The sequence below is a fragment of the Xiphias gladius genome, chromosome 7 (genome assembly GCF_016859285.1).
Source record: "Xiphias gladius isolate SHS-SW01 ecotype Sanya breed wild chromosome 7, ASM1685928v1, whole genome shotgun sequence".
Lineage (NCBI taxonomy): Eukaryota > Metazoa > Chordata > Actinopteri > Istiophoriformes > Xiphiidae > Xiphias > Xiphias gladius.
The window spans coordinates 15,876,588-15,985,407 of NC_053406.1; the positions used below are offsets into that span (position 1 = coordinate 15,876,588).

At 41.2% G+C, this 108,820-nt stretch overlaps 1 protein-coding gene and 1 long non-coding RNA gene across 8 annotated transcripts; one reads left to right on the plus strand and one right to left on the minus strand.

The window, feature by feature from the left end:
• Positions 1-670: 670 nt before the first annotated feature.
• On the minus strand, positions 671-37,251 carry LOC120792517. Its single transcript, XR_005707826.1, has 3 exons — positions 37,008-37,251; positions 13,001-13,136; positions 671-1,139 (listed from the first exon to the last, which is right to left on the minus strand). It is a non-coding gene; the product is annotated as an uncharacterized LOC120792517 (long non-coding RNA).
• Positions 37,252-40,733: 3,482 nt separating this feature from the next.
• On the plus strand, positions 40,734-105,064 carry dock10 (dedicator of cytokinesis 10). 7 transcript variants are annotated; one of them, XM_040131740.1, is made up of 57 exons: positions 59,743-60,128; positions 67,759-67,878; positions 72,555-72,644; positions 73,648-73,730; positions 76,047-76,119; positions 76,426-76,566; positions 76,941-77,075; positions 77,588-77,774; positions 78,705-78,790; positions 79,543-79,626; positions 79,862-80,020; positions 80,349-80,597; positions 80,722-80,844; positions 81,443-81,525; positions 81,643-81,765; positions 81,875-81,954; positions 82,096-82,283; positions 82,468-82,533; positions 82,689-82,781; positions 82,928-83,051; positions 83,178-83,299; positions 83,488-83,571; positions 84,884-84,976; positions 85,191-85,309; positions 85,614-85,683; positions 87,335-87,448; positions 87,705-87,776; positions 87,946-88,092; positions 88,389-88,472; positions 88,580-88,676; positions 88,827-88,859; positions 89,113-89,291; positions 90,093-90,209; positions 91,027-91,144; positions 91,263-91,384; positions 92,165-92,279; positions 92,640-92,706; positions 93,141-93,188; positions 95,761-95,871; positions 96,454-96,566; positions 96,837-96,952; positions 97,612-97,749; positions 97,853-98,035; positions 98,146-98,256; positions 98,380-98,595; positions 98,719-98,776; positions 99,410-99,511; positions 100,014-100,120; positions 100,311-100,433; positions 100,533-100,646; positions 101,485-101,490; positions 102,052-102,198; positions 102,286-102,496; positions 102,619-102,809; positions 102,891-102,991; positions 103,483-103,621; positions 104,071-104,118. In XM_040131740.1, the coding sequence occupies exons 1-57, from the start codon at positions 59,970-59,972 to the stop codon at positions 104,116-104,118; spliced, it is 6,582 nt and encodes a 2,193-aa protein (XP_039987674.1). In that variant the 5' UTR covers positions 59,743-59,969. The 7 variants fall into 7 exon arrangements, with proteins under 7 accessions (XP_039987675.1, XP_039987678.1, XP_039987674.1 ...); XM_040131739.1 differs by lacking the exon at positions 104,071-104,118 and adding an exon at positions 103,806-104,061; XM_040131741.1 differs by lacking the exons at positions 59,743-60,128; positions 101,485-101,490; positions 104,071-104,118 and adding exons at positions 40,734-41,045; positions 103,806-104,061.
• Positions 105,065-108,820: the final 3,756 nt, after the last annotated feature.

Sequence of the window (108,820 nt, forward strand, 5' to 3'; positions counted from 1 at the left end):
GTCAGTTTTTTCTGAGCAATAAAAAAAATAAAAGTATTAATTGCTTACATTAATTGAGTTCTTTATTAACTAATTAAATTTGATTAATCCTTAATTAATTCCTAACTTAAATCATTATATTTGAACACCTAAAATTCAATGACAAACAGGCACAATCCATATGCTGATGAGGATCATATGATATCAGTGAAAGCTCTCGAAGATTTACTAAATGGACCTTGTGGTGGGATTCTTTTCATGTTTCACATACTAATAATAAAGTGAATTATAAAATTGTAGGTATTGAAATGAAACTAAATTTGTTAAATTAAGACTTCATTCTTGATTAGTTACAAAAAACCAATACTTCAAATGCTAAGGAAATTTGAACAGCTAGACTTTCAGGACAAGTGGAAAAATGCCAGTTGCTGATGAAGCTCATGTTTGAAGATATGATTAAAAACTCCAGAACAGCTACTAAAAGGACCTCGTCATGACCTTAATCTGAACTTTGTGACTCTCTTTAGCAGAAATGTCCACTATCATACAGAAAGTAATAACATGACCTCAAAGCGCCTCAAACTGATAAGACCAGTCCAGTTTATTTATATGGTGGTTTTATATACAGCATATACAGTTTACTACTTTGTGACATTACATAGCAAAAAACCATGAAATTGTCTAAGAGGGATTTGCAGTCTCTACAACATACAGTATAACACCATCTATCCTTATTAAGGAGAAACTCTACAAGTAATATGCTCAAAAATACATCTTAGCACCATCACTAACTCATCTATTCTTGTCAAACTTTCTGCACAGTACAAGCTAGAAAAGTAAATGCTATTCTGTACGCCTTCTAGCCAGTGTCACTGAGGCCTGAGAAATGAATCTGGAATCCTGCCGGGAAGTATATCAAGTGTTAGAGCCTCATGTCACTGCCAATAGGAGAGCCACGGTTAGGGCCATAACCTCTCAGATACGGTCAGTCGGATGCCTAACCAGCCGTTGTATGATTGTTTAGTGACGGCAGAACGAGCATGTTAATGGGCTGTCTAAACAGCCTCAGCTGGGGGCCGGAGTAAAGGGAGGGGAGGAGAGACAGTCCTCGGGTTGCTCTGCAGGCTGGAGGCGTGGCAGGCCGTAGCCTGTAAAGGCATCTGGAGACCACAGGAGGAAGAGGCAGAAAGGATGACTCAAGTAGCTGAAATCACCACTGATCAATGTATTGACAAGCAGAAAGAAAGGGAGGAGGAAGCTTGAGATGGAAAACAATTGAAAGAATTATTTGGAGGTTACATTGCTGTCTGTTTCCTAACCGAAGCATCTGTATATCTGTCTCTGCCTGTGGTTCAGCCAATGAGAAACCAAACTAGTATAAAGTATGACTAAATGCCCTGCTAGTCTCCGAGGAGCTCTGAGTGTGGAGCTAGCAGAGATCAGTGCAGTTAATTTACATAGCATTTGCATTATGTCAGGACATGAGCTACAAATAGGTATGAGTGTGTGGCTTAATTAGAAATGAGCCAGGCTTTTCAAAAACACCCTTTTGCATCATAATTGAGTCAGCTCAGCGCTAGAGTAAACGGCTGTGAGTGGGGGAAAAGATGCCTGTTTCTGAACACGCTCAGAGATGATTGGTAATTATGATACACCTACCCGGGCTCAGAGAAAGTTGTATTATTTTTAGACAAAACATTTGTGCAAGAGCGGAGGAAATTAACCTATAATCTCTGCATCAAAACAATTAAATATATGATAAATACTGTGCATGAATGCTTTGTATCCACAGGGGGTTGTGATGTGGAGGTTGCCGGTGTTTCACTATGTGAGCAGTTTTTGATCAAGGACATGGAGAGATGTGTCTAGGACTTTTTAAAAACACGAAGGACCACTGACAACTTTCGAAGGTACAAAGAGAATGTTGTAACACAAGGTTAAAAATGTAGTTATCTGATTGTTTTACCAAATTCTCTATAGCCAGGTTTTTGCAAATACATTTGAATCCGGGAGTACATTATTACATAAGTTTCAGCAAGTTCTTATTCAACTTACTGTTAAAAGATATCTGGAAAGAATTAAATACAGTATCCGCTATATACTACAGCTATTTTTTATTTTTTTTATAAACAAAAGGGTTATATTAGTTTCTAAAAACAGTGTTTTTCCAGGACCTCAAGAAGATTCAACCCCTAAGAGAGATGTGAAACTATCTGGGGATCACAGAAAGATTTATAGGGTATGAATAAACATTTCTATGATACACATAGATTTACATGTTTTTTTTTTTCCCTTTTCAGATCTTTTGCACTGGAAAGTCTTCAATTTCCAATGAAAAGAAATAACATGAAAAGGGAAATGATCGTCATCATCGTCTCAAAGGATAAGCCTGATGTTAGTCTATATTTTGTTATTGTTAATGAATTCCATGACAGATCCAAAACCAACAATGTGTTAGTCCTTCTCTCAGTACCTTTTTTAACTAACTCTACCCTGTCTGTAGCACTCAGTCCCAAGATCACTGGTTGCTACTGAAGATGTAAATCTTAAACTACATCATATTTCTGCCCCATTATTTAATTTAAACGAGTAAGTAATTTCCTAAAACAGCTGGGCACGGTGGTTTTCAGCAAATGTTACTCAAACGGGCGTAAATAGTGCATTTTTGGGGACTATTTTCACCCGTTGAATGATACACATTTGGTGCATTAGCGAGTTTTTACGGCAGCAGATTGGTATATGGGGGATTGACTTAAAATAAACTGCAGTGCCCACGTTAATTCTAATGAAGGAACATGTCACCCTGTGCAATAGTGTGGCTCAATTATGCATTTTCAATAGGTTTCAGACAATGGATCTGTAGAAACAAAGGAATAAACTATATAGAAATGTCTTAATTTTCATACTATCTGCTCATGTTTGGAATATGTGTTGAAATATTTGTGTTTGTGTGTTTTTATATTTGAACTGGTTATGTGATGTTCCCAAAATGGGTATGTGTCGGCGAGCTGGCGTGTTCAGAGTACCTGGGGTTACCAAGGTTACCAAATTGAATCGTCCTCTCAGACATGGCTGATCTACATAATTTGGTGGTATCATTCACAGCGTCTCGTGGCTTGGGTGATGAATGGCACCCGCAGAAGATAATATTTCTGCTTGGAGGTAATAAATCTTATGTAAAGTGCTCCACGGCTTATATAGCAATGGCAGAGAGGTGGTACACCAAAAAAAAAAAAAAAAAAAAAAAGATTTTTTTTTTTTTTTTAACTCTTTCTCCCTTTGTCTTTTCTTGTTTTGCCATTCTCACTGTCTTTCCCACGAACACACACAAACATGAGGCCTTTTCCAACAGGAGGTCCAAGTTGTACCTGCAGAAATTGAGTTATTATCTGCAATATTAGTTGATGATCTTGATGGTTACACTGGAATCCCTAGGTTCATGTATGAGAAATTTCACTGAAGTTGTTGGGTTTTTCTTTGTATACAGTGAATGTACTTGTCTTCCACGGCTTGTAGATCCTGACGATGCTGATATCCCCGCAGACATCATCTCTCTGCTTCTTTCTCTGCTGCTACTGTACCTGTTGTATTGATCGCAGCCCCAGCCATCCCCTCACAAACAGCCTGCAGTGTCCTGCTATTACTAAACCAGCCCCTGGGTCGTGAACTTGTGACCTCCTGCTCCTCTGCCGCTCAGTGAGGGGGCATGACCCTGGACTGAGGGGCCAGGGACACTCTGGATAGCTGTTTGTGTTATTCATAGCTCCCAGATCATGATGTGTTTGCATATGTTTATCATGCATTAACACTCATTAGCACACAATAAACACAAAGAATAGCTTTGTGATATGACTCCAGACTAAGCTAGATTCTTATTGAAAAGCTTGCAGTAAAGAGAAATAGATGTGGAGTAGTTTGTATAGACACTTGAAAAGTTATTTTGTCTGTGTAGAACCAGGTCGCATATGCAAATTAAATGCAAATTTTGTGTTACTTGTAGTTTCATTTGATGATGATAACACTATTCTAAAAGTCAAAGTCAGAAAATGTCTATTTATTCCAAAGGTTACTAATCACAATTGTTTACTAATTAAGTTTTTCGATCTCCTTCCTCCTATTATGCCTCTTTTTAATAAGCTGAGAGTTAGGTATACTTGACAGTAATGAATGACTGATTTTAGCTGATCGTTATTGCTGCCCACCTCTTGTTTGCAATTTGCTGTGTGTGTGTGTGTGTGCGTGTGTGTGTGTGTGTGTGTGTGCGTGCATGCAAACGTGCGTGTGTCTGTGCGTGCTGTGGCTGCCTAATAAAAGGGATAATTGTTCCATCTTTGCTTGCAGACACATAAAGCGGCGTGTATTGACTGCTTGACAGGTTGTGATTCTAGTAAAGCTAATGGCTTTCTCAATTCTCCTGCTCCATCCATCAGGCCCCGAAAGCCCCCCGTCATGTTTTCAATTAATGAAGAGAAAACCATAAAAAGTTAAAAGGCGGTGTGACACAGTGGACGACAGGGAGTACACCCACTCAGACAAGGGCACACATGCAAAATTTGTACTATGAAATGTACACACATGCATGCACAACCACACAAAGTTGTGTCTTGAATTAAAAAAAAAACAACTTGAGACTTGAAAGTTACCACAGCTTTTCTACCATGACACACACAGACAGCAAAACAATCCCGTCTTTTGTTTGCTTTGGGTTTGAAGCCCATCTGCGTCTAAACGTCACACCCTCAGCTTGTAATCCTAATGTATATGTATTCTTTTGCTGGGCCCGCTTGGTTTGGATGCAGCTCGCTGGCTTTATGTAGGAGATAAAGGGAAACTTCCGATCTGCCTGGGTGAGCGATAGTAAAGCCCTCCAGTTCAGGCAGGAAATTATGGAGTAAGTGGCTTGGTGGCTGATAGTCAGATGAAGCCAGGGTGGCTGGATGCCTGCTCTAATTAACTGGCTGGCAGGTTTCAGCGATATCAGGAATCATACTGGCTAACCTGATGACAAGACCAGGGTGCACACAGGAGTACAAACAGGCAGACGCCCAGAAATATGCAGGATAATGCACATACTCACAGACACACAAGCCCACACAAATGATTATCTCAATCTTAACTCTCTCAGCATATACTTATATACATATACTCTGCTAAATCAAACCCACTGAAAACTATATTTCAGGCCTTTGACCTTGCATTGTCTGTGCGATATAACATAAATGGACAGAGACATTCAGGACAGTAAGATGATTTCTTACCGAACGACCAGTGCTCCAGCTATGTTCCTACTTCCCTCATAATCATTTTCCAAATAAGATCAGAAAAGAAATGGAAAACAAGCAGAAAACATAAACTAAGCATTTTGTTCTCCTACGCAGTCAGCAGAAGTCATTTGCGATAAACAACTTGCAATAGACTCTTGCCTAATGACGACTCATGTCTGAAGATTGGCATTCTAAGAATCACATCATCAGACGTTTTACAGAATTAATTTTAAATGACTGACAGTCTTTTATATGCATATCACTAATCTCTAATTCCCCATCAGCTTATTGGATGGAAATAGGGAAAGACAATGGAAAAAAACACAGTTAGCAGAACAATCATTTCACTCACACAATTCATTTGTGACTTTAGTGTATATAGTTACTATATCGGGAAAAATGAGACTATAAAAACCGTTGGAGGAGGTGTAGGCCTATACTGGCCGGAAGGGAAGAGATTTATGCCTCTTCTCGTGTTTAATTTGCTGGTCTAAATCACCAGTGATGTGATGTGAAAGTAAGCTAGAAAATAAATGTCACAGTGACAAGAGTGCCTGCTGGGAAATGTTCAACATGACTGCCATATTCCTGAAGTCTGCTGGCAGTGTTTACTCCACATAGGTATATAAAACATTTATCTCCACCGCTGTTTTCACTAAAATAATCAGGGGAAAATACTTACAGAGGAGACTCAGTACACTGTAAGGATATCATTTACTGAAAGCGAATATTTCTAGATTTTTCTTGCATATGCTGTATGTGTTTGACATTCTCCTACTACCAGAGCCTGCGTGTGTGAGTTTTTCTGGCTTGCCACTAAGGGAGTTCATACCTTACCCTCTAGGCCCTTCTGTTTCCTGACCAGTAATAGGTTTAATAAGATGAAAATTGAAAGCGAGAAAACGAGAAGTTAACTTGGTGAGGAGGACTGGATAGAAACCACGCGAGCGTCTGGTGCTGCGCCTGCACGCCTCTTCCTTTTAACCAAACAGAGCAGAAGGTGAGGGAGCTACTGGAGGATGAAGACAGCGTAATCATGCTAGGGAGTGAGATTTAACCAAAGCTTGTCAATCATCATCAAGCGACCTTCTTGATGCTCGCAGTTTGATTTTCCTCATCATTCAGGATAAGTTCCAACTCGACACACTGGAGGCTTTCTGATTTTGATGTAGATATTCTCCCCTTCGTGCATGTTGAATGTGCATGTTGAATGTGACACATACCTTATTCTATCTCACTTAACACACGTGCATTTCCACTGCAATGTTTTTCAGAGGAGAGAAAAGGAGGAATGGCAGCTGAGAATAAATGCATTTTTCATTATTATAGATTCTCTCTACTTCTCCGCTGGCAGTGAGAGCAACCTCTGCTTAAACATCTCTTCTCTGCCCCTCGGCGCTTCCCAGCTTTTGGACGCCGGCCAAGCAAAAAGTAATTTAAACATTACAGGAAATTAAATCTCACATTTCCAATTTTTACCTTAAAGTTTAAGTACAATGAAAATGTCACCCATGAATTATGGAATCAAGCTGAATTTCTCCTCCAAACTTTAAACTGTAAATGTAAATGTCCTTGACAACAAGGTGAGCACTTGGAGGCTCTGCCGTTCCCTCTCCCTGATGTGGTGCTACAGCCAATCAGAAGCAGATGAAGAAGAAGAGAAAGGATAATACCGTTCCTACTGGGCTGTGCTTCTCTACTAGGAAAATAGATCAGATGACAGTGATATGCAGTGATCACTATCGGCTTCTTTTTTTTCGTCCGATTTTATTTTTTATATACAAACTGTTGAATCCCTTGCAGAGACATCATCTGTTCAGCATCATTTATCAAAGTATCGAATGTTATATCTTATATTAAGACATTATACCAGTCTCCACTATTCAGTTATCCAAAGATCACCTGTTAAAACACGTCGTTGTGATATTTCATTCCCAGAGCACAGCATTACTGCAAAGATAATACATCCACTTGATACGTCCCACACCCAGACCAAATTATATTTACTGCTAAATCACATTTTTGATGGCGCCGTGTTATTAGAAAATTACATGTTGTGCATTTGATTTATGTCCCAGTATATCTAGAGAGAAAAAAAAAAAAAAAAAACACCCACCCTTCCACGCTTGCAGGTGAGATGAGTTCCTGCAGATTGCTGTTAGTGTCATCCTCTGGGCTAAGTGTTGTATATTAAAGAGACATCGCAGTGGATTGTCACCCGGGTGCCCCACCACCTAGCAATGGGCCATCTTTAATTATGGTCCAATATAAGCGAATGCATCAGAAAAGGCCTGACAGAGTGGCCAGTGTGTAGATTATTTTAATTTGCGCCCCGCCCCTAGGTGAGCGATGCGACCGGCCTTGACCCTCCTCTGACTGCATGGATTAATGCCTGGTAATGACTGCTGAGGCTATCATTGCGGCGGGCATCATTAATTATCCTCATTGATTGTTGCTCTCAAAGATAAAGCGTTCTGCTGACTGAAAAATACCCTCCACATGCAAGGTCAAGGTAAAAAAAAAAAAAAAAAAAACAACAAAAAAAAAACAAAGAGGAACTTAGATAATCGCATAAGGGCCACCACACCTACAATAGACAATAGATGAGGCCGCTGCCCACAGCACCCCATACTGCTAATGTGTCACCCTGTCTGTCCTGTCCTTTGCTCCTGTCCCATTTCCTCCTCTCTCCCTGAATCTGTCTGTCTCATAATGTCCTGCCGTCCCGTCATTTTCTCCCAACAGGGACTGCAAGACAGCCTGACAGGAAACCTAAGCGGGTTACGTAAGCTGTACACTGAGAGAAGAAACATACAGTTTGTGCAAAGACTAATGACATGACGGAACACTCGTGAGGATAAGGGAGTGTAAGTGAAGGAGGATGCTGAGAGAGAAAGACAAACAGAGGGGACGGCAGGAAAGAAGCGACGGGGAATAAAGGGAGACAGGAGTGAGGTAGGCTGGCAGGTAGCTGTGGTGCAGATTAAGTTTCCGCGGCTGCCATAATGGAGGGGACAGCAGGAAGTCAGGGTTTTATATTTACACTAGTCTACATCACTCTGCCCTCATATACTGCACACAGAAACAGACACACACATCCTTGTTAACAGTATTCGACTTTACATCTCAGGCCAGTGAAGGCTAAGAAATCACCCAAAACCCAATTAATTCCACTGACATATTCCAGTCCTATCACGACACAAGAACTGCAATATTGGACAATGCAAAATCACAAATTACATTAAATAATAATGGGGGGTGTTTTTGCATTTTTGGAAAAACTCATTCACTTTGTTGCAGAGTTAGATGAAAAAAATCTACGAACATATAAACAAACAATCTATGAACTATAAACGTGTTTTTTTGCTTTTTCGCCAAGAGTTAGATGAGAAGATGGATATCACTCTGATGTATGTACCATAAATATGCCAGCCAGCAGAGGGTTGGCTTAGTTTAGCACAAAGACTGGAAACAGGGGGAAACAACTAAGCTCCTTTGGTTCCCCGGAAGTTACTATGTCCTGACAAGAAACAGTCTAGCACAAGATCCACACCATGTTGTTTTTACACTGGTTTTTTGCACAGATTAAACAAACAAGATATGTGTTGATCTCTGAGCTTTAGAGGTGCTGGTAGATAGATTTTGCAAATACTTCCCCGTTTCCAGTCTTTATGCTAGGCTAAGCTAACCTGCTGCTGGCTGTCGCTTCATGTTTACCATACAGACATGAGAGAGGTATCCATCTTCTCATGTAACTCTTGGCAAAGGAGCGAATTGACATTTTTCCAAAATTTCTTAAATATTCCTTTAAGGTTAGGGAAAGACTGTGGCGTTGGCAAATCAGCTATGTTTAAAATTGGCAACTAAAAAACTGGAAAGTCATGGTTATGGTTAATAAAAAGGAGAATGTTAATTGCAGGATGCAAACTCCGGTCTCCTGCATGTAAGTCAGACATGCTACATGTCCATCCACCTTACCTTCTGCATTCGCACTGAATTTTGGCATTAGATGTAAATTTTGGCATTAGATGAGGTACGAAATCATCCAGTATGGACATAATCATATTCACAGTATGAGAGTATGTATTGTCCTTTGAGTTGGCTTGCTGTAAGCCTACCACCTTCATGAGATGCCTAGTGTGTGTATCCAAGTGTATGTGTCTGTATGTGTCTCCTATCGCAGACTCAAACTGGCTGATCCGACACACGGGAAGTGTGTGTGACAGAAATGTATTCTCTTCTCAAACGTTGGTTGGAGAGGCTTGCCGTAGCACCTCTCTTGTCCTCTCTCTTCTCTGCCTGTGATTGGCATGTCTTCATATGTGGATCCTGTTCTTTCTGCGACTCACTCCTTTGTACAACTAGCCAGTGTCAAACAACAAATAAGTAAAAATAAATCCATCACAAAGCTAGGGGACAAGGAGAGAGGGAGCTGGATTAAGATGTATTAAAGAAGTAGAATATGCAGATACGCAGTCAAAATGTTGAAACAGTTTTACAAAAGTACATTCAGGTTTTCATGTTCTTAAAATTGATATGAGGAATACAATTAGGCACACGCTGTTGATTTTGGTGGTCTTGATCCTGGTTTCATGAGGTGAAAGGGACACAGACAGTGGAAGTAGGGCAAGATGAAGGAGTAGTCTGTCTTTTTTTGTTATTACCTGTTTGAAGTGTATCAGAAGGAGCTTTCCGCGGTCTGGAAATTCATTACTGGACAGGAGTTTTGCTTTGAATGAGGTCTGTTGGATGTGGATGTGGGGATGTGTGTGTGTGTGTGTGTGTGTGTGTGTGTGTGTCAGTGTGGAAGTGTGTGTGGATGCCTGCCTGCAGCCCATTGTATTCAGAGTGGAATTGCTAAGCAGTTGCCTGAGGCCATGAGAAGGCAGCTATGGCCAGGTATGGCTAGCCATTACTGCAGGGCATCAGACTCTATCAGACTCTCTGGAGAAAAGATCATACGGACAACACACACCCATATAGGTAGTGTGTGTCCATTTGGGTTTGTGTGCATGCATTTGTGTGACAAAGACAGACAGAAGAAACACACAATGTATGTCTACATTGTAAGGCTTTTATAGGATCCAGAGCAGTTGAACTTGGATTGTGATCTCATTTAGAGTTAAAATGACTTGTTAGATCTGGATCAGATGACTTTTCCACGTGTGTGTGTATGCAACCATGCGAAACAGAAGCGCAAAGAAAACCAAGATGGGAAGTCAGACTGTGTTGTTATAGAACTGTCGGCAAATCAATACATGACCACAACACTGACAGGAGAACCCGATCAGAGGCCAAAGGCTGGAGGTTTAAGTGCTTCAGCGCTTAAATGCACACACATTTACACTAAGACATACAGTACACTGCTGTGGTGTCATGTTTTACTCTTCTCTTCTAATGTTTGACCAAAGTTATGAGAAGAGATTACAGCTGGAAGTGCCTTTAGTTTTCATCAGGAGAGGAGATCCTTGGGGCAAACAGACGGACTCTACTCCAGGACAAAGATCAGTGAGACGGACTCGACAGCTACTAGAGTCCCGGGATACATCAAGCATCAAGGTTGGCCCGGGAGAAAAAGTCACCGTCCTTAGCTGTGCTTCATGCAATCTTGGTATGTGCAAGTGGTGGGACAAATACTAATCCTGCATTACACAGTATGTGTGCGAACATTGCTTCAGATACTAACCACAATGTAATATATTGTGAACATTCCATATGCAAAAGACAAGACAATCATATTACACATACTTTTCAAATAATATGATATGAACTTACTTTTCTTTTTGTGTAGTAAAACAAATATGACCTACAAAATGATTTGGATTTCACGTGTATGTGGATGTGATGTGTTATGTGTGCACATTCGCGTATGATAAACACACACACATGCAAAACAATTTAGGGGTCTAGGGGGGCTGGGGTGTTGTAGCATGATGCCCATCTATCTTTCTGACATCTCCTAACCCAATCCCACTGGGGCTAACTGAATTCAATCCTCAGCATTAGATAAGCACACACCCCCTCCCCTCTACACGTGTGTGTATGTGTGTCTATGAACATATCACACACATAGCAGCAGGTTTAGATTGTTTTTACAGTCAAGTGTTAGTGTGCAGGTCACATAGCAAGAGGGGGAATGAGGCAAGAACTCGAGAGAAAAAAGCCAACAGGCCCAGCAAACAAAGAGAGACCGCAGCAGAGACACAGAAAGAGAAAGAGGTGTGACGTTGCCGGTCCAGTGGGATTCCATCCTCCGTTTCTCCCCTCACCCTTTCTCTACCACCTCTATCTTGCTCACTCTCTACCTCATGCCTTGCACTCCCGCACCTCAACCCGCGCGGTTCTCCCCTCTCGGCAGCTCTCTGCTGATTGTTTGGGATTCTTGGTGCCTATCAGGCCCATCGCTCTATGTTTCCATCAAACGCAGCATTTATCTTATCATTGCCTTGACAACTGCCTATTAGTCCAAAAGAGTCTGCAGGTTCTGTGTTCCCATGGCGATGACATGGTGACATTGCCAGGAAGCTCTGAACCGCCTGCCGAGATAGCGGACCCTTTTCCTCTCCTCCTCACACCCTGCTCTCCCCTCAGTCTTCCTCTTTGCCCATTCTTTTGCCTCCCTTTTGTTCCTCCTTTGGCAGCAGCCCCCTCCCTCCTCGGAGCTTACAACTCTTTGAGGGTGAGTGCACGAGTGTGTGTGTGTGCAAACACGCACGGTTATGCACGACAGATGGGAAATTCAGCAGTGTATCTCCCTGCCTTTGTGTCTATTTGCCAGTCTGTGTGTGTGCTGTGTGTTGTCTTACTGTCACCAAAGAGGCAGGAATAGAGGCACCAGAAACACCTGGTGAGGGCATCTACATCTTTGTGTTTTTTCTGTTCTGTGTCTGTGTTTGGGGTGGTATATGACCTCATTAGTGCGAGTCTGGGGACTGTGAAACAAACATCTGAATGAGATTTACACTTTCGCTACTGGAAAAGAGATTCTGCAGTCACATTAATATGAGTTAAAAACAAAGAGAAATGCAAGTGAGAAGGCATGCACAGACTTTGCTTGGAGTTTAATGGAAAGAATAGCATTTCAGTTGAATGAACCTGTCCCGGAGCCTCTGGTACTCCTGATGCTTATCATCTCTGTGGCAGCATGTGTAATTACCAGGAATCACAAGTTCAACAAAAACAAGCGCAGCATTCTGAACAGCAGACCAGCAGAGTACAACCTTATAGGGGGCGCAAAGGAGAAAAAAAACAAAACACTTTTGGCACAAAATGTCAAAGACTGAGCAAGGACCTCAAGCCCCTGACCTTGTCTAGGCTCTTAACGCTTTCCAGTATGATCTTAAATGTTGCAAAATGTTGCTAACCCGGCAAGTATTTTCAGGCTGAGCACAATGAGGAGGAGCACTATAAATGACAGTGTTGGAGCACTGTGCTGACTAAATCCTGCTCCCTCACTCTTCTTTACTCTCTTCCTCTTGTCTGGTTACTGAGTTGTCAGGGGTGTTATTATGAGTGGTTCACAGCAGCTTATGAGGTTAACACGCAGACTGGCTCACCTTGTCTGCTGATATATCTGCACACTCAAATGTGGTCATTTATAAGAAGCAGTGATGAAGACATTTTTTAAAGTTACATCTTGTAATCTGGTGTTTTACTCTGTGCTGCTTAAAAGTACAGGAGGGATAATGACACATAGGCACAGCGATCCACACTCACACACACACACACACACACTTATGCAAACACTGTAATTTTACCTTTTATCAGCATGTTATGCTGTGGTTGGTGATTCAGTGCATTAGCTGTGATCTGTGCTCTGTCTTTTTCCTCTGTCTTGCTGGATCTGGATGAGAGCAGAAGGGGTCTCTGAGGGCAGCTCACAGGGGCCCAGCTCTAATAACAGAGTGTAAATCTCAGTCATTACTGCTCTGACAGGACACTGTGTCATCATTGTCTGGCGCACAACTCAACTTGAGTGGAGAGGCTTCAAATTAACTACTGTTTTTATTGTGGGCAGCCCGGAACCCCTCTGTAGTTTGGTAAATGACAAAGTTTGAGGCGAGTTAGGAGCGGAGCACAGTCACTGCAGGATGTTTGATCCAAATAACAACAACAGATATTATGATGTGATGCTGTCCTCTGACTTCCTGCCTATCAATCCAGACAGGTACCGTGAGACCAAAAAAACTTTCGCACTTCTGAAAGATTTTCTTGGATACAAATGTCAAGCACAGTTATCCCAACAAATTTGAAAAACACTTTTGCTATACCAGTGCTTTAAAATAGCGCTCTCAGCTGTTAACACAGCACACCAGTGGGACTGACAATCCACATCCTGTTAAGCAGGAAATCATCATTGGTCTCACTAACGGCGGGCCATAAAAATCACATTTCAGCATCCATCGATTTTTATTTCATAGTAAATGGCAGGTAACAAACCGCGGGGCTGCTGAGCGGTGCAGTGTAAATGCGCCTCTGATAAACAGTTAAAGAAGTTCATCCACTCTGCTGAACTGCGGCTTGGCGGCAGAAAAATCAACACTAATCTGATGAGAGGCAGCAAAGCAAATTCTACTGTTGTGCTCTCAACACAGAACTCAAGCGAGAGGAGAGGAGCGGAGAGGAGAGGAGAGGAAAAATCAAGACAAGGGAGAGGTTCCATGTTAAAAAAGGAACAGGAGCAGTGAAAAATGACATATAATAGGAAACAAGTAGGGGAAATGAAAGAAGGTGACAGGGAGACAAGAGGTTAGGAGATGTTTGGAGATAGGACACAATAGAATGCATGCACAGTAGAAGTCGCAAATAAAGAGAAAATGGGCTTGAACAATAAAATGAATTCATAAGTATTACTCCTCTAATGGCTTGATTTGCCCTTTTCTATCAGTCGTTCCTTCAGTTCTATTTCTTAAAAGGGTGCTATTTGTAAGTGTTCTCTGCTGCTGAAAGTGGTTTCTTGCCAGCATTGGGTGGTTGCGATAGTCACTTGCCAAGAGCATCAGCCATGATTAGGTCATCAAGGCAGACCGGACGCTACAGTGACCCGCTATCATGAGGTGACAAAACGGGCCAGCTGGGCCGGCGCTAGCTGGTTAGCATGCTAAATTCAGTAGAAGAAAAGAAGTCATAGAAATAGAAGTAAAACAAAAGTCAACACTGGTGTCGCTTTCCACCGCTGGAGACAGCTCTTGGCAAGTAAAGGAAAGGAGTTTGATGCAGAACTCGCAACGTTTCTTCTAGACTGGCAAGTAAACAGCTGTTTACGCTAATGTTGTCTATGTAGCAATAGCAAATTTTACATTTAGCTCCTTTAAATGAGTAGTGTGTGGTAGCCCAATAACTCAAATCACGTTTGTGTATATAACATTAACTAATGCCCAACAATGATTTATTACCTTCTCAGCAGCCAGTTTTTCCAATTATTTCAATATGGTATGGAAATCGACTTGTATATTTGAAACCTGATTGATATTGGTCATCCTTCACAATGAACATTAAACTTTTTTTCATCAAACTTATTATATCGTGGTACACACCTCTCTCTTGAAAATTGTTGCACGTGGGATACTCCAATTATAGAGATTTCAGTAATTTTTAACCATCCATCTTCATAATATCCATATCACAATATGCATGTGTAATCACTGTTTCTGTCAGTCTTGCTCATAAAGAGAGTGCTAACAGTCACATCCCTAATCATGAATGTTTGAGCACATGCATTACCATGTGATTATATCATTTTGACAATCAAATGCCAGTGTACTGTAAATTCACTGTGACGGATTGCTTGTTTTAAGGAGATTTTAACTCTTTGAAAGTTGATATTTATACTTCTAGGGCATGAACTCAAACAAGATAGGAAATCATTCCAAAATCTTATGGTTTGCTTTGGAAATCTGATGGCACTAAGTGCTACTGTAATGGTTTGAGTACAGTACATGTAGGTTGTATGTAACAGGTTAAACTCCAAGTTTAAACATGCAAAACATACAAAAAAAAAAGCCTTCTACCAATTTTTTTAAACCTGTTTCTATAGCTCCCCAAACCCCCTTATCTGTCTCTCTTTCTGCTCTCTCTGTTTCCTTTTCTCTTTTAGTCTCTTGTCTCTGTGCTCTTTTTGGAGAAAAATGCCAGATCAACAGAAATGTCACATCCAGGATAACAGGCTTATTTTAGGATCTTCTAATTGAAGTGCCTTCCTACCTTAGTGTCTGACAGCTCCTTTTGACAAGTGATGTGTTTTTTGAAAGTGAATCAGCTTTCTTTGGTTCTGAGTGCTATAGACAGCAGAGACCAGTGAGGGTCAAGCTGAATGCTGGTCTGTATACTGAGTTACTGCTGCCTCCTTCCATCACAAAGCTTGTCATTCATTTTATCGTTAATCCTGCCTTCTTCTTTTAGCGGATACAATCTCTTCATGAGTTTTTTCCACTCCAAAGTACCAAACAAACCGACCAGACATGCAGTTCACCAACACAGGTTGTTTAACAAATGTTCAAAACTGCGCTAATCAATATTTCTATCTTAACAAAGGATCAAATGACTAAGTATCATGTGAACGAAGTTGTTTGCAGTGACAAACCCACAGAAAGTGATCACAAGACTGTGTAGTTCCCCTCAACTCCATGTGGTCTTTGTGCATCTTTCAGCTCATTGTTTTGCTTTGACGACCTGCAACTTAACTATTTTGGTTCATCAGTGTTGTGTTCAGCAGCTAGCTGCTGAACGTAATGTAGCATTAAGGAGCTAAACAGCAGAGTATTTCCCTCAGGAGTTGGTGGAGACCAAAACAGAGATAAAAGGAAAGATAATATTGGGCTATATTTATGAGGTGGACATAAACATGATTCCAAATGAATGCTAATGTTGCTCAGTGTCTGCTAGATGTTTAAATAGGCAACTCTTTGCTAACATGTTTGCCACAACAACTTTATAAAGTGATAATACCTCTTATGGTGCATTTGCAGCTTCTTCAAGTTCCCCCAAGTGGCCTAAAAATTAATTATTAATGTTTAAAACTAACTACCTACCTAGGTTTATGTTTTTCTGAGAAGGGGCCTCTTGTGGTTGTGCAAATAATGCCTGTCCTCTCTCAGAAGCAAAAGCGGAAGTTGTTTGATACGATTATAGTGCCATAAAACCTCTTAATGGGGATTTTTGGATGAATAGATGGGTCAACATTGAATTTGACATTGACATCTAAGGCTAGGATTTGCAACCTGTAAGCATTTTTTTCTTTTAACCATGACCAAAATCTTCCTGTAACTTTAACCAGGAAGTGTTAATTGCCTCGACTAACGGAAACCTTAACCAAAGAGGTGACAGATCAGAAAATGCTTTTATGAATCACTTCTGGAATGGTCATATTAGTTGTTGTGAAAAATGTGGAAGTTAGGGAAGACAAAACACATATTTTGTCATTTAGGTATTAGGACTTCTTGCAATTAAAATGCATTCACTTACACAACGGGAAAAAAAAAAAAAAAAAAAAAAAAAATCAGTATTGCCTATGATCTTTTAGCTGCCGTTGGCAGAATTTTAAGACCCACCTTCATATAAAAATACGACACTACTGTGATGATCATGGATGGTATTTTTTCAGTCTGACCCTGTCAAATATGATCCTGGTAAGTTTTTATTTACGAACATGATGTTTCAGGCTTTCATTCTTTTTTGGTCTATGCCTTGTGGTTCTGGTGGTGTAGAACAAAGCTCATCCATACCCTGCACCTTCTGTATGTATAATACCATCTTTGCCTGTACTGTTTAGTATCGCTCCATCAACAGCCAGAGAGTGAACCTTCAATTACATCTTTAACCAACACCCACAGCCAGTTCTCACCATTGGAAGCGAGCCACATCCACATGGAATGGAAATATGGTAGGAATCAAGTCTTTTTGTCTGGAAAATTTCCTAAATTTTACTCCCTCTGCCTCTCCTTGGCATCTTCCCACTTTCCCACTCCAGCTCTGTGTGTGTGATATTATGAAGAACAGATTTTCCAGAAAGGAAATGAAAGGGCTTGTTAGCAGAGGAGAGAGAGGGAGAGAAAGAAGGAGATCAGAGGGCCAGTGTTGAGGCTGACAACAGCCCAGTCTCCCCGCTCCATCAACCGACCCACCCAGCAGCTAGCCAGCCTTCACAGAGCTGCAAAATTCACATGCAGGTCACATTACTGCTCGCCTTCATCAGTGTTTACTGGCATGTTAAAGATTGTAATAACATTGGTCAGGACAGAGATTTTTAATTTGGATGTTTTTTTTTAAGGGTTTGTAACCCAGCTGTGGCGAGGGGGGAAGTAGTCAGAAAGAGACAGATGCTGGCACAGAGCAAGAGAGGTGTAACCACATTTGGACTGAGATGAGAAAGGGACCTGCAAGGTCATGCTCTACAAACACTCATCAAATCAGTATGCTAGACATTTGTTATACATACTAGGTTCAGTCAACAATTTGTGCATGTCTTCATGTTTTCAGTGGGCATTTGAGGTAAAATAATAAAAGCGGTTTGAGTCATGACGGTAAACATTCGACTGCAGCAAGAAAATAACCCACAAAAACAACTGTACAGGGACAAATCAGAAATTCCCCTATTTACAATCACCAACATCTCTTTCCCTCTCTCATACTTTAACTTCTGTGTAAAGGCTTCAAGCTGAAACACGGTTTGTCAGCGTATTTTCTTTGGGTAGTGGGCCATAGCTCGGCTTAACTTAGATATATTGGATTTGGATCAGTTACTTGAAAAAGTGGCGCAAGGACTCTGTGCTTATTTAAACTGTAATGTTGAGTACACAAATCAGACTGGGCACCGTGATGAGGCGCACACACACACACGCACACCCGTACACACGTACACATTCCCCTCTGCCCTATAGATCGTTGCTGGGTTGAAGCTTGAAGAGCATTGCCTTGTTCAAGGTTATACACCCACTGTTCTGTTCCACTGAGCTGTGTAACCATAACAGTTTAATGACATGCTATTACAGGGCTATCACACTTACAGCATCATGTTAACACCACAACCACTCCCTCAGTCCCACACAGACAGTAGGCTATATCAGATTTAGGCCCTAATCCTCCTCATTTGGCCCACTGTTTTGTACTTTCAGAGGGACTTTCTTCCTTCCTTTTATTCTCTTTGCCTTCCTTTTTTTCCTCCATTGTCTTTCTCTCTTTCTGCTTTTTACTTTCCTCTCCACAATAGTGGAAAATATCCAAATACATTTGCTCAAGTATGGTACTTAGGTACAATTCTGAGGTAGTACTTGAATATTCCCATTTTGTGCTACTTTATACCTCTATTTCACTATATGGCAAAGATGATTTTTTCTTTTCTTTTTTTTTCTTCTATTTATATGACAGCTATAGTTTCTTACTATGTGTATTAATATTTTAAACCTACTGTATTATGACCATACAAAAATAGAATGCATCGTTATGCAGCACATTTAAGTCCCCAGGAGTATTTAAAAAAGGTTAAAATTCATTACACCAGCTACAAAGTTAAAATGCTTCTTTCACTTTGCTAATCCATCAGTCATAATAATCCAATAATATTTATTATTGTATATTATTATACAGTATCTTATAATAGTATAAGATAAAGTAATATGACACTGACATGAGAAGGATCATTTTGCATAATGAGGCCTTTTGAGACTTTAACTACATTTTGGTGAAAGAAAACTTTAAAACATAATTGAGTATTTTTACATTTTGGTGTTGCTACTTTTACGTAGGTAAAGTAACTGAATTCTTCTTCTACCACTGCCTCTGAATCATTCAGATTCGGCACGTTTCCTCCCTCAGCTTTATCATCAAACCAGCAAAAGACAAAATATTTCTTGTGTAGCCTGGTACAACAAACAAAGCTGGTCTGACTTGTTTATTTTGATGCATTAAACCTGACCCTCAGATTTGGCCACAACAAGTTCATGCCAACCCTCGAAACAGAGCTAATCACTTGTGATTTATTTCATATTTCCATTTGATTTGGGGCTGTTTTGGGGTAATCAGGCTCTGACAGTGTGCCCTGTGCTGTGGCTGAGCTGTTTACATAGCTCTGCTGGAGAAATGTTGACACTGAGACGAAGAGCCGAGCTGCTCTCAGGGTCTGGACAGTATTTGGATCTGAGTGTGCCTGATGCAGGGAAGGACAGATCATCCAGGGCAAAGAGAGGTGGAAAAGACAGGTTGGCCAAAGGACAGGAAGAATAAGGGAAATTAGAGTAAAGTGGAATATTGTGTCATGTTAAAGAAAAAATCCACCCTAAAACAACTTATATGCTGTTAAGACCAGCTACTAGTGAGTGTTTTGTATTTCTTGGCCCATTTTGTGGTTTGGTGGTGTTCTGTTATTCTTCTCACCATTAAAGTAGGTAGCGTTTGCTTAATCATGTTAAAACATCAACATTACACATCAGAACACTTGCTTGTACTTTAAAAATTCTGTTACTTTGGCCTTCTCTATCTATAACACCTCATGGCTGAATGCAGCATGCCCATACACGTTTACTGGGTGGTTTCAGAAGGCATTCTGGAAATTGTAGGTGACCACTGACTGAAATAGGAGACAAGGCAGGTTGAATGACAGGAGGTACAACAAAAGCGTTAATGTAAGTGAAGTAAAATGTGGAGCGAGGAGAGCTAGACTGAAATGGGCTGGATGGACTAAACCAAGAAGGAACATCTTACTTTGCTTGAACTTTGTTGCAAGAATTATTTCTGTCAAAGTGTCCTCACCTGCCAGAGAATGAAATGATGCTAAATGTAAAACGGTAACAACTTGCAAAAAGTTAAATGCCTAAGATAGAACATACAGCTGGAGCTGTCACACAAGCATCTCCTTTTTTTCCTCAACAGTAAAAGACCCCGAAAGAAAAAGTCAACAGCCCCCTCTGCACCTGCTCTAGCAGAAGGCCCCGGGTCAGTGATGGGAGAAAAGAGAGACGAAAAGTCATGTTTGTGAACTTTCCAGTGTGAGCGAGTGGAATATTGAACTTTTCACATTGAGTTGCAGTAAAAACCTGAAAAGTTTGGAGAGCCTAATCAATTTACCAAAAGGTTTTTGTTTGACTGCAGAGCAAGAGTCAAATCTTTGAAAAGCAGAGGCTGACATCCTTGAGAAAAAAAAAAAAAGAGGCATGCACTGAACCCACGCCTTTTTATTCTTTTGGTCTTTGTTTGTAAAAGGTTCGTACATGGAGGAGGTAGTTGGCGCTGAGTATCAACCTCAAGTAATATCACACACACATGCACACACATGCACACACACAGACACATTTGTTCACTCTTTAAAAGAAATGTATAATGCTGTTAGATATTATTTTAAGTTGAGGTACTGATTTCAGTGCTAAATGTCAAATCAGATATAGATGACTAGGAGGGTTGTTTATGCTAATAGGGGTAGTTAATATTCTGATGATCTGTCTACATGAAGCCTGAGTGTGTTTTAATATCCCAGAGAAGGTGTGTGTGTGTGTGTGTGTGTGTGTCTCTACCTCCACATACAGACAGGGATGGCGCACCCAGGGGCGAGCCAACACACTAGCTAGCCTGTGTTGGCTCGACTGGAGCGCCTTGCTGTTTTACCGCAGGAAGTAACACAAAAGAGCAGCAGGAATGTTTATGAACACCTCCAATCCCCGAGGACCTGCGGGCTGACCTGATTATTGCCTGTCTGTAATTCCACAGTCGGCAAGGTGCTGCTACTCCTGGAGGGGTTTGAAGGGTGTGAGTGTGTGTGTTACTGTGTGTGTATCCCATCAGTGATAGGTATCATTAAACATCATTAGTGGGGTTGGAGGAGTCTCAAGCTGCTTTGGTTTTGTGTGTAAGACTGTTTCTGTCAGACGCACTCAAGGAAGATCACTAACAGCACAGCCCTGAAGATACACACACACACACACACACACACACACACACACACACTGAAAAGAGGGTATTTATCAGTCAAGCTTGTTTTGTTATTGCATGCATTCTTTTGACATGAGCTCTGACTGTGGCCTTTGTAAAAGAGGAAATCAAATAACAGGGCCGACAGGAGCAGAGATACAACCCCCTCCAGCATATACAAACAGAAATAAACCTCGGCTGTCTATATCTAACAATAGGACAACAACTTTTACTTCAAGGCTATTGCGAAGTTTGAGCAGTCATTTAAAAGGTTTGTGTATATTTGTCTACTTGTGTATTCTGAGATGGCTGGCACCTTCTCATTCATTTCCCCAGATAGCTACTTGTTAAGTTATGTTTAGTATTCACTGCCAGGATGTGTCATGAGTGATTCTGTTGATCAGCTGTTGATTCGTGGGCTGATCCAGGAAGGCCGCAGTTAACTGGCTCAGTGTGTTCAAATGTAGAGAGCAGCAAAGAGGACCAGGCCCCCAATCAGCCCAGTGACCTACACTGTGTAGTGAGCGCAGCCACGAAACATCTCTATCCATCATTGCACACAGCATGTCCATGAGCAGACCGATGGACACAGCAGAGATCAGAGGATGCCAAATCATAGCTGGGTGCTGCCATCTTCTGGCCAGGCGCCACATAAGGCGAGCAAATCCATCCTGAAGAGAGTGTCGTGTAATTTTTTTTCCATTAAACTCCATACCAATTTTGCTAATAAACACCAACTCATCAATACCAGTGAGGTAGAGGCTACGGAACTTTCAGCCATGTAACAGCATTTATCAAATATTTGTTGCCGCTTAAAAACTAATTTTAAGACTTTTTTCCCTTCCTGCTTCAAACAGAAAAACACCTTCAGTATGTGAGCAGACTCTGATTCTTTAATCTTTGCATAACAAGCGATCCATGATGAGCAACTTTTAAAACTTAAAAGTTTCAATAAGCTGTATTTCTCTCCAGCGGAATATGCTGTATCTCCTCAGGTGATTGTACAGTACTACTGAGCAGCTGGAAAAAGCTCCTGGCTACCTCTCTCCACCCCACTTGAATGCATCAAGCTAATAGGCGGTGACGCATGGTGAGTTATTGCACTGAGCACCAGGCCGCTGGTTCTGCTCATAGGCCTGGTTTGATCTTTTATTTACACTCCTTTTTGCTCAGGATTTCAGGACAATTTTCCCAGCTCTTTACAGTCAACAAACTACAAAGCAAGGCCCCGTCTCTGGGAGGCATGTTGAATAGTGAAAAAGACCGCTGGTTTTGCTGCTTGCTTCAGAAACAAAAAATTACATTGGTTCAGCTTGGACTCCATGCTGGCCTGGTAAATAGGTTGATCTGACCGTGACAGCCTGGGAGAGAAAGGTGGGTGGATGGATGGACGGAGCGACAGCTGTGAAAGAAGTAAGCACACAGACAGACAGGCCAAGAGACAGAGAGATAGACACATACTGCAGACAGAAAGACAGGCAGACCATTACATAGTCACGTTGGAGGACAAACAATTTCGACTGCGACTATGGTTGCATATTCACTCAAGTGGCTGTCTCCATCAGAGAAATAGAGCCAGTACCTAAAACTATTATTCTGCCATTATTTTTCTGCAGGTCACGATTGTGGCATAATGCAATAGCATTCATCTATTTCATTCATTTTAGTTCTTAGAGAGCGACACACAATTTAATTACCCATCCTCCTCTTTGGCTGTTGGAGCGGGAGCAAGCGCCCCGCGCCCCTCCCTCTGCTCACTCACTTCTCGTAAAGGATCGAGGGTGCCGAAACAATGATGGATAGAGTCTGAAAAGTGCATTATTTCTGATGCATTTTTGATTATTTCTACCCTTTCCCTTTTTTCAGGTAATGCAATAAGCCTGATACGCCCTGAGTTCTGTCAGAGACATGGATATTGCAACAGCTCAGGCATCACTTTCTATCGGCAGGAAAGTCATTGTTTCTGAAAAAAGGAGTTCTCTGTTTTTTTTTTGTTGTTTTTTTTTTTTTGCAGCTCTTTTACTCTTTTTCTCCCCTTTTTCATTTGTCTGTTTCGCTGTCTTTTTTCACAGCCTTTGTGAATTTGTCTGTCTATCTGTCTCCAGCTTGGAGACATGCTCATTTGGACTGGTGCCTTGGATGCCCCAATAGACTGCCACAATAGTTCCTCATTGAAACAATTTCAAGGACCTCTTCAAAGTGAATGAATCAATAGTGCTCATATGTGGGGTTAAAGCAGAGGTTACGCTGATATTGTTCAACTCCAGACACTCCCTTAGCCCCAACATGCTAGCCAGAGCCGGTGACCTCTTGTTTGGTTAATATAATTCATTCTGTAAATAGAGAATATCAATCTCTCCAAATATAACCCCACTCTGACCTAAGCAAAAAATATATATATTTAAAAATCACAAAGCACAGGGCTAAGCTTAGGGCTAATACTCTTATGTCTAAACTTGGTTTTTCCACATTCAAACAATGCAAATGTTTCTGATGTCTGAAATGTAGGTGCTGCCAGCTAGCATTGATCCCACAGTCCTCAGAGCTATTCTCAACCAAACCAATTGTGAATGCAATTGTCTTTATACAGATTAGTTTAACAATATTTTCCTCACTACACATATTACACTACCCTCACTGTGTGTTTCATTAGGGATGGATGAAGCTATGGTTTTTAAATTCATATAACATTAATGATTCTGAGTATTGTTTATCAGAATATGATTTTTTTTTTTAAATGATAGAATTTCTTTAATTTATTGTTATTATTGGATAGGTCAGTATCACAACATTAAACACGTTCTGCAAGCTGACTGCCGTAACAGCTGTATTAAAAAATAAATCAAATAGTGATATCATCAAATGCAATAAAAAATAAATAAAATAAAATAATGTGGACATAAACACTTTATAAAGAAGCCTGTGAGCTGTATATGATTTATATGTTCTCTTCATTAGCACCAACAACCCTATTTAAGCTCAAAACTTGCCAGAAACTTGTGACTGCATTCAAAAAGACTAGTTTAGTCATTTGTACTTCTCAATTCTCTGCCGATGGCTGGTTCTGAGGTCAGGTCCTACCAGTACTTGGCAGCACTTAGAAGTTGCTTTGACTTCTACTCTGACCCATACTCCTAATATAAGCTCTAGTTACATACCTATTACCCTAGTTAGCTATTATTTTTGTCTACTTTTTGTTGTACGGATTGTAAAGCCTTTTTGAGATGAATTTGTGATTTGGGGCTATATTCATAGAATTTACTTGACCTACTAGTGAGTTAATTATTACAGTTTAATGTATTTACATTGACTATTACATAACACTACACATTACCATTTTCCTATTTCAAAGGTCTGATAAAAGTATTTATGAAATCAATAGCAACAACATAAAATGTGCCTGTTTTCTATGTTGGAGTACAAATTCCTGTAGATATTAAAAACAAAGACTAATTTAGATGTGTGACATTAGTTTGTGGTGATGATTATGCTATATGTCCCTACAAGAAAGAGGTTCAGCACTGCACCAAAAGCTCGCCAAAGAGCCACCATTTGGCACTGTTGAGCCCGTCTCATTCTGTGAGTGTATATCCCGCACCTCTCTAACCTCTCTCTTACATAGCAGTGTTACGCACCACTTTTCTTTGATCCAGGCAAAAGCTGTACACATACAGAACTGAACTGCAAGACTGGGTCACAAGCACAGGTGAAGCAGTCCAGGTGAGCTTGGCAGGAGAACGCAGACGTCTGTGTGTAGGACGTGAGACTCAGATGGGCTCTGAAGCCTTGTCTTGGCATCCCACTTCACACAGAAACACAATGTACCCCAGGTAAAGCAATAATATACAGTACACAGTATTGGCCAGGCTCCATCATGTATTTGATTGGCCGCAGTCCTTTTTTTAAGTATACAGTGAAGAAGGATGATGACTAATTGTTTTATGAGTGCATGGGAAGCATTATCATGCAGGGTAAGACCCAAGTCTGCAGGATGTAAATTGATTCCTGATGACTTCATGAAAGTATATTATAGTTTGTTGTTTATTGTGTTGTGTTGTGTTACTGTTTGTTGACTGTCTCTTAACCAACCTATCAACTGCTGCCCTTTTATTGTAGTGTGACATGATGGCATTATGATCTCAATAGACAAAACTCAACTTTGTTGTTTTGTAATACAAAAGTTGCTGAAATACCAGCTGGTAATAAGGTTACTCCATCATCTGTTGCTAAATGAGTTAAAGGGTCAGAGAGTAAGTGAATCACGGAACTTGACTTTCTTGCTGCAAGTAGACACATAAATACATCTCTATTGAACTGCAACCAGAATCTTTTAAGATCTTCTGCTCTCTGTCTCGCGCACACACACACACACGCGCACACACACACACACACACACACACACACACACACACACACACACACACACACACACACACACACACACACTCAGACGCTCACACACACTCAGACGCTTAACAGGCCCGAGTTCTCCTGACATAGCCTCTTCAGTGACATTTCGTCAGTGGGTGAGCGTGGCATCCCAGCCATGTTGATGTGATTGGCTTTGTGCTTTGCTGTCGTAGTGACCAAGGGAAGATTGATCGTGGGGACGTAGGTTTTGTGTGTGTGTGTGTGTGTGTGTGTGTGTGTGTGTGTCTTTTAGAGAGGGGACAGGCTGGAAAGGTCAGGCTCTGGGGTGAAGCCTCTGATATTGACTCTACAAAGGTTCGCTCTGATGACAGTCTAATACCTGTGATCCCACAGCTACACGGTGTAAACACAGACACGCACACACAGGCACGCACACAATCACAAAGCATGCTGAATAAAATCCTAGTGCTGCTCTGTGGATTACTTTGAATTGATTACAGCAATACTTGAGTACAACAAACAGCCTCAGGGCCTGGAATAAACAACTGATTGTTTATCTCTGGTGTGTTTTCAGTTGCAACAATTCAAACTGCTCAAGGCATTTTATTCTTTAACTTGCCACCAGAAAGACTCCAGAAACTGCTTTACCCACTCTGACACCATGCTGATCTTTGTCTCATTGTGCTGTGTATGTTGACACTTAATCATCTTAGTTTGGTTTGATATTTCTTTCATGTCAGTTTATGCAGCGTGACTGTTGTGCTGTGCCGTTATACCAGATTTAAAATCCTTTAACCTGCTGATCTTTCCGAACAAACTTCAAAGACCAGTGTCCAGTGGTAGAAGTAGTCAAGAAGATCTTTTAATTTAGTAGAAAGTTACAAAATATTATCTACAAAACAAAAAATTTAAAAGTACTCATTAGGCAAAACGGACCCTTTAGAGTATTATTACTTAGTATTATTGTCTGATTACTGATGCCTTAACACGTACGCAGCATTTTAAGGTCGCAGCTGTTCATGGTGGAGCTAATTTCACTTGCTTTACATAGGCCTACTGTTATAGTAGTTTAACAAATACGAAAAGCAAGAAACTAATAGTAAGTAAGCTTGTTAGCTCGGTCGTAAACGGAACTATAACATACGACAGTTCATTCAAAAGAAATATTTGTAGTATCGACTCCTGTCTCATACCTGCCTAAAAACCACTGCTCTTCTGTTAATACTCTGACAGAAAAGGGTTAAATAAAAGTAGAACGTGCAACACAGCTAATAATCATTGACAGCTTACTTCATTTTGGACTCTCTGGCCCTCGATTCCCCCAAAGCTCAGTTCTGTGATGACCTCTTTAGCACATTAGCGTGTCAAAGTACACTAAAGTTGAACTTGACTCGAAAAATCTGCATGCATTTACTTTACTCCTGCAAGCAAATCCACTGATCGTGACAATTCTATTGAAATGAACGGATTCTGCTGTGAAATTTTAATGTTTTGAATGCTTGTGTGACCGTGCTTTTAATCTGTAGAGTAACTTGTAACTATAGTGTTCTGATAAATGTAATGGAGGAAAGAGCACATCTTTCCCCTTGGAAATGTAGTCGAGTGGAAGAATAAAGTAGTAGGTAAAGTACATGTACCTCAAAGTTATGCTCAGGTACCGTACCTTAGCAAATGTACTTAGTTGCTTGCCAACACTGCTAATGTCGAGCATGCACCTCTCTCTTTCATTTCTATTGTTTCTAAATCTATGCATTTTTCTATTTCTCCACATTCTCTCTCTTCATCTTAACACTTTTTCCTCTTTAATTCTTAACTCGACTTTCTTTCGTCTTTCTTCGCTGTCTCTTTCCTTTCCTCACTCATCGTCTTTCTTTCCCTCCTCTCCCTCCTTCTTTCCAGCCTTCTTTCACCACTGGCTGGTGTGTTTTCTCCAGGACATTTCCTATCATTGTTCTTCAGTACGCAGCACTATGCCTCTATGTTTCCTGCCCTGTCTCAGTCTGTGCCCGCGCCCATTCGTCTTACGGCCACCTGGCAGCGCGGGCTGCCTCTCAGCGTTTCCTTGTCTGATGCTGCTCTTTTGGCTCGGGCCCTCTCACTCGCTCAGACCCGTGTCTAAGGAACCTGCCTGGCTAATTAAAGGAAAACAAACTCTGCGCTTTCCACCCGCTCTCTGCAAAACACTGCTTATTAAGGAGTAAAAGTCAAACTTCATGATTCATTAAGAAGAGGAAGTCTGAGCAGACTGGACAGATCAGTGAGACTGGAGAGCAGTGGAGAGATGGAGCGAAGGAGGAAATGGGGGAGGGTGTGGGAGTGGATGTGTCTCTGTGAGTGTGTGTGTGTGTGTGTGTGTGTGTCTGTCTAACTTTATTTAACAGTAATGGGGTAGCAGAACCCACATTCAGTCAGGGAGACTGGATTACCAGATGTAATTTTGATAACAGTTCCCAGCACTTGTGCGTTACATATAATTTTTTTTTTAGTATAATAAGAAAGTCCTGTAATAATCTTTTCTTACTTTTTGATAGCAGACGTTGTTGTAACCCCCCCCCCCCCCATCAGACTTTGAATTACCAAAGAAAAGGTCTATGATGAAAACTACACTTTAGAAATACTACTTTCTAAAGTGTACTTCAGAAAGTACTTTACACACAAATCAGACACAAAATAGCAAAATACCAAAAATTAGAAATAACTGTCTCAGTAGCAAAGTAAATGTTTTATCAGTCAGCCAGTGGTAATTGTAACTATTCCTGACCAGGTGAGGGTATTGCCAACTGTGAAGATATTTACTCAGAAAAAAAACGAGACAGAAAAAAAAACCCCTCAGAGGTCATTATGTTAACTGCCTGACAGGACGAGGACGAAAAGTCATCAATCCAGCTCCAAGCTTGCCTACTTATCCATAGTGATGATGCTACCTGCCGTTAACATTGTCGGTTGTTTCCAACATTTGGCTTGTGTGAAGTTTCATACAACTGGAGATTGAAGCAGAGCAGCAATGTCCTTACAGACATAGTCTGTGTATAAATGTGTGAATCCCTGGGTAACTGTTCCTCGCTATAACTGACGCCCTAACAGACTGAAAGTTTGGATCACTGACATGGCTTTTAGATGAGGTTACAGTATTGTATATCTACATGTATGTATGTATGTATATGTGTATGTACACATGTGTATGTAAGTGTTTATGTGTGTCTGTATGTATATGTGTGCTGGCATGGATGTTTATTTATGTCACCAACGTTTTGGAATAACAAAGTAATGCAGATGTGGCTGCTAGCGTGAGTCTTTCACTGTATGCTGTATGTTACAGCTTATGAATGTCTGTGCGCGCCCCATTCTGCATTTCTCTCCTATCCTCCAGCTTTCCTCAGTGTGATGTTTTCCTTTGGCTCTAATGAGTTCTAAGTGGCCAATACTTTCTTCTGCAGGAAACTCGTGTCAAACTAATTAACTTTTAATGAGAGGAAACCCACTGATTAGAGTGTTTTTCTTGGCAAACGAGCCTATTAATTCTGTTGGTTTGAGCAGCAGGGCCGAGGAGTAGGGCGAGAAGAAGGCCTTTCTTCAGCAGTCTGCGCCGCCACTCCTCCTCTCTCTCTCTCTCTCTCTCTCTCTGTCTGTCTCTCTCTCTCCCACACACACACGCACGCACACAGCTCCCGCTGAACCCCTGCTCAGTCTGTTTGGCCAGCTGCTGAAGCTTGGGTTTTTCAGCTCACACACTCTTTTATATGCCCCCCCCCCCAAACACACACACACACACACACACACACACACACACGCGCACACACACACACACACACACACACACACACACACACACACACACACACACACACAAAATTGGTGTATCCCCTCTCATCGTTGCCCAATACTGCTCTCTAGTGACTGGAAACATTCCTGAAAATGTTCTGTGGTCTAATTATTGAGAGTGCTAGAGTTTGTCCAAAAGCACTTTTGGAGTGTAACCCTCATACCAGGACTCCTCTGCCTGTCTAAAGAAATTAGAAATGAGAAATGAAAGAAAAACAATTAATTTCCAGACAGTTTTTATAATAATACATTTTATCAAAGTTCTTCAAACTAACAAAACAATTCAGTAATATTTTTTATTTATTAGTTAGTTATTTCAACTTATGATTTCCTGGATTGCCTTTATCCTTTTTATATTTATTGTGATATAGTCTGTAGGGGTGAAATAATTAGTCGATTAGTCGACTGACAGAATATTAATCAGAAACTACTTTTATAGTTGTTTAATCATTTCAATTATGTTTCCAGCAAATATGCAATGCATTCTTTAATTTCAGTTTCTTATTTGTGAGAATTTGCTTCTTTCCTTTATCATATATGATAATAAACTAAATTTACTCTGTTTTTGGGCTGATGGTCAGATAAAATAATGTTCTGACATTTTATAAACAAAATGATTAATCGAGAAAATATTTAGCAGATTAATCAATATTAAACATTATCATAAGAGTGTGTTAGCCCTTTTTCTCTGCTCATCATTAGACAAGTAGCAACGCGAAATCCACATTAAAAAATAATTCTGCCTTAACTGTAACTTGTCCGCTACAACTGTGTAAAGTTAGTCTTACCATCATCTGTCATTTTTAAATGCATCTCACTCACAGATGTTCATGGAAAACCACGTGGAAGTGTTGTAATGACAGTTATAATGCTTTATGCAAAGATAAAAGCTACAGTTGATACACGAGGTTCGATATGCTAAGGCAGTATCAAGAAAAAAAAAACAAGAAAAAAAAAAAACGTTTTTGACACAGATGTCAGGTACTCTCTTTGTGAGGTAGCATGTGTCTGAATTAGGCTTCCATTATCAATCTGTGTAATGTTAGAGTGACAATCAAATGAGGGCCACACATTAGGGGGCAATATTTCAATGCCTGACACATTTTCATGATGGTAGTAGCTTTTTTTTTTAATGTTTCTGTGTGTGCGTGTGTGTCCTTCGCTAGGATCAGCAGTGGGCCTATTTGACTTGTATTTTCATATCACAGTGGGTTTAACTGCCAATAGACCACATTAGAAAGTGCTAACATCTTATTACGGCAGCATTTAGTTCCAGTGGGAGTGGAGCGCCGCTCTCTGCCATTCCATGGAATCCCGAGTGGGAGTGTTTGATGTGCCGATCGGAGCGGGCCTCTCAGAACCTGGAAAATGTGTCTGTTTCATCTCTCAATTACTGTCAGGGTTTGAAGTACTGATATTCTACCTTTATCTGTCACAATATGGCTCAAGTTTGTTGAAGTATCTGGAAAAAAAAGGCAAGCCAACGAGTCCAAAAGAGAAAGAAAGAGACAAGCAGGCCCGGCAGCTGGTGCTGTTTCAAAGCCTGCCCAAGCCCTTAAAGATGAAATCCATTTTGTTTCAAGTTCCGCACCGAGCTCGCCTGATGAGGGCTCTAGGGGTGAAGAGGGAGAGAGAGAGAGTTGGAGAGAAAGAGAGGGAGAGATAGAGAGAGAAATCTGTTTGATTTGTCAGAAGTTCTTTAATTTAATCTACAGCTGTCAGGATGCTGAGGATCCAGACCTCATAACTGCCTTTTATCTGCCTGATTTCACCCCAGGCACCAGACACTCTTCTCTAAAACACACACACACACACACACACACACACACACACACACACACACACACACACACACACACACACACACACTAACACACGCAGAAACGCAGAGTGAGTAAATGAGAGAGGGATGAGAGAGGACGAAAACTATTCATTTATTAAAGAACAGAAAGAAAAGCCTGCAAGTATGAATACAAAAGAAATAAAAAAGGGCACGTCATCTAGTATCCGGGAGTCTACGTTCAACTAAGAGTGACGCTGCACATATTTGATTGACTTTGTAAAACTCCAGTCTGTAGAAAGAAAAAAGAAACAAAAAACAGAGGATTATAGCATGCTTAGGTATTGCCCTGTTGCCGATGTGGAGGTGATCATAGTGAGATGTATGTATTTACTAACACATGTACAGTAAGTTAACACATTTACACCATAGGATCAATGTACATGGCAAAATATATGTCGCCCATTTGGTGTCAATTGTCAGGATTGACACCAATGTCTGATTTGATATTTACCGTTACACTAGAGGTGAAACAATTGGTCAACTTATCAACTAGTTGATCGACTAGATAATCAAGTAATTGTTTAAGTCATTTTTAAAGCAAAAATACCAAACATTCACAAATTCCAGCTTTGCTGCTTTGCTCTGTTTTATGTGATAGTAAATAGTTTTGCACTTTTTGTTGGTTAGACGAAATAGGGAAGTTGCTGATAATTCCATTAAGAAATTATAATGGGCATTTTTAACTAGTTTCTTACTAATGATAATAAATTAACTGAGAAAATAACTGACAGATAAACCGATTATAAAAATAATACAATGGCTGAGTTTTGGCACCTTTAATAAAACAATATTTTTTTCAGTGCCTTGCTTTGAGGATTTTTTTCTACAAATTCGAGTTAAATGTTGTCCAAACAAGTAGTTGCACAAGAAATGTACCTAAAAAAAAAAAAAATACAGCAAAATTATGATTTAAATCAGGAACTATCTGATCAAAGAATAAGTTATGAGGAGCGAGAATCTGACCAGGCACTCGGTGAAAACCTTTGGTACTTGGAAGTTTTCAATATTTTGTGTTTGTGTGTTTGGCATTCAGGGGAAATATGCAGTACCAATTCAGCATTTCCTTCATTCCTTGGCCTCACTTTTTTCTTGGTATCTCGAAATACATTTGCGGCCCTCCTCTTCACACTTGCGTGTACGCGTGTGTTCTGTTAGCCCGTATCATTTATGAAACAACTGAGGTTTGGAAGGAATTCTACACTGTACATTTAGAGCTGGGTGGCATTACAACAGGCTTTTGATGAGCTGAGAAATCGACCAATGATGACACATGATGTTTACATCATTTTCATCTGAACGCTACTTTGCAATGCTAGGATATTGGGGGGAAAAAAGGAATAAACTAAAATATTTACTCAGTTTGTGCATAGTTTGTGCATAATTCGGACTCAAACCTCAGGAGCTAAAATTGTCTTCACGATGAAGACACAAATGCTGGAGCTGCTCTAATGTATGAGTTGGAGGTCAAATGTGATACTCAAGAGTGGCTTTACAGATAGAGGAACAACTCTTGTTGCATATGTGAGCAGCACAATGAAATTAAGTTCATTCGGATCGAAGAGGTTAACAAAACATTATATTGAAGCAGCTCCAGACTTCGTGTCTTGAAAGTATTATAGACTAAAGCTTTTGTCCTCTGGTTTTTACCTTTGGAAAGGGATTGTTCAGGTTCATATTGATTGACTTAAGTGCCTGACATGTTTAGAAAGGAAGGGGGGAAAAAAAAAAAAAAAAACCATTCACTTGTCCTCCACAGTTGGAGACCCATATGTTCAAAAACTTAAACTGTCCATATGTTATTTGTAAATGTTCTGTTTTCGTTTTCTTCCATTTTTGCCACTTTTTAATATCACTGCATTTCTCCCTCCGTCTAAGCCTCTCTCTGTGGTTGTATATCCACCATCAGCTTGTCCTCTCTTGGCAAAAGCTCCCAATTCCCATACTCTCCCAATCTTACACAGGTCCAGTCACTTACTCTCCTACACATCATATTCACATCTTTTAATGCATCTCTCTCACACACACACACACACACACACACACACACACACACACACACACACACACACACACACACACACACACACACACACACACACACACACACACACACACACACGCAAGCATCAGACCATGACACCTACACACGCTATTCTTCTTTTTTCCCCCCATTGGGGGATCTTACTGCAGATGGACATACACTCCTTTTGTGTTAGCTTGTGAAAGAGGAAATTAGAATTAGACACTTGGGGAAAGCCTGGCCTGCAGAACTATGATCCCATTGCTCTCCCTAAAGGTTTCGAATAGTCTCGTTCTTTCCTCTGTCCTCAAGGCAGTCTTGAATTGAAGAACCTGTGGACACTGGTGAGTGATATCTTGTTATTGAATATAAGTACTTGACAAGAAATATACGCTGCCTAAAGATGCACTATGTCCAACAACTGCCTGAAGATATCACGCATTTCACCAACCTTCTTCAGTCCCTTTTTCCGTCTTGACTGCTCGGTTTTCTCTTTTCCATATCCTGCATTTCACTTTGACCTCTCAGTTAACCTTTACTGTCGGCCATACAGAGTTAGGATTAGGGTAGAACTCACAGTGCATTCATAACTGTCTGGCTAACACAATGTGAGATCTATTTGTCATTTAGGAGTACACCAGAACTTATTTTTTGACTACATTACTTGTGTTCTTCATTTCTGCTCTTTTGCCTCCATTCCCTCTTTTTTATCCACCCCCTCCACATCTGGCTGCCCCTGTCTGCACCTCTGAGGTGAGCCTAGATGCCTGTCAGGCCGCACAAAATTTTGTCATGTTTCCAAATACAATTTGCTACATTCTGTGACCACTTTATTTGTTGTACATACTATGACTACGGGGGACTGATTTGCCCACTGAGCAGCAATGTTGGGCAAGTTACTTGGAAAATCAATACAATCACTTAGTCATGGTATTTTACGTATGGAGGAAAAAAAAAAAAAAAAAATCACATTACTAATTACAGAACTGCTAATAGAAAAGGAGACCAGTCAGTCTACCTACTTTCGCTGGCTAGCAACATCTATCTTAGTCCCAGAGACTGCACACAGCACTCCAGACATCCTATCCTCACACAGAAAGTTCACAAAACCTGAACAAACCCGGGTGATGTATGGATGTACAGGTGGCTAGCTAGCCAGCTAAGAAGAGATACAAAATGTAAGAAAACTTCACAGTTACCGAAAGGTACCATCCAACATGTACCAAAAGGTACCTCTTTGGTGGGTAGGTTAAGTTATGGTTAGGCATTGCAGAGATGACATGCGAATTTGAAACTGTAATCCCTTACACTACTGAGAAATCCATTTCTGAAAAATATTCCTGAGTAAAGCTTCATTGCCAAAGCAACAGAATAGACTTTATTCTTCGAGGTATGAATTCAGCACAAGGTAAGAAATATTTCCCAGGAACTTGGTCCATGCTCACATGCTAGTTTTGTACCATTCCTCCAGATTTTTTTTGTGGGCCATTTATGATGGTTCAAGACTTTGAGAACGTGCAGGTTATTGAATTAAGCTATAGTCACTATCATGTCACTGGAGTTATCTTGAGTTATGCAGTCTCAGTGCCTGGTTGGGTGCTAGTCTGAGGCTACGAGGGGTCCTAATTGTGATATTCAAACACATCACAAATCGGACCTTATCAAAGAGGTTACTGTGGAGCCCACATAGTTGAAGGCCATGTACTATTACACCAACAGCAGCGAGTTCTACAAGCAGCATTCATTAATCTGCCGATATAACAGACTATCAAGTTATAAATACAGGCCCTGTTAGTTTTGGAATTAGTTATATATGAAGAACCACTTTGCCTAACATGGTGTTTCAAATCTTTTGTAAATCTTAAGTAAATGATGATGATATAACAGACTAATTTTGGCAGTGCTTAGATGGACAACATGAGGATTGGTGCATAACTTGTTTCTGATGTCTCCACCATAGAAATACTTTTTTAATGATCTGGCCCGGCATGTTATGGCCGTAATACTTCTGTCCTTGTGTTGGAGCTGCCTACATGGAGGATAATCACATTTTTTGGTGTTAACTCCCAGCATACTCTCATTATTGCGCTAGTCTCTGCAAACTCAGAGCGCCCTGGCCAACACAGAAAGCAATAAAAATTTGTTGCAGGCATACCACAGCATTAGAATCAAGCAGAAATTCAGAGGTTGGTTTATGAGCTCCTGGAGCTGAGGTGTCCAGCACAATTCATCAGTCGATGTTTGAAAGTCAGTTAAGTTAACTGAACCTCACAACCCTATCTGAGTGCTTTACCTGCTGAACTACACTTACTACACTCAGATTAAAAAAGCAGGAAATCTACCTAAAATGGCCAGTGAATATATGCGCATTTACGCCACTTGTATAGATACACATTGTATTCTTATCTATTCCAGATGTCTTCATTGGTATGGCAAGAAAAAGTCGTGGCTCCCAAAGACTTCATTGTGAACCTGCTGGACGATTTAATAGTTATTCTTTTTATGTTGTACACTGCACACCATCGGTCAGTATTCTTCCATTGGTGCCAGTATCAGATAGATGGTTTGCTCTGCTTAGATGCACGAGCTCATCTAAGGCAATGTCTGATGTGTTACTGCCACCCAGAGATCAAACTTGGTATATCACATTTATATTTCCCAGTGACTTTGACTTCATGTTCAGGCCATCAAATCCGCATTTATCTGCTCAATACCGTTATGTATCTTCATATGAGTAAAATGAGGCCCAAGGGGTGTGTGTGAAGATACTGTTCATCACGGTCATTAATATTTACTGCTGCGGAGTCAAAGGGTTCAGTCAGAATCCCTATGAAAAACAACACTAAGAAGAAAGAAGCCATCATTATGACACTGTCATGACTTGCAAGGGTGGGTGGGAGCTAGGTAGGTAAAAAAAACAAAACAAAGTGTCCAAGGGCCCATCCAGTGGTGGTAAAGTGGCAGTGAAATCCCCAGGGGCCAGACTGGGGCCAGTTGTTCTTTTAGAGGGTTCAGGTAAATCAACTTTTAAACTGAGTGCTCGTTTTAGCAGTGGAGTGGTTCGGAGGCAAAGTCGGACAGGTCATCTAACAAAATGAGGCATAAAGTGGGGGAGTGTGTCATTTTACCAAGCAAGTTAATAATTTCTGAGTACCGTTCCATTGTGGTGTAAAACCAACACAATGCATAACGCCTAACATTTAATTCATAAACTTTGAACACTGAGACAATGGATTTATCATCACGAAAAACAATGTCATTGTCAAAGATACATGACTCCCAGGTTATCTTCTTTGCATACAAAGGCACTGAATACCAAAAGATTGCACACTAAAAACTCTGACAGAACTAAAAGTACCAAATCCACGACTTACACACTACCATCTACATATACCGTGTGTTTACCGCACAAAACGCAGCCTACGAGGCCAACAGTCTCCTCGTTAGTTATTGAGGCAGCGCAGCTCAGCTTAAAACAAGGATGTAAGGAAATGTAAGCAACTCGCAGACATGTGGCAGAAGTCAACAGGTGACTGAGCTTGAGGTGAACTGAAGACGCGCATGATCCAAAAGCCGGCACTTTCCAAGCTGACTGTATCATGCCGTCACACATCAGCTTCGGCGTCCAGGTAAACTGACGATACCGTACTAACTATAACCACCATATTGACAAAGAGCACACAGCAAGTAGTTTGAAAAAAAAAACAAAAAACAAAAACAAAACACAGACAACCGAGTAGGGGCACTTATCCACGGGGAAAGAAAGCAGCGAGCGAAGAGACAGGACAGACAGATGGTGTATCTGACTCACCGCTTTTGACGCTGAGGTAATTTCTCTTTTCATTCATGGATATAAAGCGTCCATGTCGTGTGTTATCCAACTGCACTTGTTGCTGTGTTGGTCATTTTGTGGGGGGTTGTTTATTTACAGCACGTCTTCCCTCTCCATCGCTGCAAGCCAACTTACTAGCCCTTCAGCAATGTAGCTAATATCATTAGCAAGACCGGAAGACTAACATTAGCCTATTAATGAGGAAAAGCCCCACAGCTTTCTTTCTTTTTTTTTTCTGTTAGAGTTGAAAACACAAAATTTTTTGTCGTGGAACCTGTCAAGACGTGGCTACACTCGACAAAATCAAAATTTTTGATTTCACGTATTTACCATGCCTCAATTGGTAGAACGATTTGATTTTCTTTTAAAAAACTCAAAAAAAAAAAAAAAAAAAAATCACAAAAATAAGTTTAACGTTTCTTTTAACTTGCTAATATCAGATTTACACGGGATCTAAGCACATACTATTGAAATTTAAGTTGCTTTTAATTCAATGTTTTTAATCCGATCCAAGCATTTGATATAACTCCTTGAAGTTTTTGAGATAAGGCCATTTCTGTATCATACTATATATAGTTTAGTCACATTGGATTACTGATTTTATCATTTTTTCACAAAAACACTGGTGGAAATACAGGTTCCTATGATCACACGTTCAAAAATAATGTATACACTTAATGACCAGATAAATTCAAGTAAGAATTAATTATAAAAAAAGATTTTTCAATGCACTTTTAGAGAGAAATGATGAGAAATGTAGCTCCGTGACCATGAGTTACTATGCATTTCTATGGGTTTTATGGAAATGGCTGTATTCTGACTAACTAATTACATTAGATGTGAGTACACTCATTGACATAATGCATTCCCTTGCCCTTTACTCTGTCCTTAACCATTGCAAATAAACACCTAATCCCAACTCCAACCGAGTTGGTAGTTAAGAAAAGTTTATTTATTTACAAAAAAGGAATACAAGTCAACCAATATCGCAAAAGATTGATATACCAAAAAAAACCCACAGCTGTCATCTGGTATGCCAGGGAGAGGGAATCTCCCCCATAGGGAGAGCAAGACTGCAAAATGAGGGAGATTTATAGCCAGAGCACACAGGGCACAGTTGTAGCTCATGCAGCTGATGATCCTCCTTTCAGCAGCTGCAAAACACAACTAAGAACAAACAGGGACAGACATTTCGTGCCCAGGTGGAGGGGGTCGTCACAATACTGTACATGTCAAAAAGATTCACTGTATGAACAGGAGACGATTGAATTGGTATCATCAGTTGACACTGAGAGGGCAGATATTTTTATTGAGCCTCCAGATTGTGAGAGTGGTGACAGTGCAGAGGACAGTGGAGATGAGGAGATGGGTGGGAGTCTGGACGACTTGTCAGGCCATCCGCTAGATGTTGTTGCAGATGTGATCCTCTACAAAAATGGGGAGACGAGACAAGATCAATGAAGATACGAGGGCTGAAGATGAAGAGACACCGCAGGTGGCTAGCAACGGCGCCAAAAATTAAAATGCACAGAATGAGGAAGGTCTACCCATGGAAACACCTGTGAGTGCTGACAAGGAGATTGAACAACCTGGAAATACAACTGACAAAGTTCAAAGAAAAAAATGGTACAGGAGAGATCTGCGTGGAATAGAACCTCAGAAACAGTGACCAACACTGAGCGGGAACCTTATTTGAGCTGATTATGTACCTATTTGACAAGAGCAACCTATTTGCATGATGCAGGGGGGAGTGCAACCACAATGTCTCCCCAAATGAAATGAGGGCCTTCTTGGCAGCGCTGCTGATAAGTGGATACAGCGCAGTGCCAATGGCGTCGCACGATGCTGGAAGATAATGATGATATCCATAATGCTGCTGTGTCCAAACCATTGACCAGGAGAAGATTTGAAGACATCCTCAAGTATGGGGTCAAAAAGCAAGTCACCATAACGTAAATGATTAAATTTTAAGGTGAAGTCATGCTTTAAGGTTAGGGTAAGGTTAGGGTTAGGGTTAGGCAAGTAGGAGGTTTTGGTTAAACTCAGGAAGTCTCCAGGAAATGAATGTAAGTCAATGTAATGCCCTCTGAACTAATGGAGACATGACTGTGTGTGGTTGTGTGGGTGTGTGTGAGAGAACTGGGGGGGGGTTAATCTATATTATAAGAATCCAGACTATATGTGTATCAAAAACTATGACAATCTGGATTTCTTAACCTATTGTTCTAGAAGTGTTTTTGTGGAACATCAAAAAACCGGCAACCCCTTGTGACTAATGACTAAAAAAGGGATGTTGAGAAAAACTTGTGCTGTAGCCTCATACTTTGACTGATTTGAAAAACTCAAAGGGATTTCTGTTTACACAGCTAGTTCTTTAAGTGCTGTAAAGTAAATTATAAACTTCCACCGTGGACATTGATGGGTTAGAAAACTCTCCTAGTTGTTTAATTTCGCTCAAATGACATTGTTGCCTTTATTTTTTGCGTGAGACCAGAGTATGACTGGCCTCTGATAATTTGACACATCTCTTAAATTAAATTCATCTTCCGTCCCTCCAGTAGATTTATCAATTTATCATCCCCATCATCTCATATATGACATTTAATCCTGTAACCACAGCATTGTTTCTGGAGACACATTACATTGAATTTTTCAGGTCCTATTCATCTCCATTATACTAATGTGGAAGTCTCAGCATCGGACATCTCAGTACCTCCGCAAATAAAACCAAAACTGTTGTTTTTTTGTTTTTGTTTTTTTTGCAATGCTTCTTATATACACAAGAGGGAAGCAAAATACTACTGTATTGAAAAGGGGCTATTGGAGAAACTGGTGATGAATGCTGTTTGGTTAGAGCAGTCTCCGTGATGGACTAATTTAAAACAGATTATTAGATTATGAATCAGATGATCCGTTCTACATGATTTCTCTCAATGAGGAGCAACACCAGCAATTGTAATCCAGCAGTTTCATTCCATGACCATAACAAGCCTGTGAATTGCAAGCTGTTAAACGAGCTACCAGCTACTCCACCTTGCAGTGTGTTGCTCTCCCTGGTAGAAAGAGCACACCTCTCTTCAGACGCAGCTGCGGTGACGGGAGAGCAGCTCTGTTTCAAACCGTATTAACCATTTCCTGCCGCCAGGTGTCGCTGTGGTCCGCGTCCCTCCCATATCTAGTAACCTCTACTGTAAATGCGGCTCCATCCTCCGCTGGTCGTGACTGGACTGCTGATGAGTAGTTGACATTTCAGAGCTCCCCTTGAGATGCATGATGAATACAGTATAGACTGAAATACCCCCTGTCGGATCAAGTTTAGCAGTGGCTGTTAGGCTGCTGGCGACTGTTGAATAAAAGTCTACAGACTACTGATACATCAACTTTTGATATATTTTGAAACGCAGCTCAAAATGCGTGTGGAATTAAGCTTTCGTGAATGTGAAATTAATTTGCAGCACTGTGAAAACGATCTGCTTCCTGGCACGTCAAGCTGACAAAACACGCGATAGGCTTCACTAGAATTGGGGCTTTTTCCCTTCAAAATAAACGCACCGCTCTTTGCGCAACGATCCATGTCAGGCGGGTTGGTAAAAGGTATTTTAACGTGAAAGCCACAACCGGAAGTTCCGTCTTTAAGTCAGAAATAAGTGACATCAAATCTCGGCGCACAGGCATCCTTCTCTGCACTCGGCGCTCTGCGTGTGTGAACCCACCGTGTGAGTGAAGCGTGTGAGTGAGTGAGTGTGTGTGCGCGTGTCTGTGTGTGAGTGCGCGCGCGCGCAGGCGTGCGCATATGTGTGTGTAAACACAGCTCGGCTCGGTCGGCTCATGTTAGGCGTGAGGGGCCAGGTCTGACTGCAGCAGAAATCGCCAGGCTGAACCGTGCTCGGCGACCGCTCCGATGAGGACATGGCAGCCGAATCGACCCGGAGATTCACCAAGAACCTGCTGAAACCGGGGAGCGCGGCGGAGATACGGCAGACAGCGTGCAACGCAGTCAGGCACTCCGCAGTGACGGTGAGTGGACCCGTATGAATTGTGAAAACATGGTGGTGGTGGTGGAAAAAGCGCATCGCCACCTGTGGGCCCAGAGCTTTCGCGGCTCCGGGCTCTGAACGCCGCGACCCTAAAGCATTCATTCTCAGACCGGAATGGATGTGGTACAATCAGTACCGGCCCGTGTCAGACTCGCCGAACCACTGCACCGTAGCAGACCCGACATTGACATTCGTGTTGCAGCTTTCTTTGCAGTGGACGAGCACTTGCAGAGGGGTGCAGCAGTGCTGTTCAGCCTATTGATCCCGCGGAGGGGGGGGGCATTCAATACGTTTAAATGGATGGAGGAATCGCCACATTTCTTTCCACTAGGTATTGGAAAGAACCCGCTTATTGGCTGGTATTGTGGCTGTAAAGTCGTAGCGCCTTTCGTATCCCCCTGTGGGTTGGAGTTCATTTCGGCGTGGCTGGACAAAGTGAATGAAATGCAGTAAATAGCGGCTCGTTTGTAGGGTAGTAGGATACGGCATCACACAGGCGGCGGTTCACATCTGCCCAGCGGTGCAGAGAAACACCAGGGAAGATGGAGGGAGGGGCAGAGAAAGGGAAAAGAGGGAGATGAATTCTACCACTGGGCTTGATTTACGACTAGATATATTGTCAGGCTATTTTAATAACGTGAAACGTGAAAGGGATGCTTCAGTGGGTGTGTCACGCCTTTATAATGAGAGGCTCTGATTGACACATAAGATAGTGGGAGGAGGGGTAAACCAGGAAAACCCAGCCACACGCGCAAACACACACAAGGAGAAGGATTTGTGTTTTGATGATGTCCTTCAGATTCATCTGGCAGAGGACAAATCCTCTACCTTACGTTTTGCCTGTGTGTGTGTGTGTGTGTGTGTGTGTGTGTGTGTGTGTGTGTGTGTGTGTGTGTTCATTCTGTAGAGATTAGCATAGAGAAAGGTCACTCCACCCGAGTCTCTCTGCTGCTACTCTGCATCCTCTTCAGTCTGGTGTTAGTGTGTCAGTGGGACACGGTCAGAACAGAGCGTAGCGGGAATTGATTGGAATAAAGAGGGAATATGAAGTATTACTCACGGCATTTCTAATGGGGTGCACGGCAGCAGACAGGATTAAAACTGAAAAGAACGGAATAGATCACAGTGAATGAAACCTTGCTTTTTCTTGTACTTCTCATTGGAAAATAGAACATTTCTACGAGCAGCCAGATGTTCCTACTGACACGGCGTCACCAGAATACAACAGATTACAATACTAATAATAGCATGAGCCTTAAATGTAAAATCAGGTTTACTGAGAGTATGTATTTGTCATGTCCCCAAATGGAGAAAAACAGAATAGTGCATATTGATTCCTTTTATTGGATGTATACATCGACTGGTGAGTCACCTTGTGTTGGTATCATGTAGGACACTGATACAAAGTGTTGCACTGCAGTAACAACACTTCACGGCTGTGCTTAAAAGCACTACAGCTGAAGTCACACGCTGAGTCTGTGTGGTTTTCAAGCAAAAAAAAAAAAAAAAAAGTACTGAGAAGTAACTACAGAAAGGAAGTAAGACATATACAGGATATAGATGAAGAGAGATACTAACTGAGTGAGAACATACTGTCTGCCTGAAGGAAGAGATACTTTGCCCGATACTCCCGTCATTAACACCATCATTTACAGTATTAAACATAGTTATACTAATTGAGAAATTAGCTAGTCAAAGTGTCAACATACAGTATTTGTATTAAACCCCCCACCCATTAATCACGTACAGCACTGTTCCACTTTTTTCACACATCACAATTTGAAATGTCACCGTAGGAAAAACACAGGTGTAAATAATAAAATCAATGATGGCTGAATTCCATTTAGCTGTGTCAGTTTCGGGGTCGTGGTATGGTGCATGCTGGCTCACTGTCACTCTGAAACAGCTAAATGTGACACTTTAATAGAACACAGCCATTGGTAATGTTGTTAGTAACACTTGTTCCTCTCCTACTATGACAAGTCAAAATGTCTGTTGTGAAAAAGGTCTGTTTTGAGGGGGAACATGTTGAAATTTAGGTTGAGTTGTGTAATGCCTGCAACTCCAAAAATGATATTTTCTACAAAAAAAAATTCTGATGTTTGAGATATATTTCTACAGAGACGAGTTCTACTGCAGAAATGCTCCATGGTTTTGCTTCAACAGTGCCTTAGGTTATGATCATGAATGCTTCATCTTGGTATATGTAATTTAATATCATGATATCGATATATATCGTGATTTAAAACAGTTTCTGGAAAATCAGTTGAGAAATAGTTAATGGATAAAGTAACCAGATTGAGCGAGTCAAAGTACCTCATCACACTGGTGCAAAAATCATATATATATATTAAAGTTTAAACCATGAATTTTGACAAATTTATATCGTCTAACGTATGTATTGTTATATGTCCCTCCTCTATGCAGAATTTACCAGAAAACACCACCCAAGTGTGAGGTTTCATTTACGAAAAGTCAAAACTGAAATGGAAACCATGACTAATATTCTGATCTACATCAGTATGTGCAAAGACACCAGCTTTTTTTTTTTTTTTTTTTTTTTTGTCTTTGCCACCCTCCAGCGCAAGAGGCTGACTGGTTAGTCTTAGTTTTTTCCTATATCTTGAAAAAGCAATGATGAAAAAAGGCCATAAATAAATACTTGAAGTCATTCTATGTACAGATATATGATGCAGAAATATGGAGAGGGAGTTGCTGGATAGAAGAGTAAAAATGTGTAAATGTGTGGGTATAACGCGTGTGTGCACAGGGTTGGGTAAGTTGGGTGTTTAAATGTCCACAGGCGGCGTGTGCATGTGTGTGGACGTTTTTGTGAATGTGTTAATGCACAGCCTTTGTTGGTGAAAGAAACCAGGTCAGCAGAATCGGGCCCTATGGCATAACATTCAATGAAGCGAGAGCCTTCTCTCTCTCACTGACCCCCGCTCTCTTTTCACAGAAACCACTTTACCTCATTCCCTTAATGTCACCCCCCCCCCGACTTTCCTCCCATCTTCACATGCCTTCACTGTTTCCTCTATATTTGAGTCACTTCTAACAGTGTTTTCCTCTGTGTTTCTCACTGTCCCACCGCTCTGCATGAGTCCCAAGTCAGGTTAGATCAGTTTCTGAAGTGTGTGTGAATGTGTACATGTATTCATGTCTATAGCGTACATGATACCTGGTATATCCCCGTGGTGCATTCTGCATTTTCCTCTGGTGAACTGCTCTGTGAAAGCAATCACTGCTCTCTGACTACTTCACTGTTTCTCATAGTGGTCAGCCCACCCATCTTCAAATATGCAAGGAGCATGGAAGGGTAGATAGTTACAAGAATGAAAGATGTAGTGGTCGTTGAGTTTTGGTTTTTACAAAGTACATGTTTTTCCAGTGATCATGGGATGTTTTCCATTGCATCTTTTCTGGCCTCTGTCTGGCTGTACACAAAATCACAATGAAATAAAATCTAAAAATAAATTAGAATAGCATTAACACATTAACAAAAAAATCCACTGTATTTTAGACCCACTTGTTGGCACCAGAAAGAGTATGTTTATAATGACTCTCAGAAGAAGTGAGCAGCATAGCAGTGTAGACACAAGTGTCATTCTTGTTGTGACTCTGGCTCCATGTTGGGATGAACCACATGTCATACCATGCCTGGAGGATGCCAGCCACACTAACCACACAGCCAGAGATTGGGGCCAACATGCCCACCCTGGCATCCCACTGTAGCTCTGAATCTGTTTGCCCAGTAGCACAGGGTTGCTTGTATGCAGTCACCAGCACTCATTGCTTAAGCCCATATGCATGCTCATGCCTTTCCACATGGCATCCAGTTTTTGGTGTTATATCGCCATGGCCCTGTCTTTCCTTTGGCAGATAATTCCACTCCTTGCCTTTGGCATCCTTGGTGCCCTTATGGTACTACTAGCTTCATGCCTGATCACATATTGACTATTTTTGGTGCCCAATACCAGTCTCCGGGTATTTCCGTTAATTTGCCATTTTGTTAGTAACCAGTGTTTGTTGTTCAGTCATAGAGATGTCCCTGTATTCTTATATTATCTAATGTGTACAATAACTCTATGGGTGTTTTTTTGTTTGTTTGTTTGTTTGTTTGTTTTTTGTTTTCTAATTTACCTCATTAAGTGCAAATCACTGCATAAACTTTACATTGCTGCTGACTGTTTTCCTTGAATAAAGCTGACTAACTGTTTACTGCCATTCACTATTTCAAGACAGCTTTAAGTCTACCATTGATTGTCATATCATACTGGCTATGGCTGCAACTAACAATTATTTTCATTATCGATTAATCATGCTGGTTGATTTTTTTTTCATTTAACTGACAAATTATTAAGTCTACAAAATGTCGAAGTAGTGAAAAATGCCCATTGAAATTTCTAAGAGCCCAAGGTAACATCTTAAAATTTCTTGTTTCATCTACCAACAGTCAAAATTCACAAGGATATAGAATATAATGTACAGTAATACAAAACCTGAAAAGTCATATGTCCCAAAAGAAAACTATTACTCTATTATCAAAATAGTTGTTGATTAATTTTCTGTTGATAAACTAAATGATCACTCACCTAATCATTTTAGCGCTATACTGGCACCACTGGCTGTGTTACAGGTAGCTAAAGGCCCCCAGAAAACAGTCATGTAACTGAGATCAAAAAGGTTTTCGAGTATTTTCTCACGTACAGTCCCTAAACCAGAGAAATCAGTCTGGCAGTGTGCTCGCCACTGCTATAAAAACTGCCTCACTCAGAGAACTTGTGGATTGCTTTGGAAACTAGCTGACAGTGATGTAAAATATATGCGACTTATAGTTAATAGGCTTAAACATGAAAAACCCCTCTGTATGATGGTCAGGCTCCATGCTCATGTGCATGCTCCTGTTCTCTTGCCAGAGAGTAATACTGTATGTGTTCTTTGGCTTTAACATCAAAAAGTGAATGCACACACATAGAAACATATAGAAAGAAGGTCACACTTTGGTTAAAGTTCAAATGCTTTTCCTTCTTGAATATCTTCTTTTTTTAGATGTGACCCAAAGCTTATAGTGGATGTTCTCAAATATTGAAAAATGTGCATATTTCACCTTTTAGTTCATCTTTTTTTCACTCTCAAACTTTATGCCAGCAGTAATGTGACTCATCTCAGTTTATACTCTGTGAAAGAGAGGAAGCAAGATGGGATATTTGCCTACATCTGTTAAGGATCTCCTCTCCTCTTCTCTCCTCTCCTCGGAAATTTGACTTTAGTTGGCTTGTCTCATTACATTAGTTTAATTTTCGCCACTCTCTCGTCTTCCGGGCTTATACTAGTCATGCTCTGCATCTATGTGTCCGCTCTACTAAAATACCACTACTGGGCATGTCTGTCTGTCTGTCTGTCTGTCTGCAGCTAAAATTTGTGTCAGTCAGCGTGGAGCAGTCATTTGTTGGTGGTGGGGGGGCACTCTGGGTATACGTGTCCCAGTGATATGTGGCTGCTGTGTGTGTGGTCGTTGTGGGACATGCTGTCAGTCTGACTATGGTCTCTCTTCATGACGCATCATGTCGACTGCCTGGAGTCCATTGTGCATGACTGCTGACCTGCCTGTTTGTGGAGCATACATGCAGAGTAGCCTAGTATGTCTGCGTGTTTATGCGTGTGTGGTACTTGTGGTTGTTCTGAACAACCAACTATTTGGGTTGCATAAAGAACCTTGGGGCGTGCATATGGATTTGTATCTGCGTTAGATCTGCGTCCGCACGGTTTTGTCTCAGTTTTTACCACAGTGCGCTTCTCTGTTTCAAGGAAGAGAGTTGTCACGTTAATCAGTCACTGGCAGCATGCAACACCAACTAATATGTCTGTCACATGCAAGTTAGTCAGACTGATAATGCTGAAAATCAATTGTCCCGGGGGAGAGAAACCGGTCAGATTACCAGTAATTACTCTCCTACTGCCATGCCTCTGTTACCACGGCAACAGAGAAAGGTCACTTCGGATGGAATTCCAACAGGAAGCACCCCTATCACTCCTTGCATATCTCTACTTTTTCCCCTCTAGTGGATCTTATTTCATCTCATCTGTCGGTTCCCACGCTGTCTCATCTACATTTTACAAGATATCTCATAAATTAATTAGCTGATTTGTGTAGCTGCTTTTATTCGAATTATTCCTTTTAATTGTATCTGTAACCCACCTCCTCCGCCTGCTCTCTGAACACCCACTCCATCTTTTATCACCTCCTTTATTTTCTTCTTTTATTTATCTCTTTTGTTTAGTTCTCGAGAGGTTATTAGAATGGCTGTAGCCAATGAAATGAGATCTGCACTGATCCTGACATTTCTGTTATGTGCCTCTTATTACATCCGGACAGGGCAAGGTAGGACAGGAACAGGAGTGCTGCTGGAGCCAGAATCAAGCTTATTATTGGGTCAGACATCACCAGTCTTATCTTTTTAGGAGGCTAGACCATAAAGAGGGGAAAACCAGGGAGAAAATGAGGGAGGAAGGTTGAGAAGAGGAAGGGAAAGATTCAGTAGATCCGTCTCTCCTCCCAGAGGAGTTTGCACCAAGGCTCTATTGCAGATAACTTGACCTCTTATAAACATTCGGTCCTGTGCACGCATGGGTGTGTGTCTGTACTGTATGTGTGTGCAATCATACGTTTAGCCCTGCAAAGTTTTTACCGGCAGTGTTTGCACATGTTGTTGTGTCTTATTAGCATTAGCAAGCTCAGTTTGGAGTGTGCATACAATTACGAGTACCAGTGTGCTATATTCATAAGTTTGCACGCTAGCAACTTTTCAGGTCCCTGTGGGCATTCAACTGTTCCAGTTCTTGAGGAAAGTCGGATTCACAAAACGTCAGGACAGAAAATAGAACTGCTGTGCTGTTGTCTTAATTTCCATAGATTCTGATATAAAGCTGCTTCACAAATTAACATTTCCTTGCCTGCCAATAAAGTAATTCTCTTACACAAGAAAGGGGCTTTGGAAAACATACCACAGTTGGATTGTATAATCATATAAATATGATTGTGAGAGAAAAGAGACTCTCCCAGCGAGAACACACAAGAAAGGAGCTTCAGGCCTTTAACATTGCAAGGGAACTATTAAAGTTCGACCATACAGGATTATTATCAGGATTTATGAAGGTCGGCCACCTCAACTAGAATAAAGACCACTTGCGCTAAAGTCATAAAACATTAAATGAAATTTAAATAACTTTTATCAAATAAAACTCTCAGGTAAAAAGAGCAGCGATGATATTTCACACAGTAAATGCCATATTTTAATGACTGTAGCTATTGTTTAGGCCATTATTTACTAGAGAATTTGATCACAAAACAAGACGCATTATGATCCCAGTGGACAACCCGCTCTGCTAAAAAATGCCCTTATGAAAACCCTGTTTATACTGTAGCTAATTTAGCAATAGGCACTAGCACCATGTGACATTGGTCATGCTGAGCAGACACACACCATGAAAAGCAAAATCCTGATCTAATAAAAATGCTGGTGGAGTGGTACACACTGTTTCATCTTATTGACATCTTATTGACGTGACACACATGCCAGTGTGTCACGTCTTGGGTCCACCGTTTCGTGACCTGTTGTAGCTGATGTAGCTGACGAGTCACACAATGACCATCAAGAAGGATCTCAGACTGTGTGCACTTTTCCATCTCAGTTTGTGTTTGAGTCATATCTTACCTTCTTTATGTGTTAAACCAGGTTGTGAAAGTGTCACTGCGTGGATTATGTTTGTGCACATGTGGGACATTATGTCATTCATTTTCTCTCTCTCTCTCTCACACCATGCGTTTTGTGTCTCTGAACAACTCAGCCTACAGTATTTCTGAGAGGCCATACTGTGCACTTCTTCATGGCGCCTTCATCATGTGGTGTAACCTAAATGTGTGTTCATATCACTAGAGATTTCATCAGCAGGGGGACACATACTCTTTTCAAACATCCTCTCACCCTCTCTCCCCCTCTATTCCCCCCTCCAATTTACCTCTGCTTACCACTCCCTCTTAGATTTTCAATTCTTACCTTCCGCCTTCCTCTGCTTTACTCCCTCTCTGCCTTTTTTCTTGCTTTGCCTTTTTCTGTATCCACATGAATTCCCTAATTACCTACACTTCCTTTCTACTCCCTCATTCTTTCTTCAAAATCAACTGGATTACATTCACACGGCTCTTCAGTTCTCACTTCTTGTTATTTTGAGTGAATGCTTCTAGCGTCACCGGTGTGTTTATACACGCAGACAAGAGAATTGAGAAAGGGATTAGAGGAGATGAATAGCTCTTTGACATTTGTTATGACTGAGCTGCAGACGACTCTGCCGTGTTTGCCTGATAACAGTAGGACCATGCACTGCCAGGCCTTGGTGTGTCTCTCGCCATCTTCCAAATGACTCATTCAGAAAGGACAGAGAAATAAAACCAAAGGGAAGAGAAGAGAGAAAAAAAATCTGAGCCTGTCACTGCCACTTAGCGACACTGTCTCCTGCTGAATTCCCCCACTGTTTGAACTTTACATGATGATGCACAGTGATCTCAGTAATGTATGTGCTGGGTGTGAGCACAGGAAATTCATTTTTTGACCCTGAAATTCATGTAGCAGTATAGTGTCAGACAGCCAGCTGATGAATTGCATTAGAAAACTAAAAAGTCTGCTTAGTGTAGGTAGGAAAAGCGAATAAAGAGAAAGTATTAGTCTGTCTGTATGTCAGTGTTTGTGAGAGGTCAGATGGGAGGAAGAGGAGAGAGAGAGTGAGAGAGTGAGGTCCCCGGGGCTCCATGCATTGTGCCAATGCGCGTTTACAATAGGCTCTTAGAGAGAGAGGCTTCACAGCCAGTGAACAGCTCCATTCAGACTGAGATGACCAGGCTTTGCCTCACTGGAGCTTAACTTTTATCCCCTCTCTCGCTCTCTAAAACTCTCCAGCCAGCCTCGCTATCCTACCCTGTACCTTAATAGACACCGCTGTCCGCTCGTCCATCCAGACTCTTTTCACGGCCTCGGGGGGGGGGGGGCTCCACTTCACATACTGGACTAAGAATAGTTCAGTGACTGTCTGCGAGTGAATTGCAGTGTTGTGTCTCTCCCTCACTCTGCATTCCAGAGTAGGAGGCCTGAATATGCTACAGGCATTACCGTCCGACCCCCGTGCCCTGCTGCCCTCACCCTGTTCTGTCCACACGGACACACACACACACACACACACACACACACACACACACACACACTCATACACACTGTGTGGCAGTTGTACGTGATGTGGACTTTCCCTGATTGTCTGTCTTCACTGGCTGGACAGGGAGACAGAGAGAGTATGGGAGTGACCTAATTAAGCAAGGAACTGACAGGATGTAAAGAAATTGTGTCAGACGCTACCATTTGTGTAGGCTGTCGTCAAAGTCTATAAATCTAAAAACCGAACAAAGTTTTTGTATTTTTTTACACGGCCAAACCTTTTATGATCTTTTTGTCCCTCTCTCCTCTGCTTGTCTAAATGTTTCCTGTTAGCTTTGATCAACCCGCCTGTCCCACCCATAATCCCCTCTGACCGTGTCTGTGCTCTTGGCCCTGGTGTCAGAAAGTAAAACAGAAAGAGACAGAAGCAAGCACCTATTGTTAATATTTCTACACTAGCAACCACTCCAGTTATGCACATCCATCCATACATATACACAAAGATAAAGGTACAAACGTGCATGCACACACATTATTTTGTCTGCAGTACCTGTGCCATTTTTTGGAAATAGAACAGATTTTTTTTTTCACTAGCAGATAATATGTTGTCTTGAGTAGCAGCGCATAGACATAACTGGTCACAGTGGCTGAAAAAAGCCTTATAGTTTCAAGAGAAGGCTGTTATCAACATGCTTAACAGGTGAAATTCTTGATCAATATATATATATACTTCACTGGTGACTTTTTGTTACGTTATCTTTTTTTTTTACACTATCTAAGGGCTGAACAATAAACTGACTTTATCAAATTACCAACATCAGGAATGTGATACCAACCTATATTCACTCAAATTGCAGGGATTTTTTCTAAGGATTAGTTTGACATTTTGGAAAATACTGGGAGAACATTTGCTTTCTTGAAAATTAGATGAGAAGATTGATACCATGGAATCATGACAACATAAACTACGAAGCTATAGTTGCCAGTTAGCATAGCTTAACATAAGACTGGAAACATGGTGAAACGGCTAGCTTTGCTCTCTCCATAGCTAGCAAAATATGCCTACTAGTGCCTCGAAAGCTGACCAATTAACATGTTTTATCTTTTTATTCTGTAGAAAATACTGCAGTATCAAAACGATCTGCCGTGGTTTACGGGCTGTACTGTTTCTTGGGCAGGAGCAGTGAGTCTCCGCTGTTTGTCTGGCTACCTCAGGGTGACAACAAGGAAAGATATATCGTCTTATTTTGTTTTCTTTAAAGGTGCTGGTAGGTGGATTTTGAGAGATTAGGTAAGCTAAACGGCTGCTGGCTGTATCACCCTGCTAACATTGTATCGATCTTTTCATCTAACTCTCAGCAAGACAGTAAATAAGAATATTTCTCAAAATGTCAAACTATTTTCTGAACTGATCATGCTGTAATTAAATAGGACAAACCGAAATGAGTCAACGTAGGAAAGGAAATACATGCACTGATATACAAAAAACAAACAAACAAAAAAAACCCAACTTATGGTTATCGACATAAATCTGGTAATTTGATTTTAGGTCCACCCCTTACTTATTTCTTTCTAAATTATTAGGACTCTTGAGGGTGTATGGTCAGTAAATGGTCACAGTTTTTGTTTCTGCCAAGTGGCGGGAGTGAACATACATTTGACTCGAAGATGATGCCAGTCTATTCCTGCTGACTGACACAAAGAGGTGTCTCGCTGACATGTGTCCCACAGGAAACATTGCCCAGAGCCAAAATGCTCAATAACTGACGGTAGTAAAGGTGAAGAAATGCTAAATGGATCCATGACTGTCTGCCATGCTTATGGATGCTGATATTAGAGGGGGGGAAAGTCAGTCGAATTTTATTTCATTTTGAATCTAAAGCTAGTCTACGCACCTGCGCTGGCTAACTGGATGCTTGTGTCTGACTCTATATCTTTCAATGTGAATACATCAATTTGGTGTGCCTTAAATGTCAGCCAAAGAGCTGAAATGGGATCTGCAAAAGAAATAAGGGAGGAAAAAAGCACAGGGCAGAGAGGGAGACAGCAAAGGGATTTTGAGTCTGTAAGTGAGGGAGAGAATCTAGGGAGGAAGGGAGAGAAGGGGGAAAAGGTGAGGGAGGATAATACATATGAAAAAGCATGAGGAAAAGTCTTCAGAGCAGCTGCGTCCTCAGTCTAAACTGGGACCTTAGGGAGAAGGAGCAGTGCTGAGTGGGCGTCTGGTAGATAGTTAGCACTGGTATAGAGGTTATACAGAGGTTGCATGTAGGCTTTGTGTAGGTGTCATATGTAGGCGTTATTGCTGAATGATTTATTGCAAACTAGGCATTCAAGTGGGCTTTTTCATTACTGCGAGGGTGCAGATTGGGGGTGGGCATAAAGTCTGATGATTTATTTTTCACTGATCACCCTGAAATGAAGGTAATATGACTTCATAATATCCATAACCGTAGTAGCTTACAACCACCACGTCCATTGTGCTGGTATGCATTTCTGGCATGACTGCTTAAAAGTAAATATTGGCTTGGACCTGGACCTGATGTAGGATGAATATGGCAGGTTCAGAGTGAGGGCACGTTTTCAGGCTAACAGAGGTACAGGAAAGAGAAATCATTAGGGATAATTGCTTAACGAATAGTTACGGTTTCCTAGTGTAAGTGGCCCAGACGTGCAGTGGAAGTAGGGTAAAATTTGGGGTATTTCAGAGTTTGATTTGGCTAGTGTGAAGGAGTCAGTGAACTGTCTAACTGGTTGGAGACTCTCTTACCTGGACAGGAAACAGGAGAGGCCTAACAGCTGTGTAAATGGCCCAGATAGGATCACAGAGAAACAACGGATACATGGCAGTGCTGAGAGAGGAATCATGACTACTGTACTGGACTGGTATTTATTATGTTGCTGCAGTACTCTTTCCAGTAATATCAGGTTTTGTTGAACAGATTAATATTGGCAAAACCTCCTCCCTCAGCAGCAAAAGGCCTTTTTCTGTTTCCAATTAATGTTCTCTCTTTTGGACAGAAAGTCATGACTAAAGGAACAGCTCTTTTGCTCTGCTTGCCTCTGTTACCTTAAAAAATCCCTGGTGTATGAGTTGATACTTTACCTTTCTCACTTAAACCGTCTATAACAACATAACAGCATTGAGTAACGTTTTAAAATTATACCCGTTACCACACAAACAAACAAAATAAATAAATAAATAAAAGCTATGCTACCTCATGTATTTGCAGAAAGATGTGTATATTATCGCAGTTATTTATTGCAGAGCGCATAAGAAGCCAGTGACCTCAGCCGCCTATGCTTGATGGCTGAGGCCCGAGACGGGACAGGAGGGGGGAGGGGAGGGGAGGGAGGAGAGAACAGCGGGGAGATGTGGAGAGATGCCACGTGGGAGAGTGAATTAATGAGGCACCAGCTCGGTGACAGTAACTGTCTGTCTTTCTGCTGCTTTTGCTGCGAATTAATACTAGTATTCTATAATATTATCATGATACTATAATACAAGTACCTTCCTGTCTCACAGACCAGATTTTTCTCTTAGGGTGCAAGTTTGTGAATTTGGGATTCAGCAAGTGAATATTAAAACGAAACAGGCAGGTAGAAAAGGTATAAGCTGCAGTTTTATAGTTGTTACTGGTACTGTGGAGCGTTTCGAAGACTACATCAAGGAAGAACAATGTACTTGGATGTGGGTCACCTCACCTGAAACAGAGGCCATTCGACTAGCATCATAAAAAGCATATTTATTTTTTTATAAAATAAAACAATTTTATGGAAAAGAAGCAGAGGCTCTATTTTACTACCTTAGCAAAACTGTTTCTTGGAAGATCACCTGATGCTGAATATGTAGTATCACCCAGTATCCCCCTTCCATTTCATATGACCTCACAAATTATGCAATGAACACACAATAAATTAAAAAAAAGAAAAACCTTCCCCCCTTTACATACAGTTTACAACTGACCTCTTCATTTAGGAACATTTTTAAAGATAAAGTAGTGTCTGTGTCCAATTACTCTCCAACTGTTTCCTTCCCTTTTTAAAGGTGCTCCTCTGTCAGGCTCTGTTTGACCTAATATGCTTCCTAACTGTCTGTTCACAATCATAAAGGTGGTCTGTTCAAATGCCTCAGATATCATTTCCCCATGAACTAATCTGTGTGTGTGTGTTGTATGTGTGTCTCCTCTGGGTGGTTGGAAATACTGTGAAGAAAAGACTTCAACAGTTCGTTGGACGGTGGGTAAGATAGATGGACAGGATAAAAGGTGAGGTTCATTGATGTTAGTCTGTTTAGGGGGGTTTGGGAATGAATTTTAAGAGGGAGGTGAGACCAAGGAAAGAGAGAAGTAAATTTTTAACAATGCAGCTGCTCGTCACTAACTTCCCCTCTGCCATATTCCCCACCTCATCTCCCCTCTCTTGCTCCCTCCCCCAACATCCCTCATGGCTTGGGACTTTAGTTCTCAGTTAAAGACATTTTAATAGCTTCCTTTTCTAAACAAACCAGCTGCCAGAGGACCAGATAGTATCTCTGGCTCACAGCGCCTCCTGGAGGTCATTCATTAAAGACATGGCAGTGGCAGCAAATGCTGCTCGGGGATGTGGAGACTGGCACAGAGCGAGGCACTCCCTCGTCATCCACACAGCCTGCTGTGTTGAGTTCTCAGCACTAGATGGCATTGACAGTGTGCTGTAGCTCTGAACTCAGCTCTTCCTGTTACCTCCTCCAGTAAAGAGCTCAACTCAGAGCCAGATAAAATCGTCAGACATTACACACAGTCTGTCTTCAAGATCAAAACATGATGTTGTTACTTTAGTGTTGCACAATTAATCACATCAAATCATGATGTTGATTCATACTTAAAGTTGCTTTCCTACATGAAAATAGTTTTGTATCATTTGCATTAGGGAGGGCAGTCCATTGCATCAAAGCGCTTCTAATTTCCCCTTCAGATTGCTTCAACAAATAATAATGCTGCTATGCATCACTCTACCAAAGCTGCTGCACAGCAGAGTAACACCTTGAATTTATACAACCACCTGAAACATCATCACAGAATACAAAATTACCAGAAAATATCTTCCACCTGACCACAAAAACATCTCTGCATGACTGTTACCTGACAGATTCTGATAGGTAACAGGGAGGTTTTATTGAAATGCTTTCTCTCAGGAATAGTGACATAAAATCATAATCCCAATTCTTAACAAGGCAGTTTATCTTGTACCTCTGTGCATCTGGTTTAAAAAAAACAAAAAACAAAAAAAAAACATGCTCACTTTAGACCTTGTCTGTCTTCCTGTTTGTGCAAGGTATGGTCTTCCGTGGCGTTGCAACTGGCAGGCTGAGGTTTTACTGAGAACAGCACATCAGAATGAGCAGGATGAGAGACAATATTAACCTCACGAGTATAAGTATAGTAAGACTACACTTAATTGCAAATGCATAGAAACATCTTGAGCTGCAAACTTGCTGCATTTTACTCCATGAGCTACTCTTTACCGTAACCACCAGTCTTTTGATCAACAATTAGAGAAACATAGAGGTCACTTGATGAAGTTCATCCGACCCAACAAATCAGATCAAAACATATGCAACTATTTCTTACTACAGTTGAGTTCCTAAGAAATTGATCCCAGATTTACCTTATCTGAAAGCTTGTAGTCTGCAGCATTCTCCTCCTGACTGTATTTTTCTGCTGTTTTTTTTCACTACTGTTTTTCCAGTATAGTTGGTGAACTTTCTCCGTCTCTGCAGCACGTCATAGAGAAACACTGTATGTGTGCGTGCTGTGCGAGAATAGGGGGGTAGTGCAGCCAGAGAGAGGTTGACCCTGTGTCTCTCTCGTTGCTCTGCGGGTGCCAGGAGCCAAGCCATAGTTTGCTGGGAACCCAGCACCCTTGAGTGACAGCATCCTTCCTGTTGTGGTCACCATGGGAACAGGCGAGTGTTTTCCCAAGTAAACTCAGTGGAGCTCTCTGCCACATCAAACACGGCTGCCATGAGTCAGCCTGCAGCTCTACAGGGAACCTAACTATAGCAGAGCTAACTGCTTACACGGCAGTGCGCAGGAGTTTTAATGGACTGTGGTTTCCTACTTGGCCTAGTTGGCTGAAGTATTTGAAGTCAGTAAAATGGCTTTGTTTGTCTTTTGACTAAATAGTTACCCTACCTGTATGTGCAGCATGCAGACACACACACACACACACACACACACACACACACACACACACACACACACAGGAATCAAACTCCTGCAAATCTAGTGTACATGACCACTACTTTTTCTCCTCTAGTGTTTGTTGTTTAGCAGAGTAAGAGTTCTGCTGAGAACAGAGGGATTACAGAGGCCGAGGCTGTACAGCTGGAAATCATTAACTCCACAAATGATGGCAGCACACTGCCCTATACACCCCAATGATGTCATCCTTTTACAGAGGTTCAGACTTGCACACAACTTAACCCTCGTCACACACAAGCAGGAGTAAGAAAATGCACAGACATGTCCTCAGGCATACTGTAGGTGCAAACAATAGCAAAGATGGACATGTCCCAGCCTTTGCCCCTGCTTTCTCTTGTTTTTATTTCCAGCTGTGTAGACATGGCACTGATGTATTACTGCCACCCACTCTAGCCTACCTCTGCTTTACGAAAGAGCCCCTGTAATAAGGAATTTTATAGGGTGGCAGATAAAAATGCCTCATAATGTGTGTGGACAGACAAATTGATTTTAAAAAATCACATAAATGTGAATCAATACAATTAAATCATGTTATCTTGATGGCCTCTCTTGAGGATGTTTACATAGCACCAGTTAATGGAAACACGCAATCATGCGTTTAAAATTTGACCGAGGTTTGGATGGAAACAAAGTTAAAGCAGCTAGTATAGTGATATAATCTTTGTTTTGTAGCAGTGCAAAAGCAGGCAGAGTGAATGAGAGCTCAACACCAGGCTAGCTGTGTAACATGGGGCATGTTTGTGTGTGGGCATATTTGCATGGCAGGACCATTGTGGAGGCCTGGCGTACAAACAAAGCCCATCTCTGTGGTTTCTGTGAGTTTTAACTGCGGCTATGAGGCCTGATGCACTGAAGAGCTTTTAGTAAGACGCAGTGGTTTTGGAAGCAAGGAAGCAATGAGTAGGGGGGTGTTGGTGGTGGGTGTGGTTACTGTTTCTCTTTCTCTCCTCTTTGTAAATTGCACTGGACATATGCACTGTCATCTCCCACTGAGTGGACAACATTAATATTTGTACAGTATGTTGGAGAGGAATTGCAATTCCTTATGTGCACATACGTTTGTGTTTTCTGTTTGTGTTGTGCTGTTTATATTTAGCTGTGTAAAGTATTATAATAATGAGAATTTATGTGGGTGGTGGGTGGGATTTTCTGTCAGATTGACATGGACACTTAATAAGGACCTAAGAACATCACCATGGTTACCTCCTACTCTGCAGGGAGCACATTACTGTATGTGTCACTAAATTATAGATCTACTGATGGCTTTGAAAACCATGCATAACGTATAGCTTAATTATAATGTATAATAGGTAAAATATGTAGAATATATCCTTAAAAGAGCATAGGTGTGGGTAATCAGCTGTTTCTATTACAGTGATGCTTTATACAGTATATGCAACATTTTTTTGCACTTGCATTCGGAGCTGCATTTACACGTTTAATTTTGTTTGTTGTAACAGTGAAATGGAATATTTATTTATTTTTCTCTGAATGAACATGGAAACACCCACTAATTTCATTTTTAGCTAAATTCAATGCCTGCAAAAAATTTTTTATAAACAAGGCATACTCTTAAAAAATGAAAAAAGATTGCAAAGATACAAGCGCATACAAACTACCACATATACACTATCACAATTTAGCTTATGTTTTATATTTATCCACTTGTACCCTCCCATAGGCTCACTGTATAGATACTGCATCACTGTCATGTGTCATAAGTCTTTTGTTATTGATGTCCATGGAAAAAAATTTTTTAAATCTCCTAACTTCTCTTTTTTACTATAGACATTGAATTACTGAATTATTTTCCACATTACGTCAGTGTACAGAGTTATTTTAACTTCCTTAATGTGTGCCTTTGTCATGATTTTATGGGTCTTTGTTCCACTGAAGAGATATAACGGCTTAAAGAAAAAGTTTGATCGATTGCCAAGTGTCTGAGCCTGTCACAGTCAGCTGGATTCACTTGTTGGCCCCATCTCAACTCCGCCTCCTCTCCCTCGAGCAAATTCAGTTTTTCTGGCCCGAGTTACTGACAAAGATGGCAAGCAACAGTAAACCAAAATAATGGCTGTAATACTTCACTAACCTTTGGGTGACATAACTGGTGCTGAATTCATATTTTTCTTAGATTGATATGTTGGACAACGTCTGGTTCAACAAGTACGACTGGCAAGGAAAACAAAGGGGACTTTTATAATGAGAAGAATTTCAAATTGCTGCAAACATACGAAAACCATTTTGATCTCAGAATGCACCTTTTTTTTTTTCTTTTTCTTCAGCCACACACAGTGAAAATAGATCATGAAGAATAAAGGAGGACCAGATGTTACGGTGACACGTGAAAAATTAGAGTGGTGAAAAGTGACTGTCGCTGGCACTCAGGGACATCAAAACTGATGTAATGGAATTTTATACTTGAAATACTTAAGTCAGTGTCCTATTCCTATTGCCTGTCTATGTGCTGAACCAAAGTCAGGGGAATTTTACATGGTAGCTCTAATGTCCTAAAACTCCACATCCATGCTTCATCTATAAGCCGCCCACTCTCCACTTTCCATCCACTTTCTGTTCAATAGCCTCCCCCACCACTCCCAAAAACTCCCCCTAGAGCCTCACACACACACTCTGCCAACCTCCGCGCTGGAATATTAAACAGAATTTACGGTAGCAATCGCATGAATATGCATAAACACACACTGCAATCTTTATACTCTCTCTTTTAAAAAGCAGCAGTTAATTTTACCAAATCACCCTGTGTATGGGATAGTGTGTGTCTGCGTTTTAGGTCCTGTCTTCAGCGCACAAACCGCAGATGCACAAACACAGCCAGCAGAACTGTTGACTTGAAGGGACTGGTATGATTGTGAGTAAAAATGGAGAAAGAGAGTGCAGCAAAATGAAAATCAGGAAAAAAATAAAATGTGTGTGTGTGTGTGTGTGTGTGTGTGTGTCGCAGCTGGTTCTGGTCAGCTGACAACTATTGCAGACTGTGATTTGTTGGGAGAGCTGGGCTGGGCTGAACCATGCACAGCTGCAGTCAGTGTGTGTGTGTGTGTGTGTGTGTGTGTGTGTGTGTTAGAGGAAGAGAGAGAGAGAGGGTGAAACATGTAAGGCTGCCAATGTGTAAGCTCAGCAACAGCAACATTAGGAGCTGGTGACTGGAGCAGAACAGTGCAGTAAAGACAGAGAAATCTTGCAAAGCAGGATTGTTAGAAGTGAAGCTGGAGAAGAAGGTGAGGTAGGACAGGGAGGGTAGGATGGAGCCTCAGTTTTCCCACTGAGCTTGAACAGAGCACAGCACCACTGGCTGGACCAGGGGCTGGACTGAACCGGACTGAACTGTGTCATCAGGGCAGACAGCTGAGCTCAAGTTGGCAGGGATAGACAAGGTGAAGCCTTTACTGCTGGACGGGATCAGGCTGGACTGGGAGTCAACAGCAGTGGATTATGGGTTGTTCGGCCAGTGTGGTCCTGCTCCTACGCTCAGTGGGCGGGGCCGACTGCGGTCACATGTGTTCAAGACAGGACCAGATGTCGTTGGATGCTGCCACGCCCACCCTAGAGGGTTACACCACTGCCACCTCACCTCTGACCATCATCGTAATGGTAAACAGCACTACTGCACTTCCAACTACCTCCTCCGATGCATGTGTGGAGAGGTAGAGGGGGCTACAGTATCTGGGTTTGGAATTACTGTGTGCTCAATGGCATCATATTTTGATTTGCTTTAGTGTATATTTTTGTGCATTTTAAATTCTACTGATGGAGACATATCTGGAGCCAGAAAATAAAAGAACTGTTTCTGTTTTGCTTGTTTGGACCAGTCACTTTCTATATGTATGAACTTAATTCTGGCTTGCTGCAGCTGAGATTGATATATGTTCAATGATTGGGGCCTGGTTGTTTCCCTTCACAGCTGAGAGGCAGAAGGACGGAAATGGAGAGAGGAGAATAGAGGGGGATGGTGGGGTCAGACATGAGGAATCTAGTTTCTGTGGGAAAAATCTGCTTTCTCTGCATTTGGCCTACAGAGAAGATGATAAAAATAGCTATTCAAACACAACCACGAATAAGATGGGGGATGAGAGTTGTTTGAATGAATGAATGAATGAATGGATGAAGGAATCAATGAAGGAATTACATAAACGTACATGCGGGTTTCTCGTTACCGACTTCTCAGAACAATGTTGCATGTCAACCATCTGTTTGGTATCTATATCCAATAGTGTTAGCCAGATTTTTTTTTTAATTCCAAGAAAGACCCTGGTTTCTCTAAGACCAGTGGAAAAAATGTTAGAGTTTTGGCAGGGTGGGATCTTTACCGTCGCCCCTTCTGTTTCCCCCTCCTTTTTTTTCCCCTCTATAAACCTCCTGTCTTTTCTGGTGCCACTTTTTCTGGTCTCTTTGGCAAACTAGTTTCGTGATAGTTTACACTGAAAAATCATGTTAGCCTGCAGATTCTTGCACTGTAAGTCTAAGAGCATCAGCTGATCTGTACAGGCTAGACAGTGCTTGAAACTAGTGTACTAACTCTGCCTTTTACTCATCTTTTTCAGCATGCAATTTTTAGTTGTCACATTAAGAGTCTCATCACTGCCTACAGCTACAAAAAGGCATAAATCTCACAGAAATATTATAGCTGAAAGAGTTTTTTTTTTTTTTCTATAATGCAGTCCCGTTGGGAAAGTTTCTAAGAAACAAAACAATGTTCATAACTAGAATGGCTCTCAATTGAGCACATACCTCAGCCAGGGCCAGTGTCAAACAAAGTATACCAAAAAAATTCAAATTCATAGTAAATGACCCGGGTCTGCCGCAAAATTTAATTTGTTCTTCCCTGGCCCATGCCCCATCCCTCTACCAAGTTCGCTGTAAATCCGTTCAGTACGTTTTGTGTAATCTTGCTGACAAATAAGCCAACAAACAAACCAACAAAAGGACACGAGTGGAAAGCATAACCTCCTTGGCAGAAGTAATAACAACAGGTTTTTGCAGCACAGGTTCATGCTTGAAGACAGTGATAAATGTGTGATTCACAGGTGTCCAGCCAGAATTGTCAGTGTTAAGTTTCAAAAGGTTTTGCAATATAAAGTTAAATCACCATCAAGACACTTATGTAAGGAGTCAAGTTGCTGGATATTAACAGGATCGAGGGGAAAGTACAGCTGTGTCTCATCTGCATAAATACCAAAGAAACCCTATATAATATAAACAAACGGCAGCATGTAAGTTGAAAATTGGAATGGCTCACGTATGGAACCCTCGGGAACACCTAAGTTCAAATGCAGCTTTGATGAACTTGATAAAGTCCCATTTTGAACATATGAACGGAACCGCTGTAAAACTGAGCTCTACCCACTGTTCAAGATTTTCATCTTAAATGGATTGAATAAAAGTCTCAGAAGTTGTGCTGCGATTTAAAAGAACTACAAGAATTGACCAGTGTCAGCTGCTAGCACTAAATATTAATTTATAACTATGAAGAGCTTTCTCCATACTCTGGCTGGCTCTGAGACAAGACAGAAATTTCTTGAAAGGATCTACAAGAATATGGGTCATTAAAGAAGTTTGGAAATTGGTCTACAGTTCTTGTTCAATTAAGAAAGTTTTTTTTTTTTTTTTTTTTTTTTTTAAAGTGGCTCAACATCTTCGGTTAAAGAAAAAGTTTGTCAATTATTGATAATTTACAGGATATAAGTTAAAACTGTAAAAAAGGATTTTGACAGGTACATTGTAAAGAGAGGCTTCATTGTGACCATGGTTTCCATCAAGGATCCAGGGGTGTTAGTGGAAAAAATCACAGACTGTACAGAATTGATCTTTGAATCAATAAAGTATACTATGGACAAGCTGAGGTCTCACACATGCTATATCAGTGGTAGTCGACTGACTATCAGAAGTGCAGTACACCCTCTTTACCTCCCTCCATCTCCCCCACCAAGCTTGACTCTCTGTCTAACCCTCCGTCACCCTGTCACTGACACTGTGGTCAGGGAAAGAATGCAGATCCTTCAGTCTGTCTTCGGGCCACCTTCAATCCTCTGTGGTGTTGACCTCTTGAGAGCTCTCGAGTGACATTTGATAATGTGTTGCTGGTTGGTTAATTAGTCGTTGACAAGATGTGTGAATTTGGGAAATCTTTGTCAATTTACTGTGCAACCAGAGCTGCTTATGGTTTGTAGAATGGCCTTCCCACAGCTCAATGGACAGACTAAAATATGTGTGTTAAGAAGACAGAAACACTGTAGAACAGCGCAGTGCATGTTTTGGATGAAGGCAAGAAAGTTGGAAAAAAAGGTTCATTGGACTTTCACCATTAACTCAACGTGTCAAATTGCCCCTACAAAGTGTAGAACACTGGTTTTCATCAGAGGGGCAACTTCTCTTAGAGATATGAATCCCCGTTAGTCCCTATGAGTCTCTTCACAGACCCTGTATTGCTCTAATGATGTAAAGCAGATGGCTTCTGTCTGGTTTCTTCTCCTCTCTGCCTCCTCAGCTGTCTATGTCCTCCCATCTCTCCCATTCTTTTGCTCTCTCTCCCTTAAATCTTCCCCACTTTTTCTTTTCTTCCACACTGCCCCTTCTTTCTGTTTTTGTCACACTTTCCTCACATCTTTCCCGTAACAGGATGGTAAGCCCTTAAGCCTTTGCTTGACAGTGACACAGTCCAGCTTGTGTGGATGAAATGCAAAGAGGTGAACCCTGTGATTTTAGTCTCTCTGTCTTGACAATTTCCTAATTTATATTTATTCTCCTCTTCTTTTCTATTAGGACTAATCCAGATCACCCCCCCACCCCTTCTCACTCCCTTGTTCACAGTTATACTGGAGGAAAGCCATACTGTGAGCCACCAGTCTAGTGCTCTATATGTGCCCTCCACACAGCTGTAGTTTACCAAAATCAACACCCAACCACCTCACCCCTGCGAGGAGGGAGGGAGCAGGGGACTGAAGGAGAGATGTTAAGAGGGGTGTTTAATAGGGTGAGAACAAGGGAGCGGGGTAGAGACCGGGAAGGAATCAAAGCGAAAAGAAATAAAGGAGTGTGCTCCTTAAGATGTTTGATGAGATGAGGAAGCGGCAGAGGAGGGGAAGAGAGAGGAATGGAGGGATGGAGCCAAATGAGGCAGCTGGTACAGAACAGAGGAAGGATGGAGGGAGGAACAGAGTGAAAGAAAAAGAGGGGAGGTTGAGCTTGCTGCAGACGTTAAATAGACTTGAAGGAGTGCAGTGCTAGGATTGTAATTATGATTAGCTGTTTCAGATGCAAAACATCAGAGACGTATTAATGGTTATTAAATCAGGTAAACATACAGTAGATTAAGATTAATGCTTTACTTAGAAGTGACTTGTCCTGGTAGACTTGGCAGGGCCATGTTGTTGTTTCATTCACTCATAAACACCACAGTTACAATCCTGAGACATACAGTACTGTCATCTCTGCTGAATCATAAAATGTCATAAATAGCAAGATGAAGGGCATCTGTTTCAAAGTGAAGCAGCATTGAACTATTTAAAAAAAAAAAAAAAAAAAAGCAATGTGTCTTTCCAGAAACTGTGTCCCATATACTCCACAGACATTGCTGTGAACAGTTTAAATAATAACTGCTTTCTACCACAGAAGTAGTCCCTGTAAGTAAACTGTTGATACCATGTTCTGTGTGTCTTAACGACTGGAGGGGAGCGACACAATCTGTGTTTTTTTTTTTTCCTTTGGAATACAGGTGAACTGACCCTTTAAAGTAGAATAGAATAGTACACTGATTTCTCGGCATCACTTAATTCATGTGCTCCCAAAAAGCCTGAAGGTGGTACTTTATCTAATGCGTTCTCAACCGCTATAACAGTTTGTTGTATCATCAGAAGTTGTTTCCTCTTGTACAGATCTCTGTTCTGCTATGAAGTTTAATCTGGGGAAGTGAGTCTCTGTGTGTGTACAGGCAAAAACATAGATATAAATGTTGTGTGTTTATTTTATGCCGTGCTTGTTTTAATTAAACGGGAACATGCGTCAGTGAAATACCTCTGTATGGTTTTATTTTGGATGGTTTTATTTTTTTATGGGTACATTGGCTTCCAGAGAGTCTCATGTAAGGACGACAGACTAGCTTTAGAACAAGAAGTCGATGGTTTACATGCTAGTTCATATGTTTTCGTTTGTTTGTGTGGATGTGTGAGCTGAATGTGTGCTATTGATAAATTTGGACAGAAGGAGATAAGATACAGAGAGTTTGACTTTGAGTGTGTGTGAGTATGTGATAGTATTTAACTGTAAAGAGGGGCTTTCCCTTGTTGTGTCTGTGTGTACAATTAGTAATGTGGAGTTTAAAAAAATTATGTTCTGTAAGATGTTACCTTATATTGTCTTGCTGAATTGCCTTAAAGTGAAAGTAATCGAATTGAAAGGGATGCACAGAAACTGGATTGTCTCGTTGGTTGGTTTGTCGTTTGCCGGGGGTTTTTCTCCCTGCCTGTATGAGTGTGTGTGTTTGTGGTTGTGTTTGTGTGCTGAAATGTGTGTTGGACATCAAACATCAACTTCCTCTACATCCACGTGTTCTGACACTAACTCATAACCCCGCTCAGTGTTACTTCTTCTTCTGATAGAGCACATGCCTGCGATCTGTGTTTTGTATAGTTCAATTTTAATTTAGCGTTTGCGTAATACTGTAACGTGTACACTACAATTCTACCGACAATGAGCTTCAGGAGCAAAATAACCTTTAGGAAGAAATTAAAGACCAAACGAGTGCGATCAGATTTCAACCGGCTGAGTATTGTATGTATTTGTATGTTTCTTTCTGTTTCTGATAGTTATGTCAGGTGACGTTCAAGCTGTATTACGCTCTGAACTAGTTTTTATTGACTATCACGTAGCTGTAGTTTACTATCAATGACTTACATATCTTTACACGCTGTCAATCATAGTCATAAATGTGATTCATATATCTTTAATGATTATAAACCAAAGTTTGATGTACGGGGATTGTACTGCAATCCGTGTTTTGTGTGAATGCTTGTTCTGTGCTTCATTCCCTTCTCTTTTGAAGATTTGTTTGTTTCAGTTCCTTTAGTCAGGCTCTGTGACAGGAAGAGCCAGATAGAAGAGAACACTTTAAATGATGATTGGATTAATGATGCACACAAAACAAAGCTGATGCTACATTATTGTATCTGATAGATATCATCTCATGACGGGAATGTCAGACTTTCACCCGACCATTTACTATGATGTCACATGGGTCAGAGCAGAGTCACAATGTACATATGAAAATCTCAAGCTTAATCTATCTGCCTGCCTGTTGCTTTTCTCTGACATTTATCTGCTCATGACTGTTTTCTAGAAAAGCACATTTTTATTTGGTTTACCTATTAGCTATTGGGACTAGAACTATTGGTAATTTCCGTAATTGATTAATCTGTCAAGTATTTTTCTTCATTAATTAATTGATCGTCTAAAAGATGACAGAAAATAGCACACAGAAAAATAGAAAATGCCCATTATGATTTCTCAGAGCCCAAGCTCATACCTTCAAACTGCCTGTTTTGTCTGACCAACGGTACAAAACTCAAAGGAATTCAATTTACTGTGATATAAAGAGAACAAGATAAATTAAGCACTTATTTTGCATTTTTGCTTCATTCGTTTTATTGATTCAAATGGTTTTTCAGTTATTGTAATTGTTGACAATAAATTTGCTTGATCAATTAACTGACTAATTGTTTCAGCAGTACTTATTTTTAGAAAAGCCAGTACTAATACTAATAACAAAGTTTTCTGGAACAGACATAAAAGAAGAAACAACTTGAAAGTAAAACTCTAGATTGGGTAGATACTGTAGGTGTGGATGGAGTATAAATCATGCTAACAGTGTACATCAGCATACTAACGTAAGAGTAAATATTACCAGTATGGGGTATAGGTGGTAAGAGCATTAATGTGCCAGAGGGTTGTCGTAAGGAACGGATCACCTTCTGTTGAGTTACATTCTTGCTTTCCCTGTGTGTGCCAAGAGGCCTATTCGGGCTGTTAAGGTATCTGTGGTGGGTAAAAGCCTGGGGCTGCATTGTATGCGTGTGAACCAAGCACAAGATTGTAACTTCCTCTGCCTGCCTTACCACAGCCTGCTCTTGCTTTCAATTTGCTGCTGTTTCTGCTCTGTGGCTATCCTCTGAATGAAAGGACTAATTTACCATTGTCCTCTATCTGTAAAACACATGTTTAAAATGTTGTTTTTTGTGTGGCTCATTGACCGGTTACATAATCCTTCAACATAGTTTGAATCACTTTGAGAAAACAGAAATCAAGTGTGTGATGGATTTGTTTTGACTTAAGTGCATCGTCATTGTACACCTTCTAGTTTGGCGGTGAGACAGGGTTTGGTGGACTGTGTGAAAACGGGCTTTCGCCCATAGAAGCGACTCTTGAGCGGCTAGTCTTGCATATGTTGTTGCCATATTTGAGGGCATAGAAATGTCAATACATGTTGGTATGGTTGTGGTACATATGATGTTTACATTTACTGAAAAGAAATTCCAGCTGTATCTGTTTATGTGTCTGATTAAATGAAGATATTTCAGTTGATTTAAAACTGTAACTCTCTTATCTAGAGTATGTTTTTTGTCGGGTGTGTCAAGGCCTCACTTCAGCTGTAGCTGTTACTTCCTTTATGATTATTTAGGTCCTAATGATGTCATGGCAAAACACAGGAACTGTCATGGTCATTATTATTTTTTATTTTCCAGAACGGTGAGATTATACATTGGCTATGGCTAATTTACAGTGACTCTTTCCATCTTTAAGTCCTATATTTTTGTAGGAACGTCTGCCATGGAGATTGCTGTTATTAAAATCTCTGTCATGGGGAGTCGTTCATGAACACCACTCTCTCTGCTTCCATCCTGTCTGATTATAGATAAGAGATATGAAATAAAAATAGCTTTAAGTAGGGGTGTGTGTGTGTGTGTGTGTGTGTGGGATGTGAAGATATTAGATATTAATGCCAATATGATACCTGAATTTCGGTGCATATGCCAAAACTTTACTTTTTTGATACTTTAGTTTGGGGATTGTAAAAGTGTTTTTATTTAACAAAATATGACAAACTGCTCACTGCATCAGTGTTAGATACAGAAAGTTTCCCTAATAAAATATAGTCGGTTCTATCGTATTTAGGTTTGACACCCAGCCAAACAAGGGAATTCGGATCAAGTGTCTCTGTTTCTATTTGTAGCAGGAGAAGCCTAAGCTGGTCGATCCTCTTGACTATGAGGCTGTCATCTCTGAGCTCGTGGACGAGTTGAAGGAAGACCCTCTCAGAGACCTGCTCCTATTCCCTGACAATGATTTCTCGGTAAGTACGTGTCTGTGTCTGTGTGTGTCTGATTCCCGGTTCTCTCAGCGTAGTGTGAAGATTTTCTCATGGTCTTGTCCCTCAGAAACACGGATCAGGGGAATTTCCACTAATTCATCTATAAGCCCCTTCTATACAGCCTGTTCTAGGCAGGAATTTTGTGCCTTTATTCTGCCTGGCCTTTTTGCATAAAAAGTACGAACACGAAAGCGGGTGGGCATTGTTGTTCCGGCATTAAGCCGGCAGCAGAGGTAGTCACAGAGCCGAATCGACGTCTGTGTAAAAGGGAGAGCCAGCAAGACAGGACAGACAGCGTTGCTGTTGTGTTGCTCGTCACGTCTCTGATTCCCGAACGCCAGCATGCTATCTAAACTCTCAAATGGGGGCAGCATTATGCCGGCTTTATTTGGTTCAGTGTAAACAAGCAAAGCCAGCATGATGAGGTGTCTTCTTAATAGCAATATAATGAGATCTCTGTTTAAAAGGGGCTATGTTGTTCAGTGTGTCCCCTATATGCATTAAGAGCGCCAGCGCTGAAATTTCACATGGGTCATTAATATTGACAACGAAATGTAACAACAAATACATGCATGACATCACCGTTTAGCAGTTCAACAAAGGACTGTTTATGAATGCGTGTGCAGCAGCTAGCCAGTTCACTTGGAGGAAGCGGTCTATGGCAACTAAGTAGACCTACCTACCTCTCCTAACAGAAAGTCTTTTTACTTAACTAACTTATTTGGCAAACGCAATAGAAATGTAACATAAGTACCAGAATTTGGTTCAAGTCAATGTCTATGAATATCCATGGCAAAGTGATTGTTACAAGCCAAGCTAAATAGTTACTAGTTAATCCCGTTAGGCTATGCATTAGCACTGGCCCTGAGCTATTCTGTATATTGCAGTAATACCGAAACATTTTGCATTAATTACATAGGTTGGGCGTGTAACGAAACAGACAGTACGACAGTGTACTGTATTACTGATGTCTGTAGGGAATACTCCCGAACCTTGTGCCAGCATTGCACCCCTGAGAGGCTGGCGCTCCATGTGATCAGGATATGAATAAAACTATTTCAGTTCATTCGGGCACATTTGTGCCCACAAATTAAAAATTTGTACTCAAACTGTTTTTGAGAAATTAATTCTTCTAATATTAAGCAAAGGCCACTTATGTCAGCACTCCATTTATTCCCGAATGACTCCAAAGTGGTCTCATTCATTTGTACATCATTAGTGAAGGCAAAACAATCAGCTGTGTTTCACTGTTTCTTAAGTTATCACAATTTATTTATTTGATGCGTAATGCTCATAACTTGAGAGTTAGTGAAGCGAAAATGTTTGTTCTGCTTGCACAAACATTGTGCAAATGAATGAGTCATCACTTTAGACTCAATTGGACGTTAATTGAGCGCTGAGGCCTTTCCTAAAAAATATTATCATCTGGGGTACCAACTTCAACTTAGATTAAACCGGTCCAACTTTGTACATTTTGTACACATTTGAATTTTCAGAGGATTGGCTTATTAAGTTTATATGATCTATTTACATTTATCTTCGATAAATAATGTGGAAGTAATTTTCTCTGTTCAACATTTATTACTACAGCTATCTGGGCCTCCAGAGCCCTTCAAGTGTCAAAAGCTCCCAGTAAATTAACACGTGAAGAGGCAAACATGAATAACCCCATCTATAATGATTCGGTAATGATTTTAAACTATTCCTCCACCAACGCACATAAATAAGGGTCTTCCGTCCGCACGGTTCAAAAAAGAATCCTAAGAGAAACATTGATGTTCATTAAAAAGTTACAGTATGCATCAATTTATTTAGATTAAGTGACCAACCGTTAAGTTTTGCCATAAGTCTTGAAGTCTTGAATACTAATTCCTGTACGTTCCAATCTCTCAGGTTACCAGAGCTTGATTTGAAGTCTTTTTGAAGTGTTTTTTTCTTGGCAGTTTTAGCCTTTATTAGTTAGGTTATAGCAAAGAGCTGACAGAAAATGAGAGAAAAGAAAGACGGGGAATGACATGCATCAAAACTCCCCAGCCCCAAACCAGGGACTTTAAGGTTCCATTGACTAACAACCCAGGGTAACCAGGACATCTTGTGATTTAATGCCTTAATAAACCTTATTTTGATTGACCAACAATGTAAAAACCCAAAGATATTCAATTTAGCATGATGAAAAACAAAGAAAAGTAGACCAGAGTCACATTTCTGAAGCTGTATACAGCAAATGTTGGGTGTTTTACTAGATAGATGACTGAACGTTTGATCGGCTGTCTATCAACTATCTGAGCAAAAGGTAATTTCATTGTTAGCTTACTTGGCTTTTGGACAACGTTTCCCCGCCTTTTATGCAATATATGCAGGGATACCCCTCATATGGCCCATGAGTCAAGTCTTGGCCTGCATCAAAGTTATATGGTTTGGCAAAGATTTTTTCTGCTATAGGCCATCAGATCTTCATGGCATGTTTCAGACACATCTACTGCAGACATAATAATATAAATATAAATCACCCTTAATATGAAGAGCAAACTGTCATACTACCAGGTCATAGTATGAACAGTGCCTGGTGTTGAATTGAGGTCTAATAAACTTACCAAGTGAATAACTTGAAAGTAAAATCCTCTTTAACTTAATTTAAGCATTTACAGTAATGATACCAAGGTGTCAGCTGTTTATTTGACGATGATGTACTGATGTTTAAAATGCAACAAGTGACACCTTTCACTCCAGCACGACACACTTATTCACGCTAATCATGCATGTTTAGCATTGTGGTCTTTTCATTACAGTCAACAATTAATTCTCCCCGGCTCCCTTTAGCTCTTTGTTCATTTGCACATTCATTACTGTGCTAATGTGTTTCTGCAGACACAGACCCACTGCACATTAAGATGACCTAATTGGCTGCTGTTGGTAAAAGGATTAATTTGCTTGTCTACCCCAGAGTTGTAGCTTGACTGCATGACTATGCTGTGTGGCTACAAAAAAAATTTCCTCTGATTTTCTTTGTCACTGCAGCCTACAGTCAATTTCCATAATTGTGAGTGAAACTGGCTTGGCAGAGTATTGCTTATGCACAAAAGCATTTACTAGATCTGCCTCTCTGCCAGTCGGTTAGTGAGCTCAGTGTTCTAGCCAGCCGATTGGGTTGTATAAATCAAAGTCTGTCTCTGTTCATGCACAAACATCTTTAGCGCTGGTTTGTTTTTATTCCCCAACTGCACAGCCACTAGGAAATACATTTGTTTTTTTTTGTTTTGTTTTTTTTGTCTTTTTTTTTTTTTTGAATGTGAATGTGCACCTTAAAGGTTGAGTGTTGATTTTCTGTTTCGTGGAGCATAAAATATACTTTATATAATTAAAGTTGGGTGTTTCATAGGTTAGGCTATTAGTTGTAGGCCTAATCATTGCTGAGAACGGGAATACATGTTAAGAGATTTGACTTGAACTATTCATCTTCAATCAAGCTGGCCAGAAACAGTTTCAAGAAGAAGGAATGAATTAATTTTACATTAATATAATGGATAACTTTCCGCATGTCCTCTCAAATCATTGCTCATGAGGTGTTAATATGTAAGCAATAAAGCATGATAAGGAGTCCTGATAAGTAAAAACAAGACTGAGGGTCTAATGCCATGCTTAGCGGCTCTGTGAGGCTGTAATTCGGTGCTTCCAGTGAAATGCTCACACCACAACGCTAGCTAATGTTAAGCAGGTACATTGTTTATCATATTCATAATCTTGGTTAAGTGACTTAGCATGCTCATATAATTATTAACTAGATATAAACGCAACGTACAGCTGAGGCTGATGGGAATGTAATTACTTTTTGTTGTTATTTATTCATAAACTAAAGTATCGGACAAAAATGTTGAACCGCTTGTGACACTAGTTGAAAAGTTAAGGGATCACAAAAGTGATTAGGGTTCATCCTCTATAGATCATGAATTTCTCTACAAAGTTTCATGGGAATCCATCCCAGAGCTGAGATATTTTAGTCTTGACCAAAGTGGTGGACCAACCGGCAGACTGACATTGCCATCCCTAGAGCAAGGCCACTAGCATGGCTGATGGAGTGGAGTCCATTGTTCATATATACAGATGGGGGACAAATTAAAGTCTAAATAACAGCTTAAAGTGTATTAGTAAGGTGCTGGGCCACCACGAGCCTCCAGAACAGCTTGAGTGCCCAGTGTCACAGATCGTCTAAGTGTAGGGATGAACACCATTAAGCAAAAACAGTCAGTCCAGAATCTGTCTAAGTTGTTCAGCTAGGTTGAGATCCGGAGTCTATAAAGGCTATTGCATATGATTCACATCTCTTTGGTATCAAACCATTATCAAGTTATGTTTCTCCACTTGTGTACTCAGTTTTTTTTTTTTTTTTCACCAGTCTATACATTGAGTTTGCATCATTGTGATTTCAGTATGTATGTGGTTTCCAAATTTTAAGGACACCAGTCAGCCATGATTTTTTTATTACCTGTGACCCTAAATAGAATAAGGGGCATAGGAAATGGATTGACCAATGGATTACTGATACCCTATTTACTATTATCGGAATTTCCCTCAGGAGATTGTTTAGCAGAGGTGGTGGGCTTAATCTGTGTATGACCTGACTTGTAAACAGCCCCGTCTCCATCCTTTTATCCCTCCAGGTATCCACTGTGCCTCAGGAGAAACGGACTCTCAAGTCAACTGTTCCTGAGGGGGCAGAGCTACAGGCTGAATGTCTGCTGGTCAGACAGGTAAGGTGTGTGTGTGTGTGTGTGTGTGTGTGTGTGTGTGTGTGTGTGTGTGTGTGTGTGTGTGTGTTTGCCCACATTTGCTTTTGTGCACAGGACTTAACTGCAGCCATTGTGATTTTGAATGTAAAAGGTTTCGGTTGGTGGATAGGTCTGTCACCTTAGGCTGTTCCTAATATAGGACATCCTGATGCCGGTGGAGTGGTTTCACCACGTCTCTAAAATAAACCAGATGTGTTTGCATATCTTGCTGTTTATTAGACTGTGTGTGTGTGTGTGTGTGTGTCGGCATGTCCTATCAGGGCTCATTTCAGATTGACCAGCCATAATCTCAAGGGCTCAGTGGAGAAATAATATCTGTGGAGACGGAAACTCCCCAGACAGTACTTTCACAACTCACCAGAGACTAGCGTGTGTCTGACCCTCTTTGCGCGCGCCTGTGTGTGTGTGTTTGTGCGAAGTCCTGTCTGAGATTGATATTGTAGCTGATAATATGTTTGTCCTGTTTGTAGCTCTTGACATTGTTAACAAAAGATCAGGCTCTTTCTAAACAAATGGATTAAAGAGAACAGCAACACGGCATTCAAAAAGCAAACAGACGAGAGGATGTGAAATTAACTTTTAGTGTTTGTGACTTTTGTATTGATGTGTGTGTGTGTGTGTGCGTGTGAGAGAGTGTGAAAGCTTACTTTACATGCCCCATGAGAGTACTTTTTCAACCCATGAGACAGACAATATGTAAAGATATCTCAATTTGCAGATTCCTCTGGGGCAGATTCTTAATTCAGTCCTTTTTATAATTTAAATAATGTAATGATGAATCCCAGGCTGCACATCAGTAACTAGGTTTCAGGAGAACTGATGTCTGACTTTACTTTCACTGTAGTATAGCTTTCCTCATTGTCAGATCTTTCAGCTGCTCCAGGTCAAAGTTTCACAGAGAGGCCGTCATTTTGGGAAGTTAATATTTAATCATGTTCAACTTAATCTCCATCCTCTCCTCCAGGCCTGTAAGTATTACAACTCTGAGCTAAATGTGGTTCAATTCAAGTATGATGACTACGCTGGAGACTACCGCCTGCTGCCCAGGTAATCCATTTTGACATTACTCCATCACCCTGTCTACTGTGTCTGCTGTGTGGGTTTAACCTTTTATCAGACAACCCAATCTTTTATGCATAACCCTAAAACAGTTTACCCGTAACAAAAAGGTTAGTTTTTCGACCCCTTTGATTGATATAGTCATAATCCTGGTCTCCGTTGAAAGGTAACACAAAGTCAGAGTGAGTATAAGAGATACTCAACCACATAAACATGCTACAAATGTATGTTTCTTGCTTCGCCTTTTTTGGCATAAAAAAGGGAATCTAAGGCCTTGTGGTAGAACATTTTGTGTGGAAAACACTTGGGAGCCATATATGTGCAGCTGTTGCAGTGATATGGGGATCCAAAAATAGTGTGCACAGATGGAATCAGGTGACTTAGAGCTTTTAAACAATGTATAATTTGTCCAGTTTGTGTGGAGACTTGAGTCTGGTACAAGCCAAAACAAAGCTTAAGTTGCGCTACCAAGGCCAATGGGTGGGATGGTGTATTTAAAGGAAAACTGTGACAATAGTCTGGGACATACAGTCTAACTCCCTGTAAACCACAACTTGTCACTTTTGCACTTTGATTTTTCTACGAATTAAACAAACAATATATAAAATGTCTATTAGTGAGCTGTACAGGTGCTGTTGGGGGGGATTTTGTTGCCTTCAGACTGAGCGAGGCTAGCTGTTTCCCCCCAGCTCCCAGTCTTTATGCTAAGCTAAGCCGACCTTCTCCTGGCTGTCACTTCATATCTAGCGTACACACATGAGAGTGGTATCAATCTTCTTATGTAACTCTCAGCAAGAAAGACAGGAACTACTTCTCAACACATTTTTGGTCCGAAATGTGTCAGTAAAAGCCACGTTTTTTTAAACTGTCAGGTTTAGGCAAGGTTCTTGTTGACAGCATTTAACAGTTTGGCTTCTTTTTTCAGAAGAAAAAAAAACTGGAGAAAAGTGTTTTTCATAGCAAGATATCGAAAAAAAATTTGTTTTGGTGTCTGCACTAAAACTCGAGTGACGTTTAGGCATTAGTGTCAAAAAAATGTTAACGTTTCATAAAGGTGTTTCCTCTGCTGTTACAGAAATATGGGTAACTTGTGTTTATGTTTTTGTTTATGTACACTTGTTTTTTTTTTTTTTTTTCAAATGTATTATGATATGGAAATTCTTAAACATGTTTATTTTAAATTTGATCAAAGACATGCTGAAAATTTCCTAAGAGACACCCAGACCCAAAAGCAGCTGCTAACATAAAGAATAACCACAATTTGTTACACTGAGATGGGACGTCAGTAACAAGAACAACATGGTGGCCGGTATTAAGTGAGAAACAAGTGAAAGTGGAAGACAGAGGGCATTTCACTCTTAACAAATGTTAACTGTCAGTGCTCCCTCCATCCCTTTTTAAAATATCAGTCATCCAGTCAGTCTTTTATTTAAGGCTATCAGTCAGTCAACCAGAGTTTCGTCAGTCCCAGTGAAACTGACCCAGAACAGCCCTGCAATTACTGCTCTCAACCACAGGAATGTCCCTCTTATGTCCCATGGGTTGCCACTGTATTCTTATAGTCAGTTCACATGACCTCCGAAATGACACCCAGGATGAACTATAAAGTAAGATCCATCTTAAACACAAGTTAGCGCACAATAACTCTAAAATACCATTCCATGAAGTTCAGTCGTCCTATGTCATTTTAAATGTGGGAAACACGACTGTTGCAGTCCTTGTTTACGAAGCTAAAACCTAACCAAACATACAGTATGCTCACAGATTTATAGAGCAAGTTGAAATGCAACACGCCAGGGAAACCATACTACAATGGGAGTCTACCGCTACTGTATTTGTGTGGTTGTCACTGCTGTGACTTGAGTGGAATGATCTTCATCTTTGCAGCCCAGTATTAGCATTCCTGTGTCACTGGCCAGCCCACAATCACCAGAATTTTTCTAAACATAGTCCCCTTAAGAGATTTTTTTTTCAAACAGCTTTTACGACTCTGACTTTTAGCAGACTGCAGCCTAGCTGTCTGCAGCTCACAGCACACACACAAAGGCATTTTATCCCATGGCTTACACACAAAGACAGGTCAGCCTGTGAAATTAGTGGAGCGGCACTGAGTGAGGACTACCTATTGTCGACTCCTGACAGAGGACGCGGGAGCAGAGCCAGCCACCCACGGTCATTTGTACCAGTCACATAGAGTGGATTAACTGAATTCCTGAAATCATTTTCTCTTTCCATCCGCATTTTTCATAATCAGAGATCCACATTTTCTTAATATCATCCTGTTCTTTCCCCATTCCTTTATAGGAAACTGTACAAAGCAGAGAAGCTGCCATCCCATTCTTTTGAGATTGACTATGAGGACGTGGACAAGGATGAGGTCAGTAATGACCATCGTTTTGACAAATGCTTTTTAGAATGAATGCATTACTTACTGGATACATCCTGGGCCTCATGTTTAAATTAGTTTAACGCAGCCTTGAAGCTCTTTAAATATACTTTGCACGAGCAGTAAGCTTATTACAAGTCAGTGGGACATTGTTTATGAACATAATTTGACTGACCAATAGCCATCCTAAGAAAGAATAAGTCTAGAAAAGGCTCCTTTTCTCTATTGATTATCTGCTCTTGTGTTTCAGATGGATGACTGGAAAACTAATGTATCTGTACTGATCGTGTTTTACAGGATACCACATCCCTGTCCTCGTCCAAAGGAGGAGGGGGAGGAGGTGGTGGTGGAGGAGGGGGAGGGATCGGTGTGTTTCGGTCAGGCTGGCTCTACAAAGGGAACTTCAACAGCACTGTCAACAATAGTATCACTGTGCGGGTGAGGAAATGTCTGATGCTCTCCGTTTTCATGCACACATACTTTTTCTGTCTTATCCTAATACCTCCCCCTTTTTATACCTAAAATGTTTGTTTCAACTTGAATTGTGGTTGATGACATACCAGACATTACCAAGAATTTGCAAGGGTGATTTTTCGGGAGAATTATCAGTTCCCACCAGCTACATTATTGTTTGCAGTTCAACATCTCCTTCTCAACGTTCAGATTGAGTTACAGTAAACGCAAAAATTTTTGAAGAACAACTGTTTTTTATTACTTTGGATTCTTTTAATATATAGTCATAATTATTAGTTGCCTACTATTCTGTCCTTAAGCCAGGTTGATGTAATTAAACTTTATTGCTATCTGTGCAGTCATTCAAGAGGAGGTATTTCCAGCTCACCCAGCTGACAGACAACTCCTACATCATGAACTTCTACAAAGATGAAAAGATTTCTAAGGAACCCAAAGGTTGCATCTTTCTTGACTCATGCACTGGTGTGGTACAGGTGGGTTTTAACGCATTCATATAGTGTAATACAATACCTGATGTAGAACATAGACTGTACCCACTACATTATTAATACTGTGTACAGACTCGGATATTAAGATTGATATATGAAACCGCTACACACCACCGCAAAACATGAAAGTGTTGGATACAAAAAGAAGCAAGAATTAAGATCAAAACATCTGCACACTTAATTCCACTGCACCACATTGTGTAATCTAAGTGTAATCACAGTGTAATCTAAGCTTTTGTTTGCAAAAATATTTGCAAGTTTTATCTTTTAGTAAGCTTCTGGAAGGCTGCTTTTAGCTTTGTTGTGTTTTTATCCTCGACAATTAATTGTATGCCAGGACTGGTCCATTAGACATCCCAAAACTAAGCATTTATTATTCAGTATACACTACCTTAAAACCTGCATGTGTAAGAAGGAAAAATAGTAAAATTTTCCAAAAACCGAGCCAAGTTCTGGTTTTGTTGTGTAACCACATTATCCTATTAATCCACCTAAAGAATAATCGCCTACGGAAACACGCCTTTGAGCTGAAGATGAACGAGGTTACATACTTCGTGCTGGCTGCGGAGAGTGAGCAGGACATGGAGGAGTGGATTAGCACATTGACCCGCATCTTACAGATCAGTCCCCACGACGGGCCTGCTCAGGATCGCAAGAGCCTCGACCTCACTGACCATCGTCAGGGTGAGATTGGCTCTGTTTTTGTATTTGGGAATACACAGAGTTTACCTCCGATGGATGTTGATAGAGGGAATAGCAAAGTAGTGGGAAAGTGCAAAGGGGATGGAGGCACAAATGATAATTTAGAGGGAAGAGGGAAATTTAAGCATAACTACAACACGTATAAATCATGGTGCCCTTAAGAGAGGAGTGTTTTTTTCTTCTCAATGTCCGCAAAAACTTAACCTTTTACTCTGTCTGACTTCCTCTGACGAAATAATATCTGCCAACTCACCATGACCTTAAAGGAGAAATTCTGCGGGGTGAAACTCGGACCATAAAATCGCCATCAGGAAATGAAGCCTGACACCAAACAGGGACTCCACCTCGGTTTAAAACATCATGCCTTGTCATTAAAAACTTTACATGTAAGCAGAATTTATAAAACTCAACCTTATGTGCCAGCTCTGTGAGAGGTTGGGCATGGGGCCACGGCCTGTAACATAACACGCATTGACAGAACATTAAGAATTGGCCCAGTGATGTAATAGCCTCAGCCATCATGGCTCTGTGGTCTGTTAGCATGCCTCTAAATCAGGCTGCGAGCATGTGGTGACCTACCTTTTAATGAGCCATTTTGTTCAGCCTGGTCTTTGGGAAGAATTGCTCCTGGCACATAAAGGTTACATTTCTGCAGAAGCCCGCCTGCCTTATTACCCATAAATACCAAATATGGAGTAATGTTTTATTCTGAGATGGATATATGTCCACTGATTCTGGTTATTGTGTATTTAGTGTACTGCTGAACCTATTTTAGAAAATTTTATATGGCTTTAAACCTATCGGGAGAATGGGGCGCTTAGATAAACTTTTCCATCCACTCAATGTTGGCAGTCATCACTCATAAACAGAGGTCACTCTCTGGAGTCCTGATCGTGTTTTTTTTCTCTCTAGATGTGTTTGACCTGTCGCTGAGTGACTGCTGTTTGCAGGAGAGTGAAGATACTACAGAGAATGGCATCAATCCAGAGCTAGCAAAGGTTGGCTACACTGGCGGCTCTCCTTTTTCAGACACTGCCCTAACTCAGCTACTTCTGCCTACTGTAAACATTATGATGTTTAAATGAATATGCACGCACAGCATACCTGTGAGTGTCTCTTTAAAGTCATCATTTAGAATTTTTGACCAAAGGTGGCGCTATGGAGCAGTGTTTTTATGAATGGCTCCACAATTCTTTGTATCTTAAGTTGTACAATAGCCACCATGAGAATGCACATGTACAGACACGAGCAAGCTCATGAGGTGATACACATTCCTGGTGATGCTATCACACTTCCACTGATCAACAGTGATACCTAGCAGTGCTTCAGCAAAAGACGAGAAAGAATAAGACAGCTAGTCAGTGTAAACATGGATGTAAACATTGCCGGTTTCAAAATATTCAGAGAGTCGGCTTTGTAAATATTTTATGAGGAAGGAAACGTATTTTTCACGTTTATATAGTCCCCAAGGATGCACACAAATCATTTTGGTGAGAAACACTGGACTTTAACATAACTACCTTTGTTTACCAGAAAACTCCACAGGCTACCTTGGACTTCCAAGCCATTAGAGCCTGCTAGAAACTTGTAAACTTAACATGTAAATGCCAGGTGTCACTGAAAAAGCAAGACTTGGCAAAACCTTGATGTTTTTGCTGATATCATGATGGACATCAAGCTATTTGTTATTTTCACTGAGTTGTTTTCTGACTGCCTCCTTCGGTTTTGCTTCCCATCTGTCCTGTCATAGTATATCTCAGAGACAGATGAAGGAATTCGCTGTGCGAGAAGAGAAGAGCGGCTCAATCTGTTCTCTCTCGACCCTGACACTCCCGTAAGTATAAAGGGTTCGCCTACCCATCTCAGAGTATACAGTAAAAGGGCTTTTTTTTTTTTAGGATTGTAATGTTCATTTGTACCTTATTACAACTTTACAAAAAACTTCATGGATTGTTGTACTTTTCAGCTTATCCTGCACATTTAACCAGGTCTTCTTAATATAATAAATACTTCTTTATGAAATAAAATAAAGCATGTCTCCAAATAACACTATGTTTCACCAACAACAGGTTCTGAGGAGCCCACGGGCTGAATATTCATCAGCTGAAAACACAACAGTGCGTCCGTTTGAGGAGAGGCTGGGCAGGAGGTTTATGATAACCTGCCGATCACTCAACCTCATGCTCCAGAGCTGCATCACCGAGAGTGAAACTGGACCAGTCACTAATGTGAGGAATAGAAACACTTTCAGTTATTCAAACCTGCTTCAGTGTTTACTTTTGAATTGATATGTCTCCTTGAAATGACTAATGATGGTTCTCAAACCTGTATCTGCTAAAAGCATTTTTCTTTATACTTGATTTAATCCACTTTGGGATATTTTCATTTCCATGTAAGATATAACAACAGCCCTTGTAATTATACACCCAGAAGCTTTAGGGAAGGGAACTAATGAGATGTTCAAAGGAGGTATTTTGCAGAGCGTAGGTATGACAATTCTATATATAAAGAACTGTTAGTGTGCAGAAAATGACTGAGCTGAATCTCCTCCACTAGATTGAACCCTTCTTCGTTTCGCTGGCTCTGCTGGATGTACGAGAAGGGAGAAAGGTGTCGGCAGACTTCCATGTAGACCTCAACCACGAGGCAGTGCGTCAGATGCTCGGAGGCTGCAGTAATGGGACAGGCGGTCCCGGGAGCGGGGCTGGAGGTCAGGAAAATGGCCTGTGCTCTCCTGCTGAGAAGAAGCCAGGAGACTGTTACCTCAGCCTGGATCTGGAGCACTGGCTTTGTTTTCCCAAACAGGTAAAAGGATGTTCCTCTTACAGTAGGTTTTGTAGATGTAGATCAGTCAAAGGAAAAATACTTTACTTCCATCTCTTACTCTGCATTTCACTTGTCAAATGTCTTTCCAATGCTGTCCATGCAGGCCGTCTTCTCAGTGACCAACCCCCACACAGACATAGTGATGGTGGCAAGAGTGGAAAAGGTGCTAATGGGAAATATTGCTTGTGGGACCGAACCGTATATCAAGAATACCGACTCTAGCAAGGTCAGAAAGTCGTTTTTTTGTTGCTTGGCCATTCTCAATGACAAGTGTGCATCAATATTTACATTGCTTAATATCGCCACATTTCTTCTGGATTTATTTTCCATCTTTAAGCAACGACATAGAGCTAAACCTTTTACATTGTCTTATTTCTTGGAGCAAGCTGGGAAAAATGGCTCGAGAAACATGCTTTTCTGGGTGTTTATCCTGAGGGAAATGGTTTCATCTAGTCAAACAGTTTAATGCATGGCATTTACAAAATGGTTCTCCTGTAAAGCCAGGGTGTTTATCTTCATCACAGAATACCAGTCGGGACGAATAGTTTTGAAATTAGGTTTTTCTGAGATCGCATCCAAGACATTTACTGGCCTCCCTACTGGCAGTGCTCCATGTGGTCCTTGTTTAAATGGCTAAGTGAATCACCAGATATTCAACCTGTTGCCAGAATTACTGTATTAAACAACCTCTGGTTTGGCTGCCACTCTGTTTAGGTCAACTAAAATTAAGGACTGATCACATCCCATTGTATTTAAGAAATTCAGCTGTGGCTTCTTGCTAACATTTCCCTCTGTCCATCTTTCTCTGCTTGCGTCTTGTACAGACTGTTCAGAAGATTTTGAGGTCCAACAAACAATTTTGCAGTAAACTGGGAAAGTATCGTATGCCGTTTGCCTGGTCTGTCAGGTCAGTGCTACCAGTTGGAGGCTCAGTTTTCTAAATATTTTAACATTCTATCCTCACAGGATTTAATCTTCCGTTATCATCCATTGCTTACTGTATGTCTTTTTCTGTCTATGATAGGTCAGTGTTTAAGGATAACCATGGGGCACTGGACCGAGAGTCTCGTTTCTCACCGCTCTTCAAACAGGAGAGCAACAAGATTTCCACAGATGACCTTATAAAGCTGGTGGCTGAGTACAGGAGGTGGGGCATACTGTTGGTTTTACCAATAAAATAGGTCACGTACTGTAGACGTCTGTGAGACAATATTAAGAATTCTTACAAAATTTTGATTTCATCTTTGCGTGTGCAGGGCTGAGAAAACCAGCAAACTGCAGACTATTCCTGGGACTCTGGACATCGCAGTTGACTATGTTCCAATGGAGCATCCTAGTATGTCTGCTTTTTAGGCAATACTTTGCCCTCTGTGTGTGTTAATTCATGTTTGCATTCTACTGCCTATCCGCTTCCTCCTTCCCTTCTACTTCCCTACCGTGTCGTGTGTTTGAAACTCTCTCTTCTCTTTGCTTTCAGACTGTGTGACATCCTCCTATGTACCGGTGAAGCCCTTTGAGGAACTGAGCAAACACCAGCCTACGGTGGAGGTGGAGGAGTTTGCCCAGGATACCACCAAGTTCACACAGCCACACCGTGTCTACAGAAACCACATCTATGTCTATCCTAAACACCTCAAATATGACAGCCAGAAGAGCTTCGCCAAGGTATAACGCAGTAGCTTTAACAACAAAGCACAGTATAAGAGGAGCCTGAGTGGGTTATAACTGTACAATTGCTTACAGCATGCCTCATTTTTTCTTTTTAAATACTTTGTGTACTTTTATTGCTCATATTTTTTTGGGGGTATAAGGGTAGTTATTAATGTTACAATGGTCCTCTTGTTCACAGGCTCGTAACCTTGCAGTCTATGTGGAGTTCCGCAGCTCAGATGAAGAAGTTGCCAAACCTTTAAAGGTAGAAAGTTATCCAAAAACATGCTGATGGGATATTTATTGGCTTTTATATGACTCTCTTTTTCTCCTATTAAGCTCTCTATATCATGGGAAACTGGCTGAGCATGACTTTGTTGTGACCCTTTTTCTATGGCTGTTTTTTTTTTTTTTTTTTAGTGCATCTATGGCAAGCCAGGCGGTCCAGTCTTCACCACAGCAGCCTGCTCCACAGTCCTACATCATTCTCAGAACCCCGACTTCTATGATGAGGTGAGGGCAGATGTTGAAAACGAATAGGATGAGTATCATGAATCAACACATTGAGATTATTAGTAGCTGGAAGTGAATACACCTTAGCTTAAGTCCCATTCCTCGCCGCCAATAATATAAATCATTGTGTCCAATTGTATCCCCAGGTGAAGATTGAGCTTCCTACCCAACTTCATGAAAAGCACCACCTTCTTTTCTCCTTTTACCATGTCACCTGTGACATCAATGCTAAGACAAATGCTAAGAGGAAAGAGGCGCTGGAGACCCCAGGTGAGATGGTGGTATATCTGGAGCCAGAAATTAGTAGAACACGTACTGTATTGCAGGTTATGTTGCGGTTGGTATTTTCCACTATTCAGTATTCTTATTTTTATCGTGCACTTGTTCTGTTTTTAGTGGGGTATTCTTGGCTGCCTCTCCTCAAAGAAGGCCGTCTGTCATCTCAGGAGTTCAGCATCCCCGTCTCCTGTAACCTGCCACCTGGATACCTGGCCATTAAGGAAGCCAGCAACACCAAGGTGAGAGGGAGAAGGAAGGAAGCACCATATTTACATAGTGTATAAATATTAGAAATACTGCTAAATAATACAAACATTCATTTGTGAGAGATAAAGGATATTAGGCATTAAAGCATGTGATAAATTGAGCTGATGGGTCTCTTGTTTTTCCAGTGTTCGTACTCAAGGTTTTTTTTCTCTTCTTACAGAGTGGAGCAGATGTGAAATGGGTCGATGGAGGAAAAGCTATCTACAAAGTGTCTACCAATGTCGTCTCTACAGTTTACACTCAGGTAAGACCATAACCTGGGTTTCATCAATCGTCACTGGCTTTCTTTTTTCTTTTACTGTCTCACTGGGGCTACATTGGACTGGCGATGTGTCCAAGGTCCAGTATGCCCTGCTTCTCGCCCTGTGAATTCTGGGATAGGTTGAAGCCCCACGTGACCCTGAACAGAATAATTGGTGTAGAAATTGGATGAACGATGGATGGATGGATTGCGCTTTACCTATTGTTTAAGCCACTACATGCTATAAAAAAAATCAGGGCTTTAGTTTTAAAGGAACACTTATCCCCTAAATGAAAATGCTGTCTTTATACATTATCTATTATCTGACATTGCTATTATTGTTATCTAAGCTGCCCCATATCAGCTTTCTCTAACAGAGCTGAAATGAACATGGCCTCTCTGTGAGAAACTCTAAAATAGACATAAAATGACCATTAGTTGTTGCTAAACATATTACACAGCATTCTCAAGTATTTTATAGCCAAAAATGCAATGTGAGCTCAAAATGCTCATTGATCATTAGAGGAGAGTGGTGGTAGTGCTCCACATCACGCAACGATATAGACCGTGTCAGTTTACAGTTTGCCGGCAGAGGATGTTTGGAGCGCTGCACAGCAATCTCGTGATTGGTTGGTGAGTTGTAAATCGGATCAGCCTATGTCTTAGTTTCACTTGCAATCATTTATGAACGATAAATTTAATCATTCAATTTATAGAGCTCATTTAAAAACATCAGGTGTTAAACAAGATGCTTTTACAATCAGATATTTAAAAGAAAGTAATAATAAATAGGTACAAATAAATAATTAGAGGTACATCTGAAAATGCAATAGGCATGTAGCACAGAAAATCTATGAACTATAAAGATAAAAAAACTGAAGAAAAAACCTGTCTTAAGAGGAATTTTTAAAAATATCACAATATAATAATAAGATAATTTCACTCTTTCCTGATACCACTGTGCAACCTTTTCTACTACCAAGAATAAAAGGTTTTGTGTGTTCATCGCTCATCTGTGCAGACTCTAGTGTGCAGAGATTCTTTTTCTTTTCCACCACTACCAAGAATAAGAATGGATACCATAGTGTATTGGTCACAATAGTGCAATTATTTGGCCTTAAAATTAAGCTCGATGGTTATGTTGTGTTCCTGAAAACCAATGTTTCAGCTGAGACTGAAACACTCGATAAGGTTTTTTTCTTGCATAGTGAAGTTCACATTTCAGGATTAACTCTCACTTAAACGGGAACCAGTCCACTAAGTGTTATTGCAGATGCTAAGTGCGGATTTTCATGGATTCTTCTCTCTGTGCCAGGACCCCCACCTGAACCGATTCTTCCAGCAGTGCCAGAAGAGAGAGCTGGACCTCTCGATACCTCCTACCTCCAACTTCCTCAACTGCCTAAAGGTCAGAGAAGAGGCGCTATATCCCCCCATTTTTCATTTTTACTGCGACTACTCAACACTGCTATATGTCTAAAAAGTGCACCAGAATGTCAAATATCATTTTGTTTTCTGCCTCTTTATGATTATTGTTTTTTCTTTTACTGCTTTCCACCCTTCTCATTCTCCAAATTCTCCACCGTTTCCTCCTCCTACGCTGCTTTTCCACCCTTCTCCAGGGTCTCCTCAGTATGGAGAGAATCCCAGTGATCATCCGATTTCTGCCAGTGCTCTTCAACCAGCTGTTTAAGGTTCTGACTCAGAATGACAATGACGAAGTCACTACTGCCACCACCAGGTAGGAAGTGGTACTACGGGATATGTACATGAGGGGTTGGGGTTAAGTGGAATCTCGCCGCACACAGTGAGGAAAGCAAGTAGTTTTTTTTTGTTTTTGTTTTTGTTTTAAACACTTTAGGAAGCATCTTCTCTTTTTATTGCTTGAATAAGACTTTATGTGAGCTTATTGTATGATCTGGCAGCTATTAAAGAGAAACAAAGAGAGAAATTGTCTCAGTGTTTGACAGATGTTTTCAGCCATTGTTTAGGAATAAAGGCTTTCATAAATAAAACTCTTTTTTGTTATTGTCCTGTGTCTGCAGAGTATTGTTCCACATTGTTGCAAAGTGCCATGAAGAAAACCTGGATCACTATCTGCACTCCTATATCAAGGTATAACAAAATAGAAGGTGGTGTGCTTGCAGTAATCTTTTGAATTAAGTGAGTTTTTTTTTTTTTTTTTGTGCTCAGGAAGATCATAAAATAATATTGAAGGTTGTTTATTTCCAAGAAGGAATGGAATCACTGCACAGACAACTTAATATGTGTGGAGGGGGGGGCAGAAAAGGGGTCGTTATGTGTTTGTATGGGCGTATTTGTGTGTTTTTGGGCCAGCAGGAGTGTGGTTAGGGCCACGTGCCCAGAACACTGTGCAAACACACACAGAGAAAGAGGGAGAGGAGGAGAAGAAGAAGAAAGGGGGATTAGGTCGGAGGCAAACTAGGACATTCAGCCCCCTCAATCAGAAACAGAAGACATGTTTGTTTAGGGGGGGAAATCAGTGAGACAATTAGAGAAGAGAGCAGGAGAAACCACAAGACCTGTTTCATGTTGGCCACAGTGAAGGAAAACCACAGCGCGTGAAGAGGTAGTGGCAGAGACGAATGGTGGGAGGTAGGAGGACTGGGCTAGCAGAGCTAATGGAGCGAGGGTTTCCATAGTAACAGATTGGCATGATGTTCAGTAGTAGCGCTGCCCATTTTAAACTGCTGAGTGTGTGTGTACGTATGTGTGCGCGAGTGTGTGTTCAATAAGGGGCGTTCAGTTCACTGTAGCATGAATTGAGTAGTATGCAGCAATATTACTTGATTCAAACCTTACACATGTACATTTTGGAAAATATTTTATTTGCCTTATTTCAGGTTACTGCGTAAGTGTTTTTTATTCATATGCATCTACAATATTTGTGAATGTGTGTACTAGTACATATAAGAGCTGAAACAATTAGATGGACAGAAAATGAGTCAAGGATTTTAATAATCCATTAAGTTTAAGTCATTTCTTTCTTATTGTGAGGATTTGCCGATTTCCTCTGTTTTTGAATCATTATTACCTGAAAATATTTGGGTTTTGGACTGTTGATTGAACAGAACAAGACATTTTAAGACACTTTGGGCTGTGGGTAATTGTGTAGGACACTTTTCACTTTTATATTTTACAGATAAAGCGATGAATTGATTAATCAAGAAAATAACCAGCAGATTTGGGCATACAGGTGGCTTAGGGGTTTGGACTAGAGATGCAATAATCGATTACTTTCATTATCAATTAATATTTTCTCGGTTAATCAGTGAATCCTTGGTTGTACGAAACATGCAAAAACAGTGAATATTGCCCATCACAATATTCTAGAGCATGTCATTAAATGTCTTGTTTTGTCCAACAAACCATCCAAAACTGAAGAATATTCAGTTTAGGTTAATGAAAGACAAAGAAAAGCAGCAAATGTTTTCGACTGAGAGCCTGGAACTATCAAATTTTTTTTTTGGCATTTTTGCTTGAGAAATTACATTAACAATTAATGGTTTATCTAAATCGTTGCCAGTTAATTTTCTTTCAGTCAACTAATCAATTAATCCACTGATTGTTGCAGTTTTACCATGAACTGCATCGCACCTTCACAAATCTCTGTGCTGTTGCTCTTCAGTAACATTCATAACATTTTTAAAAGGATAAGTTAATAATGAAAAGAACTGTTAGTTGCAGCCCTACTTTATATGCACCTTTAAGTGACTATCTCTGACTACCTTCTCTCTGTGTGTAGTATGTCTTCAAGTCAGAGGCCCATGGCTTCAGGACAGTCCACGAGGAGCTGGCTAAGGGGATGACCTTTGACCTGAAGAGCAACGAGCAGGCAGCAGTCAGGAATGTCCTCAAGGTTTGTCATTAACCTACTCTTTGCAACCTCCTCTGTCCCTTAACTCTCAAATGGGCCACTAGATTTCACCCAAATTAATTAGTTATAAATGTTTTGTTTATTCCTCGAACAAAAGGAAAAAAAAGTAACTCTCAGCCAGATGCAAATTTCCCCAAAAAAATATATCGTGTGCCTCAACTTGTTTTCATGCCGGAGCTGATTAGACTAATAAATATTGGGACAAGAATGACCTTGCTTTGACTTCTTCTGGTTTCAGTTCTCCTGGTTCTTCTTTGAGCTCATTGTCAAGTCCATGGCCCAACATCTGGTTGATTTTGACAAGATAAAGGTAAAGTGACTTACCCTACTTTGGGCCTCTCGAGTCTCCCAATCCTTAAAATCACAAATTTTTTAAACATTTGTTTTTCTTGGTTCAGTGTGGTTCCTTTGCATTATTTGTATTAACTGACCTGGAACACAGTGCATGTCTGTCTTTTGCTGATTCCTTGTTCCCACAGCTTCCTAGACCGCAGCGTTTCCCCTCATCCTACTTGAGCCGTGTGGAGACCCTGGTGGAGACGGTGTCTGAACACATCTTCTGGAAAAACAAAGACCTGGCAGAAGAGACGCGCAGTGCCAACTTAGCTGTGGCAGCTTTTGTCAAGGTGGGATAAAAATGTTTAGATTTTGTGTCATGGATTTAAATTACAATGTTAAATTAGACTTTTTTGAAGAGCCAAGGTATTGACGCTGTGGGACCCAGTGAAGTTTGAGTACACGTGAAGGGTACATACAGAATATGTGCTTATGTGGATGAATACAAACAGCCTAAAATTCTTCAGAAGAAAATTGCATCCATTTAAAATTGTCACCTATTGATTTCTCCACCTGTGTTAAATTATCTTTCTTACTGTCTTATTAACTGATGCTGTGTCTTGACGGTCTCTGTCTGTCTTTGTAGCGTTGCTTTACTCTAATGGACCGAGGCTTCACATTCAAACTGATTAGCAACTACATAAACATGATCACTGCTACTGACAGCAAGGTAAAACAAAACGTACATGCTTTAACTTTAATTTGGGGTTAAATAAAGTGCACGACTGAGCACGTACATGCGGTCCAATAAATGATACAATTTTCTGTGCTTGATAGGTTTTGTGCGAGCTGAAATTTGAATTCTTGAGGGAGGTGTGTAACCAGGAACACTACATTCCTCTCAGCCTGCCCATGCCCTCTGCTCGCATCGCAGGTGAGAGCCCAAGCCATGCTCTGTTGAGTGACGCCAGTGTTGATGTGATAACTCATACATCAAGTAGCTCTCGCTCTCATTTGTCTATTAACACCCTGTCTCTCTATCTTTCTCTTTCTGTCATTCTCTCTGACTGTGTGTCCATGTCAGACCATGCATCCCCAGAGCCACAAAGCACTCATGGTAAATATGTTTGCTCATTCCTTTGTAATGTTGTACGTGCTACAGTGTGCGTACCACAGTAGTATGATGATAATGAAATTCATGGAAAATTAGCTTGTCACATCATTTGCTCACTGTAACCAGAATTTTATTTAGAAATGGATTCATTAACTCCCTGATGGAAAGCAGATATTGGCTTGAGCGATGTTCGAATGAAATGCAGCTCAGTTCATTCCCATTGAAAATGCAAATCTTTTATGCTGTCTCTCCTCAGTGTCAGTGCCCGAGTACAACCTAACTGGAGAGTTCTGCAGGAAGCACTTCTTGACTGGCCTTTTGCTTCGGGAACTGGGGCTGGCTCTCCAGGACGAGCAGGACCTGAGACACCTAGCTTTGGCCACCCTGAAGACTCTAATGGCCAAACACTCTCTGGATACACGCTATGCCACCAAGGTAGACGGAACATATGTTTATATGGGAGGAAACTAAAAGGCATGAACAGCGAGTCATGAGCTCACAGTAAAAATTCTTCCGATGTGACTCATACGAACACAAACACACACACACACACGGACATGTGATTGTTTGTAGCAGCTGTGAGCAGCAGTGAGGATGTCTTAATGAATGCTGGGAAGTGTCCGGATCAGATCGAGGCAGTAATCTGTCCTCTGTTAAACAGTATCAAATACTGCCAACCACAACACAACGGCACTGCTGTAGTCGAGGCTTATATTGGGTCTAGTTGAGTCTGAGTGGAAACCAGATGTGTGCAGAGGGAAAATAAAAGGCAAAACTGTGAAATGTGATTGTGAATTAATGAAGGCCACAACATTTTCTTGGTAGGATGCATTAGATATTATGTAAATGCATTGGATTTTTTGTATTATGGACTTTTTAATCCTTAGAGATATAGTCTATATAATAAGGCATCTTAAATACAACATTGATAAAGTAGTAATAAACTGTCCAGGGAAACATTGTAAGTGCAGTTTTATTTTCTAATAGAAGTGTTGCCATGGCCATGCACTTTGAGTTGCTGTTTCATGACTATTCATCAGTCTTTAGCGATTGTGATTATCTGATTATCTCCATACAAATTTTTCAAACGTACAAATTTTATAATTACCAGCTTTCTGAATCAAAAGAGTTATTGATTTGTTAGGGTATTACAAAGTAATGTCACGTACTATTGAACTTGCACAAATCATTTCATGAGACTAATGTGATGTGCGTTTTGTTTGGCTGCTTTTCCAGGAGAAGCAGGCACGAATTGCATCTCTCTACCTGCCTTTGTATGGCCTGATCCTGGACAACATGCCCCGATTCTTCCTCAGGGATCTCTTCCCCATCTACTTCACTTCTAGTGACCAAGTAAGAGTCAAGATGAAAGATGTAATGACCGATTGACTCTCTGTATACTTTATTGATTTACTATGTGCAATGTCATACATATTCCTGCTGTGTTTAAAGGTAAAAACTTATTTTCTGTCAACAATAGTCTGGTTTTAGCAGTTTTGGCTCACATTCCTATTAGTTATGGTTACCTACTAAATGGCAAATATTTCAGGCATGGGAATTCTCCTCAACACAACACGAAGTCATTTTGGACCATATATTTTACATGATTTTGTTTTCTGTATTACCTCCCCAGCTGGCCAAGCTCTCTTCCATTCTTTGCAACAAAGGCTCTCATCCTTAGTTGTTTAAAGTTATGCAGGGACTGCAGTAATATCAACTAAACTATACAGTTTTGCCAGGTGCTTTACATGTTATCTTTCCGCCTCTATTTGTCCTCTTCTATTTGATTTCCATCGCACTCTGAACAAAATTTTGTTTGCTCATGAATACAGTAGATGAATCATCCTGTAAGCTGAGCTGGAAGTATAATAATGCAATCGTTGATTTTAAACTTTGAATGTTTGCTTTCATTGTGAAATAAGTAAACTTATCCAATTATTATTATTCTAAGTTAAAATTTATTTTCTGGGAGAAATCTGCATGTGACTTTTGTTGCTTGCCCTCATGGATGCTGTTATAAATTTCGTCTGAAATCTGAGCAGTCTTGTTAATAACATGTTCTCAGAGCTAGTAGAAATACTGGCCTGAAGTATAAAACAATAGGACTCAGGTTGATGAAAGATATTTTTCCTTTAAGTAAGTCCTCTCCTCTGTCTGTACCTCCAATCAGGGCTCCCGAGATGACCTCAGTGTAGGAGGGGGAGTGGCTGGAGGGGTGATTCCTGTTACTCGCCATGCCAACTCTGTGGATGCCTCCTTTTCCAAAGAAGTACTCAACTCAATCACAGGTAGCACTTAGTGATGTGCGTGCGTGTAGCTGTCTATTTTCAGTGTCTGTATAAAAAGGTGTAAATGAGGACATGACATTCATGCTGGACACCCCCCCCCCCAACCTCTCTCCACAAGCCTTCTCATCCTTGGCAGTTGCCGTGGGTAACCAGGCCGACTCCCGGGGTTCTCTGATCAGCGTGGACTCCAACCCTAGCAACAGTGACAGGAACAGTGAGAAGATGGACGGATGTGAGAAGGTGAGACAAGAAAAGTGTTAAGAAAACACAACAGCCGTCACTTTCTGTGTGTTTATTTCTGACACTGGCAGAGGAGGAGCAAGTTGACCAGTCAAAAGAACTTTAGATACATTTGTTGTATGTGTTTGATATATAGGGTGCATTTTCTTCATAGTGAGCCATTCATAATAAATTCTACATTATAATGGATTGCTGAAAGGGGAGTTTTTAGAAAAACAGACTTCCAGTGACTTCCATTTTAGACCACTAAATGTGGACAAGTGGACTTAACGCACACTACTCTAATCCCAAAGTATGAAATACTGAAGTCCTGGTGGTCTAGGACTAATCATGTAATTGCAGTGTTCAAATCCAGCCGGGTCCTTTGATGCATATAATCCCCCATCTCTCTCCTCACTTCGTTTCATCTCTTTATACTATGTTATAAAGGCAAGAAAAGGCCAGCTGTCATCTTTTTCTGTAAGTCTTGTTTCCCAATGTGAAGTTATAAGTAATGTTTCCAAAGATTCTCCTCATTGCCTGGAATAAAAATTTGGCAGGGAATTAGTGAAACCTCAACTCATGCATTATTTGTTGGCCTGAGATTCATAAGATTCAATCATAAAATACTGCATCACCTTATAAAACACTCATTATATCCAAGTTTCCTTCCAGCTTGCTAAAACCCACAAATTCACACAAATAAATACTGAGGACATGACTAGTGTACTCAACGGTAGTTGCAACGTGGTACTTAAAGTAAATCTTTGACTGTATTTCTTTCTGGATGTTTGTCCTCAGTTTGCTCGGCCGCAGTCCCTGATAGGCTATGGATCTCGCTGTGACAAGTTGGACCAAGCAGAAACCCGCAGCCTGCTCATGTGCTTCTTGCACATCATGAAAACCATATCTGAGGGTAAGAAATGACTTACAAATGATCTTACCAATATTCACGCTCAGAACTCTTACTCAGAACTTGTCAAAAGGTATTTGGAAATGCCTTTTTTATGAGTTTGTTTAAATTTTGACAATGGTTATAGGCATTATATTATAGTTAGTTTTTCTAATTAGTGACTGCCAAGCTAATAAAAAGTGCTAAAAAAAAAAGGAAATAATATCAATAAAAATATCAATTTGTTGATAATAGTTAACAGATCTGTTTCAGTCAGTCCAATGCCAGCTTAGTATGAAAATACTGAAAAATTGCAGTGGTAGAATACCCCTCTACAAATCTCCTGTGGTGTGTGACACGATGTCTTATTTTGCCTGTTTCCAGATGTGCTGGTGTCCTACTGGCACCGAGCCATTCACCAAGAGATCTCAGACTTCTTTAACATCCTGGAGTAAGTGCTCCTCTTTCTTCATTGCAGAGTATTACCACAGCTCCTGTTAGGCTGGCTAGTGATACTGTGCACGGAGGGGGAAAAAAAACCAAAACAAAACACTTAGACAGACAGGGATGGGGACAGGCGAGTGAGAAGAGAAGAGGAGAGAGGCGAGGAGAAGGGAATGTAGCCAGAAGGGAACAGATGAAAGTAATGACACAGCAAGCGAGAGAGAGAAGAAAAACAGACTATAAATCCAATGAGAACTCCCTATCCCCTGAACAATGCAGTAAATTAACTGTCTGTTTCCTGTTTTTGTCAACATCTAGACTACACTGGTACAACTCAGTTTGATCACATGCACTCCGTTTACCCTGTGTTCTTAACTTGCAAAACACATAACAACAAGCAAACCGCCACCTAAGATATTTTTCCATTTTCCTTTTCCTCAGGCTGTGTCTTCAGCACTTCAGGTTCCTCGGAAAACGCCACATAGCGAGGTAAGTGTGTACTCCGTATTGCTCGCGCCGACAAAGAGGTGGACCACGTCTCATGCAGATGCATTTATTATAATGCTGCAGATTTGGAAACAGCTTATTAACTCAACATACATATCACAGCCAAAGGTTGTATCACCCCCACCCACTGATGCATAATTCATGTAGTCGTGTGCGCACACGTGCAAACGCATCCACGCACACAGATACTTGTGCAAACACACAGAAATAAATGAACCAGACACAGCCAGGCAGAAATACTAATATGTGTTCTGTATGCGTGTGCACGCTCAGGCATGAGCTTCAAGGAGGGAAGAGGTAAAGGAGGGAAGAAAAAAGAGAGGGGGGATTGAAACTCCTGGATCTCGCTGTTGAGAGAGCATTACTGCTGGATATTGTACTGTAGTAGTTGGCAAGCATAAGATGGGGGTTGTTATCTGTGTGTGTATGTGTGTGTGTGTGTGTGTGTGTGTGTTTGTGTGTGTGTGAGTGCTCTTACTGGAGCTGAGCCATTGGTACTGCTATGCTCCTCCATCTTCTGGTTCCTCCCAGCTAATTAAATTAGCCCTCTTTTTCCTTTCAGCAATAAGATGCTGAGACTTAAGCCAACAAAAGGCTGGGAGAACACACTGCTTTAGTGTGTGAAGGCATTAGCAGAATAAAGATAGCTGGAAGCCTAGCTAGCGCTATCAGACGCAATTGAGCCTGTCTGGGGCTGCTAGCTACTTAACATTCATCTGTAATACCAGCTCATGGGGGACTCTCAGTCTTACGGCTATGTCTGTCTCAGTGTCTCTCTCTCTGTTAGCTCTTTGATGCCTGGCTGAGTCAGTATTGGGCACCCATTGACATTCAGGAGTGATGGAATAGTCTGGCAGTGTGTAGCCAGCCAGCCAGCGAGGGAGATAGTCAGGCAGTCAGCCCATCAGACAACAATTCAGTCCTTAAAGCCCCTGAAAACTTGGTTTCAAATCTTAAATATTTTTCCGTAATATGAAATATTCATGATTGATACCAGAATAAAAGTCAAAGTTTGGAAAAAACAGTCCTTGGGTATTATTTATCAAGCGTTAAACTATCGAAACCTGCCAAAAGGGACGTTGTGTGACCAAATTTGACTGACAGTAGCCTGGTAAGTTGTTGCTAAATCCTGACTGATGCATAGATGTACGTGAGCCCCGCCCACTGCAAATTGGTGGGAAGAGAACAGACAAAAAATATATATGTAAATAAATAATTAAAAATTCAGAAATCTGTAATGTAAAATAACAAAAACTGTTTCCATATTTGGCAGAAAACTGTGTGTTCTTGTCCCATTGCTCATGGTAATAAGCCGATTAAGAAAAAAGGTTTTCTGAGCTTTTAAGTTACAGACATTCCTCTAACATATTCTGTTTGGGTCTGTGATGGTGCAGGGAGCCTCACTTTCTTAACCTAAGCCATAGTTTAGACTTAAGCAAAGACACAGACACACGCAAGCACAGTATACACTACATGACACAAACAAATAACAATTAATTATAATGTTTTCCCTATGTTGGTCTTTGCTGTTGTAGTCTTCACCTCAGTGCATGCCTCATGTCCTTGCCCTCTGTGCATGCTGCTGCTGTTAATGGTTTGTCACTGTGACTGCACATTTATTGATGTTCTGTTGCATCAAGTGATCCTTTCTGCATTGGCATCAGTGGTAAATAAACGGGAAATGTATGCTGGCACTGTATGTTAGTTTTGTTTGCCCTTTAACACATTTATCTCATTGATGTTGCATGTCGAACTTGTAACCCTCTTCCTCCATGCCCCGCCTCCACAACTGGCCGGACTCCACCTGCTGCGAGGCTGGTGTTTTGATTGGCGTACGCAGTAGCTGTGTCGTCTTTCTTTTGGCTGGCCAAGGCAACATTTGCTTTGTGTAAATTGGCAGTCGTTTCCGATCGAGCTTCATTTAAGCATCATAAGAATATGATATGTTGAAGATCTGTTTGTTGGGATCCAGGCACTAAGCCGATTTGTGCTGCAGATCAACTGACATTCAGCTTCAGCACATCTATACATCTTGATTCCACTGTTTTACATTAATGGTGACCTCAAGCCTCTACTCTCCACTAACACCCTTCCAAAAGTCAGTGTAACATTTACACGATATTATACTAATGGCAAACTAAAACCATTGACCCTGCTACACCACTAACCTTTCCATCTGGCTGACCTCCCTCTCTATGTGAGCTGGTTGATCTTTTTTTTTTTTCTGACACTAGCCGCTCTCACCACACCAAGGTCAAATTGGAGATCCTCTGTGCTTTCAGCATTTCATTTAGCCTGACTGGAATACAATGTGACCTAGTTCCTGAAAATACGTAACAGAGCCACAAAAGTGCAAAAATAGTGCTGTATTGGAAAGTTTTTACATATAGACGGTAAGGTCAGTTCTTATTGAGTGCAGGCATGCTCAGGCAACTATTAACGTGCCAACTCACAGTTAATATAACTGAATAATGATGATAATGGTGAACACTAACAATGTTGGTCTTAACTTAACTAACTAATGCTAGCTTTGATGTGATTGGCTCGTGAACAGGAAGCTAGCAGCGGCACTAAAGCTGGCCCAGTCCACCCAGGCCAATGGCACCCTGAAGGGCTCTAACCACCCCTCCCAGTCCTCTCAACCCTCGAGCCTCTTCCCACAATGGTAATCACCCTCCACCAGGAAAACAAACAACACCTCAGCCGTGATGACAGAGTTAAACTGTGTGAAGATACTGAGTCTACGGTTACCGAAACTGTACTGCAAATTATGTCTGTCTGGTGATTGGCTCAAAATGTGTATAGTTTCTTTAATAGCAACAGCCTCCAGACTATCGAAGCACAGGTACAACCTACAGCAACAATGTGAACACTTGGATTTAGATAAATACATTTTTGTCCTGTATGTATACATCATTTATGTGACCACTGTGTTTCCATGTTATAGACTGTAGCTGTGTTCTCAGCATGCCCCTCCTCATACTTGCAGTGTTTTGTGTGATTTGCCTGTCTTTGTCTCTGTACCCCCATGTGTTAATAGACTCCCGATAACAGCAAGTCCTTGGGACATGGATGCAATTTCTATTTGCCTGCCTACTAAAATGTATAAAACCTCTTAAACTGGTTAGGTAACACTTTATTACTGTTTCAGTGTAATTGTCCAAAGGTTTAGTAGTTCGGTAGTAAATTTGCTGCAGTGTAATAAAATTGATTGATACTAGCTGCTGATCCCTGCGGTTGTCCTCAGGATGGCATCCTCTGGAGGGGAAGGTCACCGGCATGCTCGCTCCCAAACCATGCCCATCATCAGGGGCAAGAATGCCCTCACCAACCCCAAGCTCTTGCAGATGATGGAGACAGGTAACACACACACACACACACACACACACACACACACACAGACACACACTGACTGAGATCAAGTCAAGTCAGATTGTTTTTATATAGCCCAATATCACAAATCACAAATTTTCCTCAAGGGGCTTTACAATCTGTACAGCAGACAACACCCTCTGTCCTTAGACCCTTGAATCGGATAAGGCAAAACGACTGTAAGATGTTGACCATGATGAGATGACTATGAGATTACTGAAATGGATTTGAGTTATTTATATCTGAGTCTCTCTCCAGATGGGAATATTCAGGATGGGGACACGCTGAGTCCTACTGATATCGAGGCAAACTTGTCCACTGAGGTGGCCCTCACCGTGCTGGATGTACTAGAGCTCTTTGTTCTCCATCACAAGGTCTGTGGTCCTTTCATAGTTAACAACCTGAAATTGCGTTTCACACCCCGCACTCACTGCTTATGTCATCTGTTCTCTTTTGTTGAGGACAATCTGTTTTAATTTATGTCATGTGCTGTTTTTATGGTATACTTCTGATTTGTGTTAGGTCATATCCGAGCTCTGACCCCAGTTTTTGGATTTGAAAATTGCATTTCATCTATATGCACACACATCAATTTAGCATCTGCATCTTTATTTTAAAGGTTGTATGTCACAGCAGAAGTCTTTTTTCATATTCCTCTGGCTCTCTCCTTTAAAAAATCAAATAAAGTAATTTTTTATTTTTTTGCTTCCTGAGAAAAACATAACAAAAAAAGAAATAGTGGAATTCTCACATCTGCAGCCATCATTCTATTACATGAAACAAATCTACAAACTTTTCTGTCAAAATTACATTTTCATAGTTGTTTAGGGACCAGAATGAAATGCACAAGTCTCATTCAAATTCTACATCCAAGTCACTGACACTCTACTGCCACCTGGTGGCTAGAGGAATAGTGTACTTTAAAGTATAAAGCAGTCTTTGCATGAAACCTTCCAATTAGGGAGAAAAAAGGTTTCATGTTGAAACTGAAATGTGTTTTCTGCTTTTTGTTTTCTTACACGCATCCATACAGAAGCAGCTGTTGCTGGATGATGGACAGAACGCATTGATGAAGAAGGTGCTGGACACCTACTTGCTCTTCTTTCAGATCAACCAATCAACCGCCACTCTACGGCATGTCTTTGCTGCACTCAGGCTCTTTGTACAAAAGGTCCAGTTCATGTAAACATATAATATCTAAATGAAGATTGTAGACCATTTTTTTTTCTTTTTTTTTTTCTTATATGTGGTTTCATCCTCCTCTCTTTCTGTAGTTCCCCAATGCATTCTTCCAGGGTAAGGCAGACCTGTGTGGCTGTCTGTGCTATGAGATCCTCAAGTGCTGTAACCATCGATCCAGCTCCACCCAGACTGAGGCAGCTGCTCTGCTGTATTTCTTCATGAGGAAAAACTTTGAGTTTACGAAGGGAAAGTCTATAGTCCGCTCACATCTGCAGGTCAGTGAAACCGAATGTAGTACAATTATATAATTTCAGTGGCGGGTGTTTTGCCAATCAAGGTTTCAGCGTAACATTGTCCTCAACCCATACTCCTCTTTCCACTTCAGGTTATCAAGGCAGTGAGCCAGTTGATAGCAGATGCTGGCATTGGGGGTTCGAGATTTCAGCAGTCCCTGGCTATCATCAATAACTTTGCCAATGGAGATGCTCCACTTAAGGTACAGCAGCTTCTACGGTTATATTACAGCTTTCTTATCAATAATTGTGGTGTTTAGTGTACTTCACTCTACGTTTATACTGTGTACTGTTTGCAGTGAATGTTCACAACACCTTTTCCGCAGAACACTCCATTCCCTGCCGAGGTGAAGGACCTGACCAAGCGGATCAGGACGGTTCTGATGGCCACAGCACAAATGAAGGAGCACGAGAAGGACCCAGAGATGCTGGTGGATCTTCAGTACAGTCTGGCCAACTCCTATGCCAGCACGCCCGAGCTTCGACGCACCTGGCTGGAGAGCATGGCCAAGGTCCACGTCCGCAACGGCGATCTCTCAGAGGTTATAAACGTTATGCTTTTTAGGGCGCCCGTACTTCAGAAGCTTCACAAACAACTTTAAGAGTGAGGTATCGATCGGCTGCACTCATTAAAGTTGATGGTTCTGCATCTGTCTTTCCCTCAGGCTGCCATGTGCTACATCCACATCTCAGCCCTGATCGCCGAATCGCTGAAAAGGAGAGGTTAGTGTACATGTGTGGCTGCTTTCACTGCTTTTTGCAGCATGGATTTTTTGTGTATGTGTATGCACAAATACCTGTGCATATGCAGGGCTGTGGAACTATTAGTGTGCACATCTTTGCAGATATGGTAGCTTCTAACCCAAAAGTCCAACCACAGCCATCTTTCTGTCAATCAGCAAATGTCTCTCTCTCTCTGCTAACACAGTCATTCACACTTTCAGGCATCAGTCCTTCATGTCATCATGAGGGAGAGTGTCTTTGTATTGTGGAGATTAATTAGGAATCCAGGACCCCAACTAGTAGTATAGATCTGTCTTTGCACCCAAATACCATTCCCATTCACATCTTCCGGTAGACCCAGAGACTACTGCTGTGCTGTATGTTTTTCTGTCAGCAAATCTGTTTGTTCTTACGTGTGCATGCGTCCTCATCTAGGCTACAGCATGTCTCTATCTTCCGCTGTATGTGTCACATGCGCTTTACTCACTCAGCCAGTAGTGTGCCAGTAGCTAGCATAGCGTGACATTGGCTCGGCTGATTTGTGACCCTGTTCCTTGAGCGTGAAAGGCAAAAGCAAGTGGATGTGAACTTTGTAAACCTCCACTTCCTCCTCCCCCCCTTCCTACCAAACAGGCTACTGGAGAGCTGACAAGGCCAGGATGTCCAGTGTGTCCCCTGAAGAAAGCCCTGTCTTTAACTGTAGCTCCTTACTAACTACCTCCCGCGATCAAGACAGTGAGTGTGTACGCCTGGGGGCTGTTGGGTTGGAGGTGTTGGGAGTTCAGAACATATGGATGGAGAGACGGGGGACTGTGGGAGAGAGTGGGTGTGCACTGATATTTGTTTAAACCTTTTGAAATTGGGGGAAAGGTATTGATATTGACATGGTTTGGATTGAAGGGATATAAAACTGTCAGGTGCCAAATCTTCAAATCTGAGCCACTTTTCTACGCAGTTGAACGTTTTGGGGATCACTGTTCTTGCCTTCATGACATGAATTTGTGTCAGGTTAGCACATTTTACTGCCACGGTTCCACCTTCACTGTTCGCTCAAATCTCACTGGATACACTGTTGAAAACTTCCTTTATTTCAATACAGTAATGTAGATATGTGAAGGATGCATTTGTACAAGCTGAACATAACACCAGCAATAATGTGAGACCTTTATGGGAAGTGTACAGGTATATATTTTAAATTACTTGCCCCAATGTCACTTTACCTTGTTTGAAACCCCAGCATCGTTCTCTATGGGCTGGGCAGCGTTCATGTGCATCAGCCCTAATGTCAAGGAGGAGGGCGCCATGAAGGAAGACACTGGTACACAAGACACGCCCTATACTGAGGTCAGTGTTCACCTTTAATCCTGAACGAAACCTTAAACTTCACAAACGACAAGTTTTACTCCATAGTAGCGTTTTCTGATCACAACCATTGTTGAAGGTTTGAGGAAGATGGTGTCAAGTGCTAGGGCCATGGCAGTAATTGGGATCGCTGGCTCTCTAATGTGCTCCCTGATCTCACTGCACTGTGTAGGACACCCTGGTAGAGCAGCTGGAGCTGTGTGTGGACTACCTGTGGAAGTCAGAGCGATACGAGCTCATCGCTGACATCAACAAACCCGTCATTGCGGTCTTTGAAAAGAGAAGGGATTTTAAGGTAACTATTAACCCTTCCTCTCTTTATTTGTGTGCGTGTGTCTGTGGCTGAGTTTAACCCTGCGTGTGTGTGTGTGTGTGTGTTTGCATGTGCCCACAGAGGCTGTCTGAGCTGTACTATGACATCCATCGCTCCTACTTGAAGGTGACTGAGGTGGTGAACTCAGAAAAGCGACTCTTCGGTCGCTACTACCGCGTAGCTTTCTACGGACAGGTGAGGAACAATAGTTACATGGACACGTCTCCACATACCTCTAATAAAAATACAGACCAGAAATAACAGTCACTTGAACTTCTCAGCTGACAGATACATTTGAAACTCCACTAGTCTGTATGTATTGTACAATAAATGTAACTGTATCCATTGAATTTACAGAGCAAATGCAAAATATGAACTAACAGGCAGTATCAGTAACATATGCTTTTGTCACAACAGTATCTGCAAAGAGACTTTGCTGTTTAGCTTTTAAAATGTTTAAGCTTTGAGTGCAACAGATCGATAGTCTTTCACCACTACCACCACCAACTCTCAGCTGCAAAAATCTCAAAACTCTGGCAGATAAAACAGAAAATCTATCTGCACAGCTAGATACCACTAGGGATAGGTGGGAAAATATACATATTCTTTCTGTAATTTGAGTGAACTAACTCTTTAGAAATGGTAAAAGCATATTTGACATAACAGATAAATTGTGTCGTGGTTCACCTTTGAATCCCTGGATTTATCTGTGAAGAAGCACTGTGTGGTTCGGGGCTTGTTTTTTAAGAATCTGGATCTTTGACATAGTTCCCGATTTGTTAATTAGGGGATAATATTTTTAAGCAGGAATTTGACCGCTTTGAAATGAAAGAAAGGGTCTTAAAAGCTGATAATGGGAATATGAAATCTTCTCACTATTTGAAAAAAGGAGGAGAAAGACACAGCGTCTTGTCAGTGAGACATGGACATGGAAAGATAAGAGACCTTTTTGTTTTTTTGATTGAGTCAGTATCCTTAATTTCTCTGTCTGCTCTTTTCTTCTTTTCTTTTTTTTATTATATTCTAAATCAAGATTGCGGTAAGTTTTGTATGTCTTCGATTTTCCGTTCTCCTCAGTGTTAACCACTTTTACCTCTCCTTTCCTTCTACCACTATTAACATCTGCTGCTCTTACCCTTTGAAGGGCTTGTGTCAAGCTTGCTGTGGTCCATTTTACTTCCCATAATCTCGAATGATGAAGTTGTTTCCTCTCTAAACATTAAGAAGAGCTGGTGTCAAACAGCCTCAGTGGACAGGAAGATACTGTTTAATAAACCTCCATTCAGCTATGACATTTGACATCGGTGCCGCTTTGAAAATGACCTCTGAACTCTCCCATCCAGAGCTTAACACTGACTCCCTGTTAGTGCTGAGTTCATTCTAACAAAATGACAGAAATGTGTTATTTGCCTGTACGTGCACAGTCAGTGACTGGAGAAACCACGAGGGGGTACATAAAATCAGGCTGACATGTACACAGCGTGTTGTGCCGGCAAAAGCAACATCATCTAAACATTGTAATTGCATTGCACAAACACAAACACCCACTCATCCATGTAACAGGCTTTGCAAATTAGTGTGTCCATGTGTGTTCTGGTAGGGTTTCTTTGAGGAGGAGGAGAGCAAGGAGTTCATCTACAAGGAGCCGAAGCTGACAGGGCTGTCCGAAATCTCCCAGAGATTACTCAAACTCTACTCCGACAAGTTTGGAGCTGATAATGTCAAGATGATCCAGGACTCCAATAAGGTAACTGCCTGTTTTATAAGAGATTAAAGGTTTGTGGACGTGTAAACTTCACACAAATATTCACTGCTCAACATTCTTTGAAAACAGGTCAATCCTAAAGACTTGGACCCCAAGTTTGCTTACATTCAGGTGACGTACGTGGTGCCCTACTTTGATGAGAAAGAGCAGCAGGACAAAAGGACCGATTTTGAGAGACACCACAACATCAACCGCTTTGTGTTTGAGACGCCGTTCACTCTGTCAGGGAAGAAACATGGAGATGTGGAGGAGCAGTGCAAGAGACGCACCATATTGACCAGTGAGTATCGGTTTACCACTCTGCACCCCCATGAGCAAAAAACAATAGAGCGTACCCCAAACATATTAGAGCAGTTTCTGTCCCTGTAAGAGCGTAGCGTGTATTGATTTTCTTCTCTTCAGCGAGTTCCAGCTTCCCTTACCTAAAGAAGCGTATCCAGGTGGTGGAGCAGCAGAGCACAGAAATGAACCCAATAGAAGTAGCCATAGATGAGATGTCACGTAAAGTCTCTGAGCTCAACCAACTCTGCAACATGGAGGAGGTGGACATGATCCGGCTGCAGCTAAAACTGCAGGGCAGCGTCAGTGTCAAGGTGGGGATTCTTCAGAGGCAGAGATGTGCATATTTGAATCAAGTTGCTTTTTTTTGGTCTCACCCCATCTTCCCCTTCCAGGTCAACGCGGGGCCTATGGCTTATGCCAGGGCGTTTTTAGAGGAGAAGAACGCTAAGAAATATCCAGACAACCAGGTCAAACTGCTTAAGGAGATCTTCAGGTAGGACTTTAAGTATTTTGATTTTTGTCCCTGACATTACCCAGTGTGGATATATTTTGCAAAAGGTTTAGAATGATGTTATTTTATACTCTGAATGTATTAGAAGTAACACATGCTTTGGCCCACTGTCAGCATTTGATATGCTTTTTGTATGAGAACTCTATCAGGGCAAATCCAATACATTTTGATAAGGGCAAATAAAGCTATGTTAATCTACTGTATGTCATGCAAGTGCACGTGGGAAATGCAGTTCAACAAATTTGCAGTTTCCAAGATCCAGTTGCATTGGAGACCCGGCTGGTACAACAGCATGTCTTTTGAAACATACCACAAAACATGAGTACGAATCATGTTCATGTTAAATAAATGGCAAGAAATTGTTAAAGCCTAATGGTTTTTCGACGGTGTTACTTCGTCAGGTTCAGTGCCATGATCAGCAGCATTAATAATGAGTCCATTGCAATGAGGCAAACTTAACTTGCTCCCCGCAGGCAGTTTGCAGAGGCCTGTGGTCAGGCTTTGGATGTGAATGAGCGTCTGATCAAGGAGGACCAGCTCGAGTACCAGGAGGAGATGAGAGCTCACTATCGGGACATGCTGACGGAGCTGTCTGGCATCATGAATGAACAGGTCTCTTTTATGCAATGACCAATGAGTGCCCAGATGTATATTATTATCACACTGTGGCTTTTTTTTTTTTCTTTTCTCTTTTTTGCCAGTTCAGTCGCATGGCATAATGAGCATCATCTTTTCCTATATATTATTTTTCTGTTATGACGTCATCTACCTCTTTCCTACTTTTCTCTCATTGCAGCTTCAAAAAAGTGCTCTTGCATCCAGTGCCACCTCTCTCTCTAACAGCTCTCTGTCCACTCTTTCTAATACTGGTATGTCATGTCATCAAATTCTGTCATAAAGGACATCTTTTCATCTTGCTACTTGCTTACCTCGCTTTATCCTTCCATCCATATCGCAGCCTACCCACATCTATCCAAGAGCCAAACTGCTAGTGCTGATACGTACCTCCTTTTTGAATTTTCCCGTTCCAATGCAAGCTTTTTATTCTTGCTCTTGTCTAGATTCCTCACACAAGACAACCAGGCACGGAACGGCACAGCGCCTACTGAATGGCCACTAGACTCCCGAGAAATTCTTTGTGCCATGGAGGGCATCCCCCCCCCCCCCGAACGGCTTCGAAGTGCCAGTTTGAGCCTCAAAGTGGCTCGTTTGCTTGTTTCTGAAAGTAGCTGTTTCCTGCTGCAGGGAGCAGCGGGCTAGTGGAACTGTGAGTGATGGCGAGTAGTAGAGAAAACAAAGGAAGAAGTGTGTAGACTGTGGTTGTGGTAGTCTGTAGTCCTGTCGTTGAACGTTGACTATCTACAGTAGAGGCCAGGCTGCTGGGCTGTTAGCTACTGTTTGTTTTGGTTTTAGAGACTCGATCCATGTGTTGTATGGATTCCCCTGCCCTGCCAACTGACTCATCAGCTTACACACTGACAGACATACCCACAGACATATACATACCGTGCACATGTTCTCACACACACACACACACATGCACACAAACACATGCGCCTTCTCTCCACAACCCTGTCCCTTTAGAGAACAGTGACCTTACTGAGCTTGGGGTGCGTTCAGCTATACATGTAATATATAACCCTCTGGTGCATTTTTATGACAGTTTTTACATTTTTTTCTGTGGAATAGCATCGTACTTCAAACTGTTTGAAGATGTCTTGCAAGTCGATTAATGTGAAAAAGAAAAACATTTGAATACAGGTCTTAACTAAACAAGACCATGATGAGTTGAACGCACCTCCAGTTCCTGTTTGAATGTAGAGCAGCTCCACATTGCTACTTTGTATCCTTGCTAACATTCTGGAAATATCAGCTTGCCAATTTTCAAGTGGAAACAAAAAAAAAATATGTTTTGTAACATTTTTATGATTGAGATCGCATTGTTACTGTTATTATTTCCTGTACTGTTTTGAATTGTAAATAAGAAATATTAATATTTAAAATGTTTGAAATGTTTCTTTTTATAAAATATACAATATATAAATATTTGTTTAGCTGAATTTAAAAAAAGAACAAAAACTAAAGTTTTATGTATAACATTTAAATAAAATTTTGTTTATGTCCAAAATTCATGATTAGACTAAAGTCATTTTCCTGAGCATTTCTTCATCACCTGTCCTGATGTCAGTGCTGCTGCCGTCATATGTCTTCTATTCTTTCACAGGACATTGCGCCTCACCTCCAGATCACTCTTCTTTAGTCTATAGTACATTAATTGCATTAGCCCAGGTTTCAAGTCATGCTGAATGGGGTAAAATAGCTTTCTGAAATGAAGCTGTGCCTCGGCTGCAGCTGTGCACAGCCGCCCCTCATGTCCTGTCCATTGACAGCAGCTAGTTATAGATAATCGTGAGATCCCTCAACTGCACAAGAAGTCATTTCATAGTCATATACAGTGCTTCAGCATGAAGAAGTTATAGAGAATTGTGGCTTTATAGATCACGTCTTTCATCAAACAGGGTTCTTTCAGTCTGAGTATTTGATCCAAAAAGAAAGCATGCATATTGTATATGACCAGTGGAAAAAGAAGTAATGTAGACAGAAACTTGCATAAACTTTATGATAAAATATACTGGGAGAAGGCACTGACTTTAGCACACAGAAGAGTAGAAAACGTATGACTGAGACTTTATTGAAAAGTGAAAATGTAGCATTTGCTCTGACATGGGATCTGGCGTGATCAGTGTTTTGTTTTTTTCCAGTAGCCGGGTATAATTACTGACCATGCAGTGAGAGAGAAGCGGAGTGGTTGTTTACTTATTGATGCTAAGCCTGGGGTTGGAGCACTGCGCATAAAAAGAGGTTAAGTGGCCCTGAACATACAGCTGGCGGTAAAAGACAGTAGGCCGTCCTCTGTCTCTCTCACTTATCTGCCTTTATCTCTGCCTGACAAGACAGCCGACATATTTATGTCTGTCTCTTCTCTCTTCCACTATGGTCACACAGCTGAGGTGCAGCAGACTGAGTTTCATTGAGCTCCCACGGTACCTCTTCTTCACAAACTCCTTTCCCTCCAGCCAATCAGTAATTTTTCTCCTCCTAAGTCTCATCTCTCTCGCCCCCCTACCTCCGTCCCTCTCTGTAGCCTATTTCATGAAACAGAAAGAGGGCGCCGATTGGGTTTCTCTCCTCTACAGGCAGGCTTATGTGTGCCTGTCTCCCTCCCAGTGGCCCAGACTCTGGCAGGGTCAGGTTGCCCTGAGCCAGCGCCATTCAGTCCAGGTCACAGACAACAAAACCTGGTTACACCGTAGGTACAATGTCTCATGTAGATAATGGCTCTCTGACAATATTTCATATTCTATTTTATATCATTTTAAAGTATGGTGGCAGTGTTGGAGTCGGGCCAGTTAAGCTACAGGTGTGCTCAGAGGCTGTCTGGTCTATTCATAATGGGTTACAACCTGTGGCCACGTGCTCCACTGCAGCACCCGAGCACACAGTCCCGGCTTTGGAGGCCCCACTGAGTGTAATTACCTGTAATTTTCTCCTTTCTGTGCAGCCTGTCTGTATTTGATGTCTGTTGGAGTGATTCTTTCTCTTATTATTTATCAAACGCCTGTTTTGTTTTCATGTGCCCCCCCCCCCAACACTGCCTGTAATCATTGGGTTACCCCCTGACCTCTGCCTTTATCAAAGAACATGCATATTCATGACACAGAGGACAACATGTTTAGCAGGCTTAAATTAGAGGCCAGCCAACCCACGTCTCTCGATTGAAATGAAAAAAACCTTAATGTGAACGGGCTCCCGAATGTAAATGCCTGGAGTTAAAAGAAAAAAAATCCGGTCTATACTTGTACAATCAATCAGGTTGACCTTCTTTTTAAATGTTCAGTCTCATAAACATGGTCTCCCCTCCGGCCCTTTCTTGATTTCCTTCCTGGATTTACCTTTGCCGACAGACTGAATTAATATTTTAGAGGGAGGATAGCTTGAAACCCAACAGAAACCTGGGCATTACAAGAGGAAGCGTGGGGTGCCAAAAAAGATCTGATCTCTCCCATCTCCTCTTCAGCTGAAAAATGAAGTTGCTACAAACGCTGCAGGAGCCAGGAGCTTCTCAGAAAGCTTCACAGCTTTCTCGGCGCTCCTGTGGTTTTTACTGGATCTCCCGCCATCCAAGCTCTTGTGCAGCGCACATTTCATTTCCGACCCCTGCTTAGTTTTCCTGAAACTGGACGCTGGAGCTGATTAATAAAACATCCTCTGTGTGCTGCCGGCCGATCACCGGAGCCCTTTCAGCTGCATTAGTGGTGAAAGGCGACATAATCTCCCCCAGAACAAGATCTGGACCGAGATTGAGCGACACACACACACACACACACACACACACACACACACACACACACACCAGAGGGGAGCCACAAAAACAGCCGTGGGAGCAGAATGTTAAAACCCCAGCAGCAAGGCCATCGAGTCCTGCGCGACTCCCCGCCGGTGTTCGGGAAGCCCTGGTACTGGCAGCGCGACGGCAGCACCATGGAGAGCACCCGCAGCCTGGCGCAGGTCATCATGGAGATGCGCGATGAAATCAGGAAGCTGGAGACCGAGAACCGGGAGCTGCGGGGAGACCACGGCCGGCGGTCGTCCGGGGCCACGCCAGGGGAAGCCCGCCCGGTGTCCTCGGCGGCAGGGCAGCGGGCAGGGATGGAGGAAAACCCCTGCGTGAACCTGAGACGAAATGTGTCTGCGCCGCTCCTGGAGGGACAGTACAAGGGTAAGAGCCAAAAGCTGAGGGCCCGTTACAGCGCAAGTGGTTGCTTTTGAAACACAGCTACACCGTGGACATAAAATACAATAAGTCACTGAGAAAATGACCTGTTAAACAACGTCTGCTGAAAAGTGAAATGATGACTGGAGAAAGCGCATTTTAAAGGAGCACCTCAGCAATTTAACATCACACTGTCATTAAGGTGGAGGTCTACAAGAAAGAGATTAACAGGCAGAAAAAAAAAAAGGTCAACATCAAAGCAGCAAGAGCCAAGATATCATTTTTGTCCTTAGTATGGGTCGAACTCCAAAAAAGACTGGATCCCATAATGCAACCCAATAGCCTCTCATTTAAACATTTTTATAGAAATGCACTTACTATTCACAAAAACAGCAACACAAAACAATGTGAGAAACCATGTATTTATTTTAAGACATGGAAAGTTATTACGTTTTTACATTGGCGTAGAAAGATACCATAAAATTTAAATTAGACATCAGACAGAGAGGAAACACCCCCAGTGTTTCCTCTCCACATCTGCATCATGAAAATAAATCCATTCCAATGCATCACGTTCTTGTTGTTTCCCAGAGACCACTGTCATGACTGTCCGAAGGTACTCCGTAAGCTCCAAGCTGTCCGGGGTGACCCTGAGAGAAGGAAGGACTGACAGGGCGTGGCGGAGTGACTCTGGATGGGGCAGACTACAAGAAGAAATCCAGCATGGGAACGGCATCTTTGGTGATCCAGCCAGAGGAGAAGTGGGGAAAGTCACCAACAGGCACTCCCTGCAGGAATACGTCCACAAAAACAGGTAGAGAGAGGCACTTTCAATCCCATGAAAATGCAGCTTTAAAGCAAGGTTCTTGAAATAAGTTTGGATTCAATTTGACAAAGCAGAGGTTTTGAAAGTTCCCCCCATTAATGGCTGTTTTTAACGTATTTGAGGCTGTTTTATCTCACTAGGCTAGATCTCAGCTTTGTAGCCATATAACCCCGTGGGATTTCTTTGACCTTTTAGGGCCAAGGTAAAAACT

Excerpts from the sequence above, each read along its gene's own strand:
- dock10 (XM_040131739.1), top strand. The coding sequence starts at position 59,970 with ATGGGTTGTTCGGCCAGTGTGGTCCTGCTCCTACGCTCAGTGGGCGGG. Across the intron at positions 77,076-77,587 it reads CATGCACTGGTGTGGTACAG|AATAATCGCCTACGGAAACA; the intron begins GTGGGTTTTAAC and ends ATCCACCTAAAG. Across the intron at positions 92,707-93,140 it reads GACTTCTTTAACATCCTGGA|GCTGTGTCTTCAGCACTTCA; the intron begins GTAAGTGCTCCT and ends CCTTTTCCTCAG.